The sequence below is a fragment of the Chlamydotis macqueenii genome, chromosome Z (assembly GCF_036417535.1).
Source record: "Chlamydotis macqueenii isolate bChlMac1 chromosome Z, bChlMac1.mat, whole genome shotgun sequence".
Taxonomy (NCBI): Eukaryota; Metazoa; Chordata; class Aves; order Otidiformes; family Otididae; genus Chlamydotis; species Chlamydotis macqueenii.
Window position 1 is genome coordinate 61389300 of NC_141593.1, and position 144179 is coordinate 61533478.

The window sequence follows — 144179 nt, forward strand, 5'->3', positions numbered from 1 at the left end:
ACCTGCTTTAGAATCTCTTGTTTGGGGGAAACAATCTGAATGATAACAACAAATTTATTATGTATTTATGAGGGAGGAAAATACTTTAAAAACACTTTTTAAAAAAAAAATCAGTCATAGTTTGCATCTAACAGTTTGCGAAGTACCACTCGAACCTTCATGTGCCTTTCACTAGGTATATTCCTGACATGTCCAGCTTGCTCAAAAGATAAAAATCAAATCCAGCAAATTCAGATGACTGCAACAGGAACAGGCCCTCTCACAGCACCCACCAACTGTCCTTGGCGGGTAGAAACATCATGCAGCGCTCACCTGCTCATCACCCGGACTGTTTGTCTTGCAGTACAGCATCCCCATTCAGTTACTCCTGCTTTGCTCTATTCCCACATTTTGATAGGCAGCTCCCTGCAGATCTCTGTTTTAATATTTAACAACTGAACTGGAGCAGTTGTTTGGGGAAAGAAATAGAGGTTTTAGTACCTGGGAAATTTTTGCCTAGAGACAAATGAGACTTTCTTATTGAAGTGGCTGGCTTACAGTTGCAGAGATTTAAATGTTCATTTTTAGGTTGCAGTTCTGGTCAATTGAGATGGATATAGCACTTGACACCTTCCACTACAACTGTTTCATTTCTCTGAAGGGTCAGAAGGATTGCTTTCATCTCATGGTTTTTTCTTTAGACTTTTATTTTCTTCACAGCTATGAAGTCTCACTCTTTGAAATGAAAGATAGACTTCTGTTCAAAGGCACATATTTGATGCCCATCAAATTATAAGTTAAATGAGCTTCTAACCATAAATACAAATCTTGTCTACCTACAGCAGGCAATGGGGTGGGGTAGATTGGTTTAGGATCTACCAAAATTCAGAGCTTGATATTTGTGCAGAACTGGGCTGTCTGTGCAGCGTTGTTGTTTTATTTCCCACAGTTCTGGTATTGTTTATCACAAATATGTTTTAGGCACAGTCTAAAATAATCTTCTGCTTACCTGAGCTGCTCCCAACAGATGCACTCTGACTCAGGAGCTATTTGGCCTCTCCTGAAGTGGAGTAATTTGTTTGGCCATCGTATCTCCCTGAGGACTCTGAGCTCTGCAGCAGTCTACGTAGGTAGCTGTCAAACTCCACAGTCCCATCCCCTCCCTCCCTTTGCTGTGATGGGATGTTTTTTGAAAGCTCAGATTTTCACAGCCTTTTTCTCTTTCCTCATCTAATACCACATTTATAAGCCAAGTTCTGGCAAACCAATACATGTTTCACAACCACCAGGTAGAAATTCAGGAACCCTGAAGCAGGGTTCATCGGTTATTGTCTCACTGATTCCACCCTATAATCTCAGACGGGAGCCGTCAGTTGCATCTGATCAAGCTGGCAAAACAGAGGAAAGACTGAAATGTGGACTGAGATAGCTCCCCAGACCAATGAAGGAGTTGCAGCTGAAAACTGATTTTGTCTTTCATGACAGAAATCCCCTTCTGAAAGGTAGAATCTGAATTAACAGATGCAGGTATGTGTGTTTATTAATATTCAAAACTACAGCCATAACTTAGAGCAGGGGATGGCTGCCTCTGCTATTATATTTCAGTTATTATTATTATTATTATTATTCAGTTATTATTGTGTTATGGCCTTTTACATTTTATGAATTCTCTATTTTCTTTGTTAAATTTTGTCTTCATTTTTTTCAGCTGCTCATGAATTGTGCATGCCCCTTAGATAAAAAGCTATACGGAACGAAAGCATGAAAGAGCAATTCTCATCAGATAGCTGACTGGCATGACCTAATAACCTGCTTTCTCCACTCAAAATTAGAACTAATATGTCATTTCTCTTTTCTTGCTACCCCCTCACTGAAGACTTGATGCAAAGCCTCCTGAGTTCAGCATGCTCTTCCCAGTGGCTTGCTGTCCATCAGGAACCTGACTGAGATACAGATGTAGATCATTGACTACTGTAAGTTCTTTTAATAACTTTGGAGAAAGAAAACATGCCTCTGGACTAAGTATTGAACTGTCTGGCTGAAAGATCAGAACTGTCAGTCATGACAAACAGTCAAATGTATTTGCAAGGGAAGAGAGCACAGAAGTCATGCACAGACACTCTTTCAGGTGCAGAATGATAGACCTTCTATATTTTGGGTGCCCTCTTCTCTCTATAAACACAGCCACTGAAGTGAATAAGTAGATATTATAACAGTTCATAAAAAATGCTCAGATACAAAATATTATTTGAGTTATAAAATTATCATAATGAAGTTGGGCACTCTCCTGAGTACAGTGAATGCAAACACATCTTGCAAGATTGAGTATACACATGGTCATCTTAAAAGCAGATAATTTTATCTTCTTTATAGTAAACTATTAGCGAATTTTATGGTAGTGTAATTATGCAGAATTTTCTAAATCTGAGTTTCTTTTTATTTGAAGAGATTACTAGACATCTCGCATATCTACCCAATATAAATAAGAAAGTCAGACTATGATTTTTAAACAGACTTAGCTATCTGTTGGGTTTTTTTTGCTGCAATATCAGATGACAGGAGGTAAAAATAAGTGAGGATTTAGAGATACCGAACATGGAGAGGTGTAGTAGATTGGGGTCTTTTTTCATATAATACATTTTGCTATGGATGCAATACCAGCATAAATCTTACAGGCCCCTGATTTAATTGACTATTTGTATTCAGGTAAGTTTTCAACTACATTTGCAGTCAGCAAAACTTTTAAGCGTGTGCTTAGTTCTCACTGCCTTAAAAACTGTAGTGAATCTGTATTTCGGCTCAGTGTCTCTGTGGGAATCTCACTGGAATACAGCACTTTTCATGCCCTAGATAGATGTTGCAAGTTGCACTTCCAAAAGGACAATCCTTTCAACTGGTTGAATTCTGTGTGTGTTTTACTCCTCTGGCTGTGTAAAATACTGGCCTTGTAGAGTTGACAGAATAGCTGACTGTGTTCACATACCTGTGTTTTTATTCTATCCTAAAGCAGATTTTAGGTAAAGCCAAAGTAGCTTTTAAAAGGCCTTGGAGATTTAGGGCAAAAGAAAAGGTACATTATTTATTTCCCTTTTGTCATGTTTGTATTTAAACATTGAATTACAGGGGCAGTATGACAAATGAATATAGTCAACCATGTAAGTGAAAAGTTTACTGAAGTTAGAGGGAAGTCAAGATTTCTGCTTATTCCCAAGAGATGACTTGTCTGCTTTAGTAAAAATTTTCCATTTGATGCTCAATATAGATACCAGAGATATGTGAATTTCAAGTGCTTGCCTTTCTTTGATTGGCATTCTCATAAGGAAAATTAAACTGATGTTAATGACTCTAGCCCAGGATAAGTTGATGAGTCTGAATAAATCCTTAACAGCTGAGAATCTAGCATAGTGTGTATCTTTGTATGAGCTCAGACATTTCTGTCAAGAATCAGACCTGAGAAGACAAGTACATCTGTAATTAATAGTGAGTGCTTCCCACAGTAGGGCTGGTTGGTTTGTAAGTGTATTGAAGCCAAAAGAGTAGACACTATGAAACGACACTAAGTACCTTCTGCTGGAAGCCCAAAAATTGGGCCCAATGTATATAGATCCTGGAGAAAGACAGCAGTCAACTGACATAAGCCCTCCAAATTACTGACCATTTATCTTAGCCCTTGATAGGATTGCTCAAGACTTGTATTTTCTAATTTTGTCTTTCATGCTTTCTCACTATGATTTTGTCTAATAGAATATAAGAATACAAAGAGTTAGATACAATACCCCGGATCAGCACTTTTGTATCATAAAAGTAAGGTAGTCACCAAGCTGCAAAATCTGCCTTTGTAGGGCCATTGATCAGACTTCAAAACGTTCTTGTGGCACTTTCCTAACCCCACACATTTTCACCATCCATTTCAAAATCAAAGCATCTAAACTCAGTTAACCTAAGTCACCAGAACAACCTACATGAGTAACTGTAGCCACTCTAGATGACAGAAGAATGTGGCAATCTCATGAAGAATAGTTTCTAAGGAAAAAACCACACGTCTATGCTGCAGACACAGTAGGAATTGCTGTACTCCAAAAGGTTTCTTAAATGGCTGGGGTTCTCAGGGAAGGTATCTGTGACTTACAGGCAAGGCTGCCCAGTCAGCTGCATGCCAAGGGTCAGACAGTTGCAAATAAAGGCCACCAAACTAAGAACAACACCTGAAATCTCCTCAAAATCCTAAAGCAGACAATAGCCAAGGCTGTGGAAGCAATACAGTGGACTGGCTTGTATCCAAAAAAATGAAGCCCAAGAAAATCATGCTTTTATCAACCAAACTTGTGATCTCAAGCAATTAAATTAAGCACATTTGACAAGACCTATTTTCTTTAAAGCCCTATTGATTGACATTAAATCTACTTCAATCTTTTAATCTTTCCATCTTTTGGCCACAAATCAAATCAAGATTGACCTAAAATTACTCAGGTCATTTCACTTACATTTCTAAAAATATTGTTGTGACTTTCATACTGTCCCTACTCTCTTGGAACGTATGCAGCTATAAATTTACAAGGAGTTGTAGACATGACCCAGAGATGTCTACTACAAACACAAGCATTTTTCAGTCATTTTGGTACCCTTATTGGAGTAAAAAGGATGGAAGAGGCTGGAGGAATTTGGACCTCTGACCTGTGCATTTCCTTGCCTAAGGTGTTTGGCTGTTCCAGTTTGAGGGCTGGAGATGGCATCTCATTAATCCCTACTCCTCTCATATGCCCCTCTTGGCCATCGTACCCTCAGAATCTTAATGTATATTAGGGTGCAGTCAGTCCTATACTGAGAAATTTGCAATCAGCACTTCTGCAAAATTCCTCACATTTGCCACTTTTCCCTGTGAAGAAGAGTCTGGATGTTGAGGAAGCAGAATGAGTCCCTCTCAATGTCCTGGTTTTGGCAGGGATGGAGTTAATTTTTCCTCTCAGTAGCTGGTATGTTTTGGATTTTGTGTGTGAAGAATGTTCATAAACACCCTGATGATACCAGTTGTTGTGAATGAGACCAAGGACACCGTCCTGCTTTCCAAGTCTCGCTAATTTGCAGATGCGGGAAGCTGGAAGAAAGACAGACAGCATAATTGATCCAAACTGGCCAAAGAGAGTATTCCATGCCATAAACGTCATGCTCAGTATATAAGTGGGGGCAGGCAAGGGTGGGTATCTGCCTTCCTGGCATCCATCCTTCCTGCTTGTTTTGCTGGCATTGTTCCCCCTACCTTGCTGGCTCCCTTTTGCTCCTTTGCTTGCTGCTCGGTTTTGTTTCCGTGATCGCTGCTCGGGACGGGCTGTATCGGTCATTGGGACATCGGGTGGTGAGAAAACACATATTGTTCACTTTGTATATTTTTAATATCCTTATATTCTGTTACTATTGTAGTTTTCCCTTTTATTTTAGTAAACTGTCTTCATCTCAACCCACGAGTTCTCCTTCCTTCCCAATTCTCTCCCCCATCCCCCTGGGGAGGGGGAGAGTGAGCGAGAAACTGTGTGGTGATTTGGGCTAAACCATCACACTCAAATATAATTTGTCCTGGCTCTGGATTATACACTGCTAACATCACATTTCTCTTCTGAACTAATACCTGAATCTTAACATTTTATAGCATTACCAGTCTCTTTCTTTTTGGATTTACCCATCTCCATACATCTTCCTCTGACCGAAGTAGTCCTAAGTTTATGACTTCTTAAGTTAGTTTTCCTTTCAGAACCCTGGGTTTTGTCTCTTCTTCACTCCGCACACCATCTCATTACTTTCAAAAAAGCCCTCTTAATCATTAATACTTCAACAACCACATCTGTCAAACACCTTCTTTCTCCGGAGTTGATGGTGATTATGATAATAATAATTTGAAAATTGTAGTGTATCAGAAAAGAGTATTGGGGAGGGCAGAATAGAATGGAATAGCAATTAGTCTCTATAAAATAATTAGTACCTATAACAAAACACCTGTCAGACTGGTAGAAAGCTTTAAAATACCACTCATTAAACAAAAGTGACTGAAAGTAAGAGATACAGATATCCTCAGAGGAGCATAGCTGGTATGTTTCCTTATGCATTGATTCCTCATGTATCAGACTTACCTCTAACTTGCAGAACAATCCAGCAAATTGAGCATGTTACTGACATTATCAAAGAGAGTTTTCACAAGTCAGACTCACTTTGTTATGTAACATGAATGCAAAAATGTACAAAGTCATGTAGCATTTTCAGTGAAGATGTGCTAAGAAGTAAATGAATCCCAGCACCAAGATGACGAGGCCCTGGCATGACATTTGGCACATTGTACCCTGTAAGGCCAGAGGGAGAGCAGTGAGGAGCATCTCAGCCACGTTAAAGTCAGAAGTCATGCTCTCTGCTGAGGCTTGTAAGGCCCAGACTTCATGTTTATTTTGCCAGTATCTGGTAACTGTAAAAAGAGAAAAAAAAAAAAAAAAAGTATTTTTCATTGTAAATCACTGCTTGCTGCCTGCTCAGCACTTTCTTCTCCATGCTCCATCATTTTAATCAATGGCATCCATTGCAGAAAACAGCTAGTTTAATGAGTTTATTACTGTTTCGTTATCAACCTGTATTTAAAGACATGAACAGTATTGACTATACTGCACACTAAACATCTATTTAGATATCATGACACAGCAGCCTTTCAGACTGGGGAAGTGACCAGTCTCCTTGCAGCGACCTGCACTGTGCTTTTTAACTTCTTCTTGTTAGCTTGTCTGCTAGGCCACTATGTCCTTCATCCAGGCTGGAGATTCAAAAGCAAAAGCAGTGGAAGACAGTGGCCAGGTGTGCAGCAGAGCTGGGTACTGGAAGGGCATAGATTTTTTTTTTTCCAGTTTGAAAAATATCTGTTGTCATCTTCCACCCAGGTATAAGAGTAATCCTAACAACACAGGGAAGCTGAAAAGTAAGACAGTAGTGACTGGTTCTGCCTCCTCTAATAAAGGTGTTGACCCAAATTGTTTGGTATCACCCCTTGGCTAACCCTCTCTGGTTGACAGGCCCAGCACTGGAGCAGGTCAACCCTGAGCTCATTGGAAATGACGGACTAGGTCAAGAGCAGCCGAGTGCAGTCCCTGCTCTCACCGCAGTACTGTCCACTTCTGTGTGAGGACTTCCTCCACACTAGCAGTAAAAATCCAGGTGAGTTGTTGACTCTATCGCCAGCTGAATTTGTGTTCGCCATTATGACTGCAGGTACTGAATTTTAGGCATATTCTGAACTTCGTAGAAAGCTTTGTAGATCAGCCTTAACTCTGACAGAGTCCTCAGTGGCTGCACAAAGACTCAAGTACGCAGTGCATTATAGCATAAGATAGATACTAGCAACAAGGAAAGGAGAGTTTACACTGCCTTCACTGCTAGGGGAAACCTACCATGGAACGATATCGCAGGACTCTGCAATATCAGGTGGGGCACAAGCATCAAAATGAAAGTACAATAAGATTTTCTGTCATTCCTCATGCAGAAGGCATTAGTTAGGGCCAGGATGACTAACAGGGAAGCTTATGTACTCATTATCCAAGCGGAAGGTATAGCATGATGAGGAAACACTTCAGCCTACAGAGCAGTTTTTTACAAGAATGAAAAATCATTGCAGGACAATAAATACTCAAATGGCATCTCAGCAAAGCAAGTGTCTCCATCTTGCTCTGTTGAAAAAATATTCATCTTGCTAAAAAGGCCCTAACAGATACGTTGCTGAGTTCATCAGCAAAGACTAAGTGTCTGATAAGCAGTGACTGAGAAGCACTGCAGCAACCCATTTCTGATCACCAGTAGACAGGTGCTTGGTACACGCAGGTGTTTGATCATGGGATTACAGTCAAGTATTTGTGTAGTCTGAAACACAGTCGCTTGTGTTCGAGCTGTGAATATACTCATTAAGATTGTTAACTGTTATGTATTTGTTCTTCAAAAAAGCAACGTGTTCATAAACTGTTCCTTCGTGGAAGCAGTACAACACTGACCAAGGCTGGGACACTTCAATGCCATTCAAAACAAAGACCAAAGTGTCATAACACAAGAATGTAAGAAAAAAATATCCATTTTTATTCCTCTTACCAGCTACCTTCACAGAGCAGTAACTGTGACAACATCAAGTCCTGAAGCAAAGAAATAATGTAATGTTTATAAAGTCTCCTTTTCCTGTCAGTCTGAGATTAGAGAGAATTTTCCACTAAACAATAGCAAATAACCCCCATTGTTAAAGGAAGTAATTTGTAAACTAAGGACCATTATGAGGGTATCTTTATAAATATCCAGGAAGAAATAGATCTCACAGGATGGTTTTCTTAAGTGATACCCACTTGTTCTCATGCAAAAGCATAGAGTACGTTAAACATCTGCATTTACATACAATTTCTGCAACTGTGTAGGCAAAGTTGGAACCTGGAAAATATTTTGTTGTTTCCTGCTGTTATCTGGCTGCAAGGTCCCACTCATGGTTCATGCATGTGGGAGCCTGGCTCTCAGAACTGCCCTGGAAGACAAACCCCACATTTCTATGCAAAGTCCAGACTGAGATTTTACAGGTCAAGTTTAATGAAGTTTTCTATTGTTTACCCCTCCATTATACACACACACACACACAAGATGAACCTTTCCCTGTACAGAGAGTGAAAAATCTCTGCTGTGTGACATTGTACTACGGTAGCTGCCAGGTTTCCCAGAGCCCGTTTCCATGGCTGTCACTCCCTTGTGCCCCAGGAAGCAGTCCCAGATAGGGTGGCCTCCCGCAGATACCCTCGACCAGGCAGCACCCACACAGCTACCCTGCCACCGCTGCTCCCAGGAGCTGGCTGCCTTAGCTTACCCTAAAACACAGAGGCAAGCAGGACTCCTTGGGAAGGAGCCTGCAGGGGCCTGTATGCTCTCTTGCCACCCCACCGGGATTATTTTATTTTTACTTCCCAACAGAAAATAACTACTTAACCATCTGTGGAGGAGATCCTCTGCTGCACCCTGATTCAGAAGCAGGCACAGACCGTAACAAAGCTCTCTGCTGTTCCATGAGTTCACATCGGCAGATCAAAAGAGTAAACAACACAGTGCTAAAAATCACTGCCAAAAGAAACTTAAAACACCTACAGAAACAGCTTGGGGAGTAAAATCAATTCCCGTTCTATTATGCAATATATAAATATCTATTTTTAATAAGATGCTGAGCTTTCAGACTGCTAGAGGGGACTCCACTCTAGAGGTCAGTGCTGATCACTAGTGCTCAGGCCCCCATTAGGCTGCTTAGCATGGCTATCAGAAAATTGCTTATCTCTTTGAATTACAGCATAATAACGGCCAGGATCCCACACAACTGGCAACACTGCTTATAGTCAATACCAGCCAGAAGAGATTAGGATTTAAATAAATCATGCAAGAAAAAAAAAAGAGAAAGAATAGATCACTGTATGCCTCTAGCGGTAGTTGGTTACAGAATACCTAGCATATGATTGCGTGCTACATTTTCATAATGTGGCTTCATTGCCCAAGAATTTACCCCTTTCCCATTGCATGTTGCTCATTCTCAACCGTGCGGTATCAGTCAACATCCCTTTAAAAACAATAGGCTGGGGGTGTGAGGAAGGGGCAGCTGGTGGCAGTGTGGCCAGAAACATCTTAAACCAGCTCTGCTGCTGAAAACTGTAATACAGAATTACATCGTTATTCTTTACAGAAAATGCAACTTAGAAGCCTTGACCTGAAGCAGATCCCTTCTTCACTTAATCACGTCACAGTACTGACAGCATAGTCCTTAAATAAGACACAGATGCTTCAGAGAAATGAGTGTGCATGTGTCAGAGAGGAAGAGATGACTACAACAATTTCCGTGCTAATTGTAGGGTAGACTTGTGATGCTCCTAAGTGGGGCTTAAGGAAATAAGCCGCAAAAAAAAAAAAAGCACAAAGACAGGAAAAGCAGGTAAAACACATGGTGAAATACGGAGTCAGCATGCTGGATCACATGGAAATGTGAGCCACAAAAGACTCAGGAACATTGCAACAGTTGAACTTGTCAAAAAAGGTCCATTCTTCTCCCACAGTCCTCTTCAAGCACACCATTTATAAAACCAGAGTATTAAGTTCTAGGTGCTGAGAGACTGGCTTGGTAACGCCAGGTGAAATAACAGTCTTCTGGTCAACTCCTTCAAAACCACTAGTTTTATAACTTCCATGTGACTAACTAACTAGGTTTCTGGTCTGCCCCTGGAGAAGCAGCTTCCATCTTAAATTCATCTTCTTTCCTGTTTGAGAAAAAAAATACATATATCTGCTGAAATTTACAGATGAGAAGTCATTAAGAGTATGGGAAAAGAGACATCGCTAATTCAGACTCTATCCCACAGGCTTGCATGTATGAGATGTGAAGCAGTTGTCTGCTCTCCCTAGCTCTGGATTCAGTTTTGAGGCCACTTTTCCATAAAAATAGGGTCTAGAAACAGGGTGAGGGTTGGGGAAGCAATCAGCAAGCTAGAAAGCATGACTTCTGGAGACAGATTAAAGAAGCTGGGGGGTCAGAGGGTCGTACTTAGAAAAGAAACAAGAAAGGAGAAAGGGATGGGATAAAGGTCTTAAAAAACTCAGGAGACTTCTGCATAGAAAAAGGGGTGATTCATTCAAGTCCATCATATATAAAACTTCATTAGGCAAGCCATGCTGCTGCAGGAGAGGCAGACACTACCAGGACTGACTAGGGAGTCTGTGGAAACTCCCATGCTGGGGAGGGTTGAGGACATGTTACGTAAACCTTTGTCAGGACATAGCGGTCAATGGTCCCACCTCACAGCATGGCTGGGATACTTCCGGGTCAACTATTCCGATATTTGACTCTTTATTATAAAGCAATCGTTTACTGAGCTGATAACGGAAAATTTTTAATCTTCTATGTGTTGCCAAAAATGAAGTAAAAGATTCATAGATATTCTTGCTGGCTGGAGGCACCCTGTGCATCTTCTTTCCAAACCTGAGCAGTTGTATTGGTTAGTAGGACATTCAAAGAGATTCAGATATCCAAGGAACCGTTTTAGATGGCTACAGGCCCATCTAGACAACAAATTCAGAAATTGTCCTCTCGACCAAGGAGCCTGCAGTGTAAACTGCTGCTGTGTCCCCTTTCCACCTATGTTTTCATTAGCAGTTTAAGAAATGGTAGTGCGATCTTCTCCAAGTTCTTTGGCTTTACAATTATTTATTGTCTCAGACACACAGTGACTACAAATTGAGTGTTCAGTATTAGAACAAGCTGCGCATCCTTCTGGAAATGTAGTGATTATGTGCCAAGAACAGCCTCCAGCTGAGACAATCAGAGCACAGTCCCTGCTTGCTCAGCCAGAGGAAGGCTCCAGTTCATCTCACCTGGGGTGGCTGCTGCACACGGGCCATATTGTTCCCTCTTCATCCGGAGAGTGCGGGGCTAGGGGAGCACAGACAGTACGTAGGCGTTGTGGGAACAGTTGGCACTGTGAACAGGACACTGCCTCTGTACTATGAACATGGGAGGGATGCAGAAGGGAAGGAAGTTGTTATCTGTTCAACTTTTCTCTACTCTTAAATGAAAAAAAAAAGAAAGGATTTCAAAAGTATGCTCAGAACTCAGCACTCTCTCAGCAAGCAACAATGTGTATCCTTTTCATATGGCTCGTGCATTCACAGAAGCAACGCCCAATCATCCACTGACCCAGCAGTCAAGAAAGCAAACCTACTGCACAGTGCAGCACCCATTTTGGTTGCTCCTGCCTATGATGGCATAAAGCTGAGTGTTTCTGGCATGAGAGAGTCTGAACTGTAGGCTTAAAGCATGTTTGGCAGATGCATTAACGAAGTTCAGGTAGAAATCTGTTTCGCTGTCAATAGACCTGCTCCTCAGCATTGCCAAATGCATCTTCCTCTCCTCCCTTATACCTGTCTTCACTGCATCCATCTTACGTGTTTGCCTGCTGGGTAGCCTTTGAAATCTCTCTTAGTTAAAAGGACTAGGGTACAGGAGCATTTTTACCCCTGTAAAAATGTATACCTAATGTATATATCCTGCCTAATGCCTAACATGTACCTAGTCTACACACCCTGCAACGTGTTCTTGCTCTTTGAACCAGTTTTCTCAGTATCAGTGCAAAAAAAAGCAGACAGAGGGCAGGATTTGTAACCCTGCATCTCCATCAAGATGGCCAGCAGATAGCCACACAGTTGTCCTAAAAGTGGGATCATTTACCCAGTGTGCAGTAGGCCCATTTTACACACAGAGCAGAGATATTTATTCATTTCATTTCTGTGCAGAGATGGGTGCTAGGTGATCATTCCACAAAGCCGGCACATCTGGTTACAATCACGTTACATATTTATACAATTCAGCATAACAGTTCCAGCTTTCAGTCGCACTCACTTAACCACAATTGGTTAGTTCTTTCATTAATTTAAAGCTAAAATACTTCTTAAATTTACTATGCATGCTCAGTGAGTAGGGGTCTTTATCGGAGAAGGAGGCAATTTTAGCACTAGAGGTGTGGTTTTCATGTTAAAATGGGAGAGTTCACTTTGAGTACACTAATTAGTGGGATTTTGCTGACCATTCACAGCCTTTGTCTATGTTCTGCACCTGCAAGGCCATACATCCCCCAAGTTTAATAAACGTTTTCGTGCTCTGGGTCTCTCCTTATCTGCTTGGGCTTCTCTAGCAGGTCTGCTCTCCTTGAGCCTGCCTTAGTGTCTCTTTGTTGCAGCAGATTTACAGCATCATCCTGCTTGTTCAGGGCCACATCTGCCCTGTTACTCTTTGCTTATCTTCGTTCTCCCTTTCCCAAGCAGATCCTTGCTGACTTCATGCTCCTATGACAGTCATCCATCTTTCGGCACCTTCTGGGGCAGGACGTTTCTTTCTGAACAGTCTCTCAGTTTCTCTTCAAGGGTACAGCCGATAGCAGGGTGTGCATTGTTTATACAAAGGAACTTGGCTTGAAAGCCAAGTTACCCATTGTTTCACAAGATACTCATTGTCCTTGCCTGATGAAAAACGTCATAAACACTCTTGTGTGCCACCGCCAGCGCAATGCCCAGCCCTGCTCGCCCGGCGGCCAGGCCCGGCGGCTCGGTGCAGGGGCGCCCTCTGCCGGCGGCACGGCGATGGCTGGAGCTTTTGAGAAAGCCAGGCGGGAAAACGGGGCAACGTCGGGGGTGGGGTGGTGGTTTTTAAAAATATTTTTTTTTTTAGGGTTTGTTTTTTTTAAGAGTCGATAGATAGGGCTGCCTGCCCTTGCTGCTGGACAACAACTCCCGCTACACTTACAAATCTGCCACTGGGATTTCCTAGCCTTTGCCTGGATCCCTTGAATCACAATTTGGAAAAGCTAGCTCTGGATATGGCAGGATTTCGTTTTGAGTATTCCTCAGCAAAAGCCATTCTGGGCCACATTTATACATGCTGTGTTCACACGACTCCTTTCAAAGTCAGTGGGAGGGTCACATTCCTGAAAAAAAACCTATGTATCTCAAATGGATGGCCAGACACACTGAAATTGAGGTTAAAGCGAATACCATATGCTTTGAAGCAACAGAGTTTTTAAATGACTGACACTGTGGCTGTTTCAGACCAGACATCCTTTGGAACAGACTATTCGGATATTGCTAGCCTTCAGTCTTCTAAGTATTTGTTACTTTTTTGCCTCACTGACGTTTAGAAATGCTTTGCTTTTGTAGTAGCCAATTTATATTTGCTTGCATTGAAATATTGAGGGTCACAGAAAACTTCCTCTATCCATACATCACAAATTAATACATCTATACCTCTACCACCTGCAGCAATTCAGTAACTGACTTTGAACAGTGCAGTATATTGATCATAGCTGCAGGTTTTAAATGTAAACAGGCTTCCTACTTTCAGCTTTCCCTTTTCTTATCCCAGCCCCCTTGCCTATCATGGCATCCCAAGTAGAATGGGGATTAGATCATATAAAAGGCTGAGGAATGTGATCTAATAAGGTTTTTCTTTGTGGCGTTGTGGTCTGTAATCAGATCAAACAAACAGGAGACAAATCTAAACCTTGGTTGCTTATCAAAACAAATCCACAGCCTTGTCCTGGATCTCCTGCAGGAGGAGAGGGAATGGCCCCTGAGGGTGGAGGGGGGCACTGGGTGAGCTGTAATGGGGCCCCCAGCCCAGGGTGCCCCACAGCTGCCAGCCAGCCGTGCCAGGGCCAGGATGCAGGCAGGTCTCTGCCAGTACTAATCTTTCCCTAATAATTCACCCTAGGCATCTGTCTTATAGACACTCTGGGAGGGCACCCAGTATACTCTCCACTGCCCAGCATGTCTGGACAGCACTGCCCTTTACTAACCTTCAGACTGGTAGTAAATATAGTGGTAAAAAAAAAAAAAGGGCTTTTGCAAAGTTGCAAAGGCTGCAACTTCTGTGTGCAACAGGCAATGAGCAAAAGCAGTGCCAGTGGCCCAGAAAACAGGCTCTTGTGCTGGAGTTTTACATGCTTCGTGCTTTCAGTGGGTCTCCTGTAGCAGACTTCACTGCTTGCTTCTCTTAAAAACAGATAAATAGCAAGGCACTAACTTAACAGCTTTCCAGTATTTAATGAAAATACAATGGCTTTGAAGAGGAAAAGATTGCTTTTCTTCACTACGAATTCTGTTTAAAAAGGATTCTGATCGTCCTGCACCCACAGCAGATCTCAAGAGGTGTTGTGACTGCCAGCTGTATGGTTTAACGACAGCAACTTAGTGGAACTAAGCTCATGGCTTAATTATATTGTCAGACCTGGAAGGCTGCAGACTGCACAGTGCCACAGAAACCTGGCTTTTCAGCTGAAAAATACCTATTTCAAATTGAGTCTGAGTGTTTAAGTGGAAGCAGAGGTGATCATACTAATTGCACAAAGTCATGATCTCAGAGGTCTAAAGTTCAGCCACCTGACATCACTATGTGTAAAAATGGCCATGCAAAGAAAAGTGAAACATATCCGTGAGTGTGGTTTTGTTTAGTGGGGGGGGGCTAAGGTGGTAGCTTCTGTAGGAAACTGCTCCCCTTTGTTGCTCCCCTTTGTTCAGTGGACTCGGCCGGGCCTAGGGCAGACCTGCTGCTGACCAAGGCCAAGCCAATTGGTAACAGAATGTTCTGTGATAATGCCCCTGCAATAATGTATCTAAGAAGGGGAAAAAGGAAAAAAAAAAAAAAAAAAAAGAAGAGAAGATGTGAAGAAACTGAGCGGGGGCAGAGACGGGGAGGCGCAGGCCTTGTGGGCCTTGCAGGCCTCACCCTCTGGCCTCTTGCTAGGCAGCCGACTGGCCCCAACTTGGCCCGGCCCGGCTGCAAGAAGTGGAGAGGAGATGAGATGGATGATTTGAAGCGATTCTGAGAGGCATCTGCCAGCCTGTTGTGATGAACTTTTCTTGTGAGAGAAACAGCTGCAGACGCCAAGATCAGTGAAGAAGGAGGGGGAGGAGTAATGTGGCTCCTGGACAAGATTCCCCTGCAGCCCGTGGTGATGACCATGGTGGAGCAGGTTGTCCCCCTGCAACCCATGGAGGTCCATGGAGGAGCAGAGCTCCACCTGCAGCCTGTGGGGGACCCCAGCCGGGGCAGGTGGATGCCTATGGAGGGCCCACTGAGGCAGCCATTCTGGAGAAACTGCACCCCATGGAAGAGATGACCCACGCTGGAGCAGTTTCACAAAGGACTGTGGCCCGTGGGTGGGACCCCACGATGGAGCAGGGGAGGAATGTGAGGAGTTCTTCCCCCGATGATGAAGCAGCGGTGTAAAACAACGTGTGATGAACTCACCACAACCCACGCCCCATTCCCTCTTCCCCCCTGTGCCACTCAGGGTGGAAGGTGGTAGAGAAGCCTGGGGAGAGGGAGGGGTGGGTGGAAGCTATCATGTTCTCTTTCTCATTATCCTGCTTAGGTTTTAATAATAAACAAATAGGTTTCCCAAGCTGAGTCTATCTTGCCCGTAATGGTAACGTTAGGGATTTTCTCCCTGTCCTTATCTCAAACCTCAAGCCATTTTTCTTATATTATCTCCTTCTATTCTCTCGGAGGGTGGGGGGAGTGAGAGAGAGACTGCATAGTCTGGTCCCTATAGGGGCTGAACTATGAGAAGCCACCTGACATGACTATGTGGTAAAAATGGTCATGCAAAGAAAAGTGAAACATGTAGGTGAGTGAGGATGAAAACAGCAGAGATTTTTGGAACACAAAGGAGTCTAAGATTGTTTCTTTGCAGGATTCTAGGTTTTGTTTTTCACATGCAATCTACTTAACAAGAAGGCATTGTTAAGGTCGTCACCGTTTCTTAACATCCATGTGGGCAGACACTCACGTCCCTCCAGCAGAAAGCTAATTTGGAGTTAAAGGAAATGTATTGTTCTTGGCTTCTTTCAGGGTCTGTCTGGAACTTATGAAGTTACTGAAATACTGCAATGAGGTCTTGAAGCTAATGCAAGCAAGATGGCTTTAAATTACCTTCTCAAAGCTGGTCGTGTTCCATTTGCTTGGCTTTCTCTTTGACAGCATTTTGGTATGGAAGATGTTTTGCAAAAGCAAGTGTTCAGTCAATGTTTTGTCAGGAGAGTACACTTGCTTAAATAAAGGAAAGCTGAGCTTTCCTGGAGAGGATTAGCTATGCTTCAAAATGAGAAAGATTTTATAATATTTTCTAACTGAGGCTCAACATATATTTTCTCTCTTCTTTTGAACCCAGCAATAGGTTTTAATAATTAAATGTGCAAAACTTTGCAAAAAACTTAAAGAATCTGAAGCTTCTTAACATTAACTGTGTCAAATGATAATTACCCAAAGATCAGATCAGAGCTTGTTAATGAAAGTGTAGAACAGGGCTGTTCTTCCTCTTCAACAAACAGTTTGCCAACTTGCAATATTGTGGTCTTACAACTTTGCTAAGACAGAAAGCCCCACCAGTTAAACAAAACAACCTAGCATTAATTACCTGTTAAATATTTCTGCCACTATCTATGTCAACATATATAACATTTTGCAAACATTTAGACTAAACCTACTGTAAGAAGGAGGAGAGCAGAGAGATACAAGTGTTTTGGTCAGGAACTCAATTGTGGAAGAGAGAAGTAAAAATTGTCAGGCTCCTATATGACCAGGTTATAACACTTTCTAAATTTTCTGCAAGAATTATGATCACATCTTTTTTTTCTTTTCCAGTATTTTGACCTAAAACTGCTTTCCTCTGATTTCTTATTTACTTCAGCAAGCTTTGGAACAAAGTCCCCTTCCTAACTTTAACCAATTTGAGCTCAACATGTTTTGGCTTATTCACACATGATGTAAACAGGTGCGAATGAAACCTAAGGCATTATTTGCAAAATGGATAAATCTAGATGATAACAATAGCTATGCTGGGTTAAAGAACATGGTTAAAAACTTGTCTGCACTGAAAAGGAGAAATAATTGTTCCAGGATCAGACACCTCAGTGTCTCAGTTCGGGAAGATGCAACCCCTAGGATATTGTAGTCACTTTTTAGACTTTTGTCTTTTTTTTTTTTAATAAAACTTAATGTTGTTTTGAAATTTTAAAAAGTTGTCTTTTTTTCCCCTCAATGTAACTTACTTTTCCTTTTGGTATCATCTGCAGATGCTGAAACCACACAGAAAAGAAAATGTTTTGTATTATTTTTAAAATAATTAACCAAGTATAACAAATTCACCTTTTGCTAAACCCACAACAGGAACTAATGTCAACTGGTGGCTAAGAAATCTTTTTCATATCAACAAACATTCTTCTTAAATTAGAGTTCACCGTAATGGCAGCTTTAGAACTTCCAGCAGATTTCTCAACAATCTGTGTAGAAATTGGCAAAGACAAACCTAAATTTCTCATTAGAAACACATTGCAAATGTGAGCAATGTTGATTTCAACAGCGAAACATAGTATAATAATCCACTGAGTCGCACTGGGGAGTTGCAAGCTTTTAACTTGTTGGTCCCTGCAGATCTGCTTGTTGAACTCTGTTTCAACAGGCTGAGTATTGCTTAGCATAAAAGCTATGGAAAATAAGAATATGTTTTTTCTGGTCCTTTGCTTCTCAAAGCCTTTTGATTGTCACTCTCTAGAATTCATTTGCTTTGTATGTGCCGTGTCAAAGGGAACAGCAGACACTGGAGCAGTGGTTTGCCATCAGGTTTGCATTTCAAAGGAGAAGAACTATTTCCCATTTTTACTTCAAAGCAGCCAGCCCTTGTGCCTTTGCATTTCTTATACATTCTGTGGAGGACAGCCCAATGTTACCAACAGAGTAGGAAAATGCCTTAAAGCCTGGGTTGATCCCACGTCAAAGAGCACTTCACGCAGTCTTAAATCTTGCGCCTCTCCCTTGAGAAGCAAATGGGTATTTGTGAGACTGTAGATTGTATAAAGCACAGCACACACTGACTATACACGACCTGAACAAAGCAGGCGCAGCCTGTGTCCCAGGAAACACTGCCAATGGCTGCTGTGAAACCACATAGCCCATCTCTCCTAACTGCTTTAGTTTCCACTTATCAGCCAGTACGCTTTGATTATGTGTTCTTAAGAATATTTCATCATTTCTTCCTTGCTGCTCTGCGATGTGTTTCAGTCTCATCAACACATGCAGCTGGCCTTACTGGTATGAACCGGCAGCTCAAGGTTGAGGAAGGATCTCGCCAAAGGTGACCAGCAGGTGAGCTGGAGGAAAGCACAACACTACAGCGACTTCAGCTGAGAATTGGGGCTGATGCTCTTTGAAAACAAAGTGGATGGTTGGAGAATGTGGACTACGCTTTTAAAAACAGTAGCGATAGAAACAATCATCAAGCTCACAAACTAGGTTTAAGTCTTTTTTTTTAATAACTATAAATAATAAAATACTAAAACAGGCCGTATGTCAATACTGTAAACAAGTGAATATTAGTATTTTCTCCTTATCATCTATAATAACTGTACAGGTGATTACATGGACTCCAAGGGCATGTTCTTTACACTGCTGCTCTAAAAACAATGCATTAACATGAGAAATCTAACAACTAGCGGCAACTAGCTAGATAGGAGATCCTGAGGAGAAGGAAGAACTAAATAAAGGAGGAAACATTAGAAAGTCAATGAAAGTGAAGCACTACCTCTTTCAGCTCCAAAACCAGCATGTGGGACCCAACAAAACAATGATGGCAGGGCCCTAAGGAAAGGCTTCCCAAGCCCATGTGTCCTATCATACCAGCTGCCCTCACAGAAAGTTAAAAAAGGGGTACTTGAAGACAAAACTCATTTTTCCATACTCTTGAATGCTTTCACACTGCAAATCTGCATGTCCTAGGCCCTTTGATTACAGCAGTAACATACCAGGCTGAGCACTGTGACTGCCAGGCACTGGCTGGTGCACGGGGAACTGCATGCGTTTCAGAGTGATGCCAGCCTGCCTCCCTGGAGCCTGACAAAATACAAGCTGCACAAAGTTTAAAAAAATTGTAAATTAGCAAGTGAATTAAGGTATTTAGAGAAGAAACAGTATTTCTGGAGATAAATTTTACCAATACATTCTTTCTTGAAAATGCATTTTTCATAATTTTTTGTCTGGAAAAAAACAAAGTGCTCTGAAATACAATTAAAATAGTACAAACTTGGTACTAGACATGATTTCTTTTTTTCTCATTACAAGTCCCAGTCTTACCCTTCTTCACCCTTATTTTTCTGTCTCAATAGTTCTCTGAAGTGGCCTCTATTGTCATTTAAAAAATAAAAAATCAAATAATATTTTGAGCTAGATTTAATTTGTGTAAGGGTTTTCCTGTTCCCTTGTGAGGCAGGAATAAGTTTTAATAAAACCAGCATGAATGAATTCACACCTGCCTAAAGACCCTGAAACATGAGGGGTGCCTGATACATAGCATCTTCTAAATACGAGAAGTGACAAATCCAGCTGAAGTCTGGAGTGACTATGCAAAACCAGCTTCCTTTGCCAGTTAGCTCCCAGGCGATCAGCAGAAAAGGCTGCTTCTTCACAGGCAGAAGCTGGGAGGGTCAGGTCCAGACCCTGTGTAGAGGTCCTGTAGATGGGGACACAGAGCATTTCTGTCAGGGCAGAGATGCAGGAATCTGGCTGGAAAGGTGTCCCTCAACATCATTTCCAACTCCAGAGCCTTCTTGTAAGTCCCAAGAAACAGCAGGGAGAGAGGTGACAAGTATGTATGGTGTCTCCAGGTTCAGTGAGGAAAAGCTGAGGAAAAATCATTCTGCCAGCTCTGCCGAGGTGCAGTGTCACACCTTCAAGTCGTCTTCTGGCTTAGTGTTCACATGTACAGGAGATGCACCACCAGCACCGCCCCAGGTCCTTCTGTCTCGAGGTAAACAGCCCCTTCACGCCATAAATCCTCAGGGGCATAGGAAAGGACCATCCTGTGTCACCTTGCGTAGTCTAAATACTTTGATGCAGCAAACACACTTGGCCCAGCAACGTGCAAAATCCTGAATAAGATGGCCCTAAGAACAATTTTCAGTATTATGTGAATGAGTCTCAGTGTTTTCTGACCTTCCTAGCAATTTCATGAGTAGCCAAACAACTTTACAGGAAAAAAAAAAAAAAAAAAAGAGACCTACACGTATGCACAAATATAAATGTATATACCCACATGTCTACATACAGGTAGGTTCAGTGATGAATGAAATTAAGTGCTGCTTGTTTTCTGTAGCCAAGTAGTTAGCTTAGATCCCTGCAGTTCTCTTTTGAAATGACTTCTCAAGTGAATTCTTAGTTTTTAATCTTCATTCATCACTTAGCTGACTTTTTAAGAAGTATGTATGAGATTATTTCTTAAAGGAAATTTTTTCGTTCCACTGGTTTAGTTACGGTGGTTGCATGGCGTGCTGCATAATTAAGTATGATGATCCATTTAAATTGTATTAATAATATATTCTACTCTGAAAAGTTATACCACAGTTCTCTTCAAGAAAGGATGGATAGATATGTGTAACAATTCAGACAACAGGGTTTTTTTGTTGGAGATGGACAACTTTTAAATCAACTGACATAGACAAAGGCCAAATATATTTTTAACCTAAGCCCAGGCAGAAACAAAGTCATTTGCACATTATGCCATATAATGAGAAGCTGTGAGGAATACATTGCATCTCCCCGTTTTAGCCCACCAGGTCACAGGGGGTTACCAACCCCAGAAACAATTTCTCGACAACGTGCAAACTTGTGCTGTGGGTTGTACATGTTTAGCAGCACTGGCGGGAATCTTCTTTGTCTGCCTGGCTCCCTGCCCTGCTTGACTACCCATGCAGAATGGTCACTCATAGACCCTGAGGAAGAAAATAGTAATTTTTCCTCTCATCTGTTTTTTTTTTTTCCCAAGATGATAGTTTTCTGTCTACATAGGGCATTTTCTCTCCGTCTCTTTCTGAAAGGTTTAAGGATAACTCTGTACTTTTTTTTTTCCTCCTTCCTACATCAGTTACATTGCATGTAGGAGCAGAAGATACCACTGCTGCTGTTTGCAGAGAAAAGAGCAGGAAATCCAGTAACTGCACCAAAGCTGAGCTGATATTGGCGTGATGGAAGAAAATAGAGGCAGACTTTAATAAACAGGGAGGAAAAGATAAATTTTTGAGAGCAGCTTTTTTTTGATAGTGTTTGAGCCTCCCATTTCTCCCTTACAACTGTCTTATGGGAGATAGGAGGTGGGAGAACTAAAAGGGTTAAGAACAAGGACTAAGCCTGTCTAAACCAGGCAAGCTGACTAAAATAAATAGATCCTTTCATGCTACGTTGGATTTGTCCAGTGTAATGTTTATAGTTGGGCAATAAATACACAAAAAGCCTTATTATTTTTCCAAGGAGCTAGAAATATCCTTCAGGCCAACTCAAAGTCGCTTCTTTCTAATTTGAGACTCCACCACAAACCAAAGTTCTCTCTCACACAGATGCACAGTTTGTTCTTCTGAACTTCAAAATAAGCTTTCAAGAAGTTGTTATTCAATAGGACCTGAGCCAAAGACCATGCACCATCTCAGTCTTCCCCTTATGGCAAACATCTCAGGAAGTGCCAGCCAGCTCTGCATTCACTTGCTGACAGGGCACCAAGAATATTTTTCTGCCCGAGCCCTTTTCAAGTGCTTCCTCTGCCACTCTTCTGTCTCTACAGTGCCGGTTTTACTCCGCTTCAAGAATAAACAAACCTGTCATTCACACCTTTAAACAACATACGGGAGGATGGCAGCCAAATCAGAAAGTTAAGAAAATCCAGCAGAACATTGCACTTGGTTTCAAGACTCCTGCTTTCCCAGGAGCATCAGTCTGTCTCTCTTGATGTATACACACACACACATATTGACTGTGTGGCTGCTTTACCTGCACTAGCACAGCTCACAGGATGTTTCACCATGAATACAGCCTCCAGCGCTTGCAGGTGCACACACAGAGCAGGCCTGAAGGCAGCAACCACCAGAAGCTGAAACTTAAAACATCCTGACAGCAGTGGTGTCGATAAATGTACCCACTGATTTTTCAAAGAGATACAGATTTAAGCAGTGGCAGCAGAACTGCAGAGCAAGGCAAGCCCATCCAACCTAACTTAGGTCTCTTGACTGGGCTGCTCAGGTTGGAGAGCTAAGCACCACCTGCTTCCTCCCTTAAGGAATGGGTAGGTTCCCCTGAAAATTCCCAAGAGTCAAGTTCCTTCTGGACACACATTTTCCTCACCTGCCTGGAGAGGGAGCCTCAGGCAGCCAAGTTCCTAACATCAACATCTTAAGTAAAAGCCTGACGTGGCAGTTAGTCCAAACTAGACTCTTCAGTCCTCTTAAAGTTAGAAGTACAGATATATGGGAAGACTTGAGAACCAAAAGCAGTGCTTTTCTCCCCCCAAGTCACCTGTTGTCAACTATTCTAAGAAATATTGTTTCAACCAGGGTGCTTCAGAGCTGTGAGGCAATAATGTGAATGACAAAGCTGCTGTATTTTCAGCTTTTATTAAAAAAAAAAAACCCATCACATTTACATTTCAGAATATTTTTAAACAAGGCCTTTTTGTTAAAGCTTTAGATATCTAAAAAGTGTCTACATGATTCACACCTGCATGGAGCTTTGCAAATCACACAGTAGTCACCAAACAGCTATATTGCACAAAGATCCACACAATAACACACCACTCTTAGCTTAATCTACATTGTAAAGTGCTGTTTCATAGGAAGAAACTTGTTCTGGAAAAATAAGTATCTGGATAGGCAAGTACGGCTGAACTGTATTTCTGAAAGGTGACACTTCCATTGTAGTGGAAAAAATCTGACAGTATGTTGTCAGTGCCTCTGACAGTGTGGTTTTTTTTTGTTTAATAAGCTGGAGTAAGCACCATAGAGTACTGTAATGAATGCATCCTAAGTATTCAAGTAACACCAAAAGCCAAATCAATTTTTAAACTCAGAATGAGATAAATACAAACAGACATATCAAAAGGTAAACAGATGTTTAAAGTAGTGTCAGTCTAGTAGAATAAGTAATTGCATAGCAGAGCACATCTTAAATTAATGTAAGATAAAGCTATAGTAGAAAAAAAAACCTTATTAATGTCTAACTTCTATATTCCCAAACCAGTAACGTTTAATTTTTTTTTTAAATAAATGAGTCTGAGGGATTGTCTTCTTGTCTAAGACAGAGTGTTCAGTTTATGAGTATTTCCATGAAGTAACAGAAAGCCAAATGTTGGTGATATTGGTCTAGAAGCTTATAAAGAATCCAAATGTGGAACTGTAGAGTGCTAACTGTGACATAAAACCTATGATTTAAGACAAGTTTCTGAAACAGAGGAATCAACACTGATACATTTTTCTGTAGAAGGATATTTGGTCCAGAAACAACAAACCAGAAAAGTTCAACCCTATAATCTATAGCTTTAAGTCAATATGAGGTTTGATAGATGAACAGACAGTGATTATACAATAAGAGAAGTCACAGCTACTGAAGAGAATCCTGTCTCCTGGGTCTGTTTGACCACTGTGCTCACATACACAAGAACATGAGTCATCTACTCAACAGAGTGTACTAACATGCAGAAGTTTTCAGTGCTTCACTAGCTAATCATGGTTTAATACATGACTGAGGGGGAAAAAAAAAGTGGAAGGAACAATAAATTTTATCAGCAGAAAGAGATTTGCTGTGTCTCACTACAACTTAAGCTGCTCCAAGATCTGGAAAAGCAGGCAAACAACAAAAAATATCATGTTTGTGTTGCCTATGGAGCTACTTGGGAACACTGAAGTCTAAAAGTGACTGAAGAGCTGCAGGCGGCCCTCAAGACTAAGTGACTAGGTAAGTGAGCAGATGAAACATTAACAAATGCAAAATAACACACATACTGGGGAAACTGTATACACACAGCTTGTTTACAACTAGTCATCACGACTGGGCAAAAAACACTGCAGAATAAATTTAGTAAATGTCAGCTTAATATTCAGTATTGAGCAAAAAGGAAAATATAGTTTTAGGACTATGGAAAGAAGAAAAATCCATAATTTTGTGATCTTTCATAGCAAGAGTGTCTGTATGGAGGGTTCCTTCAGTCAGCCTCAGAAGGTGAGAGGACAAAGAGGGGCACCAGGATGCTCACCAGTACAGAATGGCTTCCATCCAGTGAGAGGAAACACGAAGGGAGGGCATAATGGGAAAGAAAGGCAATGAAAACCATCTGTTACAAAAATAAATTACCTAAAGGATAACTAGCAAGGGACACTTTGCCAATTCTCCTGCAGGAGAAAGTTCCAGGAGACCCACTGCTTCACACCTGCTGCCTGGGACATCAAAGCGTTTCCCACACAAGCACACAATGAACCTGTGCAACACACTTCCACACAGTAAGGCAGAAACATTTGTGGGTGAGAGCCAGACAAGAGATTGCCTTTGCTGGGTCCTTCTAGCCCCAAAAGGGCTATCATGCTCACCTTGGCACAGATGACATTTCTGCCAATTACCATTTCTGCCAACTGCCAACAGAACAGTGGCCATCAGATAGAGGCTTAGAAGAGAGGACACTGAGACGGGTGGAATCCTGACCAGATCAGTACTACAGTTCAGACAGCAAAGCACACAAAGGTTTTCCATTATGACCTACATTCATTTAAGTGTATTGTGATTTTCGGGTCCCATTTCAGAGCTCTACAGCTGTATACATGTACTTAGTAAGCATACTTCACACACATTCATCAGGATGCAACACTATCCCCATATTAGAAAGCATATCCCCAAATTACAAAGCACCAAGTATGTATTAGAAACATCCTTCACTTTAGATCCTTATTTTTCCACAACACAAGTTAACAGTGCAAGTACCCAAATGTTTTTCTATGTAGATTTCTATAAACAGATGCAGTTCACCCCCACACCCAGTAAGATCATGTAACAGATCCTCCTGGAAGATACATTGAAACACAGGGAAGACAGGGAGGTGACTAGAGACAGCCAACATGGATTCAGCAAGGCCAAATTGTGCCCGACTCATCTGTGGCCTTCTGTGATGGAGTGACTGCATCAGTGGACGAGGGAAGAGCTACAGATGTCATATACCTGGACTTCTGTAAGGCCTTTGATAGGATCTCCCTCAGCATTCTTACCTCTAAATTTGAAAGAGATGGGTTTGATGATCAACTGTTCAATGGATAAGGAATTGGCTGGATGGCTGTGTCCAAAGAGTTATAGTTCAATGTCCAAGTGAAAACAGAAATGAGTGACATCCCTCAAGGGTCTGTATTGGTACCAGTATTTTTAATATTTTCATTAACATCAGAGACAGTGGGATTGATTGCACCCTCAGCAAGTTTGCACATGACACCAAGCTGAGCGATTTGTTCTCTAGAGGGAAAGAATGCCATCCTGAGAAATCCTGACAGGCTTAAGGAGTGGACCCATGTGAACCTCATGAGGTTTGCCAAGGCCAAGCACAAGGCCCTGCACCTGGGTCCAAGCAATCTCCACTATCAATAGACCGAGGGATGAATAAGTTGAGAGCACAGGAGGACGACTCGGGAATCTTAGTGGATGAAAAATTGGACACGAGCCAGCATGCTTCCAGCACAGAAAGCCAGTCACATCCTGGGCTGCTGGGCGGCTAGCAGGACAAGGGAGGTGATTCTTCCACTCTGCTCTCCCAAGAACCTCCCTGCAATACTGCATCCATCTCTAGGGTCCCCAGCACAGAGTGAGTCCAGAGGAGGGTCACAAAGATGATCAGAGGGCTGGAGCACCTCTTCAATCAGGACAGGCTGAGAGAGTTGGGGCTGTTCAGCCTGGAGAGGAAAAGGATCTGGGGAGACTTCATTGCAGCCTTTCAATAAAGAAAGAGGGCTTAAAAGAAAGACGGTGAGACTTTTTATGAAGGCCTACAGAGACAGGACAAGGGGCAATGGTTTTAAACTGTAAAAGGCTAGATTTAGATTAGATACAAAGAAGAAATTTCTAACAGTGAGGGTGGAGACCCTAGTACAGGTTGCCCAGAGAAGCTCTGGATGTACCTGGACGGGGCTCAGAGCAACCTGATTTGGTTGGAGATGTCCCTGCTCCTTGCAGGAGGATTGGACTAGATGACCTTTAAAGGTGCCCTCCATCCGAAACTATTATATGGTTCTGTGATTCCATGAAAAATTATGTGACACATTTTTTAATATGAGAGAAACAGAAATTTAAGGGGAGACATCCTTTAAGGCAGAAATTGGGTCTCAAAACATGATCAGTGCATTTATGACATTCTTACTAAAAACAAACCTAAGCTACTACTACACCAAAAGATTAACTTATAGAAACAAGTATTAAAGTATTAAAAGAAATACCTGAATTTTTTTTTAAGTTCACATATTATTACTTATGTCAATAACTCATTTGTTTTGCCTAAATACCAGGTACTGTTACTCACACATGCAAACACTTCTGATTTTGGACTCTAAATTCTGATGTTTACAGTTGAATTGCACTTTATGTATTTTATATAGCCCAAAATAAAAGCCTGGAAGAGTAAAGAAACTTACCATTATGCCACCAACTATATGACACCAGGTGTCAGAGTTTTAGCTTACAATCACATTAAAGGTATACGACATGCAATCAGATCCTATTTTACCCTCCTCTTTCCAAATACAACCTAAAAGTTCAGCTGCAGTTCCAACTTCTCCCTGCTTTATATCATATTTTTGCAAATGTTATTTCATGCTGAAAGGCCCAACCCCTGCTGGTCAGGGGTTAACTGGACAGCATTTGACCCCTCAGAGGCATTCAGGCAGATTTCTTAAAAGGAGAATGGCAATCACACACTGTCAGTTTTGACTTCATCAAACGCAAAACTGACTATGTGAGGATTTAAGTTACATAAAAGGCAGACTTCTACCCCTGAAGAGTAATTTTGGTTGCTAGTCACACTTCTTCCCTGCTTCCCCCTGGGAAGAAAGTCTATGGAGAAGAGCATCGCACAGTTCACAAGAAAGGCAGGAGAGTTCTTGGAAGAACATTTTCCTCTGGTGTGGGAAGTGTCTGGACTGTTTTTTTAAAAAAAGCATGGCCCAGAGGCTCGTGAGCAACACATAGGTATAATTTAATTAATCAGGACTGAAAACTAAGGTGGAATTCTTCTGCTCTCATTTTCCATCTCAGAAGAGCAACGGGAAGAGATTACTGCACTACATGTCATCGTGGTACTCCTCATACTTTGCTGTGACAGCTTCCTCAAGATGAACTGCCGCGCCACCCATTAAGGCAAAAGCTGGGTACATTATGCCAGAACAGTCCACCTCGCACTCATAAAGGCATTTCATACGGCCTGCGTCATAAAACCCCACCTTGCCTTTGTCACAGTCAAGGCAAATGCCCAAACGTGACGGTAAGGGAAGGATTCTGCTCGCTGGATCCTTGGGGGCAGCAGCTGTCGTGGGGATAAAGAACTTCTTCATGCCTAAAGTGACCAGCGTGAAAGGCTGTAACGAGTCAAAGGCATCTTCACTCCCACTGTCATGACCACTGTCTTGTTCGTATCTAGAACAGAAAAACAACCATTTGCTTTTGTCAAATTCTGAAGTGGGATCAATGATGTGAACTGGAGAAAACATTTTTGTAAGACAGGTAACACCACACAATCACAGGCAAAACCTTGGAGAACACTCACTTGGGCCAGTTCAAACAATTAACAGCAGCTAAACACTAATGAGGACAAGACCACAGAAGGCTTTAGTAAGGAGCAGATGTATCTAAATGTACTCATGCTAGGCAACCATTCATGAACCTACAGGTATAGTAAATTAGTTAACTTGAGAAGTAATTTAGCAAATATGACTAATCATTACAGTCAAGATGTGTTCAACTTTATATACATAATGTTAAATGACACCAGTAAATACATTTAACATTACTGTTGTCCTATGAGTTTCCCATGCTGCTGCTGTATTACATTGTCTGTAAAATTCACAAGACAAAGGGCAGTGGCTTAAGTTTGGGGTTGTTTTTTTTTTTTTAAAGTGCTCTGCCTGGAGGCTTCCCTGAACCCTTCTTTTCCAGCTGGTTACCGGGGAAAATTTGTAACCGGATTTGTTCAGTCTACATGCTCTTCCCCGTACTTCTGTCTCCAGATGAAGACAGATTGGAGAAGCACACATTCTTCTGTGCAGACAATCCCTAGCTAGGTTTGCATTTCTGGGCTGTTTGGAGGGAGATTGGATGTGTGTCAGCTGAAGTTTTCCAGCTGTTTCTGTGGATAAGGAAAAAGAAATCAGGAAATCAGGATCTGATCTCTCACTTCAGAAAAAGGCTCCATCTGACCTTAAGCAGCCCAAGACATTGACACCTTTAGACTTTCAGTATGTTAGACAGGAGGAAGCCAATACATTTGCTAGATCCCTGAAAAAGTTAAGAGTCCCCAGGAGACAGCCTCCCAGCCTGCAGTTCCTAGACACATCCAGGCTTACTACAATTGTAATTGACAGCCGGAAATCTTTTTGCTGGTTTGGCCACCACACTTTGGCTTGTGCTCAGTAGAACTTCAGTACCGTATGCAAGCATATAGCCTGTGATAAGTCAGTGACTTGGAATCCACTGTAATGCAAGCTACAGCAAAGATGTACATGTACAGTGAACATTGTACCTCTGAATGGCTGCCAAACCCAGTATGCTAAGGGAATTAAGGCAGAGTCTTACTATTTACAATTAAGCATTGCTTCAATCTTGCAACTGATGCTTTTTTTTTTTTTTACCTTCTTCCTTTAACTGACATATCTTGACATCTATAAGGATCTGATTTCTTTCCCAAAAAGAAAGAAAATAGGACTGTGGATCATTAGAACATCTTTCTACTAACAGTAGGGGATGAACAGGACAATCCTTCAAGCTACTTTCCACCACTAAGGTTCACCTTGTGTACTAAAGGAGACCAGACTCACTCTGAAGTTCTTTTTTAAAAAGCCATCTCCTTATAGAAAACATGTATTAAGCAAGAGTTCGCAATTTACCTTGGGCTGGTCACATCATGGGTATTGTGGAACAATTTCTGTATCTTGTTGCTAGAAACAACTCCCACTTTCACCAGGTATGAATAGGCTTCCACATGAAAAGCCCAGAAGTGCTTCCCTTTGGCAATCCCAGTGTCACCAATGATGTAATTCAGGGTGGTGTAGCATCCAACCTGCATGCGCTCAGATCCCAGAAGTAGAGGAAATCCAGCCCTACTTTCCACAGAGGTTCTTCCTGGGTTCAGCAGGAGATGTTCACTGTTGTACCCACATTTGTCATCAAAAAGAAAACTGAAAACTGAAAAACAGTGCCCCAAAAAATTTCCTTTTAGTTAGGTATTTGGCCTTTTGTGCTCATAAACTACACTTTAAGTCACACTGGCATTAGAATTTCTCACTTTTACAGGTTACCAGGAATGTCATGCAAGCTAACACAATCTCAGTACACTACCTACTTAACCTGTTTGTTAACAGTGCTTCTACAGATTTATGCAACTGGTAACAGGACAGTAGAAGTCTGGGAGCTACTGGAAACCACCTACAGCTCTTCACACTAACAGACACAGATTCAGCACCTCAGGGACATAAGAAAACCTAATACCTGGAGCTGGAGGTGTACGTAAAATAACTTCTCGGCTCCAAGGGCTGCAGATGGACCCTTTATATCCTCGAACTCTAAAGGCATAGCTGCTGTCATCATCAAGATCAGGTATTACTTTGCTCTTGCTCTTGCTGCAGACTTCGATCTCCTGCCACGTCACACTCTCCTCTTCTCTATTAAGCTTATGATACTCAAGAACGTAGATATCAGCAGAGTCTGTCTTCCCAGGGCATTCCCAACTGATTAGAGCTTTGTTGTACATTCTGCTCTGCTCTTCATTGATTTCTGGTACTTCTAGACCTGGAATGCCAGAGATTCAGGAGAAAAAAAAAAACCTCAAATTTAGATACATATTGTTTTAGAATTAACCACACTAGCTGTTTGTTGAGTGGCTATAGCACAGTGGGGGCAGAAATCTGACTCACTCAGTTAAACAGGGCAGAGGAGGATGGTTCTGTTCATGCACTTAAATAAATCCCTTAGTTTCTGTTTTCACTTTGGAAGTTGTATTGGTTATTTTTCCTGGCAGCTAAAAAAACGTATAAAAACCCACTATTTTCTGTCAAGCTACAAAAAGCTTCTAGGAAGACCTAATATTCCTTAAATACAATATTTTGGAAGCCAATGTAAAAACTAGGACTGAATGTAATGGCATCTTAGCTTATTTATCAGACCTATACCTAGCATGGCTGCCAGGTAATGCCTCGTGGATCATGGAGACAGAAGGGACAGTGCAAATCACAAGACTGAGTTCTGCATCTGCAGCCCTGCAGAAGTTTTGCCTCTTTACAGAGAAGCCCTTAAAGCCGTAACTCCAGAAAGACCTGATGTTCTCACAATTTACCATTGGAATGGAAGGACAAGTCACCAAGGATCTCCTCTTGCTTCCCTATGTCCACCACAAAGTCTTCAAAAGTAGTTTCAGCTGCTGGCCTGAAGCTCTTCAGAGATTCAGTAGCTTTTTGGATTCTGAAAGCACAGGAGCAGAGGGATGGCAAAAGAGAGAAGAGGGAATTCACACGTGTGCATTGTTCCCAGGAATTTCTGTCTCTCTAGACAGAATTCAAATGCAAAATTTAAAGGCCTTTTGTACATCAGTGTAAAGATAACAAATAGATAATCGCTCAGACAGCAAAGCATTTTAACAATTTGGGGCATTATGTTCAAAGAACAAAATAGGTGTGAAGCTCTAATGGAAAACAACTATTAAGATCAAAGAGTTTAAAGGCAGAAGAGACCTGTTTGATTAACTTGCAAATACCAGATACAAAGAAATCTGTCAGTAAGCTGAATGGGCTACCCTTCCATCGCAGTCCTACTGAACAAGGCTGGGTGTTGTTGCAGGACAGAACCACTCCAGGGTGCTGCTTCTGAACGCACACTGTAATGTAGTAATTACTACTGAACGGTACTGGGACCATCTCCCAGCCTCTGCATTCAGTACTTTGCTGGCAGGTGTCAAAAGAATATGACTGACCAGACATCCTAGAACAGGACCTGTACCTCAAACAGAAGATAATTAAGATACCTGACATGAAGTTGTTTTGCTGTTTGAACAAAACAAGACGGATCAGTTTCTTTAAGGACTTCTTGAGCATATCCTACAAGGCCATTATTTTCCAGGAGTCCTTGATATTCTTCTGCTTGTGTTTGCAATTTTTCCAGCCTTAAGTTCTTAGATGCTTCAATTGCCCTAAGGGCTGCAGATTTCTTCTCTTCCAGGACATGAAACAATTTCTCAAAACTCTGAAATGCTTCTTGTTTAGCTCTTTCACTGTTGCACTACGAGGGAACAAAAGACATTTTAGACAGATTCCACAACACTGTGGCTGTGTATAGAAACACACTTACGGTTGTTCAAGATATCATAGCAATCTAGTCATCCATTTGACAGACAAGACTAATGAGCTTTGTTATGCTCCTCAGCACTGAAAATGTGATCAGCACCGCACCCAAGCTAGTAAGCATTTACTATCTTAACATGGAGAACAAAGAGGAAGAAAGCATTCCTCTGATTATGTCTTGAGTTGTGCACAGCGTTTGTCTAAATAGCTCATAGTAAAAGCACATCAGACTCTGAAGCCTGCACACCAAAGAGCAGTCCCCAGTCACCCTGAACTGGAAGTACAGCCTAGTTTCTCATGTATGCCCTCCGAGTCATCGTGCCACCTCTGACCAGTGCCCTGGATAAAATGAACTACAAAGCACGGAGACAATCCATATCAAGACACAGGCAGGGCCAGGAGCTCCTGCAATTTCTGCCATCATGTTTTTCAGCTTGTATGTGAGCTCCCAGCTCTCACTCTTCTGCAGGGAGATTTTGTTCTTAGTTCTGACTTTACTGCAACATCCTCAAGATAAACAGCCAGCATAAATTGTGCAGCACCAATAATACACAAAAGCTGTAACTAACCCTCCTCTCTTCAGTTCAGGTATCAAATATGCTTTATTTCAAATAAATTTACAGCAGCACCCAAAACTTAACTTCCCTCTGTACACTGCCCAAGTTTCCCACACGGTCGGGATTATGTCTTACCATGTGTGACTCAGGACTCACAAAAACTGTCCAGAAATTGGTTTACTGACTAACTGGATAAAGGATATGAGACACTTCACTGAAAACAGTTCCGAGTCCCTGCTGTGTCCCTGCAAGGACCATCCCCAGACAAGCCACAAGCCACCCCTACCTCTGTTTCTTTCAGCAGCAGATCCAGCTGAGTGATGTGAGCTTTCACCTGGCTCTCCTTACTGATGAGGTACTCAATATCTTTTGAAAGCCTCTCCTGTTAATACAAAACAGCAAGCTGTCAGAATAAGGGTATCCACCCAAACTGACAACAAGCACAGGCAGGTCATCCAGCCAGTGCTTGGTTTATCTCATTACAAGCACAACAGCCTGCCACCAGTTATGAAGAGCAACCCCACGGAGAACTGCTCGGTGACCTGCAATGACTTCGTAGGGACATCAGGCCACTGCTGTGAGCGGGACTGGGGGCACGGCCTCTCAGGACAAGAGGTAACAGCCTCAGCTGGCTCATTCTTCTCCAGCCACAGGAGCCACCCTCTCTTAGGCTAGGAACATCAGGTTTCAGGATGTTACTAAAACTTACAGAAAAGCTTTGCAGGTTACTAACTTATTTGTAGTAAGACTTGCTAGAAAAATAAGTGGTTCAAAGCATGAATTTAGGAGTGTCTATGCACTTCCTTAGCTGCAAGAGTTAACAGCTGTACAGGAAAAGCCTTGCAAACAGGCGGGGAGGCCAAAGAGCAAAAGGCAGGCAGGTCTGGTTGTTTTTTTTTTTTTAATGAGAAAGAGAGGGAGAAAAGGAAGAAGAGGAGATAGCAGCAATCATTATTTAATAACAAAGCAATGTTTGCAAGCCTTCCCTGTTGTACTGTGCTTAGGGAATTAACATGCATCTGAAGAAACATCTGAAGTCCCAACAGACACTTCAGATGCAAATTTTTCAGGAGTGCTTGTAAAGTATCAGCTAACTTATGCCACAAGGACACTTATCTGACCATTCAGGATAAAAGCTAGATTGTAAAATAGTAATTTCTTAAGCCTCCTGCATTGGCCAGTACTGCTGTACAGCTGGCTAAAATAAGGTGGAAGCACCCCTAAGGGGTTATGTTTCAAGTCTTAAGGAAAATACAGTTTAGTTTCTCAGAGGCGTGCGATGTCACACAAACACGTACATTAACAGCTGTTGCACCACAGCCTGCCTCGTGACTTAGGGCAGCGTCCTCCGAACACGCATCCTGGCTTCCTGCCAGGGGGAGTTTGCCCTTACGCCAGAAGCTCAGTGCTCTTCCCCTTCTTAAGGCCAGGTCCACAATATTTACTTTTACCTTAAGGGTTTTGTAGGCAGTACTCATTGTTGTTACTCTATGGTTTGCATGACATCCACCCAGCTTACAAAGATGACAAACAGGTCTTCTGCAGATTTCACAGTACATGTTTACCCTCTCCATTTCATGTTCCGGACACATCAAAATCTGAAAAAAAAAAAAAAAAGACAGCAGAGAGAATGCAAGTGTACTTTCAAAACCTGAGGTGCTCAATAAACCATCACAACACTGAATCACAGCAGCGTCTGATTCCATCAGTAGATTTTTTCATATCTTCCACCTTTTATATTTGTCCGTGCCAGTGAAAGCCAGCAGATGAACAGTTTCATGAGGCTCACAGTGAGTACACCTGTAGCAAGGCCTGTATACACATCATGTAGCCTCCATACTGCAATCAATCACTTTGCTAATCCCTGAAGTTGTTTGCATGCCTCAAGCTCCCTACACTCATGTTCAAAGCTGCAAATGCAATATATAACACACTCGCCCTGTCAAATTTAACCATGTCCACGCCAGCACCTCTTGAAACAGCTATGAGCCATTTCTTAAAGCAAGAGTTGACGTAACACTGAAATGATTTAAGTCTAGACTGATCAGCCACATAGTCATTGCTCTTGGAGCAACTGCTGCCACCACCACCAGTCACAGTTATTTTAAAGACAAAAGGGTCCAGTGTTTCAGTTTTTCTGTCTGACTCCAATTACAAGTTGTTCATGCTGAGTGCTAATTCCAGCATCAGCTTAAATAGCAAGGCAAAGAAACTAGTGTTCGCTAAAAATCATCTTTCAAAAACTAAACACGTGGGGAAAAAAAAAAAAAAAAGTATTGCTGAACTCCAAGCTCAACCAACAAACAAAACCATCTGGGGGGTGGGGGGGCGCCAAAAACTGTGTGTTAAAAAAAAAAAAATGCTTTGCCTCATTCCAGAGCACTGAAAGACACAACATTTGGGTCCGTCTACTCCATGTTACCAAAGCAAAGCTTTTGAGAAAGTTTTTCAGTTTTATTTCAAGAAGAAGAACAAGACAGCTGTGCCAACAGTCAGGATTCAAAAGTATCATCTTTTAACACACACAGACAAAAAAGCACCCGACAGGAAAGGGCACAAAAATAGGAAACTGTGAGTAGCATAAATACGGACATACTAAGCTAAAATTGCAGACCATCTCTGAAACCAGCTCTCAAGCCCCAAATGTTATCTCAGGCTATGGTGAAAAGCTCAAAGACACTAGTTTCACTAGCACCTTGGTAAATAAGGCTGTCATTAAGCAGAATATGCGATAAGCTATCCCCTTGTCATTGACTAGTGGACTGAGGGTTGGGAGAGGGGAAGGAAATTTGCAGGAAAATCAGCTGTGCAAGCAGACATTTCCAAAACCCGCATTCGTGCCGTTGGTCTGTGGAAGTAATTTTTCCACAGCACTGTGTTGTCATACCTAGCAGAAACCACGGATTTTTATTCATCTCCTCATATAAGCAAGAATTAAAACCTGCAAGCTAGAGACAGAAGAAGTCAGCAGACTACCTTGTCTAGGTCTCTCAAAATTCAAAAACAATCAGCCCAGTACATGCTTCTCCCATCCCCACCACACACATTACAAAGTGCTCTCCAGTCTGGTTGTAAGTTAAAATGATGAGTGGGAACATTGTTTAGGGAACCAGCAAATACTCCATGCATTCAGTTCAGGTCTTAACAATGCAGTGCAATGAAAAATGTGCTTTTCTTTCTTTCTATTATAAAGCTCAAACAGTCCTCAAAAAAATTCTCTATGAGAGCACAGTAAAGATTAGTTTACTGGTGCTGGGAAGTTTTTCTACAAAGTAGATGTATCTATAGTTGATTTAACTACACTATGTTTTTCTCCTTTTTTTTCTCCTTTTTTAAATAGTACATCTGTCTTATCATACGTTTTTAAAAAGTTAAATCCCACACAAACGCACACACTTGATACATCAAAGTCAGGATGATCTAAACCATTTCACCTTTCGCTCTGCTTCAACAGAATTAAGCTACTGACTTTTAATCCCAAATTCAGTCTGCATGTAGTATAACAACATATGGAACCTTTAAGAGTACAGAAGGACGAGAAGACACCTTTGGTATTTTTAAGTAGCAACATTGCAACAGTGAGGGTTTAGATCCCATAGAAGCAAAGTTTTTAAGGATCTGTACAGCGTTTTAGATCAAGAGATGGAAGATGGCAAACTTTTACCTTACTCATTTTTCCAATACAGGGACATTTTACAAAGACAGTTGTGTGCTAGCACATTTAAAAGTGCATCTTAACTAGAATGAATGAAGAATGCATTAGGCTCAAGAAAAATGGCATTAAGTGAACTTCTGGATGTTCGCTATCTGCCAGCTCAGTAACTCTTGAGGCTCAGATTTCTCCGGTCTCAGAAAGAAGTTACATCACCAGTCAAGAGCTTCTTATGCACCACATATTAATCAAATCTACTTAATTTAATAAAAATTAATCAGGACTCCTTGAACATCAGCATTTCTAATATCTGTGGGACCTCCAGTGAGGTCACCAAGCACACAGCAAGTGCTGGGGCATTCAGATGTATTGTGGTCTCTTATTAGAGAGATGGCAATTTCTACTGTCATGTAACTTAAATTCAATAATGCACTGCCATGTTCTGCACCACACTTGACAGGGGAAACAAAGATAACAGCACTTTGCAATCACGCTGTTTTGTCTGAATGCAACAGCACAAGTGTGTAAAGCAGAAAACCAGCCATTACATTTTCCTCTTCTGCTATAGCTAAAAAAATAACAAGGTGTAATAACAGCGGAGACCTGAACTCCACCTTTTGCTATCACTAGGTGCAAGGAAGGAGGAGAGAAAGAAGATGCTTTGTGATGGATCAAGTTGAGGCACAAAACACCAAAAGGGAACCTGCCTTAAGGGAGGGAGGCCAATTCTGTTGGTTTTTTTTAAGTTTACCGCACACAGGCATGCTCCATGCCCAACTTTTAGAGAAAAGGACTGCCACTCCAGATGTGCAAGATCATTAAGTCTTAGAAAAAAAAAAGGAGAAAGAGACTCAAATCACAAATAACACAATTCATTCTCCAACGGAAAAAAAAAACACCCTTATTTTTAGGGTCCCCTTCAAATATGTTCTTAATGTCCTCTTCAGCAACAACCACTTCTGCAAAAACAAGAACAAAAACTGATGGTACACTCAATAAATAACAGCAATAGTCAATAAAGAAACAATGATCTCAAAAAGCAACTACCATTGCACAGGTATGTGTGAAGCTCTACGTGAATGCTGCAACCCAACTTCTGTAAGACAGAGAATACTAACCTTGGGTCTGAAGTTGGTGGTTGGTCCTACATATTCGTGCTGGGCTTTCACAGTTCCCCAAGGATGGTGTATTTTGAAACATTCATTGCAATAGCTTGCACTGCAGTCCATGCAGCTCTTTGTGGACTCTTGAGGTGGAGGTTTGCAGAAATCACACATAATGGCAACAGCCGCCCTGGCTGCCTGTCTGTATCTTTCCACAATGGTCTCCAAAGTAAAGTTGCGAAATAAGCCATTGATGCCACGTTCTCCAAGATCAATATCCCGCTGGCAACCCGGACAAGGAAATAGAGTCGATCTAGGAGTCAGTGAATTGCGTTTTCTGCCTGTGTAGATACCAAATCCTGATTTAGGAGGAGCATAAACAGAAGAGGTTTAAATTTTAACAAGAGAAGCACAGGAATTTATGAACCAATTCCAAACTATCATAGCACACCATCCAAACCAGTATAGTACCAGTTCATATGCAGTCTGCCAAGCCAAAGAGAACACATTTGCCATGACAAGGTAGTGTAATATCTGAGTCCAGGGGACATTACAAACTACCACTCTAAAACTTAACTCTATGTTCAGATTAATTTAGCTGTTCCACTTCTATCTTCATCTAGTTGTGGATGCACTCAAGCTACAGACTTTCAAAACACAAAACACCAAACCTTCCAGAAGCCAGTTGGTTTTAGGCTAACTGGCTGCCCATAGACAGAGCAACGGCTTCATAACATACTGAAGTGAAAGATGCTTATTCCCAGAGTAAGATTTGTTATTCTCAGAGATATATAGAATCACAGAATCATAGAATAGTTAGGGTTGGAAGGGACCTTTAAAGGTCATCTAGTCCAACCCTCCTGCAAAGAGCAGGGACATCTCCAATCAGATCAGGTTGCTCTGAGCCCCAACTTGGGGCAACTTGGCCTTGAATGTTTCCAGGGACAACTTTGAGCCAACATATAGCAAACTTTGAGCTCCCTGAAGTTTGCTTTGGCTGAGTCAAACTTATCTGGCTCATCCCAAGAAGAATCATAAAAAAAAAAATAAAGAGGAAAACAAGAGAACTAGATATTATCAGTATGAAATCTCAGCCAAATAATTTAGTCAAAATATGCAGAGACTGACTTGGCCCTTGCTGAATGGCCTTGATAAAGGAAGGCTGCTAAATAAGCCCTGCACACCAAAGGGGATGCTGAAATGGTTATGTCTGAGAGACTCCTCTACCCTGAACTGGGGAACCACAGATCTGTACGATTATGCAGAGTACATCTATCTCTTATTTCAAAAGGCGACAGCAGAGAAGCTGCGCTCCTACCAAGCAGCTATGCACAAACATCCCCTCCTCTCCAAAATAAAGTGATAAAGCCGCAAGCCTCTGGAGCATGTTCAAGGTGATGGCTCACACAGACCCAAAAGCTATTTACAGGGCAATGTTCTTGAGGCTATCAAACAGGGAGTGCATCCCCATGTCTCACTCATGAACCCCCAGGGCACAACTATCAAAAAGAGTCCTTCATGTATTACAGAAGCAGGCTAAGCCAGTGTTTAGGCTTAATATGTATCCTCTCAACTTTCCCTTACAAAGAAACAAAAAAAACATCATCTGTAGCTGGAGCGTGGTTTTAAGATCCCTTGGAGAGGACTGTACTTTGGTATAACTAACAAATTTGTAACTGGAGCCATGACTTAAAGCTGAATTCTTAGTGTTAAAATTGGTTCTTCAGAAAGGGAAATCTGTTCTCATCGGTATGTAGTCAGCATCTTCCCATCAGAAACGTTGATGCTTCATTTCTTTTTCAAGTATCCTTTGATGCTATCCAAAAGACACTTGCCTTGTGCCACTTTCCTGTGGCTGGTTCACCCAACAATCCAAACCCTGCCTTTCCAGTCTCTTTAAAAAACAACAAACCAACAGTCCCGTAAGAAGTGGTTCCTTTCAAAATCTTTCACATGTGTTCCGTGGCAGTTATGCATGACCGTCAGCTATGAAGCCACAATCAGAGCATGAGTAAGTGTGTATGAGCTGGCAGTTTCTAACTCAGCTGGTCTCATGGCTTTCGGTAGGTTCTGAGCGGAACAACTCATACAGGTGACACAAGGCACCGGTGTATAGCTCTCTGGCTAAGGGAAGGAGAGATTTTTTTATTTTTTATTTTTTTTTTTAGTACTTACTTGAAGTGAATTAATTACCCACACTGCACGTCCTGCAGTACCTGTAACTTGGCATACACAGCAACACACACATGCAGCGCACAGAACAGCAGCAAAAAGCAAGCTGTGTTTCCAATGTACCCTCCAAGCCAGCACTGCAGCCAGGAACAGAGAGATCGACACACTTCTACAACGGCCTCAACAAAAGGACGATTTCACATGCAGTGCCATGCAGTGAACAGCTACAGAAGGGGATGTGGAGTACTTACATTTGCTAAAATTAAGAAAACAATTATACAATGTTGTACATACGGGGACTGCCTACAAGCGGTATACTATAGCAGAGAGCAAGCAATGGCAAACCAAGGTAACCCGCCCCCCCTCAAAAAAAAAAAACCAAACATGGTGCAGTGGTCAAGTTTAAAAATACAATCGGAAATTCGTATCCATTGGCATGCTTTTGAAGTCTGGCCCGAGTGGCCCAGATGTGGAACGGGTGTTTGTTTAACTCAAAGGCGAGTTCAGCCGCATCCCAACGGAGGCCTTTCATTCTGCCCAAGGGAGACCCAAACGAGACCGTCATCACGAAACCATGCTCTGCGAAGACTGGTGACGCTCTGCTTACGGAAAGCAATCCAGAATCAGGGAAGTCCCACACACCTTCAGATGTCTCATCCCTTTGCACTGGCAGCACTCTAAGAGCCTAGGGTTGGTTTTTCCCCTGTTTTAAACTCTGGAAATTTACTTGCTAAGCTTCTTGGCGTGTTCTGCCACTTCATCACTTAAAGTATGGAAACATTCTTTTGTGTACCAAGTGTTAAAATATTAACATGCAGTAAGAATTAAGTCTGCTTTCTGCTCATAGGATTTCTACAATCATATTTTAAAAAGAAAGTACTGATGAAGTGATAAATTACTTCCAGCACTATCTTTCCCAACTGTCTTGTGTCTAGTTTGCTAAAACCTAATTCTGCTGATATATATATTAAAAAAAAAAAACCAAACAACTCACCACACAAAAAAAAAAAAGAGCAGCAAAATCCACGGATTTTGTAGTCACATAGATGTGTGCCTCAGAGAAACTTAGGTCTTCTCCATATTCTCTTTTACACTTTTCCAATCTGATTTACAACAAATATGTATTGTGTGAAATATTAGGAATCATCATAAGAAGTTTTCCACTGTGGCTTGAAAGGTGCTGCTCCACTTGCAAGGAATAGCACAACCAGTAACTAAAAAATTAGCACAGCTCATCTTCAGACTCCAAATTCACAAATATTAGGATACAGATTGCAAAGACTCAAGTCAAAGAGCAATCTTAAGTATGTTTTTTAAAGCCAGTGTTTAAATTTCCTCTTCCCAAGGAGACATACCAACAGTTAAAATACTGAAAAGCCCAACCTGCAGCTGATGGTTTGGAAAGGGATAAGACATCTTAAAGATAAAATTGTGTTTTCCAGGCAAACAGTATCACCAGAATTCTATGGTTATGGAAGACATGAAAGTTAAATGTGTGAGAGTTTAAAAAAAAAAAAAAGATTTTAAAAGTCAACTGGATTCTCATACAAGTTTTTTTAACATATAAAGATATATTGCCACCCCCCTAAACTCAGCTCATGCTTTTGGACTGATTTTTAGGAAGAAAGAAAAGGAAAAAAAAAAAAAAAACCAAACATGAGCAAAGTCAGTAACTGCAAAATGTCATTTTCAGATACTTTAATCTTCCCCAATCTTCAAGGGTGCTTTCTGCATAAAGGGCAGGTAACAGCAACTTTCCAAGACCTCTGACCATGTCCTACCAGTTTTGGTTTATGACACTTTCAGTCTTCAACTGAGGCAATTTAAACTTCCTCTTCTGATTTGTCCTCCACTGAGTGTGAAATTCAGATTTATATTTACCTCAGTTCATGTCTTTCTTCAAGGACATAGTATTTCTATTAATTGCTTGTGTGCCTGTCAATATTATGGCAACATGGAGCTTTGGGGCTTTTCTTCCATTTTTGACAGAGCATCACATCAAAAAAAAAAAAAAAAAAAAAAGATTTATGTTAACAAACCCACACAGTGCCTGAGATGCTCAGATGAGCTCAGTTTTGGAAATCAGATCTACTTAAAACTAAGAAACACTGGCTATCTTTCAGCTTGACTATGTCACTATGCACTCCAAACATTACAAGTGTATAAATTTAAAATATTTAGTTTTCCTCATATATTCATGCACCGCGCTAAATTGCCAGATCCAGAACTACCTACTCAGATTAACATGGTGTAAATTTCAGTCTGCTTCTTTGTCAAATTAAGTGAGCTCAGATACAATGAACAATCAGTACTACCTTCCATTTAAAAGTGATGGCCATCCGTGACCTCTCAATGTTACAAAGATCAATCTGATAATTACACTTCACTGCCAGTAAGACAGCAGTTTTATTGAAACCTGAGCATGTAAACTCCTGAAAATTAAAAAGCGTGGAGCAAGCAGGGGAGTGACTGTTGGATTTTTGTTTTAAAGGGAAGAGAGAATGTGCATTTTTGCACCTATCAGTGTATGTTTAGTCATGCATACACACAGGAAAAAAAAATATAATCCAACCCTTAACTGAATTCCAGTCCAGTTGACCTTTAAGTCAGTGTTAAACAGAATGAAAAGCTTTCCTTACAGAACTCCTTTGCTGTACTTTGCTCACTGCAAAAGCCATTTTCTGGACTTGACCACTGACAAAAAGCTATATGGCTAACCAACAATATTTAACTCGAGATCTAAATGCTAGACTATCTCTAGCCAATACAAGAAGTGAAGCATTTCTACCTCTCCACCCAAAAGACCTCCTCTGTGAGGCTGCGAATAATGAACAGAAAGCTGTTTAGAAACCAAAAAATGAGATACACCATTGGTTTGCAATGGTTCAAATGAAAAGCATCAGCTGTTTTCTCTTCCGTGGCTGTTAGACGACTGCAGGACTGAAAGGCAAGAATGTTTAATTTCCTAGCACATGAAACAACTGTAGTATTTAAGCAGAACAGAATAAGGGAGAAAGAAGAGACTGGGGGTGGGGGGGCAGCATGGAGGGATATTTCAAACATTCAGTTTCTGCATCATCTGTCTGTGCTGGACAAGTATCAACATAACCACATTGCATGCTTTACTCTGATTACACCAACATTGTAATTACACTAACATTGCACAAAATGGCTTAGCATAAGAAATATCCTTTATTTTCATTTTACATGCAACATCATTTTCTAAAATAAAGTAAAATATTTTATATACAACATAAACAGTGGTTTTTTTTTTAAACAACACATTAGATTTTAAGAAGTACACACACTCTATTTCAACTGAAAAGAAATAAGAGACTTCTACCAGTTCTGGCCTTTTTACATTAAGATAAATCGTATTTATAAATACAAGCTGGGAGTGCACAACAAATACAGAACGTGGACCAGTTCCTTCTGGCATCTCAAGAATTTAAATGCCAAAATAATTTTAAATAGATGATACTCCTCGTGGACATAGCAGGGATTCTGTAAGTGGAAAAAAAAAAAAAAGAAAAAAGAAAAAGAAAAAGAAAAAAATCCCAGCAGGAGGAAGGTTGTACACATTTTCAAACAGAACAATAATGTCTTGACAGGAACATGCCCTGCACAAGCCCACCAGAAATTCTCGTGGGTTTTTTTGTTATACATGTGAGGCCCCACTTTGGATGTTTTCTTGTACATTTTCTCTCTTATGGAGCTGTTTTATCACAAATTCCCCTAAGGATCACAAAATGAATTAAGCAAGGCAATGCACAGTATGGGTACTTCAAATGCAAGATGAGAATTGTGCAAATATAAGTGGCGAGCTGGTTGAACTTTACTGGTACCAAATGTCTGAGAGCAAATCTCTCACCCCTACATAGGAATGGAGCTGTAACACCTGTAACATTAGAAGCAAAGACAGTATAACCTGAATGTCTAAGTATATTCTTTAAAGCTCCCATTTCCATATGCTTTTCATTTCGCAAATTTGAATTGTCTGAGATTATAATCTTCCCCTGATGTGCATCTGTCCAATGCTTTTCCTGGGGGAAAGGGGGGAAGCCCATTATTTCCAAACTCATCAAACATGCATGAAGTCTTTAGGAAAGCATTTATCTCCTTCTACTAGCAGGTCAGATGAGGAGATAACACACATAACTTCCCATCAGTTTGCTGGGACGGTGGCAGACTACTGCGGATTTAAAGATTACAGCCCCTGCAACAACTTGCGTGCCTGTATCTCAGGGAGGAGGGGACAGGAATACCAAGAAGGGGTCTTTCTTGTCCTGTCGTTAAGGGCATAATGAAGCGGTAACTCTAAGGCTTCTGAGAAGGGCAGCCAACAGCTATGCCAGCACCCTGAACTGAACTTTGGAAATCCAGTAGTAACTAAATATCAGGTTCCCAAGGGAGTTCTGCCTCCTCCATGCCCAGGGCGGACTGTGTCACAGCACTGCGTGTGGGCCACGTCGTGCTAGATTGCCGTTTCTACTGCCCACAGAGAGCAAGCTGGATGGGAAAGAAAGGATCATGTCCTCGCTGACGCTGCTGAAGGCAGCAGGGGGGCTGCTCCCCACGCACAGCCTGTGCAGTACTCCCATGCTTCGCAAGTCACCGTTTTCACAGGGAGGTCAGGTCACCCACAGAACGTCCACCGCTCCCCAGCCACCCAGCCCAGCGCTCCAATGTCCATGTCGCAAAAACATAAAGGGGACAGCTGCAGCGGCAATCAGCGACTGCTTCAGTCCACGCGTACAATGCCATGCCAGAACATTATGCTTAGTGAGGAAAAAAGGGAAGAGACTTGGATTTGGGAGAAGACAGTCACCACTGGGCTCTCTTCATACAGACTTCATGGAATGCTCCAGTTGGAGAGGGCTTAGAAAGCAGGTGAAGCGTAGGTATGCAGAGCTAAATGATGACCGTGGGGCCATGCACCCTATCTCCAGAAAAGAGGACTGTAATGAAGATAACTAGCCATGTGGTTTGGGGATTCCATCAAATCATGTAAGCCTCATCCAGACAAGCTACAGCAAAAGCAGCATTTGCTTATCAAACTGATTTGAAAGAATACCAGTACTAACAACTCAGGAGCTGTTTAAAAGAAGTGGGTGAAATAAAACATTTGAACTTTGAAAACGAGGAAGGTGAGGATGAACGTTAGGAACATATGAAACGCAAGATACAGCTTTAGGGTTTGTCTTATGGTGACTCTTCCAGAGCACTGCAGACTGTGGTTTTAAAGTGGATAGTTAAATCAGAAGGAAGCCTAAAAGCCAAGAAGATGCTTTTTCAAGAAGTACAACACACAGCAAGTACTTCCAATCTATCTGTGTGAAAGCAGATCAACTCATCTATGGATTACGCAGGCGGCTGTAAGAATCTTTCTAGCGTGGTATCACAAAGAGCATGAGTAGTCCTACAGCTAAGTGCTTCTTAAAGCTGACCACACTGAAACAGACTGTTAGCACAGTCTTCTTAATCTCCCCTCCAATTCTGCAGCTGTGCAGCGATCATCATCTACAGAAAATTATTTGTAATAAGCACAATGAAATGGGCGGGACGAAACTATCATTTGTGAAGTCTGCAGAGGCTCAGAAGGAATGCGGAACTACTGAATTTAGGCTGGCCAAAACCTGAGAGAAGCACCTCAACAGCACTACAGACAGGCAATAAAATTGCTGAAATATACATCTCGACGCTACTGAACGTGATGCTGTTACATCTCGATGTAACTGAAATACAGGAACAAACACACACAATGGTTACAGGGATTTACAGGATGCCACAAAGACAAATCTATTATATATGAAATAAAGTGCATTGTCCTTAAAAATATTCCCATTGTTCTTCCCACAGAATGAACAAGACTTGCTCTATCCCTAAGTCATCTCTTTGACCATGTCAGGAGTACTAGGAAGACATTTTACCAGTGCAGATACCATTCAGCTCAAGTCACTCTAATACATAAAATCAGGAAAACGCACAAAAATTCTGATACATACCTGATCTACTAATCCTGTCAATTCTGTCCATGCTAGAAGAAGATATTTTAATTCGAGGGCTACTCGGATTAGAGGATTCAGAGCCTCCATCAGCAAGAGAGTCTTCAAATGCAAAGAGTATTTCTTTCACACATTTGTGACAGACATTGTGCTGGCAAGGAAGGATCAGTGGATGGGTAAATAATTCCTTGCATGCTGGGCAGATGAGCTCTCTTTCAATACCCTTAATGGCAACCTTCATGACAGAAAGAGGGAAAAACAAGTGTAAGCGCAGGAAACGGGAGTCAGGAAGACTTACTGCACAGCTGTATGTCTATATGTCACCAAACCCCAGCTCTGCAGAACAATCATTGCACACAATTTTCGCTGGTTTGAGGCACTCCTCTGGTTAACACTGCGAACAAATCTCAATTAACATTTATGAAAGCACTGACAACATCCATTTCAACTGAAACGAACACTGCCACTAGGCTAACTCAGTTCATCTTTAGGTCATGTCTGCATTGCAGGGGAGGAAAGAAGAAGAGGGGTGTAGTCTTAATTCCACCCAAGGACCTAGTGAAATTAAAGCAACCATACTTCTTAACAATAGGAATCCATACGTTTTAACTCAGCGTGCTTGCTCGCTTTTCAAGAATGGGAGGAAAAAAAAAATAAATAAGTGTCAAACTGGTTAAACAAGAGGCTTTCCTGCCATGCAATTCACACTTCAGGGCTGAAACCGTCTTGACTTCACCAGGCGAACAGTTCGCGTCCGGCACGTTAATTTATTTGTTTGTTTGCCGCACAAAGAGCCCGCGGACCTGGCAGCTCCCCAGTGACGGCACGACTTCCCCCTTCCAGCCACCTGGCCCTGCGCTCGGCGGCCGGGCTGACCGCTGGGACAGCCCGGGAAAGCGAAATCCCCGCGAAGCATCAAGTGCCGGGCGCAGGCACCGGCTGCGCCGCGCCCGCTCACCCCCTCCCGCCTTCCCACCGCTCGGCCCGCCGCGACATTTGACCGGTTTTGTCGACTGGCCTCCGGCAGCCGCTCCCAGCCAGGCAAGCAGACCGCGGGGCGGTGGCGGGGGGCGTAGGGGGCCGGGGACAAACATCCACCGCCCCCGCAAGACAAGGCGCGACAACACAGGGGACGGCAAACCCCAACCCGGCGGCCGCGCCCCCCGCCCCCGGCTCCCCCCGCGCTCACCGGGCTCTCCTGCCGATCGCCCTCCATCCCCGCGCCTCCTCCTCCTCCTCCTCCTCCGCCCGCAGGCTCCGCCGGGCGCCGGGCGAGCGGGAGAGAAGCGGGCGGCCCGCCGGTGCCGGGGGAAATGGGGGGGGGCGGCGGGGGGGGCAGTGCCGTCCTCCGGGCGGCGCCAACGGCCACGCCCGCAGCCTCCAACGGCGAGCGGGCGCGGCAGCGGGCACCGGCGGCGCGGGGGCGGCCACGCCCGCAGCACCAGGCGCAGCGCGGCCGGCAGGGGGCGGTGCAGTGCCGGGCCCGCCCGCCTCAGCTGTCCCGCCTCCGGGGTGGGGCCGGGCCTCGCAGCTCCCCAGGGGATATCGCGTCGGTTTTCTTGGCGTTTTTACTTTATTTTATTTTTAAATTTATTTTATTTCATTTCGCCGAGCGGCACCGGAAGCGTCGCCCGTCCCAGTGGTGGGGCATACTCCGTGCTTTCCCGCTCAAACCTCTCGCACTGCCAACTTCCCCCGGTGACAGCAATGGCAGGCAGGTGTGTTTCCACACCGGGGGCAGGGGACAGCAAACATTGTTTTCACCAACCGCTGGAACAAACATAAACACTTGAAAATCTCCAGCCCCTTCAGATTTTGGGATGGGTGCAGATGCAACCATTGCGGAGGCAATGCTGTCTGTAGCTAACGTAGTGTTTGGCTACGGGAGAAAAACCACTGCTTAGGAAACTCGGAATGAAAGCATGCAGTGTCCTTACACTACGCAACGGAAGAAGGTTTGGTTAATTAAAACAGACGGAGCATTGGCTGTGTGAATGATTAAATGCTGTCAGTTGACAAACCCTAAATTTGACCTATTTCCCTATTTAGAAGACTAACACCAGGATAAGAAGTTCCTTTCCTCCTCCCAGAATTTCCCTTTGTTTGAGTCAATAAAACAAACACGCTAAAAATGCCTTCTCTGGGTTTTGGTCACTATTTACACCTGGGCTTCAGGGGCCTGTACATGAAATTTGAATGGAAAATTACGCTCAGAAATGATGAAAGCAGAGGTGATGCATTTTGCACGTCTGTATTACACAGAACTCCTCTCTCGAGAACACATGTAAAGATGCTATTTCATATTTACTTTAGAAACCATCTGAAAATATGGAGTATTGTGCTTGAAATTATTCCAATAATGCTAATAATGGAAAGTATGTATATTCAAACTGAAACATGTCACTTAGCCAAGCTGGAGGGAGAAGGGGTTGGTAAGGACATGAGTTATCAGCCTTCCAACTATGTTTTGAGTAATGATTGGCAAGCTTCTAAATAACTATATTATCCCTTATCCACCTCTACTGTCCCCAGATTTCCTGATGTTACAGGCAGACTTTAGAGGATGTAGCTCTTGATAAGCCCTGGTCTACATTAGCACACTACCCATTGCTGACACTGGATGTCGTTGATTTGGGGCCAAATAAACTATCAGCTGCAGATCAGAACGAAGACTCTTTGGGTCTGCTGCCACCTTCAAAACAGTGTGATGAACTTTTGCCTTTGGCAGCACAGCAAGGCAAACCGTCCTGCACTTCATGCCAGAGATGCACATGCCTGCAAAGGTGGATGTCGGTAGCATTGACAAATCTGGAGCGTGGATATTCCTCCTGCCCTCCCACAGCCTTCAGATGCACCACAGTGCCAGCTACTGCTACGGCCAGGACTTGTGAGTGACTCTTTGTTCAATCCCTTAATAGATCATTAAGGTATTAGCTTGTTTGCCTGTTTGCTCTGGCTTCAGGGTACTTTAGAGCACGATTTTAATTACTACCTCCTCCTCCTCCACATTAAGGTGTTACATGGATGAAAAGGTCCTCTGAAGGCCTCCAAAGGGTAAAACTCCCCCTTCTGCACTCACACCTTTTTACTAGCCTTTTGATCCATCCTCAGCCTAGGACGACTGCATTTGCAGTGCCAAAATCCGCATTAGCTTCAAGGTACTGGGAGGAAAAAAAAAAACCAACAGGTAGGAACCACTGGTACACTAAAAACATAAGAGTGCAAACCACTGTCAGAGAGACTCCCTGTCATTAGCCTCTGCCAAAGTGATTAGTAAGACTAGTGTGGCCACAGAAGTCAGACCTACCCTTCTGCTTTGTTTCCAGCCACACACATGCATCGATGGCGCACCTGTTCTGTTATCAAGGGACTCCTTTTACATCAAGAAATACCTGGAAAGTGTCAAGACGCATCCTTCGTCATTTGCTCCTGCCCCCTCAGCAGGCGGGGTCTGTCAGGGTGTTGCCGGCGTGCCTGGTGTTCTCAAGCTGGCAGCACAAGAGAGAAACTGGAGGAGGGCAGGGGGGGATTTGTCATCCTATTTTCTCTCCTACCACAGTTTAGATGTGCTTGTTAATTTCATCAGTGGTATACAGCAGTCGCCGCAGCGCTCATTTGCATTAACCATCAGTACAACTCAAAGAAGGATGCTGCACTGGTTTTCAACAAGCCATAAAAATCCTATGTTTGGTTTACAAAGTGACTGGGGTCTTAACTTTATGAAGCAACACAGCCCTGCCCCAAAGCACTCGGGACAGTCTGGCACACCTCCCCTGCCATCAGTAGTCAGGTTCTCAGACCAAAGCTTTCCAAGACTCTTTTTTTTTTTTTTTTTTTCCACGCTGCTTTTGCAGCCATGGGCTCAACCCTGAGCCAGTTCCCGGCTGGTCTGCACTCTTCTGACTGAAGTGCTGCTGCCTGCCTTGCACAAGGCTTGCATCAGAGCAGAGCCAATGCGGAGATACGTAGCTCGGAGAGTGACGTTTGTTCCTGTGCTAATGTGACTGTCCTGGGGACTGAGTTACCAGAGAGACACTTTTCTCCTTGTGCAATGGAAGTATTTTCTGTGCCAGGATGCATGCAGGGGGCTTTTAGCCTGCATCTCGCTCTCTGTAAATTGTTAATGATGCAGTTTGCTTCTCTACTGAGCCCTGAAAAGTCAAACCTTGAAGATCACTGTTTTCCCCAGCATTTTCTAAGTCATGCAGGATGAAAGATATTGTTTGCTCTGTGGTAAGGCAGGAATTTACGCTGCTGGAGAGAAATGTGCCTGGTTTGGCTCTGGAATACAGGCTCACCTTTGTCTTCCTGACGCTTACCCTTCAATTGCATCACTCTGAATAGCCAAGCAAGGGCCTATAGACCTTGGGTGTTCCAAAATGAAAATAACAATAACTTGAGGATTTCTTGTCATAAAACAAAAATACCAAGCCTAATCCTTTGACTCTGGTTGTTTTGCTGCTCTGCAGAGATGTGCTTCAGGCCCATAACCCTCACAGTCAGACGGGTTTCCTAACTGATCCCATAACCGGATCAGCTGGACTGAACAAGCCTGGAAGATCACACAAGCCACTGCTATGCACAGAGCACTGAGCCAATAAAGACTACGCTTATCAAACCGCCAGAATATTGGGACTGCAGCCAGCTTTGGGTAGGATTTGTAGCTCACACATCTCAACGTGTGATAAGCTGGCTCACTGTATCTTTACTTTTTCACCTATTGCCATGTGTATAAGCACTCTGCTTCACACCTGGACAGCAGGGAAGGAGCAGTTGCAGGGGATCCAAAGAGCAGCTACAGACAACAGTCCATACAGATGACTCTGCTATTTGCCTCCACATTTCGTAATTGCTTGCCAAGCAAATGAAAGAATTATCATGAAAAAGCTTCCCAAAAATATATGACATTCAAGCCAAAAATACCTACCCTCCAGCTCTGAACTAGAAAAGAATCATACCTGTAAATGAATTATCACTGTTCAGCAAAAATGGAAGGCAATGGTTATTTTTAAAAGGCTTTGGCATATAAAAGGTTTATATTTAAAAAACATAAAACCAAGTTTACAGGAAGCCCTGCCACCAACTCAGTTTCTGACAATGAAAAGATACGGCATGAAAAATATGAACACTACAAACGTAGCACATGGGGCATTGCTATTCTGTCCCGCTGCCTTCTCTCCTTCACTTCTGACTGCAGCTACCCGGGTCTCGGAGGGCAAGGGCAAGGCTGGCAGCTCGCCCTCACTGTGTCACATCCCGTGCTCTTGTAGGCACTTCAGAGAACCCACTGCTGGAGCGATGAGGACACGTCCAAGCTGTGGGAACACACCCTCCTCACACAGGCTGACTAACTCAGCTAAGAAATTCAAATTAAAAGCTGTGAAGACAGGCAAATTGGATTTTAACTGTTGGGTTGCAAACTTGGACTTTTCTACAGTACCTAACTTAAGCTGTGACCTGAAATTGAACTACAAATTGTCTTTACGTGCTCTTTTAACCCAAGTCACCTTTTTGTGCAAATAGCCTTCACAACATAGACATAATCTAGCACTCTTCTGGATATGCTGTAAATGCAAGAAAACAGCGGTTAAAGTAAAGGGCTGTTCTCCACACAGGGAGCCAAATCCCAGACAAGCGCCTTTCTACACATAAACAAGAAATATGTAGAGCCTTATCTTCTGAAAGACGAGGAGAACTTCAGCCCAGAGCCATCCGCCAGCTCCCACAGCTCCTCGTAAATTGTGCTGTATTTCCTCTCTCCAGTTCCTCATGTTATTCGGTTTTTGTACCCCTCCGTAGCTCTGTCCCTTACTCTCACCTGGAAAAAAGCTGAAATGCCACCATCAGAGAACTGTGCATTGGTCACTTTATGAAACTAGGCAGAAGGGAAGCAAAGAAATCAGTGTCACCTGCAGGGTCCAGGTGGAGAGCACACAGAATTTAAAATGCTCTTAAAACTATTTCTATAAATTTCTCATGTTCACATCACGTGGGGTTTTGGGCTTGGTTTCAGTAGCATCTATTTCTCTAAATGCTTTTTCTAGATAAATGTTTTTAAAGCTGTCCCTTACGAATGACAAACTGTCAGTGTCTGCAACCATGCTGAGGGCACGAATAGATGGTAAAACAAAGCAAGTGATGGAAAAAAAGAGAGGACTAGGCATTTGATTTAAAAATTGAGTATGCTAAGATCCTTATTTCAACAAAATCAACAGGTAGCGCACAAGGATAGTGTCAGTGTTGCTAGCCTTTCTCTGAAATTCACATTGGTTTATTTATATTTCTTTATATTGGTTTATGGATTTTTATTCCACTCGCAGGAAAATGCCAAAAAATGGTTCTACAAAATGTATGACAAGTATTGGTATCAGTGACCCCACCAGACACAAGTATTTCTTTATAGAATTTTCTAAAAATTCTATTAAGTTAATAGTACAAGAGAAGCAGATGTATTCCAATGAAGAAAACACACATCTATGCAAGTGAGACAATTTTGAACGGAGTGAAGGTGAATAATTGCAGGTATATTCATGAGTTTGACTACTGCAAAAGGAAACTTACAGAGAGTGAAGAAGAGAGAGGGAAAAAAAAGCAGCCTGAAACCATTTCTGGAATATTATGCCGTTTTGAGACAGCTGAGTGTCCATCCTTGCCGTGATTTTAACTGGGATTTCAGAGTCCTGAAAGAAGGTCATACAATCTCCTTCTGCCTCAGTGCCTTGCTACAAAATGCAGTTAATTGTTAATCTGTCTCACAGAGATACTTTAACGTGCTCAGATGCGGCTGTGACGTTTGTGACAGGTGCCTCGGAGGCTCGGAGTATCTCACAGAGTATTGTAGCGAGCCCAAACAGAGGTTACGGGTATACGGGTTACACAAGGACTGTCTTACTGGGGCTGAAAGTGTTAAATGCATCTCTCCATTCCAGGTACAATGTGCAAGTTATGTGCATGTGAAAGACAGTCACAGGGGAATAACTAGTATAAATCATTAAAACAGATAACAGGATTTTGAAGTGACATTCCCCCGGGGAAAAGCGATACGTAATGATTTGCCCCGTTTGCGAGGCCTGGCAGAGACTGCAAACTGAGCGGAAAAAGCGGGAGTGCCAAAAGAGGCGAGGTGCCCGGGGTCTGGGAGCTGATGATGGTACCTGTTGGGACCCTGCGCAGCGGAGAGGTGAGTGTGTGAGTGTAAAGTATGGTTATCACATCCCATTTCGCTAACAGTTCTTTGTTTGGTGAAAGCCAGATGCTTAGCAGTTAACTCAGAGCATGTTCATGCTCTCAGCCGGTTTATTGATGCGGGAGAACAGGAAAGGGAAAACTGGAGTGCTGGGACCTCTCAGCAGTAATACCCTGCCCTAAGCAAATACAGTTTACCATGCTGAAGTGCCCTTTTGCCAGCATGATTTATGTCACCTGAGAAAGAAGCTTAATTATCCCAGCAGAATACCTCCAAGCTCCTGGATAACATCAATAAATTACAAAGGGGCTGTAATCTAAAACTCCTGTCCGGAGGTAAAGAAATGCAAAAGGAAAACATGTAGAGCGAGAGGTCTCAGAGCTGGCCCTTGGAGAGCCTCAAGCAGTGACTGCCACGATGGAAAAAGTCTGTGAAGGTCACACAGCTGCCACTGCTCCTCTTTTCTTCAGGTACATCAAGTGTCTCTGAGAGTGGGACTTGGCAATGTGATGCTCTATGTATAAAGAACAGCTCTGTTTGTAATAAACATGCATATTTCACACTAATGTGCTAACTCGGCTGTCAGACGAAGCATATGCTCTTGCAGAGGGTGTCTGATCTAAACTACCAGCACAGACTGTTTAACTGTGAGAGAAGGGACAGATGTATCGCCCTCCTTATGGGGAAATCACAGGCAATTTACTGCCTGAAACCGTTTATGAATTTGTGTATTGTGTAAAACGGACAGGAACAAGACTTGGCCATCTGAATTTTCCTTTGGAGCCCCAGGCATAGTTACTCCCAGGCAAGGAGAAGCAGAAAATCACCCAGGAAACTCGTCTCCCCCCTACTCTAAAGGTTCACCCACATTTAGAAGAGGGAGTGGGAGAAAGGGAGGGGGCAGAAAGGTGGGCACAAAAACTGAGGTGCAAAGGCAGCCTCCGGAGATGAGCCAAAAGCTCTTCAGGATGCATTCGGAACAATATTTTGAATAAGCCCACTTATTTTTATGTTCAAAAACACAGTGCCCACTTCTTTTTTTTTTTTTTTTTTTTTTTTTTTTAAACCCACCACAGGAGAGCCTTTCTGAGGAGGGGAGAGGAAGTGCTCCCTGGCTTTCCATACACCAGCAGCTCACAAATACAAAAGTTGGATTCCTCCCCCCCACCGCCGGCCCGCTCCCGCGCGCCTTTTTATACGAAACGCACACGCTAGTTTCCCTCGAAGTATTTGCAAACTCTCGATTCCTTTCCTGGGGGCGACACTTTTCGCTCCAGCATTGCCCACGGCCAATCCAGCTGTGGAAAGCAGAACAAGCCCCCCCCACGCCGGTGGGGGCTGCCCCCGGGGCGCACCCCCCCCCCCCAATCCCCATCCCCATCCCCATCCGGCTGCCCCACTAGCGGGCAGCAGCCTGCCAGCACGCCAGGTGCCGAACGGCGCCAGGTGACGCGGTGCATTTTAGGTTTGGTTTTTTGGCAACTTTTTCATCCGACAGCCGCGGAAGCGTGCGGCAAATACCAGGCGAAAGTACACCAGCTCCAAAGATGAGTCAAGTTTTCCCCCTCTCCCCAAAAAAAAACCCCAAAATATTTAAAGAGGGAACCGACTCGATCCTCCCGGCACCCCCCACCAGCCACTCGCCGCTCGCGTGGATGCCCCACCGCCCCCTCCCGCCTCCGACGTGCCGCTGCCCGGGACCACTCCTTGCCCCCTGCAGCCTCAGAGTCCCCACGGGCTGGTCCGCGGCCACCCCCCTCTACCTTGCCCCGCTTCAGTAGATCCACGATGTAGCCGAAGCGGCCGCCGTCTCCCGCCACCGCCATGGCCCCACGCTCCACGCGTGGCGGCCGTGCCGCGGGACGGCCCGGCCCCGCCCGTCGCCGGAGCAGCCGCCGTCTCCCCTACTGCTCTGCGAGTGGGAGGCGGCCGTGGCGCGGTGCTTCCCGCCCCCTCACGTGGAGGATGTTCACGGGAAGGTGGGTGCCCGTGAAACTCGAGCGTGGCGGCGTGAACGGTTGTGGGTCTCCGCTGAGCCTGCTGCGTGGGGCTGAGGCCGTGGCCGGGTCTGCCCAGGTGGGCGTCCCGCTTTTCAAAGGGACGTGAAAGCACGGCTTGAAGTGGGATGCACTCTCAGGTAGAGCCTGGTGCGTTTGTCCCCACGCTCCACCTGGTTTTCTTAAATTCCAGGCTTTAGTTTAGATGAAAAACTGTGTCTGAACACATCTGTGGAGAAGAGCATCTGATAATGTAACATACATTATTGCGTGTATGATCTGTCTCATGTGTTTGCACTTGGCTGGTGGCGTATCTGTGGGCTAACTCAAACAGGAAGAAAATGGTTTTTTTTGCAGTGTGGGTGGTGGAACACTGGCACAGGTTGCCCAGAGAGGTGGTGGAAGCCCCATCCCTGAAAACATTCAAGGCTGAGTTGGATGAGGTTCTGAGCAACCTGATCTAGTTGAAGATATCCCTGCTGCTTGCAGGGGGGTTGGACTGGACAGCCTTTAAAGGTCCCTTCCAACCCAAACTGTTCTACGGTTCGATAAAACTTCTATTGTCTAATTTTCTGCATCCCAGGCCTGATGCTGCCGCTCGAGACGGGATGGATGCAACATGCCTGTACACAACTGTGGCAGAAAAACTGGTCCCAGTAACTCAAGTATCCTGCACTGCTTGAAGGAAGGGAACTCTCAGGGCCCACTGAAACATTCACACCAGGCAAGAGGGCCAGCTAAGAGGAGAAGCACTGCAAACCTCTGCCCAGACACAGCGGGCAAGGGGACAGCTGAGGAACAGTGTTGGAGACATTGCGGACATCACACCCCTGCTCCCTGCCTGTCTCTGCTCCACAGCACTGCAACAGCTTGCTTCTGGTGAAGGTACCACAGGTCACTTCAACCAGCAGCTGCCTCATTTCTTCCTCCTCTGGTCTCAAACTGCCCCAAACCCAAAGGTCCCGGGTGCCCCCAGGACCTCGGGGAGGGGGGCAGGTGAGTGGCCAGTCAATTGCTCTCCCACCAGCTCTCTCCCAAAGTGAGAGGTGGAAGGGGACAAGCCACCCTTGCGCTGTAGCTATCAGGTAGCCCATGGAGCGCATCACCCCTGTGTGGTGAAAATATACCAAAGGGTGTTTTATAACAGTATAATGTATCCCCTTGTAGGCTGTATCACCTAAACATACTGATACCGTAGTAATGTTATCCCAGATTCTCTCTACAGGTTGCTCACTGAAACAATATACACTTTCTTTCTCAGGAAACGAGACTCATGAATAGCTACCAGACTTTTCTGTTACTAGATACTGTACAATTATATATATCGAATGACTCATTAATCAAATAGCTCACTGTTGGGATACAGACAGGCTTTCAGCATTCCACGTATTGCTTTTGTGCAAACAGCCCAGTAATAAACAATGGGCAGCAGCGCAGGGGATAGTCAGCTGTCATCACCCATGGAGTTGAGGGTTCCTAAGTACATAATGTAACTTAATGTGAGATGCTTTGCTTGTCTGATCTAATTCCAGCTCACCAAATGGCACTCATGTTGGAAATGTTCAGTACTGTAATTTCGTTGTGTCAGCATCGAGTTCTGTCAGCAGGGTTGGCCAAGGCTGGAACAAGGGACACCCTGATGGACCCCCTCACTTTTCCCAAGCTGCTCCAGTCCAGGAGTGGATTTCAGGAGATTGTGCTGGTGGTGGTGGCATCAGGAACAGCAGCTCTCCCCCATCAAGGAAGGTTGTACCGCAACATCAGTGTCAATCTCCAAAAGATAACCAGCACCAACCAGCAAACATACCTTTGACCATACTGCTCGGTAACAACAGGCTGCATGAAAAGCCACGGAATTTACAACCCTTGCTGCTCTGCAGCGCAAGACGACATGCAGCGGTTTACTCCACTGCAACCCTTTCAGCTCCAGGCCAGCCTGCAGTTGAATCTCACTGCAGCTTTGCTATGTTTGTGTTAAACGACCCCCAACAACCACCTCCCAAGGCCCATGAGACAAGGGTCTCCTCTGGTGCACTCACTGTGCGCCTGCTCTGAAGCACGTTTGTCTTGCGTCCTTTGGCCATGAATCACACTGGTATTTTGAACTATGTGCTCTAAATTTCTGGCTACTGTCTCATGAATTTTGCTGCATCAGTGTGATTCAGTTTTATCTTTTTTTTTTTTTTTCTTTCTGCTACACACTGTAGGTTATGGCCAGACTGGGCTGAAGTTTAAGGATTTGGGACAGAAAGGATGATTCCTGGTTCCCCTCTCTTCACCTTCTCATGTGCTGCTTCCATAAACTGACTAACACACCAGTCACAGCTGAGTTATGCTGTCCCTCCAGAGCAGGGGAGTGCTGTGGTTCGCACTGGTGTGCTCCGTATATGCAAAGAGATGTAAATGTAGCTCAAGCCATGAAGTCAGCCAGGGAAAGAAGGATACGGGAGAAGACGGAAGAAGATGGTGGTTCTTTCGTGCTCTTTTCTTGGAGCAGTTTTGTTTCAGTGTTAGCTCTGTTAGCACTCCGGGTTCGGGTGGCTGTCAGCAATAGGTGAGCAGGAGGAAGCCACAAACCACTTTTGTATTGATTTCACGGCTTCGGCAATGGCATCGTCCCAGGCAGCTCTTGCTGGCATGATCCTGGCCCCTGTGCGACAGCCACTCTCCGCCGTCAGGCCTGCAGAAGAGTGTGTTCCTGCAGAGTCCTGCGAGGCTGCACAGAACCTTGAGGACAGTTCAGTGTCGCTAACACCAGCTGTCTCCATGATTCAGACTAGCTAGGCGTTTGGGACTACTCTCTGCAGCATATATCGATTTTTGTAGCCATTCTGAGGGACCTCGTTTACCTCCCCTCGGATGGAAGACAGTTTGTGCTAGCAAGCCTTTGTCTTGAGCGGCTGCAGGCTGACAGGAGAATGTGTGCTTGGAAGGCCGGAGACAGATGGAGAAGCTTCCTGTAGCAGCTGGTGGCCCAGGGACTTTCACCCCTCTTGGTAACCAGTTGCTGTGTTTTACACAACCTTTACTGAGGTACGCTGTCTGTCCCAGAAATAGCTGGGAGCTCCTCACCTGTTCCACATAAATTGCAGATATGAATTTGCTTTTCACACTTTCCTTCTTTTTGTTTCGTCTCTCTGGTCGGTTCCTTTCTGTGGAACCAGGATGTCTGAAAATCAATTTAAACCTTTGGTTGTCATGAAATTATCAGTCTCAGAGCGTGTAATCTTATGTCAAAATGAATCAGTAAAAGAATTTAATTTGCTTTATATCACTTAAACTTCAAGTAGGTCTCCAAAAAAGCAAGGGTCCCAGGGTAGATTACCCTCTGATATAACCTAATTTCTAAAATTTTATAGCAGTAGAAAATCTGGCCCTGTATTGCAATCCTGAAGTGTCATGCAACACAGGGCTCTGTCTTGGCACACTGGCATAGAAATTAAAATATAAATGAAATTTGTGTTTCCTGACCTGTGCATTATGTTGATTCTCCCAGGACAGCAGTGACAGCTCTAGGTTTTCTGGTTGATCTCCTTCTCTGTCTTAGTTTCTACTTCTGAACTAAATCTGAGCAGTGAAGCCTGCTGAGATGCTCTTTTCTTTCTGCTGCCCTATTACAGTGTTTTCCCATTTCCCTTACACAGGGAACGCACTCAGGCATGTGCCTTTGGCAGCTGTCAGTGTCCTGAGCAGGGGTCTTTCCCCACTGTGCACCTGTACACCACAGCTGCAATTGTTGGCCATCATTACCTGAGTAAATCCTACTTAAAGAGTGTTTTAAACCAGTTGCAGGTGGCAATATGGGAAGGGCTAACACAAATAATTCAGTGCAGAGGAGAGAAGGAGCATTTCCATTTTACAGTATGCATGGGGGAAATGGATCTGCGTTGCTGTCCTTCCATCTCAGAGGACTCCGATGTTGCTGACAATTGCAATGCTGGAGCAATGGAGTTGCAAGGAGGTAGATTTAGATTAGATATTTGGAAAAAATTTTTTACCCTGAGGGTGGTGGAACACTGGAACAGGTTGCTCAGAGAGGTGGTGGATGCCCCATCCCTGGAAACGTTCAAGGCCAGGCTGGATGAGGCTCTGAGCAACCTGATCTGGTTGGAGATGTCCCTGCTCCTTGAAGGGGGGTTGGACTAGATGACCTTTGAAGGTCCCTTCCAACCCTAACCATTCTATAATTCTACGATTCTATGATTCTATGATGTTAAAGTTGGTGGAAAACTGTGCTGGTATTCGATATGAACTACTTCAATGGCAAATTGTACATTTGAAATAAAGAAAAAATCCACTAGTTAAAGACATATCCATATGTGCCTGCCTCTGGTAAGGATTGTGACCTGCTTTTGTTCTCTTAGCAGTGTTCAGAGCCCTGCATCCAGATTGAGCAATACGAAAGAGACCTCATGTCAATAGTTTATGAATTTTATATAAACTGCTTCCTTCCACAGGGACTGATGTAAATTGGAACTGTCACTAGCAGGAAAAAAAATTGCCATGCGAGAGATGAGACCTTCTGATGCCTGAGAAGGTTTTCCAAGCAGGACAAATGACACCAAACTGTATTTCAAAGCTCACAGTACCTGCATGAAGGCCTAAGCCTCTCCCTGCAGTAAACCTCATCCCCATAGTGGGATTTTTTTTAAGCATTCCCACCTGTGCTGCTCTGGGGAAGAAAAAGGACCACAGCTATCTGGAGTCTCTTGGTGAGCAATCAGGGAACTGTCAGCTTCTGTCTATTCCACGTTCAGCTGAGGTCCCACCAAGGCCAACACAAGCAGACAAACTCTTGCACCTTCTTCCTGACACTCATGTAATAAATCCCACTCAGGATTCAGATTTAGCCTGTGATGCCCTGGAATCTCCAGGTCTCTCTGCGATGCAACTGCTGATTCACATCCTCACTTTCTGTTGGAGAATTTGATTTTTACCTCCTCGATGTCTCTAGTCTTCCTAAGTGATCAAATTTTTACTCCCCATCACCACAGACTGCAGCAGGGTTTTATTTATTTTTATATACTTTGTTTTAATAGGTACTGGCAAAACCGAAAAGGTTGCTACACGTGTAATAACGTGTGAAACAAACAGCAGCAATCAACACAAGATACTGAGGCAGTTCTGCTGCTGCTCTGTAGCTAAGTCAACATTGCTCACGGCCAGAAGAAAGAACCTCACCCTTAGCCTGCACCTCTCTTTTTCTGTACTTCTGCCTGTAGGTCCTCTGGCAAAGGCAAAGGTAGTAAAATTAAAAGGTGAATTTCAAATCCACAATATTTTGGAGCCAGACTTTTTCTTCTAGTGTGCTCAGACCTTTTTCACCCCAGAGATATCCACCTCTAGGCTTTTTGTCTCGCTCCATTTATAGACCTCTGTCCAAATACTGTACACATACCCATTCAGTATTTGTGAGGCACAAACACACAAAATAAAGTGAAGCGAAAACTTCATCCGTGCTGTGTGAAAAAGTATGTTTATGTTTGATTTCCTCCTGGCCTGTCCCGTGTGATACTAGCACCGTACCACATGCCCCTGGGAACAAGCTCATTTAAGAAATATGGGTTAAGTATGTAGACTACTATTAATATTTAATGTATTGAGTATGTTATTAGATATTTATAAGGAATCAGCTAAAGTACATAATGATGCATACCATGAATACATAATGTAATTGCATTTTTTGCTATAACTACAGCTAATCAAGTTTGACAATATAAAGAGAATTTGGGGTATCTAGAGTTTTAACAAATACTAATTGAGCAAAACACAGCAGGCTTGAGTCTATTAATTTACTGATTCTATTCATTTACTTAAAAGAATTTGCCTAATGAAGAAATCAGAGACATGCAAATCAGGGAATGATAAGGGACAGACGAGCACTAGTGAGATCCGCATGCAACCGTGGCGATGTATGTTTTGGTGATTTTGTGTGTTTTGCAGAAGAGGTATGTCTGTAACAGCAAAGGTTCTGAAGAAGGCAGCATAGACTCAAAAGCTTTTCAGGCTCAGCTGGCCTTCAGAGAGTATCACGCTGTAACCGGTTCATAGGATTCCTATGCACAAAGTTCACCCAGCATATGATATTTAAAAGCACAACAGTATTTATTGCTCTATCACAGCCTTGCATAAGCGGTTCCTAGCAGAAGTAGTTACAGTTCCTAGCATAAGCAGTTACCAGCATATTGTCTTCCCTTTGTGAGAGTCTTACCGACCCAACTAAGCCGGAGACACCGCCGAGCAGGAGGGTGATGATCAGCGGGGTCAGAGCAGAGAAGGGAGGTAGGCGCAGCCCCTTCAGGGCGTCCCCTGTTGTTCGTAGAGTGTGCTCTGGGTCCTCTCTCTCTCTCTGCTCTGAGCCACCTCTGTTTATCCCCTCAGCCCATTCAGTGGCAGAGCACTGACCAGGTGTTGGTGCACGCGTGGCCAGCGCATGCAGCAAGGCTGCCAAGTGCGTGCCCCGCTGGCTAACAGCGGTTCCCGGATAGCAGCAACATCCTGCTCCGTAACAACCCTCCTCGCTCCCCTCTCCAAGGTCGCGTTCTCACAGCTGTGTGCAGCTTGTAGTTTCCCACAGTGGCCCTACACGGACCATCACTGAAATCCCTCTCACATACATCTCTCTACAAAGCTTGTTCAATTTATGCCTTCAAGGTTTAAATGCGTCAGCTGGGCTCCTGCACTTTTCTTTCAGCTTAACTACACGAGGGTTAGGGTTGAATTAACTTCCCTTTTTTCAAAATGGCATGCCCCATGTCCCTGCAACAAAATTCTTCCGTTTGTATCTACCTATGGGTTAATGCAGTCTTTAATCCTCACTGGAAGTGGATTCAGCTCCCTCTGGGTTGGATTTGCACAGAGCGAGGTCTGTGGAGACCTCGCTGTGCTCTGTGTGAGCCGGATGACTGACACCCCTCCTGGCCTCCCACGGCACCAGAACGAGCCTGCCCCTTTCCCTCTGCTCCCTCCTGCTGTCCGAGGGTCTCCAGACCCTTAACACCAATAACCTGCTTTTTACTCCAGCATCCAGCTGGGATCAACACTTAGGCAGATGTTGCACTGTTGGTGTACCTGCCTGCGGCACAGTGGTGCAGCAGGAGCACCACCGCAGCACCACGCCGGTGACAGGGGTTCCTTCCTCTCCTTCTCCCTCTGAAGACCAAAAACGATGCTGGTGACCCCTCACAGAACCTCTGGCTTAAACAAAGTTGGCTTATGTGTTTAGAGGGATGTGCGATGTGGAGCAAAAGGCCAAAAATGTCACATAGGGGAGTTTTTTCTGAAGTCACAACAAAGCTAATTGTTCCTTGTAGTGTTAAAAAGCTGAGGGTGAGGTACGGCGACACTTCTGCTCCTGGTCCCATTGTGTGGAGCACAGATTGGATGTGGGACAGCATGTCCTGGATGGGAGATGGATGCCCAGGCTGGCAGGGATGTGGGGGGAGCACTGTTTGTGGCCAAATCCCCCAAATCATGGTTCCCTCTGTGTGAGTTGCAATGCAGGACAAGCAGAGCAGCACCCAGTGCAGAGCCAGCGGCAGGGTGTGGTGACAGAGAGCTGCAGCCCCAAGTGCTATTGCTCTGGAAGACGTTCCTGTTCCATACGTCCTGCAGTGCAGAGTCAGCTAAGACAAGCCTTGCTGCGTGAACTCAGTCGCTTTTGTCACACAGTTGATATGCAGAAACACTGATGGTGGAAGCCCGGGCCCTATCATGGGCAGACCACCACTTCTGCACAGTTTTGCAGTTTCTAGAAAATGAAATCTCCTTCCTTTTCCATGCAAGTTTCTTTTCATTCCTTTGACTTCTGCAGGCCTCCTGGCAACTTCAGCAGCTCTCCTCAGCGTACTTGAAATGGGATCCCTGATGGAGCAGCCTAACCGGGTGAAATGGGTTTCCCTTTGATCCAGCTATAACACACCAGCTTCGTGGAGGCATGCTTGCTTTGCCCTGCTGTGAAGGAGAGGAAAGTCAAATGCGTGTTGGTCTGCCAGCGCTGGCTCCTCCAGAGTCCTTGCCAAATAGCTTGCCGGCCAGGGATTTCAAACTGGTTAAAGATAAGATGAATTCTTCTCCTACTAGCCAGGAATATTGCATTATTCATTATCTTTTTACTGCCTTCATGTAGAGCTGGGGTGGGTGAAATAAACTACGTCGGCAAAAGGATGTTTCAGTCTGGTTTGATTTTATTTATTTATTTATTTTTACAATTGGTTTAGAGCACTTGAGAATAATCTGTTCCTGACTGGCACCAGCAGAAAGCAGAAGTGTGTAGGCTAGAGTTGCCCCAGCCTACTAGGCGAAGCTTCTCCCAAGTGCTCAAATCTTCCTGTGCCAGTGTTTGCAGTGTACCTCACCAAAGTGACTGACATCAGAGCACTTAAAAAAGAAAAAAAAAGCTTCATTTAACATTCCCGTTTGCTCCAAATCTGGCTAGCATCAAAAAGCACCGGAAGGCTCAGCTTGTTCTGATGGCAGTTGTCCGTGGGTAGCTGGAGTAGTCTGGGCAACCAGCAAGGGGATGGGAGGGGGGATCCAGTCCAGGCTGGCTATCAGATGAACAGCTGCTGCAGACTTTAATTTCCTTTTATAGAAGGGAGATCGTGGGAACTGTTGCTCTTCATAGCCTGTGGAGCCTTCGGCTTAAAAAACTGCCCTCCCTGGGGAGCAGACGCTACGTAACATCTCAAATGCCAGCCTGCGTGTTTGCTCCTCCGCAACCAAAAGCAGTGTGCTTGCCTTTGCTTTGTGCAGGGACCTGTGAAGCCTCCCTGTTCTGTGGCTGCTGGACCATGACTTGGAGTCACGGGAGGTGAGAAAGCCTGCAAGTCCAGAGGGTTGACAGGCAGGCAGTAAGGGAGATGTGGAGTTAGGGCCACCCAAGAGCAGGAGGAGAAATGTGTTACGAGCCTACCTGCTGTCATGCACGGGACTCCGCAGGGCAAAGCACGAGCTCTGGTGCCCGCCGGGATCCTGCGCTGAGGGCCACCAAGCACAAGAGCACGCCGGCTACCGTGACAGGGCTGGGGAGCAGCTTTCCCACCAGCAGCTGCCATTCCCAACTCATCCTCAACACCCGTCGGTGGGGAGGGGTGTACATCTCGGGTGGAGCAGGGTAAAACATCTGCCTCTGCTGTTCCCCTGTATCTGGAGGCTCAGTAAAAACCGGGATTAGCCTGGGGCAGCAGAGGGGAAGGGGACAGGACTCAGCATGCGCCCGGTGAAGTTGACCTTGCTAACACGGCTTACATCTTTGCTTTAGGAGACCACTACCGCAGTCCTCACTCTAACCAGCAGCTCCTCGTTCTGCAGAAGGAAGTTGCTTGGGGCTGGGGTTTATTTACACTGAAAACAAGCATCAAGGCATGAGGCCATCAGAAAAGTTTGGTGGCAGTAGCAGTTTCCATGGTCTGTGCAGGAAGCTATCTATAGCAACTGGGAAGCCACAGAGGGCACGTGTTATCACCACTCTGCAGGGCACACTCTGGCCATAAATAGGGAGTTATATATAGAGCCATACATAAAAATATAGAAGAGCCCTGCGGCTGTGTTGGAAAGCTTCATCCCAACACATCTCCTGTCCTTGGCCCCACCAGAGAGCTGTGTATTTCAGAGGCTATTTCAGAAGGATGCTGGGCAGTCAGCACCACCTGGGGACGGCTGATCTGTAAAGTATGGGCATACAGACCAGAGTGCAAATACGCGCGATCCTTCTGAGATTTCTGTTTTCCTCTGAAGTAGCTTTGTGCTATTTATAGAAACAGCTCCCCCTCACCCCACCACCGTTCCTATCTGTGTACCTTGCACTATGTTAGAGTCCCACCAGCAAAACTCTCCTTAATTTAAGAATCTACAGGTGGGGGTGGGGTGAAGTATTAAAATTTTGCAATGTTGAACTAAAGAACTGTGAAAAGTAGTCCAGGAGGGTCCTTAAGAAGCCACCAAACTGTCCCCAAGGCAGGGTGAGCTGTCCCTGTGTCGTTCCTGACAGTTGTTAGTCTAACCCGTCATGAAAGAGCATCGTTACAAAAGCTCCTGGGCAGTAGGTTTACACAGATGCCTTTTGGTGAGATGCTCCTCCACAGTGAGTCTGAAGTTAAAGGAGGCTTTAATGGTATAAACAGTATCAAGGTAGGGTCCAAGATGAAAATGCAATTTTGTAAAGTGAGCCTAATTTAGTTAAGACATGGTCATAATTTAAAGAAGGTTGCTAAACAGAGACTCCTGGACAGCATAACAGCAAAGAAATACAGCTGTGTGTGTAGGGAAACCTTAGAATTATTCAAAGGCAGCATGCAATTTCAACAGCAGCCCTGCATATTTAGCTTTCTAGGCAGCATACGCACCACTCCTTTCCCACAAGCACTCAGGAAGGGTGACAAACCACAGAAATCTTGACTTCTATTCTGTCATTTTCATGTCAGATTGTCCTTTTACAGGTTTCCTAGAAAAGGACGAGGTGGGATCCTCCCTCCCAGGGTGAGGCAGAGCCTCTGTCCTGTATGCTGCAGCAAAGGGGACATGTGGATGGGGATGGAAACCCAGGGATGGCTCCTGCAGAAACAGCTTCATGAAGGCCTCACATTTCTCAGACTGCGAGCGTGCAAGGCGGTTGGTTTAACCGGTGCACAGGGTAGGTCCTGGTTCTTGTACCAGAGCCTGGTTATCATCACTGTTACCAGTAAACACAGACCCACTTTCACACACATACGTGACTGAAACCGTCAAAACACAGGCTTCCACACGCGTATCCCACTCCTTTCACTTGTGAGTTTAACATAAACAACCTAAACTGGCAACCTGGAAGCTCTTTCCTTACCACAAACATTTGCTCTCCCATGCACATTTTGAAATTCTCAAAGTGGGAGGCCACAGATTGTTCTCACACAGATTTTCTCTTCCCTGATGACCTTCCCTTTTTTATTGGGAGGCAGTTCTATTTCCTTCCTCAGGATCCCGTTCATTCTCCGGTGTTAATGGCCACTTCTGTCCAGTCCCATTCCCAAGCACAGAGCCTGTACCTACAGGTGGACATTTTAAAGGATGTTCTCACACTGTAGTTATCAAACAAGTCACTTTGCCTGTATCTCAAAACCAAAGCAGTAGTGTGGGGTTTTCCTGTATTTGCTGGGTTCCACTGGAAAACCTTTGGAGGCTGTCATTTTCTGTGCCCTGAGAAGATACTGCACGGGGAGTTCTTCACCCAGAACACCTGACTGGCTTGCATAAAAACCCACTCCACAAGAGCTACAGCTCACAAGGAATTGTAGTTTTCCCTGCTTCTCAAAGCAATGCTTTATTCATTTTTATTAAATCTGGAAACTAAGCAGGCGCATAGAGACCAGGAAGACAGAAGCTTTACAATGGTGGGCTGACAGTGTAAATCTGTGACATACTGTAACCACTCAATGGAGTAATTTAATAATCATTTAGTATAAAGATGACAAGACTTTCTTCTCCTTCACCCAGTGCTTGTTGAGAGTAAGGAAAACTTGTTAAGCAGTCTCTACTTGCAATAGCAAAACAGCAGCTTCTTACAACCACCACAGCATCTAACACCAACCTAAATAGACAAATATTCTCATTCAGCTGATGAATTTCAGAGACATTTCATATTTCAGTTGCAGCAATAGGACCTGCTTACCTGGGAGTCTCTCTCTCATGTTCCGACAGCATGTCTTATATCTCTGCAGGGTCACCAATTGCAGTTTTTCCAAAATGCAAGGAGACAGTGTGTTAATTGATCCTCTCCCCCTTTTCTCTCTTAGCAGCCCTAGACTGGGTGGTGCGCTGCAGCAAACATAAACTGCCACAGCAGGTGCTTAGCTCCTGAAAACGGAAAAAGAGTGCTCTTCCTGTGGCTTGTGGTGTGCTTTCGGATCACAGGTGTTAGGAATTGCACGCAAGTAAAGCAAACTTTATAAAAATTGAATTTAGGAGAGAGCTATCTGAGGATTTCATTAGCGTGGAGTGATGTCCTCCTGGCCGGAAACACTCGACTGTATGACACTGCCAGTCACTTTAATTACAATGAGTGTAATCTGTATTATCATTTTTCTTGTTACTCTTAAGTTTATAAAAACTTTTATCCATGAATATTTGAATAAGGTTAGAACTCTTAGATCTAATATAGCAGTAATCAGTGAATATTTAGATGCTTAATAAAGCGTACATGTGACGGTAACCCTGATGTTTGATTGGCTTGCTTCTTTACCTGTTGGAGCCTAATGGATACTTTCAGTTTATTTTCTATTCTTAAACATCATTCTATGGACATTTGTCTGGTATTGTACATTTACCCATGTTAAACAGTTGGGTGGAAGTAGGATGACTGGGGAAGAATTTGGGTATACTCAAACCCAGACTCATCCTTGGCAGCCTGAACCTTTATCAACACACAACACCTCAAGGTAATCGAGTTGTGGCAGATGGGCTGTCCACAAAAGCTCTGACTTCGGAAATCATCGTTCCTTCCCTTCTATACAAGCTGACCCCAAACTGAATGGCTGAGGACTCACTACAAAGCTTAAATGTATTTTTCTGGAAACACTATTGTTTCTAAGGGATATTTCATTTTTGATACTGGCTTGCACAGAGTACAGTGTACTTGAAGCTCCTCTGAGGTTGTCTGTTACAGGGCACTAAAGAATGGAGCAAGGTAGACTTAATGTGCTTCAACATATTTCAGCTATTTCTCCAATGCCCAATTTATTTGTTAGTTTTTTTCACAGATGTACAATTTAGAAAAAAAATAGCTCAAGATGAAAAGTTCATAAATACAAACACATTTAGCAATAGTCTTCCAAAATGCTGTTACCATATCTGTCAGCAGCTATGTACAAATCAAATTGCTGTGAAAGCCTTAATGATGATGTTTAAAACCTCAGTCCTCAGATCCTACAGAAAGGATACATTTAACTTCCTTTGTTCAACAAGCCAGTTCAAAACTGCTTTTCTGGAAGAAGAGGTAGAACCACAGACAGTTTGTGAGCCTTTCAGATAAGATAGGGGCACCCAGCTGGTATACATTTGCCAGCCCAAGACAACATCAGCAAGCTTTGAGTGCTGCTGAGGATTATAAAAGGCATTGATTTTATAAATACATTCTTGATAAACAGGAAGAATTAGGGAGCAGGTCTGTTGTACACAACCATTGCTCCAACATCAAAAGGTTGTGGCCATGTAGCTGTTCTGCATAGTGCAAGCCCCAATAGCCAAGACATTTTTTACATCCTCAAACACATGGTAAAACCATTTGATTTAATTTCTTACTTAGATTCAGCCTCAGCAATGTAAAGCTGTGGTTACCACAAAGTTATTACAGGTAAATAGTAATTGCATGGTTTGCTTCTTCTAGCTACATTTAAGTTTCACAGTTCACATTTATGTTATAGTTTTATGGACTTCTCTGTTTTAAAAAAGATATTTTAGGTTACGGACTCCTCTTTGTATCTGTAAAATTGTTCTTCATCAATTAATCATTTAACATTTTTCAGGCTGGAAGACACGATAACCACAAAAATGGGAGAGGCAATGCAATCTATCATTAACTATGCAGTCCAAATCAAAATATGTTACACAGGAAGATTCGATGTTCAACATTTTTTTGCTTGATAGTAGTTGTTGGGGCATTAAGAATGGCAAATCATGCATGCAGAGTTGGTTATTGGCACAGATTTTTGTCAACTTAAAAAAGATTAAAGATTTCAAGCCAATTAAAGTAATTAGATTCTCAGTGTGGGGTGAAGGCATACATGTTTTGCCTTGGCTCCAGAACAAACTATGGGAGTTAATAGGAAACAAATATGCCTCCTGCAGCCTTTAGAAAAAGACACCTCTGCTGTCAGTGTTCAGCCTGAAAAGATGCTGTTATTTAGCTCGGGGGCGACGGGGGGAAGCTGTAGAATAACTGGAGGCCGAAGAGATGTGAAATGTAAAATCCAAATAAACAACCTAAGATAGCTTACACATACAGAAAACAAAGCCAGAAATATTAGCTGCTTTTTTGAAACAGATCACCGTTAAATTGCTTCCTATGAGAAATTAACTAGTTATTCACAGAATATGATTTTTCACTGTTGTCTCCTTACTGCTGCTTCTCTGCCCTGATGTCTCTCACAGATGAGAACCTGGTCACAGACAGGGAAACTCAAGAGCCATAGTTGAGGATTTTGCAAGTACAGATATGCCCCAAGATAATCAAATACATTGTTCCTCATGAAGCCAAGTAGGAAAGTATCAATATTTGGGCTGTTTCCCAGCAGAAACTTAAGCACATCTTATTAAATTATTCCAACATTCAAATCTACTTCCTCTAAAAGAAGACTAAGTGACAAAAAACTGGTAAACAGCTCTCCACCAAAGCAGAGAGGCATGGGTAGGGATGGATAAGCTACAGTTACATCTCATCTTTTACTGTAACTTCACCATGTTCCAAAAAACCACCCCAACTTGTGGCCACCATCTGATGTCACGGACAAGCAAATACTGTGCTATTTTGAAGAAATTTTACCCCGAACATATTTACAAGTTTTTGTTTTGTTTCTTTGGGTTTTTTTAATGGATTCTCAGCTAGGTGGACCACCATGACCTGAGAGTTTTCTGTTCAGGGAAGTTACCTCAGCCTTTGCTGACCCTCTAGGAAAATGGACTCCCACAGGAACTGCCGTAGTGCAGACCCAGCCCGGTAGATCTTCTCTTTTAGGGATCTCTACCTTTTCTTTTTATTTGCAGCTGAATTTCAGTTCATCTCAGGATTTGAGTAATAAAGCCAATTCCCAAGCTCTATCTTCCTCACTTCACTGCCTCACATGGAGACAGCATCTCCCTCTTGCTCTTGCCCCTAATCTATGCACTTATCCTAGGCAGCTCAAATCCTTTCCACCATTTTCGTTCCACTCTTACTTCACATTCCCTTCCCTGTTTTTCTTGCCTCCACTCTCCAGATCTTCCAGTTTTAATATTCTCTTATGCTTCGCCAGTCCCACTCAAGCACCTCATTCCTCCTCCCCAACACCTGCCCTACAGTCCTCTTGCTTCCACTCCTCCTGCAGCCTCTTGTCCTACAAGGAAAGTGTCTTCTGGGACATGCCTAGATCACGTCTTACTTCTAAGCACTGCTCCATGCTCCTCCTCTGCTTTGCCAAGTAGACCACCATCACTGGTGATGTTCCTAGTGCTGCCATGGAAATTAATCTGCTTTTAGAAATAAAAGCAATTATTTATGTAGAAAGGCTGCTACAGGTTTAGACACCAGGATTGTTCTGGTAGCCTGAAGATGCCAGTTGGATCTGTCTGACATGTGGGACAGAGGTACAACTACTCTACCCTTTCCACTTGCACTGCATTGCAAAATCAGAACCATGGTTATTCCTGAAGCTCTTTTTGCTGACTGAAAGGGTCCATGTCCTGTCTCAGTGGTGGCAAATGGTGCGCTTAATCTGGCTTGAGAGATCTTCAGTTATCTGTGTCTGGGAGTCCTTTAGAAAAAAGAATGTGGCTTAATGACTGGCAAACAGAAAAGACATCCTGGTGTCTACTGTACATCTGAAACACACAAACTGACCTGCCACAAACACAACAGCTGCAAAGTTATTTGCTTTGACTCTGAGCAGCGCTTCAAGCATAGGAATTAAGGCACTGCTACTAAATAAGCTGAGAATATTCATCATGATCTCTCTAACAGTAAACCACTGCCACTTACTTTAAAGCCCAGTGTTTCATTCTTTACACAGAACAGTTAAGAAACGTGGAATTATTTCATAGTAAAAGGGAAATATACATATAAAAATAATCAGAACGCAGTTATACAATTTTAAGGTACTGTAAAGGCTTGACTCTGGACACAGGTTCTAATGCTACTCTCGCACACAGCTACTCTTCCAGAAGACTGTGTTGAGTATCTCTTATTGACATACATCAAAACACCACGCTATCATTGAATGTCACATGAAGAGAATATATCAGGTGAAAACTCTTTGGCTAATGATCCACTGCATCTGTGCAGAAGCTACTCAGAAGAATTATGAAATCCATCTAGTAAGGCCACACAATGTTTAAAGTCCAATATAGTGAAAAAAATAACTTTATTTGTATTTCCTTTATCCTTGTTTAACAAAGTTTATGGAATCTGAAAGTAGACGATAAAAGGTAATTTTAAACTGAGACTTAATATGGGATATTCTCTACCCAAAAATATGTCAAACATTAAGATCATAAAAGAACTCTAAGGTTCTGTGCTATACTGTATGATATGTAAACAGATTTTGAAAATATTTCCCCATTATGTATTTTGACACAGTATGCACAAATTAAAAAAAAAAAAAAAGTAGTTTAAATGCCTCAAGGGATTTCTTAGAAGTAAAGCCATTTGAAGAGCCATTTACAGTCTGTGGTGACAAACTTCTATATTATCTCCATTTTTTCACATTGCAGAATAACCTGCTGAAGGCAACTCTCTATTGAAGTAATGCCAGCAACACAGATCGATTGTATGACTCCAGTACTTAAAAGAGCACATTGGTTATAGATGGCTTTTAACCTTGGGCTACAGTTACGCTACCAGAACTAAATTCAAGTCTAAATCACTCATGTAGAGAGGTGTCTGTCGTACGAATGTTGTTTAGAGTCCTTGTTTTCCAGATCTGATGAAGGTGGTGAAGGCGCTCTGAGGTTCTTGTGCTTACATTCAGGGCGGGATGAACTTCACAGATACCTGGTTCTCCAATTAATGACAAACCACAGATCCCAAAGTAGGCATGTAAAGCATCTGAAAGAAGGACAGAAAAGGAAAAAGAAAATTATGTCAGGCTGTAATAGCCAAGGGTTCCTGGATCCCAACACCTCTGAAAAATTACAGCTAAGGGAAACAAACAGGTGCTACATTTTAAACTTGAGTTTTGACAGAAGAAATAAATTTCTGCCCAAAGCCACCAGCGTGAACTGACAGGCTGCAATCTCTAAAACTAGACTCTGGTTTTGTTTTACAACAATTCTTGCCCACTATTTTATTTCTTCTGAGTGCTCAGGACAAACAGCATAAGAATTTGAAGAGCTGGAAATAATTTCTGTCCTTTCTGAGGAAAAAAATTTTTTTTTCCTCAAACATGGAAGCATTTTTTGGCTGATTACTTTATGAACAGTTGGCTACTGAAACACCAAAATGTGCCAATAGCTGCCAAACAGCAAGATTTATAAGTATGAAAGAAGTCATTACTTTACCTAGCCTCCTCCCTTTCTGAGAGAATACCCTAAGGATAGGAACTCACGATGTGGCTTGATCAGCCATTAACAGATGACTGCCACCAAAAATGGATGCTCTTATTCCCCTGTCCCATGCTGCTCCTGCTGCCTACCTTATTCCAGCACTACAGCTTGCTGAACACCCTCCATGACTTCAAGGAATTGAAACAACATGGAAGAAAATTAACTTAAGCAGGAGAAGATTGACAGTTTTATAATATTTCAGTTAATTAAACTGGTTTGCAGAAGGTTTTGATATACACCAAAGCAAGTGCAAAAAGCAGAAACAATGTGCAGCTGTACTTGAGGAAGTTGGGAGGAAGAATAGTGAGCCTGCCTCCTCTGGGCAGCAGCAAGACATTAGATTTGATTATGTGCCCATGAAATCACAGGTTAAAGGTGAAAACAGGATGCAAATTTAGTATGTCCCTTACAAATTCTCAACACTTAGTAATCTTTTGGAGGTGTTGCTAAATTCATATTTGACTAAAATGGTATTAGAAGAAGGTAACTGGATATAGAGACTCTGAAAGAAGTTCTGCTTTCAGCATGAACATGCAGACAAAAGCATGCTCAGCACACACAGCTTCTACTGACCTTGCAGAACGTGTGTCAGAGAAGAACTCAACTTCAGGAAATACAGTATATTAACCCCTGTGGACAGCTGCACTGATATGCACTAAAACCTATACAGAAACCTAATTACCTATAGGGCTATATGGTGCATTCAACAGTTGTGCAAATCCATGCTAACTCTACTACAGAATCATAGAATAATTTGGGTTGGAAACAACCTTTAAAAGCCATCTAGTCCAACCCCCCTGCAAGAAGCAGGGACATCTCCAACTATGTTAGGTTGATCAGAGCCCTTTCCAACCTGGCCTTGAATGCTGCCAGGGATGGGGTATCCACCACCTCTCTGGGCAACCTGTGCCAGTGTTCTACCAACCTCCTTGTAAAAAAATTCTTCCTTATATCAGTGTAAATCTACCTCCTTCTATTTCAAAACCACTACCCCTTGTCCTATCACAGCAGGCCCTGCTGAAAAGTTTCTCCCCATCTTTCTCACAAGCCCCTTTTAGGTACTGGAAAGCTGCTATAAAGTCTCCCCAGAGCCTTCTCTTCTCCAGGCTGAACAGCCCCAACTCTCTCAGCCTGTCCTCACAGGAGAGGTGCTCCAGCCCTCTCATCATCTTCATGGCCCTCCTCTGGACCTTCTCCAACAGGTCCACGTCCTTCTTACGCTGGGAGCTCCAGAGCTGGATGCAGTACTCCAGGTGGGGTCTCGCCAGAGCGGAGTAGAGGGGCAGAATCACCTCGCTCGACCTGCTGGCTACACTTCTTTTGACGCAGCCCAGGATGCAGCTGGCTTTCTGGTCTACAAGTGCACATTGCTGAGTCATGTTGAGCTTCTCATCCACCAGTACTCACAAGTCCGTCTCCTCAGGGCTGCTCTTGATCCGTTCTCTGCTCAGCCTGTGTTTGTACTTGGGATTGCCCTGACCCATCTGCAGGAACTTGCACTTGGTCTTGTTGAACTTCATAAGGTTTTCATGAGCCCATAAGACTGTCAAGGTCCCTCTGGATGGCATCCCTTCCCTCTAGCTTGTCAAGCACACCACACAGGGTGGTGGTGTTGGTGAACTTGCTGAAGGTGCTCTCAATCCCATTGTCCATATCACTGATAAACATGTGAAACAGGGCTGGTCCCAATACCAACCCCTGAGGAATGCCACTCATCACCGGTCTCCACTTGGGCATGGAGCCGTTCACCACAACTCTGAGTGCAGCCATCCAGTCAATTTCTTATCCACCAAATGGTCCATTTGTCAAATCCATGTCTCTCCAGTTTAGAGAGAAGGATGTCATGCAAGACAGTGCCAAATGCTTTGCACAAGTCCAGGCAGAAGATGTCACTTGCTCATCCCTTATCCATCAATGCTGTAACCCTGTTGTAGAAGCCACCAAACTTGTCAGGCACGATCTGCCCTTAGTGTTCAGTTCCGTTCTGAAGTATGAAGCTTCCTACTAAGCCAGTGTCGATGCCTGCTTTATAAAACAGTAATACTACTACGATAATTCAGAAGATTTTTCAGATAAAAGGTTTTCCTATATTTGACAACCTGTAGATAACTATAAACAAAACATTCACATCCTAATTAACTGTGTTATGCTAAAGTTTTCAAACGATTACTAGTATTTAAGAATCCTTTGACATTTTACATTTATTTCTGAAGGCAAGAACGTTTTCTAAGCTCACTGGCTCAATAAGCACACTGGATTTAAATCAAGAGAAAGTGTTAAATAATGCTACTGGCCTCCAGAACCAACAATATATTGATATGTGTTAGCATGGGAACATCAGGACTACAAAATAATACTTCCCTGAATAATCAGCTGTGAAAAGTTACTTGCAACTTTTGAAGTCCATGTAATATATAGATTATCAGAAGCAGTTAACTGTTTTCTGCAATTTCTTCTACTCTTCCTAAAAACATTATTGCACAGCAAAGATAGGTTGACTATTCAAATTTAAACACAGCTTTTATAAAGTAGGAGCTACAGAAGTTCAAATTCTGAACCTTTCTTAGAAAGCACCTTTGCAAACATGGCATATTCTTACTTTGCAAACTTTCCCTATAATATTCTGTAACATCTGAGTTTTGCAACAAAACCAAATTGAGGCCACTGTTATCAGCTTTAAAAATGCTAAATACTTCCAGGAAAACGAGTAATTTCTGTGCATATTCAGCCTCAACAGAACTATTAACTCATTTGCAAGATGACCCATACTACTCCCATTACGTTTACACTTTGCATTTACACTGAAGTCAAGAGGAGTGTGTACCAACAATAGGCTTTTTGAGAACAACTGAGCTTCACAGATACTTCATGTTAGTGAAGTATGAAATCTTTATTGCGAAGACATACAACGATCAAAAGACAGCTTGCCTTTCAGACACTAGACTGAGATTGTTGGGAGCTCATCTGTGAATGTGTCCTGGTTCTGGCTAGGATAGAGTTGGGATGGGAGCAGAACTGGAGCTGGTGGCCCCTATGGCTGGGGGACACAGCTGGGATAGGTTACCAGCTAGGCAACAGCTGGGGTAAGTTCACAAGAAAACAAAACAGACAGCAAAAGCTTGCTTTACAGGAAACAACAGTGTTCAGGCTGGAACACCACACAAATCACAGTAAAACAGCTTTGTTATTACTCTTGCCTTTCTCAAATCTTCTCTCAAACAATCACACCCATGATGAAAGATAGGTTAAGGAACTTTGCACATGACTGGCATTTTAAATAGTGATCTACGAATTAAAAAATCTAAGTAAATGCTTCACCAAGATAAACAGAAATACTTCCTCCACTGACACTGACTGATCTATACAATGCAGAGTAAATACAGCTAAGTCCTCAGGAATCCTAAGCTGATTTTTAGGGTAATGGAGAGAATACATATATCACAAGCATTCTGTTTTCAGTGTGGGTCCACCTTGAAAAATTCTCAACTGTTGTTCAAGATGAAATGAATGAAATTGAAAAGGATGAAATATCAGAGCACAGATTCTGAACAGACTAATATTTTATTATGACTAAATTTTTATCTTATTTGGTCTGTTTACAGACTGTTTATCTTTCCTGTACCAAATGCCACTGGGCAAGACTACTGGCACAAGGTTTGTTTTCACATGTTTTCAGTACCTTTTTTGAATTCTAGCATATTTTGAAATTACTTCAAATTAAAAGATTTTAGCATCTTTTCAAATTTTTCACCGCTACAAATTATCCACTTTCAAAAGAACAGTACTAACTTTCAGATACACTACATATAATTGCTGTGTGTAACTACAATCTAAAAATTGTATATTACTATGTAAAATTTGACTGTTTTTAAATACATCAATGACTTCTGAATAAGCTTAAAGGATTCCTTTAAGGAAACAAATGTTCTGAAATATTTTACTCAGGCTACTTACAAAGATACACACCGCACAATATTCCTTTTAACTAGAATAGTTAAATACATACAGAAAAGCTTGTCCAGCTCTAAATAAATAGTGATAACTCTTTCAGCGATAGTCTAGACTATAGCTCGCTCACTCTGCAGCTGAACAAGGGAAAGCTATACTCCCCTTCTTTCTCTTTAGATTAGGAAAATCTCATTATGTTTCAAGGTTTTTTTTTCTATTTTTGAAGAAGATAGAGGAAAAAACATTCCTTACATCTCTACGATCTCTGATTGCTGGAATGTATTTCTAGCTTAGAACACACTCTTCATAATTTTAAAGAGTAAATTTACCTGGATGGCTATCTGGCCACTTGGCAAATCCACCAACAAGGCGATCTTGAGTTGACAGGATGTAATTTCGGTTTTTCTCAAAATTTGTGTATTGGAATATGTTCAAGAGCTGAAAAGAAATTAGATCACGACAGCAATATAGTAAATCTTAGTATATTCTTAACACTAAAATATAATGCCCATTTATTAGATAAGCAGTGACAGCAGAGATAGCAATGATTTTGTAAACCTCCATATCCTGCATTTTTGCAAGATGAAAGATCTTTATAGTGATCTGTGCCTATTCAGGCACTTGTGCCAAACATGTCACTCTTCCAAGCAAAGAAAAGATACAATGCTTAAAGAAATCAATATAAGTCAGTAACTATCCTGTAGTTGTTCTGCACACTACCTTCAATGTTGCTCCCACCCAAAAGGAATAGCAAGTGTCTACAGGTTTGTTGGGTCGTCCCTGGTAGCCATTCTGTTGTCTCATTATACACCACCTTCTTATTCTGTTCAGTTCTTTTTCTGAAAAAACTTCTTCCAGTTTACCCATCAAACACAGTGATGCAATACCACAAAATGTAGAGCCGCCTGTGAAGAGAGTTGGTTTTGCATTGTTTTGATACACAGATTTTGACTGAAGCATGTATAATCTCAGTCAGAGCTTTAACTAGGGTAGTAAAAATTAAATAAATGGGTTTTTTAAAGTAGGAAAGTCTTAATTTTAAGTCTAAAAACCAAATAAATAAAACCACTTTAATTCAGCATGCATGTCAAAGGGGAAAAAAAAACCAACAGAATTCTTGCACAAAGTCATTTTATTAAAGCTGGATTATCTCTCAGTGCTGCGCAATTTATATTACATAGCTGTCCAGAAATAAGTAAATTGTAATGCTACAGAAAATATTTCTTCATACATAAGTTATAAATGCAAGCTATTGGGATGCCAGCAATCAGACTGAAGTAGAGATGCCAAAGGCAGTCTCAGACACAATCCCCCAGAGGTTATAAACACATAGAAGTGTCTGATGAGCAGAAAGAAAAAAAAAAAAAAAAAAAAAGCACGGTTAATACTTTGAAAAGACTACTGGATTCTCATGGTTGTAATAAATACAAATTAACACTTCTAAGGAACTTTTTGTTGTCAAGGAAACAGCAAGTAAAATTTGGAATTAGAAGAGAAGCTCATGTTCCTTGTCTTGTCTATCACGGTCATTGCTTTTAAAGCCCATCAAAACTTATTCTATTACCAGATACGATAAAGTTACAGCCAGGGAAAGACAGTACACAAATCACTGATACTAGACTTGAGGCCCAAAGTTCCTTACACTATCATGGTTCTAGAAGACCCCAGAACTCTAAGGTTATTTTCATTCTGATGCTGAAATGCAGCAGGAGGAGAATGATGAATTAATGCTATCTGTTATCCTTAGCATTCTATAGTAACTTACTTAACTAATTTTGTAAATATGTCAGGGTATTTAAGCTTCTCAACTTTATCCATCCTGCAGGAAGAAAACAATGGAATACTATCAAAGCTTAGTACTAAGGATAAAGCTACCAAACATTTGATAGATGTAGTATCAATCACATAAAAATCAACAGATGCTCTGTCATGAGTGGACCACTACTTCATGGCATAGAAAAACATATTACTTAAAAATGACAGTCCCTCGACAATTCCTATCTTCACAACTACCAACTGTTTACAAAAATTAACTGTTTACAAAAATCTTGCTGCTTCAAGATTTGAGCCCCCAATGGATGTCGTAATCCATCAGGGGAAATGTTTCTAGCTTTTACTAATGGCTGCTGTAATTGGAGATTGTCAGGTGCATCACACAAAAGCTCTTGCAGATAAATCCAGGGAGTAGCAATGGTACATGTGGAAAAAGTTTGCTCTGTCGGCAAGAGACAAGAACTACCACCAACAACTTTCAACAAAACATTAATGAGGTAAGATTAATGGAGTTGATAGATTAAGAACCCATCTGGTCTGATATTAAGATAGAAAAAAAAGGGAAGAAGACAGATGATATTCTGAGGCATGTTTTGTATTTGTTCCTCCTCATCCCTCTTCCTTAAAATTGGAAAATAAGGAAAGGCATGACATACATTGCATCTCTTACAGCATTTTAAATCCCAGTCTTTAAAAAAAAGGCATAGAACATTTTAACATTCTTACCATGAGATTCCAGTCCAGCTCCTTGCGCCAGGCCATTATCATAAGACTGAAGAAAAAAAACCCCACAAACCAGTTATTTTAGAACCAAATCACTTTCACAGGTATTGCAATTTCTCAGTTTACTAGCAAAATTGCCATAACCACCACTCAAACTGATTAAGTTCCGAACCTATGCCTCAAAAAGTTCTTGGCACAAATCAGTCTTGTTTCAATGCAGGCAGCTTTTATGATTTTCATGGAGTTCATCTGAGTTGTGATGTATGTTAGAAGTCAGAAAATGGGTAAACGTGTCTTTGCCAAAAAGGGAAAGCATGTCCTGCAGACAACCATCAAAGAAAAAGACCCACATTTTATTTGTCTTTATAGAAAGAGAAAATGAATATGCAATTCAAAACAAAATTAAATAGATAAATTAAATATCTCTAACCCAAAAGCTGGTTAACACACAAAAAGGCAAAATACAAGGTACTACTGCGTGTACAATACTAAAGTACAAGAAATGCTTCAGTAAGGAGCAAGAATATTAGACCTTAGAAAAATGAAGACTGGGGAATAGGGTGAACCAGAAGTGAAAACATAATAAAGCATACCATTGGACTAAACCTGCCCTATAAAATATTACTGTTAAAATAATGTCTTAACAATGCTGAAAAATCACTTTGTTAAGTGAAAGAAAAAGGAGAAACTTGAGTCTGACAAAGCATCAAGAATATTATAGTACAGGTCTGTTATGAACAATCTAGGAAGCAGGTGATATTGTATATGTAAGAATAACCATCTTCTTTTCCTGCAAATTCATTAAATCATTTTGCATGTCAAGAAATGAGAGATTAGAGTAAGTTATTCATAAAATGGAAAATCTTTTTTTTTACAAAAGTACAAATAGAATGCTTAATAAAATATCACTGGACAAATATCAAACTGTTTAGTAGGAAGAAAACTGATTCAACCTTTTATGTTTAACTTCAGAAGTTAAATTACACAGATGCTACTCCTTCCATATTAACTGCTCAATTAATGATTCATTCAGTATCTGATCAGACAGTTAGAAAGCAATTTTAACCTCCTCTCTCACCAGGTGCTGACTATGAATTTCCCATGTTTTCTCCGAAACACTTAATAGTGGCTGGTAGACATAGGACACCTTTACAGACCTCTAATGTCTCCCATAGTCCTAACTAAAGGGAAGTCCCAACTACAAGAACTAGCATGTCTTATCAAAGATCTAAGGATTATTTTGTAGATCTGTTTTTAAAGCTGACATTGGGAAGAAAAAGGAAAATGGAAGCAGACAGAAGCTAAATTTAAACTGTATTTCTCAGTTCTTGAATTGTTGCTGTAAGTTGAAGCAACTAAAAAGAGTCACATCGGATAGATACAATTTAAGCTGCAGCTTGACCTTCTAAAGTTTGAAGCAGTACATTTTAAGTAATTCCTATGAACACCTGAATGTTAAAACACATGCAATCCAAATGTGCTACCACACTCCACAGGCCCATTAATTACTAAGCAAAGGCAAGCTGATTAGCAAAGCTATGCTGGCAAAGCTAATTAACTCTACAAACAATAATTGTAAGAGGAAGTGGTTTGCTTTATGGATGACAAAGTAATTAACTCTGGAGAAAAGCTGTTAACTGTGCATCCCAGACAGTGTACTATGTTGGGCTGTACAATTAGCTTGAAATTTTAATAGACAATAGCTGACCTTTGGCTGACTAGTGCCTATTTATTTACACGCAGCAGCTGCTCTCTGGGGACTTGTGGGCATTAAAGAACTAGGGAAATATTTCTGGGGTTTTGTCCTTTTGAAAAGGCCCATGAAATTATATGCAAAAGAGGCTCTAGGTTACTACAACATGAAAGCTGCATAATTAAATGCTATCCTCAGGAAATGTGTAAACCCAGTTGGGTACAGTCTTTGCTTCACACTTTAAAAATTTGGCAACCAGCTTAATTTTATCAACAGACTCATATATCTATCTTTCAAGAGGATTCTACTACACTAGGAAGAACCAGATGCTAAAAACTAAAAAGTTTTTGCAATATCTCTGCCTAAATTCCAAATTTGCAGTAAACCAAGCAATGCGGCAAAAAGCAGTATTTAAGAGTTTGTGTTTGCTAAAATCATTCAAAATGTCAGCATCTTAGTGTCTGTTGTTTTTTCATTAGTGATATATCTGACTTTTAAATGTGAAAGTCAAAAATCAACCTAGGCTGATAAAAATTGTGACTGGAACCTGATTATTCTACTAATGATAAAACTGACCTAGAATATTTTTGTGATGAGTACTGCGCAAACACTTTTTAGTCAAGTAGTAACAAAGAGCCATCTAGTCTGTATGAAGATTCAATTCCTTTTAACACAGCTACTTTTCTAAATAAAAGCAATACCATTGTTTCATTTTCCAACCTTCTGCTGTTAGTTACATGCCTAACTACACAACCTCCCTCCCTATTTCAGCTATATAGAATTCTATCTGTCACAGTTCTGATTCTGCATCACTAAAGAGAATACAGTCCAAAGAACAGGCTAAAAATCCAGGATCTTATTACAAAAATTACTGGGTTTAACCAGTCATATTACTCTCCATCCAGGTTAGTTGCACTTCACATGTATGCCAATTTGAGTAACTGAAAAAAAAAATTTGTTAACTATCACTTGCTTAATCTATGTGCAAATGATGACATAAGATAGTAAAACAAAACCACACCTTTCTGCCACAGCAGTTTACTACTGAGCAATGCAATCTGTTTTGGCTTATAATTAATGGAAGCACCAGAATGAGGTAACATTGTTGCAAAACAGGAATAAATATTTGCAAGAAAGTCTATAGTAATGTTCATTGTATGGTTAGTTACACAACAAGTTACAAATGAAATGATCTCAAATAGAATTTACTTGGAATTGTAATAAAGGTTATTTTCAGGACCATCTACAAAAACTTAATAGGAGAAATCAGGCTAATATTCTTGGACATCACATTTCACATTCATTGCATTTGTTTAAGAATACACTTCAAGAAATACTGTGTTCATTATGATGAGTAATTGAATTGGAATACATCTCAAGGAGGGTCATGGAAAAAGATGAATGGGAGGAAGGAACATTCACCACTGTGAAATGATTTTCACAAAGGGTTGCTCTGTGAGTGTTTGAGACATCTTCAAACACATCTTGGTCCATGATGTGACCAAGCAGGATGCAAAGACGTTTTGTATTTGCCTAGAAGTACCACACACCTTGCAACCAAGTTAGTGCACTGAAATACTGGTCTGACCAAGCAGTGCACACCCAGAAAATCCAGACAACACCAGTGTACATGTGCATATCTACTCCGTAGTGCATTCACAGTAAACCAACACTTTTTAAAAAGATGTCCTACTGACACAGTGCGTAGTCAATCTATTAATTCACAGTAAACTTGGACAAAAAAAATACAGTATCTCTTGTTGTACATCAGCTTCTTACATCCTAAGGACACTGCTGTCTACAGAACACCTCTTACAGCATCTCTTTGAGTTACTCTCTGAGCTAGCTAGGAAAAGATCTAGTCTTTGTGATAAGCCACAATGTCTTCTGGACTTCGACCATGCCCAGACTCCAGTTTTACTTCACTGTTCAACTGGAGTATTACTAGGGGCCCTTCGAAGAGGTCTTGTTCTGTTCAGGCTTCAATTATTACTATTTTTTTAATGAGTGGTGTCAATTTTCCCCGTAGGAACATAACAATTGGAATTTGCAGGTACAAGGATTCAAACTAAGGCTCTAGAAGCAAACTATAAATTTGGATCAAGATCACTGTAGACAGTAAATCTCCAGCGCCATTTCAAAGCTCCAAACTTTCAAAAAATCTCCACTTGCCTGCTCTACCAAAGGCCTCATATGATGCTCTCTAGTCTTAAGAAACAAATAATTGTTCCCTGCTCACTTCATCTTTTCAGTCTGTGCTGGTTTTGTTTAGTGAGGGGTGGGATACGATGGCAGCTTCTGTAAGAAGCTGCTAGAAGTTTCCTCTCTGTCCAGTGGACTCAGACAGATGTAGGGCAGACCTGCTGCTGGCCAGGGCCGACCCAATTGGAGGCAGAATGTTCCATGATAACACCTCTGCGATAAAGTATTTAAGAAGTGGAAAAATAAAAAGAAAAAAAAAAGAAAAAAAAAAGAAAAAAAAAAAAAGAGAGAGATGTGAAGAAGCTGAAGTCGGGGCAGAGAGGGGGAGGCACAAGCCTTGTGGGCCTTGTGGCCCTCAACCCCTGGTCTCCCACCAGGCAGTTGTCTGGGCCTGATTTGGCCCAGCCCGGCTGCAAAAAGTGGAGAGGAGATGAGATGTGAAGAGAACTTGAGAGGCATCTGCCTGAGCCAGCTGTGAAGAATTTCTTGTGAGAGGAACAGCTGCAGACACCAAGGTCAGTGAAGAAGGAGGGGGAGCAGTGATGCTGCTCCCGGCAGAGGTTCCCCTGCAGCCCGTGGTGCAGCCCATGGTGAGGCCGGCTGTGCCCCTGCAGCCCATGGAGGCCCACGGAGGAGCAGAGATCCACTTGGAGACCGTGAAGGACCCCATATCGGGGGAAGTGGATGCCTGAAGGAAGCTGTGGTGGTGAAGGGCCCGTGCTGCAGCAGCTGTTCTGGAGGGGCTGCACCCCGTGGAAAAGGACTCCACACAGGAGCAGTTCGTGAAGGACCGTAGCCTGTGGGAGGGACCCCACGCTGGAGCACGGGAGGAGCGCACGGAGTTCTTTCCCCAAGGAGGAAGCAGCAGCGTAAAGTGACAAGTGATGAACTGACCAATCCCCATTCCCTCTTCCCATCTGCGCTGCTCGGGGGGTGGAAGGTGGTAGAGATAAAGTTAAGCTCAGGAAGAGGGAGGGGTGGGGGAAGCTATCATGTTCTCTTTCTCATTATCCTCCTTAGGTTTTAATAATAAACAAATAGTTTTCCCCAAGCTGAGTCTGTTTTGCCCATAATGGTGACTTTAAGGATTTCTCCCCGTCCTTATCTCAAACCTCGAGCCTTTTTTCTTGTATCATCTCCCCCTATTCTCTCAGAGGGTGGGGGGAGTGAGAGAGAGACTGCATAGTTTGGTCCCGAGCAGGGTTAAACTATGACACAGTCCTACTTACTATTTTACATACCTCCGTCACATGTCATAATCATCTCATTTCCAGAATGAAGAGTCCTGGTGTATCAAATGCTCCTTTTAGACAAGCTGGTTCATACCTCTGGCAATTCAACTCAACAACTCAATTCAACAACTTTTTCGTACCCTTCCTCTTTCTACCACATCCTTTTGGACCAAAACGGCAGTCAAGTGTACAAAATGCTAAATAACAGTTGATGTGATGTACAGAACAACCTGATGAAAATTTTACTCGTTGGTTTTGTTCCCTATTCTTTCTTAATATTTGATTCTCCTATTGTATCTCTGCTAAGCTATACTGAATAAAATCAGTTAATTGCAAAGGCCCAACATGGATCAGATGAGAAAGAACCCTCCTGATTTAATCAGTGAAAAGCAAGCACCCTGACTCAGCTGCTCCCTCAGACTGTCAAAGGAGAAGAGATAAGTCATTGTCCCTGGGTGAAACCTGAGGAGCCAGCAGGGATCTCCTCACCCTGGAAACCCACTCTAACTGAAGTGGGCTACTAATTACAGGGTTACAGATGCTCTTAGGAGATGCAGAGGAAAAAAATTCTGGGATTGTGCAAAACTTGTTACAGGGTGCTTTCTGGGGAATGCAGGTGTGTGCACAACTTATTATGGGATGGCTAGGGAAAGGACCAATGGTGAGAAAAGAAAAGATCAAAGCAGACTGGGGAGGAACAAGCAAGGGAAAACAGAGGGGAAAAAAGGGGGAAAAGGTGCTAACAGAGTGTGGATAGGCTGCTGGTCTGTATGCTTGTATGACTGACCCCTGCCTTGATCACCATGGTTGGCCCAAGACCTATTAAATCCTATTTTAAATGATCTTCTGTGAACATGTGTTCTCTATGCCAAGTGTGTGTGTATATGAATGCTAGCAAACTTCAGGCCCAAATAGCTGGTGGGTAAGACAGATGGTCTGAGTACCAGCAACTAAGAGTGGGACCATGAATCTCATGGGCTTGTAGGCTGACTTGCCATTAAGTGGGGGAAACATGGGCTGCAGGGGATAGCTGTTAGATGGACTATCAGCACCAAGTACAGCATCAAGGCTTTCCCTTTTTTCCACTTCACCACTCCCTAGCAAGTAGGCTGAGAGTTGGGAAGAAGCTGGGAGGGACCACAGTCAGAACAGCCGAACACAACTGGCCGAAGGCATATTCTATATGTTCTAACATACTCAGCACTAAAACTGGGGTAGCAGAAGAAGAAGTGGGGAGGGGGAAGGTGGCTGATGCTTGAAGACTGGCTGGGCATCAGCCTGTGCATGGGAGGTGGTGAATGACTTGACTGTCTTTGCATCACTTTTTCTTTTTTTTCTTTTCTTCACTTAACTGTCTTTACCTTGATTCATGAGTTTTCTTGCTTTTGCTCTTCCTATTCTCTCTCTTGTCCTGCTGAGGGGTGTTGGGGGGGAGTAAGGAGAGTTGAAACGTATTGAGAGGCATTAAAAGCAGCATAGGTGTGACACTATAAAGTTTTGTTCATACTCTCAATTCCAGTATGCAATGCTGATGTCATGAATGCAGAACGTATGAATCAAATTATTCTACATTTTTTAAAAAAGAACCTCTGTGGCCTCCATGGGCTGCAGGTGGAATCTTGTCTGGAGCAGCTTTACTCCTCCCCCTCCTTCTTCACTGACCTTGGCGTCTGCAGCTGTTCCTCCCACAAGAAATTCTACACAATCGGCTCGGGCAGACACCTCTCAGGTTCTCTTCACATCTCCTCTCCACTTCTTGCAGCTGGGCCAGGCTGAGTCAGCCCAGACAGCCGCCCAGCAGGAGGCCAGAGGGTGAGGGCTGCAAGGCCCACAAGGCTCACACCTCCCCTCTCTGCCCGAGCTTCAGCTTCTTTATTTCTTCTAAAGCCAGGTAGGAGGTAGTGAAGGTAGTGAAGCACTGGAACAGATTTCCCAGAGAAGCTGTGGACGTCCCATCCCTGTAAGTGTTTAAGGCCAGGCTGGACGGAGCTTTGAGTGACCTGGTCTAGTGGAAGGCGTTCCTGCCCATGCCATGGAACTTTGATCTTTAAGGTCCCTTCCAACCCAAACCATTCTAGGATTCTATGATTTAAAGAAAAAAAATCAAATTTAATTTGCAGTGAACCAACCAAATTTATCTTGCTAGTGCACACATTACAATGAAAAGACAAATACAAAAAAAACAATGTCCTTTTTCATTTTCAACTTGGTAAAGTAGGAACAGAAAAGAAAAATTACCGTGGTATTTCCCCTTGGATGGAGAGATTTTTAGTCATAGATAAGAAAGAAAGCTAGTCACTTTAAAATGCAGTAAGAAACAACACTTTGCAAATACTCACCATACTTCTTCTAATGTAGTCTATCGCCTTTTTGATATCCATGCCTGACCAGTTATTAAGCATGTAGCAGATGCAGGAAGCACAGTACACAAACCTCATATCATTTTCACTTCCTTCCAGCACTGCACGGAAACTGAAAGAAACATTTCTGACATTACACACTGTATAGCTTGTTACAGCAGAAAATATGAAAAGCAGTTTTGCATAGTTTTCCTTTAAATGTTAGTTTCTTTACAGTATTCACCTAAATATATATTCACCTATGCTAGATTTTCTTTTTACAAGATGTGATTCTAACTAAACCAAGCATAATTAACAGAACTATCAACATTTAGGGGCCTGGGTGACTTTATTTCCAGCAATGTAATGACACTGATCTTTATTTATTCAAAGACATTAATGCTTACATTCTTTCACCTATCATAGTATGTACTGATGTACGAGCTATCATTTTAACATACAGTGTTTGGGGCAGAATTCTTTGCCTTCTTAGAAATCTTAATAGCTAACAAGGCTTTCTTTCCTCACTACAACTTCAGGATCAGTTTCCCATATACGTTTGAGAGTAATTGTTACTACTACCATATCTAATACCGATTTTTGATTTCTTACAGCTACAATCTTTCCAAATGCTACAAACATTTAAAAGTTGTTGTGACCTGGGTTATCTAGGTACAATAGCCTCCACTTGGTTCAAAGAACTAGTTAGTATATTTTGGTAACTTAACCGTTTGCAAGAAGTCAGTATAATAGAATATTTTGATGAGTCCTCCTGACAGATCTCTTCTAAAAAAAAAAAAAGGAAAAAAAATACTTCTGACTTCAAAGACAGTCTTTTAAGCACGACTCTCACCACTATGATGCTCCCTCTTTGATCCTGCAATTCAAGTACGTATCCCATTATCTTCTTGCATAGAAAAGCCTCTAACATTTACTGGGAGATATTTTCATCTCTCCTAATCCTAGCAGTGCCAGGCATGCTTTCTGCAGCTCAGACAATGATGAAGTCCATTGCTCTCTGGATATGGCACAGGACATTCTGGGAAACCAAGATACTTCTTAAGATGTGCCAGTACTGTGGTTTACAATCTCGCCTCATCCTCAGGTGACAACTGCTTTGTATGTTATCCAGATACTTCAAATCACATTCAGCTAAGGTAAGGTAGACATTAAAATACATGTATTTATTCCTAATGCAAAAAGATACAATATAATTTCAATTTTAATTTTTTTTTCCTTCTTCCAGTTTTTTTTCCTTCACACCTGTCTTTTATTAACTAAGACTAGCACACTTATACTAGGGTAACACCAGAAAAATATCTCCTTCCCTCACTGAACTCACATGCTGTTTCTATCTGGACAAATGTTTGCTCAAGTTCTGGCCTTCACATATCCTCTCCCTTTGGGACAGTAAAAGCAGTTTTCATAGGCATGAAAATGTCTGTTACACTAGAAATTGATTCCTGCCAAAGTAACAATCCTATACCAGAGATGTGCAAAGCACTTTCCTTTTCCTCCAGGGGCTAGCTGGCACTCTTCAGCATGGGATATAAAATGCAGGATGATGTATAAGAGTTATCAGCCTGTACATTAAAACCACACATGGTACAAACATGTAGAAGAGGTTAACTGCATGTAGCGTATTACTGGAGTCAGGCAACATGTCCGAAGTACTCTAATAGAAATAAAAGATTATATAGCTACTTTCCTAAAAAACATGTTGCTTATGTTTCATTCCACATCTGAGTTTTCCATTAACCTTCCAGAGAGTTGTAGAATATGAGATATCTTTTACCTTCCATCCTCCAGCTGGAGAGCTCTCAATCCTGCCAATATGGCATCTTTATTTACTCGACTTAAATCATCTCCAAGAATAAGCAGACATGACAGACCTGTGTAAGTCATTGCTATGTGCCCACTATCATAGGGATGAGATATACCTGGACCCTAGAGAAAAGGAGGGGGGAAAGAAAAATATTGAAACATTGTAAGTTTTTCTAGTAGTGAAGCATTCATAAAAAATGTATCAATCACTACAGTACCTGGACTAAACAACAGAAGAAATACACTACATCCAGTTAGGTTATGTCTACATGAAGGAGTAATGCAGCAGGAGTGGGTCTGGAGGGCAAAACTGTCAGTGCAGCAGTACTGATGCCCACACTACGTGCATTTCACAATTTGTGCCAGCTGTAGTCTGGCTCCATGAACTACTGGCCCACTAAGGGGGAAGTTCATCTGGGGTGCACCTTCTGGTTCAGTTTCATTTACAAGGAGCTCAGCTTGTGTGCCTTGCTCTTTTGGAGCAAACGCATCGAACTGCTCTTACAAAGTGCTCTCTACTGATCTGGACTAATATATTGGTGCAGATATACTCTGAGAAGACGACAACGGGGGTATGGCCAAGCCCTGTTCTGTCTACACATTTCACCTTTTGTGATAATTACAGTTTGTAGGTCACGCAGGAAATAGATTAACTTGGCTCTCAGCCATGGTGTAAAACAGTCCCGCTCTATGTGAGGTACAATCACGGTCTCCACAATATGAGCCTTCCTTAAAAGAATTAACATTTAAAGACATAAGGTGAGGAGAAACTTTCAAACATTTCAGTCTGGTTCAGTGATGTGATAACGTTCCCTACCACATTATCCAGAACAGCTATTTAAACATAACTCATGGCCACCAACAATTCCTGCTGACTACTGACTACTGCACAGAGGGCTAAGAAACTCTCTGCTGCGTGCGCAAAATCTCTCCAAACACTAATAAGGAATGCTACCAGCCATACTCCTATACAGGCAGAGTCTCACATTCAAAAAACTTTCTTCTCACACCTGGCATCAGTGTTACAAACATGGATTGTTTCAGCCTTGAGAAAATACAATGTTGTGTCAGGAATACAAAACAGATCTTTTCCTCCCAAGTGAAAGTACATGTTATTTACCACAATCTTACATAAAAGTTACAGATACTGCCTTTCAATCTATAGCCCCTCAAACTGAGTCGTAACACTTTAAAGAGATTGAAAAGACCTAAACCCATCTGAAACTCTAAGAAAACTATTCATCCCTAACTAAAAAGCTAGTTTAAACTCCAATAACATCAAATCAGAGAGACTGCAGAACCTGGAGCCATTTCAGAAAGTAATTGTTATCTAATTTTAAATTATTAATGTTTAAATGCAGTGATAAAAGCTGCACTCTTAGCCTTCATTCCCAGTTAAGACTCTTAAGGCTTGCTAAAGCTGTGTGTGCTGAGCTGGTCAGGCAGGTATGGTTTTGCTTCAGTTTTGCTACCATTCCAAAGAGCTGCAAAGACACCACCATCAAACATTGAAAGGGAAACAGCTAAAAAATACAAACCCCAAACCAAAACCAAATGAGCTATCCTGGTAACACTTAGTAAAGTTGGAAATTCTAACATACCACTTCCTTGTTTTCTTTTATTTTGAAGAGTCCCTAGTGACAGAAGATACTTGGCTACCTCCGGTATGACAGTTCCTCAGAATTCAAGAATGAAATCACTGTAGTGGCACGTAATAAATAGTAACTGTCAATGCAAATCCAAAATGTTTACACACTTTTTCAAAAATTGTTTTTCAAGACATAGATTTAACAGAACATTTTAAAATGATGAATCGAGAAAAATGACAGGACCTTAAATATAATTCAAAGTTATCACAGTGGATTTCCAAGTCTTTTTTTTTTTTTTTTTTCCTTTTATTTCAGAACATTTTAGGGTAACAGTGCTGGAAATACTTTAAACCTTCGTATGCTAATAAATCATGCAGATCTGATCCCTCTAATGCAGATGCAATGAAAAAAAAGTATTGCAATGTTTGAATAAAAAGCACATCCATCTGCAAACAGTTTTCGAGAGATAATGACCTTGTAGCTAATTTCCACAGGTTACATGATTCCCTTTGTCCCTTCTGCAGATTGGCTAACACATTATGAGACGCAGATGGGCTGCAACACATTTCGTGAAAAGAGAATATTTAAGTATGAAGCATGTACTATTGAAAGTTGAGAGTTAAGTTAAAACACCAGAAAGTGCTGGAAAGGGATAATGACACTTTGCCGATCTTATGGACTTTTTGTCTTCACAGGCCTCTATAAGACCTCAAAACTATATCCAGAACTCACTCTTCAAGCTTTATACACTGGGGAGGATTTGAAAAAGGTTTCCAAAAGCACGCATTGATTTAATATACTAGACCACATGGCACTGACTCAAACCTTTGAGGAAACATGACTGATACATTTTTATTACCTCAGTTTGGTAAAATTATGTCTTTATTCATTTTAGAATGCTGTTATGGCACAGCAACAGCATGACAACCTGAACTTCTTTAGATGGCTGTCATCAAAGACAATCATCTTCCCTTCTGAGTAAAACCAGTCTTTTTCTTATACAACTACATTGAAACTATTGTCTACTCCTTTGTCTTTAAACATTATTTTTAATGAAGTATCCTAGTAAGTCACTACTACAGATCCCAAACTGGTTTACGTGTTAAACAGAAGCTTTCCCTTTTTTCCTTCAAGCTCAGCAGGTGGCTGGAATGCCACTGAGGCTAATTCCAATTAAAACAGATGATGAATTCATCTTGCTACTACAGTCCGAGCTCACTGCAGACACCATCTGTAGTGTAAAACAGGATAAATACCAAAGCAAACCAAGAGATAAATTACCTTGCCTGTCACATGCTGCTGTAGCACCCAGTGTAGAGATGTAAAAAACCCTCTTCACAATTATTTTTCCCTTGTTAAAAAGTGCAACCTCTCAATATTACTGCTATGAGTACTTGGCTGACTTGTTATGCAAAGATGCATGTGCAGTTATCACTCCAATGCAGATTAACATTCCCACAAGTTATTCAGAAGCATAAAGTTATGCTGTTAAGAGTAAATAGAAATAGGGTGAAAACAGGCTGCTGTACTACCTTCATATTCAAGTCAGTTCAAGTATTTTTACAGTCTACTACAGTCACTAATGTAGCAGATGGCCATCCCTGCTTTCAGTTTCAGATCCCAAGATTCACTCATTCATTTATATTTAATATTTTGCTGTCTGTCCACTACAAAAATCAAACAGTTGATGATAATTTAATGCTCTTCCAGATTTTTCATCCACTCTTCAGTGAGATTTGACTTTTTACTCTCAAACACAGGACAGAACCTGTACCTCTTCAAAGTCCTTCCTGTATAGTGGCCTCTACTTCCCTTTTCCAACCATATCAGACCTTCTGTACCAGCTTCAGCAGCCTCTGCTAGCCTCCTTTCTCTCTTGTATTAAGGGTACTTTCTTTTCAAATACAAATTTAACTCTCTTGAACTTCACTTTCACAGGCTTCAAAGCATCCTCTCTTACAGTCATAATAAACAAGGATGAGCAGAGCCTTGCCTGTTTGAGTGGATACCAGGTGCAATCATGTTGTTTCACACAGGAAGAGGAATACTGAAGAATAGCATGTGCCGCACCACTTAATAGGGAGCTATTCTGCCCTTCTCTACCAGGTGATAATTCTTGAACTAGAGAAGTTTCCCTGCTTCAGTAAAAAACCAGAGAAGCAGGAGAGTGCACTGAGACAAGCCACAATTTGTATGTCAATTTATTCACTGCCCTGGAAACTCATGCCATACCATTTTATGCAAACATTTGAGTGTACTAACAGTGCAAAAACCCCTGCCTTCCAGATATTCCGCAATTATGTAGTCAATATTTTAAAAAAGACAGGATCATTTATTGCCCAACTGAAAGTATTTGACATAAACACACACTTAACTGACCTTGGATGGATTGAATGGCATCCCTAAATATGAAGAGCCTCTGAATCCACAGCGATTCAAGTTTGATCCTGGAAAAAAATATAAAAAATAAAGATTCAACTGACTTGTTTTGCTGAAATACTCATTATAAACCACAATTCTCAAGATCAAGACCTGTTAGTTTGACACTATTCACTGTATTATTAGAGTCTGCATGTGTCTCTCAGTATGTTCCCAACCTCAGTTTGTTACTAACCTAATCAATAAAAAAAAAACCAAAACAAACTAAAGAAAACCACAAGCAAACTTATTAAACGTGATCCTGCTGTAATGACAAAGCAACAGATTTTTTTTTTTATTTGGTGGAAATAACAGTGTTCCCATCAGCAAAGAATTTTGTTTCCCCTCCCAAAAAAAAAAAAAGAAAAAAAAAAAAGAAAAAAAGAAAAAAGAAAGATTTCCTCCATGGAAAAATGCCCAGAGTTAACAGATTTTTTTTTTCCTCTCTGGATTCTTCCCTGGTAATACTGTCTGTTCCTAAGTGAATTGTTTTAAGATACTTTGCAACATGTACAAGGACAAACAAACTGTTTGCAGTTTTAAGCTAGCACTGATCTAACTCAATACTGTCACAGTGAAAGAGTTAAAATGATGTGAAAGGCCATTCTTCTCTCACCCAAAATACAGGTACAAGAACACATTTCAGTTAGTGACTCAGTAGAATTTATCGTAAAGTTGTCACAGTATCTGAGTGTGGAGTATACAGAATTGTGCACCACACACTGTCTAGAACTAAGTACAGGTTTGCAGAGCTCAGATCTGCTTTTGCATGGCAAAAACTCAATTACTTTACTCCTCAGCTTCTGAAAGGAAAAGCCTAATGAGTGCCATAGTGCCAGCACTTAGATGTTCTCAAACTCTCGCCCATTTTTCTGGGGTTTTTTTGTTTGGTTTTTTTTTTGTTTGTTTGTTTGTTTGGGGGTTTTGGTTTTTTTTTTGTTGTTGTTTTTGTTGTTTGTTTTTTTTTTTAACAGCTTTTCAACATTTAATCTAAAAATCCTCATGAAGACTAGGGAAAATTGCACCAGACTAACCAAGTAAGAATAGTAACAAAGACGAAAATCCTAAAAAAGATCGCTATGCAATGTGGTCTACCAGTTCTGTCATTTATTAACACACTAGCTTCTAATTTTAAATACATTCTGCATGTATGCAAGATTTAGACTGTAAGATTTTAGTAGTCTAACTACTTAAACGTGGTTAAAGCATGTAAGTTTCTCTACTAGACAAGTCTTTGGCTCTAATTTACATGGAGTGAACTATTATGTAACAGGAAAAAAAAAACCAACCACCTGCAATTCTCCCCTTCCTTCACCCTTCAATCAAAAGTATTTTTAAATTATTCTACAGGTGTAATGAAGGTCATTTCAGCCTACTATTCAGTATGCTTTAGGCACACCCTTAAAGAGAAAAAATAAAGAGTATCTGTATTTGTTGACAAAAAATGCCTGTTGTATTTTGTTATAATCTAAATTTTCTCAGTAGAGAATGTTAGACCCTGGAGTCAAAGACTTGCATTTCATGTTGCAACAGGTTCTGGAAAGCACAATAAACGTTAGTCTTGAGGACTAATCTATGGTCCTGAAGGATACTTTCCAAAAACCATCACAATTTGAAAAATGACACAATGTGAATGAATCAGGAAGAGGAGAACTAGAATTCCTACTTCTTAAATACCAGATTTCCTAGCTGACACTGTGGAAAAATCACCATTCACTTGGCCTGTTTTCAGGAAAAAAAAATGAATCTGTCCCGTAAGTGCTTAAGTAAACTACAAAATTCACTTTGAAATGGCACTAACATGGAAACTCTTCATTCAGAAAACAGTTGCTACCCTACTGGCACACAACTGTTCTGGCCTGCTGGAAATGAAAACATGCTACAATTAAAAAAGCTCTGCAGTCAAACAGAACTCAGTTCCCAGATGGAAGGATTCATCCAAAAAATCCCCACCACTGGCCTTCTAGTTTTACAGCTTGTAACTGATTATCAATGTAGAAACAGCAGTGTGAAACCCAAGCACTGTGTGCTTTTCTGGGTCACTTAGATTGGCTTCTGATTTGATAACTACTATGAAAAAGAGAGATTAAAAATAGAGTACACAAATGAAATCAGGATCTATTATGCCCTTTAGCTGTTCAATTTTTGTGTAGAACTTAAATTTTTTTCTTGTACTACTGAACTGCTACCAATTAAAACCAGTATTGCTAATTTTAAAATGCTGGATTTTTAACTGTATTCCTATCGTGATTTAAAAATCTATTTTGACTCTTTATGTCAATGACTTCTTATGTCCAATTCTAGACTCTACACACTGGCTCCTAGGAGAATCCTAGAATTACAGAATAGTTTGCATCAGAAGGGAATCTAGTCCAACCCCCTGGAAGGAGCAGGGCTGCATAATCTTTAAAGGGAATTTTATTTCCTCTTCCAAACAAAAAAAAACCTTGTCATTAACGTGCATGCAACAGATGCTTCCTAGATCTTCATCATTACAGATGATTTGCTAGTTACAATTCTGGAATTAAAAAAATAGAATGCTGAGCTGATAAAGGAAGTGTTATAATGGGAAGTGAAAACAGCTCATTTCTAACCAGATGATTCTGGTACGTTGATGTCATGTCTCAATTTTTTTTTTTAGCTTCCTGTGAACATACAAGTTCAAAACCAAATGGGAACCAAAAGGGAATTAAGGAAAAGCCACTGTCATTTAGTTTATGTATATGACCTTCTATGAAGTTGGTTTTACTATTTTATTGCAAAATACTTCTACTTCTTATGTAATAGCTTAGTAGTGTTAATCAAACTTTTGCCTACTTTTCTGAATCACAAACAGCCTGTCAGAACCAGAACTAGAATTAGAAATTAAACATACTCTAATTAAAAGGATACGATCATAGTTTATCTCCCTTGTAAAAAATTGCTGGACAGACCAGTTCAGCTCCAGTACAGTCTGCTGAAGCATCAAGTATAACTGCAGTTTTATGAAATGTTACTTACCTAGTGTTCACTTTCAGAGTTAAGCATACCACTTTCTGAAAGTGCTTAAGGTAGCAAAAAGTAATAAATATTTAATCAACTGCTGCATGACTGCAACCTGAACAAAAGACATCCAGAAAAAGTTTTCACATTTGACAACAGAACTAAAGAAAAATGATCCTCTTCCCAAACCAAAAGATTCCAGGCTTAAATCAAGATCTGAGACTTTCCCATGAAGAAAACCACATTATTTAAGTATGCGTAGTCCAGAAAGTCCTTAAGATGTGTAACAGCGCTCTAAGTGACAACCATAGATGGCTTATTCTGGGAGCTGTTTTGTTACAGACAGAAAATTTTTGTTATTTATCTTTTATGATTTGTCCAGCATGGGAAGATAACTGATAACTTTTACCACTATTTCTTCCCATTTAGGTTACCTATGCATTCCTCTGGTTCCAGGCTTTTCTCATTTTGCTAAGTATAGAAGCAAGCTTACATACATCATTAAAATCTTATATATTTTTTAAAAAATCACAGCTTTAACATAGACTGACACAGTCAGTACATCCAGAAAAAAGTAAGCATAGGCAATTCTTACTGAACTAGGGCTAAAAAAGAATGATTCTTATAAATCAAAGCACTAGAATATGCCATAAAATGCAAAGTTGCATTCTGTAAAACAGAAGTCCATTATACATCCAGATAAATACTTCAAATATAGCCATTAAAGAAGGTTATGCTGAAGGAAAAAAATTGTATTTCTGCTCAAGCAACTCATGATCAGAAAGCTCACGTGTAACAATATAATCTCAAAAACAGTCAAGGCCATTTTATCAATTTTTTTCAATACTGGCACATAAGTAAAGAAGAAAGAAGCACTACTACAAATCAATATTTAGACTTTGACAGAATAAAGTTTTATGTCCCTGATGGAGTCTAATGGTTTTCAGCCTGCTATGTGTGGGTCCTAGAGGTTTAGACCCACAAATGAAGTAAGCCTCAGATGTCCTTTTGGTGCCATTTCTTGGTACAGCAAAGCCAGTGAAGCATCCAGCTGTAAAAAAGTACAATCTTCTTCCCTCTCCCCTACTGGGCTGGCACTAGCCCTCCCAGCCAACACAGCTGACCAATGAAACACAAAGCTAACCTTATCTTAGGGAGAGCTTTAAACTAGATAGGAAGGGGGAAGGGGATAAAGCCAGGCCTGCTAGAGATCGGCCTGGGGAAGTGGTATTGGGATTAGGAGAGAGGCGAGGGGCTCAGTTGAGGCGCGTCTACACTAATGCATGCAGCATGGGGAACAAGCAAGAAGAGTTGGAAGCCATAGTGCGGCAGGCAAACTATGACCTAGTTGCCATAACAGAAACGTGGTGGGATTGCTCCCATGACTGGAACGCTGCAATGGATGGCTACAAACTCTTCAGGAGGGACAGGCAAGGAAGGAGGGGTGGTGGTGTGGCTCTCTATGTTAGGGAATCCTTTTCTGCTACTGAGATTGTGACTGGGGATGATAACATTGAATCCCTATGGGTAAAGATCAGAGGAAGGGCTGACAAGGCAGACATCCTGGTGGGCGTCTGTTATAGACCGCCAAACCAGGATGAAGAGACAGATGAGGTATTCTACAAGCAGCTGGCACGAGCTGAACGGTCGTCAGCCCTTGTCCTCATGGGGGACTTCAACTTCCCTGACATATGCTGGGAGTACAGCACAGCACAGAAGAAGCAGTCTAGGAGGTTTTTGGAGTGCATAGAGGATGCCTTCCTAATGCAGTTGGTCAGAGAGCCCACGAGAGGAACTGCCCCGCTAGACCTGCTGTTCGCAAACAGGGAAGGTCTGGTGGGAGATGTGGAGGTTGGGGGCTGCCTTGGACAGAGTGACCATGAAATGATAAATTTCTCCATTCATGGTGGAGCTTGGAGGGGGAATAGTAAAACTGCTACCTTGGACTTCTGGAGGGTGGACTTTGAATTGTTCAAGAGACTAGTAGGGGGAGTCCCCTGGCATTCAGTCTTAGCGAACAAAGGGGTCCAGGAGAGCTGGTTGCTCTTCAAGAAGGGAGTCTTAAGGGCGCAGGAGCAGGCGGTCCCCCTGAGCCGCAAAATGAGCCGGCGGGGAAGAAGACCGGCGTGGATGAATAGGGAGCTATTCTTGAGGCTCCGGGAGAAAAAGAGAATCTACCGCCTGTGGAAGGAGGGATGGGCAACTGAGAATGAATACAAGGAAGTCGTTAGGATGTGTAGAGGTGAAATCAGAAAGGCAAAAGCCCAGCTTGAATTTAACCTGGCCACTGGGGTGAAAAGGAATAAGAAACTCTTTTATAAATACATTAACAGTAAGAGGAGGACAAAGGAGAATATCCACTCTTTGCTGGATGAGGCTGGGAATGTGACCACTGAGGATAAGGAAAAGGCGGAGGTTCTGAATGCCTTCTTTACGTCTGTCTTTAAAGGTCAGACCAGTTATCCTCAGGGTACTCCTCTCTCTGACCTGGTAGTCTCGGCTGGGGAGCACACTAACCCCCCTGTGATTCTGGAAGAAACGGTCAGAGACTTACTACTTCAACTGGACTGCCACAAGTCCATGGGGCCGGATGAGATCCACCCAAGAGTGCTGAGGGAACTGGCGGAGGTGATAGCCGAGCCGCTTTCCATAATCTATCAGCGCTCCTTGTTGACTGGTGAGGTCCCGGAAGACTGAAGGATTGCCAACGTGACTCCCATTTACAAGAAAGGTTGTAAGGAGGATCCGGGGAACTACAGGCCTGTTAGCCTGACCTCGGTTACAGGGAAGGTTATGGAACAGATAGTCTTGAGGGAGATCATGCGGCATGTGCGGGATGGCCGGGGGATCAGGCCTAGCCAGCATGGGTTCATGAAGGGCAGGTCCTGTTTGACCAACCTGATCTCCTTTTATGATCAAGTGACCCATCTGCTGGATGAGGGAAAGGCTGTTGATGTGGTCTACCTAGACTTCAGCAAAGCCTTTGACACTGTCTCCCACGGTATTCTCCTGCAGAAGCTGGCAGCCCATGGCTTGGATGGGTACACTCTTAGCTGGGTAAGGAGCTGGCTGGAGCGCCGGGCTCAGAGAGTGGTGGTGAATGGAGTTAAATCCAGCTGGCTACCAGTCACAAGTGGTGTTCCCCAGGGGTCGGTGCTGGGGCCTGTCCTCTTCAATATCTTTATTGATGATCTGGATGAGGGCATTGAGTGCACCCTCAGTAAGTTCGCAGATGACACCAAATTGGCTGGGAGTGTGGATCTGCCTGGGGGTAACGAGGCCCTACAGAGGGATCTGGACAGGCTGGAGAGCTGGGCTGAAGCCAATGGGATGAGGTTCAACAAGACCAAATGCCGAGTCCTGCACTTTGGCCACAACAACCCCAGGCAGCGCTATAGGCTTGGGGCGGAGTGGCTGGAGGACTGTGTGGAGGAAACGGACCTGGGGGTACTGATTGATGCTCGGCTGAGCATGAGCCGACAGTGTGCCCGGGTGGCCAAGAAGGCCAACGGCATCCTGGCTTGCATCAAAAACAGTGTTACTAGCAGGAACAGGGAGGTAATTGTCCCCCTGTACTTGGCACTGGTGAGGCCGCACCTCGAGTACTGTGTTCAGTTTTGGGCCCCTCACTGCAAGAAAGACATTGAGGCCCTGGAACGCGTTCAGAGGAGGGCTACGAAGCTGGTGAGGGGTCTGGAGCACAGGCCTTATGAGGAGCGGCTGAGGGAGCTGGGATTGTTCAGTCTGGAGAAGAGGAGGCACAGGGGAGACCTTATAGCTCTCTATAACTTCCTGAAGGGAGGTTGTAGTGAGCTAGGGGTCGGCCTTTTCTCTTGTGTAGACAGTGATAGAACTAGAGGCGATGGTTTCAAGCTGCGCCAGGGGAGATTCAGGCTGGACATTAGGAAATATTACTTCTCGGAAAGGGTAGTCAGGCACTGGAATGCACTGCCCAAGGAGGTGGTGGAGTCACTGATCATGGGGGTGTTCAAGAAACGTTTGGATGTTGTGTTGAGGGATATGATTTAGCTGAGAAGTATTGGTGATCGTTGGACTGGATGATCTTTTAGGTCTTTTCCAATCTTGATAATTCTGTGATTCCGTGAAATAAATACACACTTTTCTGCCACTTTAACAGGCTGAACTAGCTCTGAAGCAGGGTCAAACAAATGCCAGTGTTGTTATGGGCGAGGATGGTGGATGACTATGGCCAAGGAGTGTGCCCCCACTGTCTGTAATTAGATTGCCCAAGTACAGAGCTCTGGATTCATTATATTTTTAAAACAGTTAAGCATTTTTGAATGTGACCTGCAGGAAACTGGGATACATCCTTCTCACACTGCTAAGAGCTGCACTTTAAGATAGTTAAAATAAATTTGAAATTCTGTCTAGGAGCTGCTTTATGAGAGGAAAAACAATAAAGCTCTGACAGGACAAGAATCTTAAGAACAAGTAGTTTAAACAGAGTGTTTTGTCAATGCTTTTCCAATTCCACTAACACTTTAAAAGATGTATCTTCATCTGAATACGTATCATTTCTGAAAAGGCTTGTAGAAAAGCACCACTGTCCTCAAAATGAAAAAAAAGAAAAAAATTGGTTTTTTTCCCAAGATTTCAACTTATTTCTAAAAGGAAATGCAGCGAGGTCTTTCTGCAGTGAACAAAAACAAAACCAAAACATGTAATAGCCATGCACCTAAGCCAAGCATTTACTAAAAGTGAAGGAAATGTAACAATGGTCAAGATCTATGGAATATAAAGCCAAACTATTTTGCAAGAGTTAATAGAAGACAGAGGCCTTTCAGATAAGCAGAAGACAGCAATGAGACCAAGCATTCAGCTAAGGATGGTACATGTCTGTGTGAGGGGTCAGCCTGCATGTGTGACGTGCCATTCCTTCCTAGTTAGAATTGCTATTTTGTCAGTCTCTAAAACACTCGAGTTTAAATTATGGTACCTAAAGGACATTATTTGTTTGAATCACAATTACAACAAACCCACAGAAGAATATAGTCTATCCTGACAGACCTTAATCTTTCGCATCCTTTAGTGCACTTCAATTAGGCTCACCGAGTAAATATTTGCTTTCTTACCCAGTGAGATCACTTCACACTCAAGAGCTTTAGTTTTCCATAAAAAATTTCAAAGGCTACAAACTCCTTTCAATTCAGTCATACCACATTCTTGTAAATACAAACATTTTATCTAAAACTATCACAATATATTGTCAGGCTCTAAGAAGTACTAAGAAGTACCAGATTCTGTATCGCCCTGTAGTGGTGGGTTTACTCTGACCAGCAGCTAGGCACCCACACAGCCACCCACTCACTTCCTCCTCCCATGGGAGAGTGAGAAAACAGAAGGGGAGAAGACTCAGAGATTGAGATAGGGACAGTTTGAGAGGTGAAGCAAAAGCTGTGGGCAGAAGCCAAACAAAGGAGGAATTCATTCACTACTTTTCGTCAGCCAGGCAAGTGTTTAGCCACTTCCCAGAAAGCTGGGCACATGTAAGGGTTACTCAGAAAGACAAATGCTAGAACCACAAACATCAACCCCTTTCTTCTCCTTTCCCCGAGCTTTTACTGCTGAACATGGTGCCAGATGGTATGGAGTATCCCTCAGGTCAGTCGGGGTCAGCTGTCCTGGCTGTGTCCCCTGGCTGGATCTGCTGGGGGAGAAGTGGTATAAAGGAGGAAAAAGACACAGCCTTGATGCTGCATAGCAACAGCGAAAACACTGCTGTGCTACCAGCACTGTTTTAGTCATAAACCCAAAACACAGCAGCATACAGGCTACTATGGAAAAATGAATTCTATCCCAGCCAGTACACCTACTATAATAGTTAATGACAAAATAATGTATATTAAGTTTGCAGAGTACCAACTGCTCTGTCTCCCATCCATTGGAAAAATGACTGTAAGGTAGCAGTAGTTCTCAAAATAACTTTAATTTGCCATCCTAAAAACTGCTTTAAATAAAAATCAGCTGAAATGCTACGGATATGGAAGCTCTGAAGGGACAAACATGAACAGCAGAGAAAATTATTATTCTGATAAGAATTACAGGAATTTTCTTTTTGCTCATTTTAGGCATTCAACAAGTGATGCAATCAAATACAAAGAACTAAGATTCTGTAAAACTATACTCCAATTTAAAAATGTATGTTTTAAATAGGTTTTCAGTCCCAGAGTCAAAAATAATGAAGATTTACATGAAGCACAATACAGTTACTTAAGGCAAGATTACTGGAATTCATCATTCCAGAAACTACATAATAAAACAGTGTTGTAATATAAATGTTTGAAAATAATTTTTCCCTGGAAAGAAGAATTTATCAGCACGTATGTGAAAGAAGCAGCAATGGAATATTTCTTTAAAAGTGAAGATTTTTTTTTTTTCCACCTGGAAAGATTCTGATGCATGAAGCTACCAACCGTTCTCTTTAACTACATACACACAAATATTTCTAAACCAAAAGCTTCACTGCTGCAGCCCACCAGAGTTTAGCTACTTTTTCAAAAATGCCGGAAGAGGGAGTCAGAGCTCTGCTGTTGCGAGGCTGCCAATTAATAAATACTGCACACACCCAGGATTAAAAAAAAGTACAAAGTCAATACATGTTATTGCAAGCAGACATTACAAAAGGGTATACATTCCCCTTCTGAACATTTAGTCATCCAGTATCTAATTTGCTGCTGTTGGTATAATTTACATTTTTCACCATCTGTTGTCCATCAGATGAAGTAAACATGGAATTAAAATAATGTTGAAGTTTTAGGGGCTGAGTGACCACATAGTGTAGTGTTATTACCAAAAGCAAGAGAGCTTAATAAGAACAGAGTTATTACAATGTGATACAAAAATACAGGATTGGAGGGAAGATTGCTCCTCGGGTAAAAAGGACAGATTTGTTACTTAAAAGCACAGACTACACTGCCAAAAGCGCCCTCTGCAAAACTACTGTCCTGTAATCTTATGATGGGATGATAGCTAGAAAAAGAAGGAGCACATTTCATCTGTGCCCTGGACTGTTAGCCTCCACATCTGCAGGCTGAGATTTATGCTGCCCTCCCTAGCAGGCTCTTGACAAGGGGACTATTCCAAACATTGGCTAGGTAGAAAAAAACCTTACTGAGAATTACTGCATACTATCAAAGACCAAGAAACAAAAAACACCTATAATAATCTCTCTTCTTGTAAACTTCACTATTCTGTCAGAACACACTCCTGAAGACTGGGTTAAAGATCAGAAAGTTGAGCAACTTCTAAAAACAACGCATGTAGACCTTGGATTTTTTTTTTTTTACACTAAGGGAGAGGAACTGTCTTGTGATAAAAACCTTGTGGGAATAATTATGTGACCCAAACTCCTAGTTTTCCACAATCAGTTCCGGGATATAACACAAGGAAAAAAAAAAAAAATCTATTGGAGCTAATGCCTGGGGCGGATCTGCTGGTTTGTAAATCACTATAGTAAGAAAAGGGATCTTTTTATTAACCAAGTATCAGCAATCTTGACTTTCATACGCTTACTTCATAAAACTGCTTTTATTTCCTAAAACTGCTTTTAGGGAGGAGACCTGATGTGTAGTATGTAATTAGACTAGATATTATAAGGAAATGCACCATTCTCTTTCTACATCTATCCAACATGCAAAGTAAATGTTCATGATTTTACAGGTGGGCAGCTGGAATTACCTCATCTCTAGAGACCAGCCTGGAGCTATCCCCACACCAGCACTTAACATGCCAGCATCTCCCTTTGTAAAAAAAAACCAGTGCCTTGCCTGTAAAAAAAACAGTGCCTTGCCTACATCTCCCTCCCTTCCACGCCCTCTACTGCTATTAGCTATTCACCTGCACTGCCACAGAAAAAATTGCCAAGACCACCCAGTATGAGTGATCAGGAAAGTGATACTTCCTGCGTTCTTCGTCCCTGGCTTGGATCTACTATGCACCTTCCAATCTGAGGACAGCCAGGATGCAGCAACAGCAATACTCCTTCTAAAAACATAACGTAAATCTGACCTTCAGAAATCTAAAGAACAGATTTTTCATTTTAAAGCAGGGACTGTATTTATCTCTTTTGCTTCTTAACCTTACACTTCCCATTTTCCAAAAGCTGTTCCAAATAACCACACCTGCACTCAGAGCTCCTGGCATAGCTACAATTAGTAGAAGTCAATATAATCACTATTAGACTTGTAATACTTATATAACACATGCATTTCTTCTAGAACGAGGTGAAACATTCCTCTGAGATGCTTAAAGGTGCAACTTCATTACTACTCTATACTGTCTTATCTTCAATTTAATTTCATAGCTTCACCTTGTATACATTAAAAAAAAGTCAGAATAATATTTTTTTCTAGCTTTACTACTTTAGAAGGATCTATTTCTAGGATTTGCTCAACACTGCTATCTGAAATTATTGGGACAGCACTTCAGGAAGGTCAACCTTATATTTTATAAAAACCAAGAGCCATCCACTATTCCCCAGGTGAAAAGCAAAAGTAAAGATGTTAATATCAATTAAAAAAAAACTAAAAACTCACTCACTGTCTTCTGTGGGAAGGACCTGCAGGGAATAAATCCATTCTATTATATCATCTTTGTTCACCACATCTAGGGAATCCAACATATCCAGACCAGAGAGTGCGAAAAATGCAATTGTTAACCTAAAAGAAAAAGATAAGACTTACACTTCCCACCATAAATATCATGGGGAAATTAACAAACGGTTGCAGAAACAGAAATATCTATGAATTCTCAGCCTTTGACAGTGGTGGAACACATAGAGCCTAGCTCAGAAAGCATAAAATTTATCTACTTGGACAAAATTATGTTCTTTATACTGTAAACATTTCCCTGTCTCAACAAGGCTTATCATATAAGCCTCTCCTCCTTTTATATAGTAATGTTACGCCAACTCAGACATAAACCTAAGGGCCTGCTTACCTGAAAAAACTTCTACGAAGTAAACTAGGTTATTAACGTATGGAATACTAGTTCTCTGTGATGAATACTTACATGAATATGCAGTAAGTGCAAGCTAACCTTGAACTGCGGGAAGCTGTCTCTCATTGTGTTCAAACCCCAGCTGCAGATGCTTAGAAGTTAGGTGTCAAACAGCAAGGCTTTCTTTGTAACCAATCAGTGTATAAACAGACGCACAAGATTAATTATGATCTAGAGGTATTTATTTCTTGTCCTCTGATATAAAGGAGCCTAGATGACTAACTTAATTAAACATTTAAAATTAAGCACATCAAATCCAAGTATCCAATATAAGAGTACAGTAGCTACCATTCTAAATGTTCTTCTTGCCCAGAGCTTCTTTCCTTCCATAAATGTGTACTACCACACTTGTCAACCAATGCCTTAGAATCACGGAATCACCTTCTTTGAGAGTTTTGTTTTTACCTCAAACTATCGCAGTCACCTAGTTTACATGATGGCCTCTCAAACAGTCGCATTACTTGCTCTGACAAGAGCAGCAAAGCAACAGCACTAGGTTACAAACTTGAGATAGCTTGCTATAAGAGAAAATATCCATGTAATGGTACCTTGGAAGTTCTGACTCAGATTAAAATCAGCTGCATGTATACTTTGCTACCCACACTTGCATCCGCCCATCCTACAAATTCTTGTTTTCCTTTCAGCAGATAAGATGATGGATTGTGAAACAGCTACTACACAGGCAGAAACTAGTTTAGCATGCTAAGGAAAACCAAAAGTTAATGCCAACTTTCCTTAGGAGACTAAGTTATAATCTGCAGAGCAACCTCGGCCATCAGTAGTAGACACCTCTGACGATGAGGAGACAGATGTGAACAGAAGCCTCCACAGCCACTTAATTTCTGTATGTGGTTCTGCACCAGAACCACAATAACACTAAAAAAAAATGGTGAGTCAGCCTCACACCTCCAAAAGAATTCTTCTAATTAAAACACAGCAGCCAAATGATGATATAGCTGACACTGATTTCAACAAAATGACACAACCTCAAAAGGTGACATTCCTACCAGCGGCCTGACCAGCTGCTATAGTCATCATGTGGCCATTCATAAGCAGCATTTAAGTCAACAACTTCTGCTTCAAAACTGTTCTTATCTAGGATTACATAACACGGGTGGTGGCTGCAACTCAGTTGATAATGGTGACTTGTTAAACTGAGGTTACTTTACACTATCTTTTGACACTCAGCTTTTGCAGTGCTTTTCATACCACTCTTACAAACTAAAGGTTTCAATCTATAACCTGCTTGGGTACTGAACACTAACATTCCCTCTTTAAAAAAATCTCTCCATGCAACCCTAAGGTTCTCGCAAAAAAAACCCAACCAAACAACAAACCCAAGACCAAACATCCCAAACACGGAATAGTGTACAGCTGCATTACTGCACATATTCTTGGCAGAAAGAAAGTGTATACTTACTCTGTAATAATTGAATTTGAAAATATATCTTTATTATTATTACTACAAATAAAGCTTTGTGTATAGAAAGCCAAAAAAAGTTGCACACAAAGGTATTTCTATGTGAAACAAGAGTATCTTTTAAGCTCTTTGATGACCAAAAAAATGGTTTTCAAAGTATAAAATGAAGAACACTTCAAGGGTTATATTAACTTTCGCCATTAATCAGATCTGTGGAAACCAAAATCTGACTCTGGATAATAACCTATCATTTCAAGCAAAATCACTACTTTTATAAAAAACCGAGATATTTACTGTTCAGCTAAAGTAAATTGTTTCTTTGAAACCTTACATATATTTCCTGGTTTTCACAAACACTAAGTGACAATCTTTTACTGAAACTACTTAAAAACATTTTCACACTACATTACCCAGCTAAGCTACTTCCAATGAGGCACAAACAATACGCACAAAACAACTTCAGCACTAGAAACTGCCACAAACTAGGTCCAAACCCACACGGCTGTACATACAAGACAGACAATACATCTCACCTATACTTAAAAATACATGTATCACATAAATTAATGTAAAAAGTGGTTTTACATATAGTTAGGTTTCAGTTTACTTATTCAGAGCTGATTCTCTGTGTTAATAGTACCAGCATGACTGAGGAACAGCCCCATACAGTGTGCTGGAATTCACATATGACTGGCAAGAACATCTGGAACCACTGGACACAGACAGTTCTTGATACGGCCATCTAGGTACTGCATCCTTACTCCATACTCTATCCTGCCTCACAGAAAATTAACAGACACATTTTCCAACAAAGACAACTCAGCAGCACCTTTGCTGACATACAGCATGAAGTGTCTTACACATAGTGATTTCCAGAGAAGGCAGACCTTTGTAAGACAAGCCTGAAGTCTGGCATCACTTTCACTGTATCTTTCTTCTACCACTTTAGTTACTGCATGTGTATTAATTTAGGAAGTCAAGCATCAAAGATTGACAGCTGAAATTTATTTGTTAATTGACCTACCAAAAGCTTACAAAACAGGAGGTCTTAAGTTCCCCTCCAAGACAAGCAAGTAAAGCCATTTCTGGTAAGAGATTCAGAGCATTCCGTCTACAGGCACCGACAAAGACTATAGTTTCCAAGAAAAATTCAGAAAGTCTTTGAAGTGAAGCATTTGAGAAACTGAGTGAGCTACAAAGAGCACCATGAAGCACTACAATCTGAAAGACTTCCGAAACTTGGTGAGTTGCATTCTCCCACAAAACCTCCACAGTACTCACTGAAACACTATCAACTAGATTACTTAAAAACTACTGTTGCTGATGCTGCATGCAGTAACTACAGACAAAAATAATTACGAAAGCTCTGAGCCAGGAAGTTGAGTAAAGGACATGTAATCAAATTTATTGTTGTACCTACTCCTTAGTATTTGACAAACTACAGCTTAAGTTAGAATGGAGCAGCACTGCGTTGAAAATTTCATCCCCTACCACCCTGCCTGGTGACAACAAATGCAGTCGTTTCTACTGCAATGCACTGAACCAAAACCAACTCACAGATGTTAAGAAATACTAGTCCTTTGGCTTAAATAAGATGTTAGAAATAGAACGGATCAGTTATGGTCAGCCATTTGCATTAGGATGCAAAAATCATAGCATTGTATCATGTGATTTGGTACGCTGTCTGCTTAGCATCACTCACTTCGCTTGAGTGCCTAGATTTGCAGAAGCCTTAGGCAGCAAGCAGTGAACTTTTACTGAATTTTTACTGAGTTTAGATGTTTTTACTGAGTTACATACAGGATGGCCTCAAGACCAGCACAAATCAGAAGATAAGGTGGTCACAACAGATTGATCTCCTGTTTCTTGGCTGTTCCTGTTCAGACAAGCTGCAGCTACTGTTGACTGCTGCTGCTGGATAAGATGTGGACAGATAACACTTTGGAGACGGAGAAGAAATCCAATGAGGTGTCAGAAGACCCCAGACCAGTAATTACTTTTGGGCCAGAAGGTGCGGACAAGGCAAGCAAAGGGCAGGTCCAGCGATGTCTCTGTTCTGGGTCTCTCTCCAGAGGCACCCAGCTCAAGCTGCTTTTTCCCGGCTGTATCATTTAAACAATTTTTTTTTTTTTAAAAGATTTGATGCCTGAGATTCTGTTATGGAGTACCTAGGGTTCAAACAACAGGACAGCACTGGATGCACGGCTGACCCCTGAACTTCTTTAAAAATTTATTTTATTTTTTTTTTTTTTTACAAGTCTAATTTAGTTGAGTTTCCCCATTTAACTCATCATGAATCCACATTAATGTAGGAATAAGAGAGGTAAGAATAAAAGGGTAACAGTATTTCTTTCTGCAGCAGTACCAGCTCAGGAGGCTTGCTGAACTTCGAACTTGTCAAAAAGGCAAGCTCAGTACCTTCAAAGCCAAACTGTGGAAGATACCTTTACGTTTCAGTCCCCTGCTTAGAATTTGTTAACAGACAGATCTGTACATCTGCAGAACACATATCTAAAAGTCAGTGTAAGAGCACTGAAAACCTCTGGCTGAGCAGAAACTTAATGACTAAAAAAAATGCATAAATTTAGGTGACCATGATTTTTATTCTAATTGAAGGCTCAGGCTGCATTCATTAGCCAAAAATTAAGGCATCTTGAAATAGTTTAAAATTCATAGTTCAAATTTTCAGAAAACAGTGTTTTTTTCAGTGTTGCACAACTACTATGTACAATACAGCGGGCACTGATTATTTAAGGTATTGTGGCTACTATGACCACACATTAAACTTAAGCTCAGACAGCTCATTAATTTCTCAAGAGTTCTCAAAACAATTAGTATTATTATTAGCATTATTCAGTAAGACTGGAAAAGACCCTCTGTTTCAGCTCAGTGGCAAACTGTGACAGCTTGGCAATGTAAATCACAGAACAGGTACATCTAGGTTGTCAAGGGCCTCTGGAGATCACTGATCCGACCTTCTGGGGAACGTGAAAGTCTAATTCAAAGTGAGGAACACATTTCACTAGTATTTTAACTCTTATACTAGTTAATGAAGATTACATTCTATTACATAAACAGGAGTCTTCTGTGTGCTGACTTTGAGCTACAAAAGGCTTAAGTCATTTATTTCAAAATCGGCTTCCAGGCCGGATTAAAACAGTGAAGCATAGGGCTGAATATAGATTAAAAGAACCAAGTCTTCCCCAGTGGATATCGGGGAGTCGATGCGAGCACAGACTAAACCCCTCTATTTTTGGCGAGCTGTCTGCTGGCTGGCCGATTCTAGGCAGTGCTTTCCTTTCCGTTCCGGGGCCGCGCGGGCCGCGCCCCGCCGACAGCGGCGGGAGGCTGGGCAGGGATTTCCCCCCAGCAGGGACTTCCCGTCACCGCGCCTGCCTGCCGAAGAAGGAAGCGGCGCCGCCGCCGCCTGCCCGGGACGGGCGGGGCGCGGCGGGGGACTCGGGTGAAAGGTAACGGGGGTCTGTCCCGCCGTCCCACGCACCGAGACCCCGGCCGCCGAGCCCGAGGGCAGCGGGGCATGGCGGCCCCGAAGGCCGGCCCTGCGGCCACTACTGCCCGGCAAGCCCGCCCGCTGCCCCTCGGCGGCTGCAGAAGCCCGGCCCGCTACCTGCTGGTCTCCAGGGACGAGTAGCGCTCGGGCAGGATCTGGAGGCAGCGCTGGAAGAAACGCACATGCCGCTCCCGCAGGAAGTCCAGCCGCTCCGCTTCTCCCGAGCACGGCGCCGCCGCCATCTTGCCGCCGCCCGCGTCCGGCGCGCACGAACGGCGTCACGCGCGGCAGGCGCCGCGCCCCGCCCTCCGCGGTAACGTCACCGCCAGCGGGCCGCGCCCCCGCGGGAGGGGCCGTGGCGGAGCGGGTGTTTGGGCGCCGCCGCGCTCTCGGCCCGGGGGAGGGCCGGTGGCCGCCCCTTCTGTCACGGGAAGGGCGTTTCTGACGCTAGCGGAAATACATGCCGTCACGCAGACCCCGGCCCGCATGGCAGATGACGTTTCAAATCCCACACTCACAAAATACAAAGGTAACAGACGTCATTTTGTCAAGCGAATTTTGTGACAACTCCCGAGGAGTGCTGGTCGCTTCACAGACGGGCAAGGAAGTCATCATCCTGGGACAGGGACAGGCAGGTGCTCATCTACAGCCCTTGTCTCCAGGCCAGGACAGGTCTAAAAACAAGGCAAAAAAGCACAAAGAGCTGATACATACGCAACTGTTTTTGCCGTGCTTACACATCCATCGCTCGCCTCCTTACCCTCGAGGACTATGTAAAAGCGGTTCTGAAGCTGTTGGTGCAGTATCCTTTGTACATTCCTCCCAGCCCTTGGTAGGTCTGTACAACCTGGACTGGTCTCTGGGTACATGAATCTGGACCTCAGAGTGAGAGAAACAAACAAAAAAAATTGGTCTTTTTCATTGATCACAGAATGAGTTACATACGCTCATTAGGTCTTCATCGTACTGGTAACAGAGTACAGAGTAACAAAACCACAGCTTGCTAGTCAGAGACTTCACTCCACCTCATCACAGGAAATAACAGGAACACAAAATCAGTAAGAGAGTAAACAACTGCTGGCTCTCATTAAGTTTCAGTAATTTAAAAGGCTGAACTCTTAAGAACCCAGACAGTATTCCCAAAACTTGGCTGGAAGCCAGCCTACTTGATAGAAGACCATTTAAAAATAAGAAAAAAGCCTCACCTATACTGCAGCTCATTTTTATGAGCTATAGACTTTACGCAGAACAAATATTGCTGGGAGATAAAACACAAAAACAACTATGCCTGCTGCATTTTTGTTTCCTGATAACAAGCCTGTGAGTTTTTTCCTTTATCAACCATTTAGGTAAGTAAAAATAATTGCTTTTTAGATCAAGGAGGGAAAAGGTTGTTTAAACAAGAAAGCTGCACACTCCTCAGGTTAAAACAAACAAAAAAAAAATCGTAAGTTACCTTCTCTCTTAACTTTGCCAACCTTTCTCCTTTTTCTCGTTTCTCTACTTTTTTAGCTTGTTTTTGTAGACTCTTTAGCTCCAGTTTATGTAGATCCTGAAACATAAAACAAATGGGAAAGCAAACTTCTCTGGAAGTAAAACAAATTGTATGAAAACATATATGCAGCCTTTTCACAATTTTTGTTTTGAAATTATTTTGTCATAGTACAGCATGAAGTTACACTAGGTAGCTACTTGCTGTTATAGCTCATCCTGCACAAATCTAGTTGCATAGTCTGGAAAAAAAATGGACTGTAGTAGTTTAATCTCTGTTTATAAAAATGAACTCTAGTGTGAATGCTGACAATAATATCAGTTCCCCAGTAATCAGACTTACATTGATACAGGATCTAACTTGACCTTAGAGCTACTGAAACCTGCAGGATCTTCAAACATCTCTTTTTATTTCATATCTGCATATGACAATCGGGTCTTCTGACATTTTCTACAGCAAGGCAGCCCAAGCTGGTTTTCCCCAAACATTTTTACATGGAAGTAAATAAACCCACTTCTACATTTAGAAAGAAATATGGGCTTGAATAATCCTGTAGAACATAAGATATTGAGGAAAAGGAACTTTTTTGTCTACTGTTTTTTTGTATGTAATAGACGCTGTTATTCATAGTGAATCAGAAATAAGACTTAAGTGAATGAGACTTGGATTTTATAGCAGATTGTATTACAGGAGGAAGTAGGCGAACATGCATAAATGGAGATGTAATTACGCACATGCTTTTGAAACGTAGTAATTTCTTCTGCAGCAATTCTCTTCTGTTTCTCCTTTTCAGCTTCCTCTCTCTTCTCTTTTTCAAGCTTTTCAAGTTCCTCCTTTTCTTTCTTCTGCAAGGTATACCTTTCCAACAGCAACTTCATGTGGCATTGGTGCAGGCGTTCTTTTTCTTGCTTTTTCTCCTTCTCTTCTTCTAGTTTTAGTTGTGATGCTTGTTCCATTGCAAATGCTATTGCTTTCTGTTTCTTCCATGCTTCCATTGCTGCCTGTTGTCTTTTTCTTTCTTCTGCTTTTTGCTTCTGAGCTTCTTCATGCTGTAACCTTTCTTCCTTGAGGATTTTTTCTGATTTCTCTTTCTCCTTCAAGTTTCCTTCTTTTTCTTGCTGCTGCTTTTCCTTCCACTTCTTAATTGACTGCAAGAGAACAGCAGGGAAAAAAAAAAAAGCTTTTCATGAAAATTTTATACATTCTCATAGATTGAGTCTAATGAAGACACAGGCTCCAAGGCAAAACTTAAGGCAAAGAGGCACTTACGTCTGCTTTCTCAGAATTTTTCTTTTTAATTTTATGGATCACACTCCCAGGTTTAATATGTGCCTCCTAAAATTATTTACCTTATGTCATTCATATTAACTTTGGGTAGTTATGATTGTTGGCATAATATGCCTTTTAAAATGCAAGCGTATCTCCAGTCTAATTTTTTTTCTTCAAATTAACTAGACCACCTACTATTTTATAATTCAGTTTTTATGTCAGTGTATCTTTTATTTCTCAGATGGACAGTTCTTGAATCAGAATTCTCTACATCAGTATGGCATGGGTATATTGTGTATATGGTACGACAGATATTCTTAGGGACAGATGTAACAAGAAATGCAATTTCAGATAGCATTACTTATTGCTCTGGGATTGGCATCTAACTTGCTGGACCACTGCTGTCAAAAGCATTTGTAATATACTTTGGCCATACATAGTCCACTTCAGTGTTTTGTGAGGTGTATGCTTATTGGTAATTCTTTAAAACAAATATTTTAGGCAATTTTAGGATGCTAAAGACTTCAGTTACATACCATCAACTGTAACACAAATCCACCTAGCACTACCACCAGAGGCAAATACAAAAATAAGAAATGCATACATTTTAAAAATAAGTACTTTTTCTTAAAGCTACAAAAGCCAAAGAGGGGTTATTTTACCTCTTTCTTTCTTTCACTTAAAATTAGAAATTCTTGATACCATTTGTCATGCTGTTCAATATCTTCTTGTGTTCTTCCACAGAGATACTCAAGGGCTTCATCCATGTAAGATAAGCTTCCTTGGTGTTTTCTCCATACTTTCAGAAAATTTTGATGATCATAATCATCCCAGCCTCCTTGCCGCCCTCCTGTTTGCTGAAGAAATCTTTCAAACTCTACTACTTCTTCAGGTAGACGATTTTGCAGTGTTTTATCAACTGAGACCCTGGCTGATGGTAATTTCAGAACTTTTTCTGTTGTTGAGCTGCCTAACGCCCACAGTTCCACTTTTCTCTCAAAGACACTGAGCTCATTAATGGCAGTTTCTTCCTCCTTCAAAAGCTGCTCATATCTGAAAAGAGAACACTGAAATGTAAGAAAAGAAATCCAGTATTTGTTGTTCACTCACTGAAAATGGATTTTGGAATTGTTCAATGCCACACAAAAGCTATTCTTCAAGTATTAAGAACTGAAATGGTAACACAGACGTTGCAATGATCGCATAATAAAGCACTACACAATCAGAATTAAGTTACCCTTTTAGTGAAAGCACACATTTATGGCACTCAACCAACCAACTCAATCCCCTGCCCGCCCCCAGTAGAGAGAAAGGGAAAAAATCGCCCACTGAAAAAACAACAGAACTCCCACAATCTAATCTCTTCTGCAGCTCTTCTCTGAAAAGCCTTTTCCTAGGCAAATGGTTGTTTCATTAGATCACTGCAATAGCTACATAAACAGCCTCTCTAAAAGGCTGTTTATCAAGATTCTAATGTTGATTGCTTGACTTTTGATTTACATACCACAGGAATCACTACCAAAAGAGTAAATCAAAATAATAGTTTACTTGATTAATGCAAAGCTTTCATTGTGTCTTATTAAAGCACTTTTGCTTGTCACTGAAATAAACATACATTTGCCTCTGTTCCTCTTTAAAAGCATTGATTGCATTTTCAACTTCTTCCATAATTTCCTTGAGCTTATCAACAACTAAAAAGGAAAAGAAGAAAAGAGGGTATCACTTAAGAAGTCTACAGTATTTACCAGTAATTCAGCACTATTCAGCAATGTAGGCACCCACAGAGACCTCTGGAACACTTTTATTTCAGTGTACAAAAAAAAGCATGCATTTCTCAAACAGACTTAAAAGACAGACTCATTATTCAAAAGGTGTGATTTCACAGCTATTTAGCTAACTGGATGCAAATCCCAGTATAAATGTTTATTTCTGTTATACAAGTCTAATTCCAAGTAACCTTCAACTGATTTACAGAATAGGACCTTATCCTAAAAAGTTTCCACCTTTTTTTTCGTAACAATGCAGTTAGTGACTTAAGCAGCACACTCAAATCTTTGGTTTATACCAGGCTGTAGCAATCTTGGTCACTACTTTTACAAAGCTCACAAACATCAAAGCAAGACTTTATCCTGTACTGTCAGCATGCTGTGGTCCTGACATAGAGAAAGACGGTAAGACAGCTGTCTAGAGAAGATCTGTTTTTCAATGGTAGAAAAAAAGTTCTGTGATCTGTTTTAAATCAGCACAACATCTCTTTGGACACATATTGAACACATAGCTTAACTAACCTGGCTTTAAAAAATAATAAACTAAATTGGTACAGTTACATCATCTACAATTTTAGTTCAGCTTTCATGCCTTCTTAGTTCTTGGTATCTTTGCTGACACCTTAAGAAGGTAACGCATTTTTTATAGAATAGACACTGCACAAGTGAAATGAGATGCACTTTTATCTAGCATCAGGAAGCTCTCAGCTAGTAGGAGGGCCTCAACATGAGCTCCACATGACGTAGTGGAGTGTCGCAGAAGAACAGTTATTTCAGTGCTTATTTCCCAAAAGTTTCAAAACATCCAAACTGAACAAGTTGTTTCAGCATTTTCCACATAATATTCCAACTTACACTTAAAGCCATGTGGACAGCCAGAAGTGAGTTCCCTGTAGACCCTACTCTGCGACCTCTTACCAGATCAAAGGGAGCTATATTTAAACTGCACTAGAATTCTAACTTTATTTTACGTACGGCAAAGAGTTACACATAGAAAATACATGGCTTTCAACAGCCTGAAGAAACAAACCCACACCACTTCTAAGACAGGGTAAGTTTCTCTGATTCCACATAAGACTGCACAATCTTTTACCATTTCTTACACGTCTCCATTCTACCATTCCCAGATCCCTGGAAAAGCAGATATATTGCAGAAGTATCCCAAGTCTGCTGGAGAATCAAAAGCCCAACTATGCAAGGAACCTGTCTATAGAGGAAGATGTTTTTAAATCAGACATCCCAACTTACATTCTGGTGTAGGCTTCACATCTTTTAACTGTAGCTGAAGTCTCTTCACATTATTTTGTATTTTTGAGAGCTGCTGCAGGATTTTAGCTTCTGTTAAACAAAATAAGGTGCTGATAGTTTTAACAGTTTCTTAGTGCATTAAATTCAATACAAAGCAAAAGCAATGAAGTGTCCAAAATAAAATCAGGATTTCATCTATGCAGGGACACAAATTCTGTTTTCATTTTAAGAAACTGCCATAATACTAAGCATTTTAACATGACTATAAGTGCATGCAGTTGACTGCATGGGCCATGTATCTCCTCAGACAGTGTCAGCAGATTTTAAAATTAGTAGCTCCTGTTTCTACAGGGGTCAACAGGATACTCATATCAAAATTAAATCAAGGGGTTGTTTTGTTGGTTTTTTTTTTTGTTTGTTCCCCACCAACCCTTTTATCATGTAACCCGAGTTTGGAGGGTAATGCCTGCGCAGATTACACCTCTTCTAGAATTTTGAGGGAGACTGTGATCTAGGCCTCAAAACACTTAGCAGTGAAGAGAAAACACACTTGTAAAGGGTGTATGAACGTACTACTTCAATGAGATTTACGTATGTACTGTATTAACTAAAGTAGAATAAATGTTTTCCTGTACTCCAAGCATACATGCACTTATTTGCTTGGTTACCATATAGCTCCTCATGAGTCCATAAATACAATACTGGTGAGGAAGAAGTTCCAGATTCATTTAAGGTACTAAGGAGTCTGGGGTGTCTATCTTCTATCCAAATTTGGTTTAAGGAAGAGCTAACAGGGTCCAAGACCTACACATAACAAAACGCAGCTAAGATACGACCCTACTAGGTCCTGCTGAGACCACAGAAAGTGTAAGAGCACATAGATCATGCTGAAAGATCTCAACATAGTGAATGGGAAGTCTTGGAGTTCTAGTACACACCCTAAAAGGTCATACTCTAATATTCCTTCACTCTCACATGTACTACCTACACTTCTCATCTCCGTCCTCTTTATTAAGCTCACAAGAGGCTCTCTATACCATGCTCCATTCTTACCCTTGGAAAATTTTCTGAACTCTTTAGCTTAAAAATAAATACCTTGGAAATATTTACATTTCTTAAAGATTGCAAGATGTAAAGACACATTCAAACACATATAAATTTGTAAGCTAAGTATATTTTTAGTTGTCTCTAAGTCTCCTTTCCTTTCTTCAACTTACTTTGTTTTGATCTTCTATATCAGAAGGCATAGCATGATTTATTTGAATACTTTTGAAAGAATCTAGGTACTGTGACTAGGTAGTCACTTTTTTTCCTTTAGTATTTAATTAGTCCATAAGTGGAACAGATATTGTGGGACAGATTGTGTACCATCTCACAGGACTACTTAGACTGTGAATATTCATTATCGAATAATTTGAAAAATGCAAACACAGAAACTTTTAAAAGTATATTTTAGAGGCAGCAATCAGTGTGTGAGAAACTTATGTTGCAGTAAGAATGTATTTATTGTGCCTTAGCTAGACTACATTAGATTTTGCAGTACACACACAAAATTGATTCCAAGTTTTTAAAACAGTAACTTTCCAAAGTTTTTGTGGGCTGCATCTCTGACATTCAAGATAACACAGAAGGGCTGAAATGTTTAGGCTTCTGAATTTTGCAAAGGAATTTGGGAATTCTTCTTTGTAAGCAGTACACATGATGAAACACGACAATTGATTATTAAACCACTTAAACAAACAACAGTAAAGGAAAAAAAAAAAAAAGGCAAACAAAAACCCAAATAAAAACCCACTTACTTTCAGTTTTCCTCCTGACAGTCATGCTATGCTCCAGTTCCTCTAGTATCCTGTATTCTACCCTGAAATCACTCTTTCTATTGTAAAGATGTCCATTTCTGTCTTTTTCCGTATTTGCAAGCCTAGGAAAAAAGGTTGTCACACTGAGTAAGACACGGATATTTAGCAAATCCCCAAGACTAGTACCCAGCTGAGGCTGTGTCAAGAGGATTGTCTTAGATTTTTATACAAATCACTAGTTTGTTCTGACCGCTGTTTTCAAGGAAAATCTTTCTGCAGTCATAAGACTACATACCAAAGTAACCCAAAAACTTGAAAAAGAGAAAGAAGTTAACAAGGAAGTTAACCTTGCTGACAGGCAGTGGTTCACACACTGAAATGGCCTGAAATTTTATCTGCACACTCATCAGGGAGCCTGATAAGAATTTTCATTGGAAAGCACAGGGACAGAGACAGGCTGTATTAATGCAGTTGCACACATAGATGGAGCCCCAGCACTGACAGAACAAATACATTCCCTCAGCCTTAACACTAGTAATAGTACTACTGCAACTGAAGATTCAAATTCAAGTTAATTAGCACTTACATAACTTAAGATATTAAAGCTGTTACCTTATTTACTGATTATGCTTTATGTATAGTACAGAGAACTATAGGTGACTTCTGCTATCTTACTAAGGTCTGCTATCTTACTAAGGTCTACCTACTTTAGAGTACAACTCAAGAGAGGAATGTGCTTTGCCTTACTACAACCAGGCAGTGTAGTAGGGTTTGACCTGCTGTGATCGTTTAGCCCCACTCGGGACCAAACTACGCCATTTCTTGATCACTCCCCACACCGTCCAAGGGAATGGGGAGAGATAATACAACAAAAAAAAAGCTCAAGGTTTGAGATAAGGACAGAGAGATATCCTTAATGTTACTGTTACAGGCAAAACAGATTTGACTTAGGGAAAACTATTTATATTAAAACCAAAGGAAGATAATGAGAAAGGGAACAAAGCAACGTCCCCCCACCCCTCTCTCTTCCTGGGCTTAACTTTATTTTCAATTATCTCTAACTCCTTCCCCTCCCCCCATGCAGCTCAGGGAGGAACAGGGAATGGGGGTTATGGACAGTTCACTACATGTTACTTTATGCTTCTCCTTCCTCCTCAGGGGAAGAACTCCTCACATTCCTCCCCTGCTCCAGCATGGAGTCCCTCCCACAGACTACAGTCCTTTGTGAAACTGCTCCTGCATGGTTTGTTTCTCCATGGGGTGCAGTCCCTCCGGAAACAGCTGCCCCAGTGCGGGGCCTGCATGGGCCACAGCCTCTTTCAGGCATCCGCCTGCCCCAGCGTGGGGTCCTCCCCGGGGTGCTGGTGGATCTCTGCTCCTCTATGGGCCTCCATGGGCTGCAGGGACACAGCCGGCCTCACCATGGGCTGCACCACGGGCTGCAAGGGAATCTCTGCCGGGAGCAGCATTACTCCTCTCCCTCCTTCTTCACTGCCCTTAGTGTCTGCAGCCGTTCCTCTCACAATAAATTCTTCACAACCGGCTCAGGGAGACGCCTCTCAGGTTCTCTTCATATCTCCTCTCCACTTGAAGCCAGGCTGGGCCGAGTCGGGCCCAGACAGCCGCCCGGCGGGAGGCCATGGGGTGAGGGCCGCAAGGCCCACAAGGCTCGTGCCTCCCCATCTCTGCCCCCGCTTCAGCTTCTTCACATCTTCACTTCTTTTTTTAAAAAATTCTTTTTCCCCTTCTTAAATATGTTATTGCAGAGGCATTACCACGGAATATTCTGCCACCAATTGGCTCAGCCCTGGCCAGCCAATGGTCCACCCTAGGTCCGGCCAAGTCCACTGGACAAAGGGGAAACTTCTAGCAGCTTCTTACAGAAGCTGCCACCGTAGCCAGCCCTCACTAAACAAAACCAACACACCTGCAGAACAGCAGATGCAAAAAAGAATGCAGATACTGCAGTCCTGAGCACATCTATGAAGTCTGGTGCCACCACGTCAGAGATGAGAACAGCAGGAACTGGTGCCACACAGTACAGAGACTTCTGGTAGGATTTCCAATGCTAACCAACACTATCAGCCCAGGAAACGCTGCTTCCCAGTAGCAGCTTAGTTCTTTATCAGACAATTGCTGCTATATGGGTCAAACCCCTATACGGTGCAGTTTATGGTTCATAGTTTAAATGCTTTGTTGGCCACTGCAATTCACAGACCAAACGTAAGTATCAGATCTCCGCAGACAGTGCACTAGAAACCTTAAAAGCACCACTACATAAGGACAATGTGCTGTAGTTAAATGGCATGCCTTGTTTGAAGCTCCTTGGGAATGCCTACGTTACCCAGCAGTCAATTTTTGAGCCATAATCCAGGATCAGGAATAACCAAGTAGCAGCTCATTCAGACAGCGTAAAACGCTGCTGTGACTAAAGTGTCTCAGTTTATCCAGTATTCACAACTACAAAGCTCTCCTTCATCTGGGTGGCCACGACAGGTCTTCCTCATAAAGCTCATCCGTGCAAAAAGAAATCTACCTGTTCTTTCAGCTGCCAGCATAGTTGTTACAGCACTTACTCAAGATGTGGGGAAACAGATTTAAATTACTTCTGTGCCCGAGCTGTTCTGAACCCTCATTTTCCATAGCAGGGGCCTCAATATTGCAAAAGTGCTTTCAGTCTTCCCCAAGGAAGCTGCTGTAATGTTGCTGCAATTCCCCTTTTGTTGGTATTTCTTAAGGGCTTTAGGTCCTTAAAAGGGTAGGCACAGCTGAGTAGGGAAACTGAGAACTCAATTATGCCACACACACTTTCTTTTTTGTACACATAGTGGAGCAATAGCATACTAAAGAAGATGACTGATAAAGGCCCAAATGATAATTAGAACAGCAGGGCATTTTGGAGCTCATAAACCTATGCTGAACTACTGTAACAACCACAATAATCTGGCTGAGCTCCTGAAAAGGAGATTTTAGCCTAAAGGTTTCATTACTATAAACTCTTACATTGAACCTTGAGTTACGTGACCCCCAGCACTTATGATGAAGTGTTTAACTTACTGGGTTTTTAGCTTTTGTGCAGTTCTTATAAATTCAACTTTCTTAGCTTGTTCAACTTTCATCTTCCAGTTTTGAAACTGTCGACCAGCACCTGCAGTACTGGAACAGCTCTCATTCTGTACATAACAAAACCAAGTATTACTACAAACAGTATTTATTTTTTAAGTGTTCTTTGGTTATTTTTAAGGAGACAACATCACTGTGCAGTGTAACAGCACTACTTCAGTTTTATACTGGCGCAATTCAAATAATTTGAAGTCACACAGGTGTAAAACTGGAGTGATGAGTGACGGCAAGCTGATGACTGCATACAAGAACTCGTTCTTCAACAAAGAAACTGAAAGACTGCAACATCAGCTTGCTTTAACAGAGGCTGCTCACTACACTGCAACACGAAATCAAGGCAAGCACCTTGCCTCTCAGGGCAGTCGGTCTCTGAGGAGTCAGAGTAAGCGTGACTGCCTGAATACAAGCATGTAATCTACACTAGGCAGATTACTGTGTGTGTCGTCCCCCCCCCCCCCCCCGCCACCCGGCTTTCATCTTGTCCAAGAAAAGCACCAGCTTAACTTCTGAAATCTGCTTAATAACCCTTGCGAACGGCCAGCTCCTCTTCACGGCGACCCTGAACATCCTTAATGTACCTACTGCTAGGAGCGCAGATTATGAAACGGCCTGTTCAAGTTATGAAGCTACCACCATTTTGAGGCCAGCCCGGCCAACCCGCGCGGCTTCCTAACACGTTCCTTTTTAACGTTTATCCCTACCCTTTGTAGGAGGCTGGAACTCCTCAGCGGCCGCCTCCCGGCGGGCCGGCAACGAGGGGCTCCCCCCGGCCGGCGGGAAGGGCCGGTGGGGATGGCGGCGGCAACGGCCCCGCGCCACGGAGCCGCCTTTACCTGTTGCTGCCCGGCGGCCGCCGCCGCCACAGCGCTTGCCAGAGCAGCCATGTTGGCTCCAGCCCCCGCTGCCGCGCCGCGCGGCGTGTCGGCGGTTTAAGCCTCCCGAAATCCTGGGGATTTCGACAGAAGGAAGGCGGGGTTTGTGCGGAGAGGGTTTGCCCGGTGTTGTCTGAGCCAAGCGGTGCTGGCGTGAGCCGCGCCGCCGTGTCGGAGCGGGGAAGGTGCCATCCAGAGTGCCTGCAGCCGCGAAAGCCCTGCGGGCGGGCCCTGCAGGTGGTGGGCGCTGGGAGAAGACAGCGGCCTCGACAGGCCCCAAACTCTTCTGCGATGGCGGTCGAGTCCCCCGAGCTGCCTTGGAGAACTGGGGCCGTGGGCTGGGCATCGCAAGTGGGTGTCTGCTCAGAGCAACGTGTGGAAGAGCTGGCCTGACCCGTGGGCTGTTCGGAGCCCTGTGTGCGGAGATCCACCACCTGTATGGCCGCAAGCGGGGTTTGATGTAGGGCAGCACTGTGTCCGGCTCTCAGCAGCTGGTGTTACTTGGGAAGAGCCATGTATGCTTGTAATTGGACCACGACTGCTTAACCATCTTGCATATATGATTTAACACCTTTTTTTTTTTTTTTTTTTTCCCCTTTCTCAGCTCATGGAGCACACTTGTTATGGGCTCCGGCTTCATTTACTTTGGGACTTAAGGTTTTGTATTGATTGCTTCCTTCAGGAAGACCACAGTATATTTTCATTATCCTGACGGAAAGAATTGCACATTATTGAATGCATTTTTTTGAATGCTCAAGATCTTATTTTTCACTCACATATACCAAACAAACTTTTAATGAGTTGCCAATTAACATTTCTGTAGGATAGAAATAATCTATTCATGCAGTGGCTTTGCTAGCTTAAAGAGATTTTGTGAACTGGTGTTTTCCCAGCTGCAGAACACAAAAGTGTTCGCAGATGCTAACCAAATGGCCTAAGCTGAAGACATTTTATTGCCTAATTGATGTTTTTAAGAGCACTTTCCTGGCAAATTTTTCCTCTTTATATTTTATGACTGCACTTACTGTTGATTTCTTTGTATTTGCTGAATAGAAATTAACAAGTAAAGGAGAACATTTCAAAACCTGAAAATAGTAATCAGTATAAATTAAGGAGGATTGTTCTCACATATTGCTACCTCAAACGACTTGTAAATGTATTCTGTCCGGAGCAGTGTTTCAAAGTCATCTTTGTCTTATCCTTCACTATCAGATGTAAGAGAAAAAAGTGTGTCTTCTAGAACATGTTTGTATTTGCTTTCCTTTGGTGACGGTCAGCCCTCCCAAGATTTCTGTGATTAGGATCAGCAAACTGGTAACTGGTCAGGGATTGCTCCACAGCAAGCTCCTGTTTTCAGCAAGCATTTTAACTAGGTGGCTCTGGTCGTAGTGTAATTCAGATATTATTCAGTAGTTCACCAGTTTATGGATGGTCAATCTGTGTTGTTGTTTGCCACACACTTTTCTTGTGAGTTACTCGGAATCATAAGGGCTTTACAGAGATGCCCTGGAAACAATGTGCAGAGATATTTCAGATATCAAGCAGAGCTAGGCTTGTCTAACTCTGGCTGTATGCACTAGGAGAGTAAGGCATCAAGTTGTGGTGCTGGTATAAAGATGAATCCTGGCTTTCAGCTGGTCCAGGACATTACTTCATTCCTTCTATGGAGCAGGACACATCTAAGCCAGGATAATATCCTTTTGGTCAGTCTGGATCAGCTGTCCTAGCTGTATCCCCTCCCAACCTCTTGCCCACCCTACCCCACTGGCCTTTGAAGAGACTGCTAGAGAGACAGCCCTGATGCTGTGCGAGCACTGATCAGGAATAGCTCAAACACTGGAGTGGTATCAACACCCTTCTAGCTGTAAACACAAAGCACAGCTCTATCTAGACTGCAGTGGGGAAGCTCCATCCCAGCCAGACCAAATGCAATGCTACAACTCTTGAGTGGCCTCTGTGTGCTTTTTGTAAACAACAAGCTAGATAATGACATAGGGTAATGACATCCTGACCTCTCCCACTCAGCTGACTCTTTCTCAGCTTAGTGTGGTGTTTGAAGTTAGCAAATCCTTGACTTCTCCAAGTATTTTGCTTCATAAAAGCTCTAAAGGTTTTGCACAAAAAAAAATAAAGCATGGAAATACACTGAGAAAAAAAAAAAAAGCTGTTAAAATTTAAAGGAACTGCATATGCATATAACGAAAATGCCCAAATAACAGAAAAAAACCCCATACTAAACTGGAAAATGCAATGCCAGCAATCAAAGAACTGATCACAGCCACTTATCTCTATGGAACAGGCCTTATCTGTCACAGTATTGGTTCAGCAGTATCTCTCATTTTCCTGAAATCCTTTAAGACAAATAGAGGAAAAAGACTGCCAAGTAATGTTGTATTCCCATCCATGAGATACCCGAGGAAACTGCCTGTCTTAGCAGGAGGCATAAGCATTCACTCACTAGATGCAGATCACCAGAATAAAGACTTCTGTAAGTGGATGTTTCTCTCCAGGTGAACTCAGAGTGGGTTTTGTTTACTGGTGCCTTATCTCTGGGTCGTCAACAAGAATGCATTAGGGCAGTTGTAAAGTGTCAAGCAGAAAAGACAGTGTTCGAAAAGCAAACTGGAAGTAGTTAGAAAGAGTAAATTAATGATCAGAATAAATCAAAGCCTTTTTAACCCTATGGGTGCAACTACCCACCTGTGAAGGGATTAATAAAATTGTCTGAATATCCTAGACTATAAAAGCACCCAGTTGCTGCTAACAACATGGGCTTTCCTTGCGTTTTTATTTCTGAAAACAATGTGTCCACTCTAGTCTAGCCTCAGGCTCACAGGTCAAAATTAAACCAAGTCAGAACATCAACCAGAATATGAAAAAAAATACGGAAGCAGGTGCAAAAAAAAAAAAAAAAAAAAAAAAAAAAAGCTGTTCCAGGTTGGTGGATGATAGCTGATATGTGCTTGTTCTGGGGCGCTGTAATAATGCACTCGGGGCGGGGGGGCAGATAAGCGGCTGGGGGGCCACCTGCACATGCGGTAGGTTCACCAGCAGAAAGTGCAGTAGCGCAGATGTGAGCAGGGTGGTACCATTGTGCACTGTGAGAGGCAGGCTGCTGTCATCTCTTTAGTTTTTGTGCACCAGGTGTCGCCTCAGAAGCACCGGATAGCTTGGCTGCTGTATTTTTTTTTTTCTTTCTAGAAACCAACAGCCAGCTTTTAATATCTGTAGGTAACGTAGCCTACACTTACCCCTGCCGCTATCTCTAGCCCTCTTTACAGGATGCTCTGATCTGGCCCCGTACTAGCGCCACCAGTTCCTCTTCGTTTTGATAAGGACAGAGAGTGGTCATCGCTTCTCCCCGTGAGACCTGTCCTGGAGTGCTAGCAGATCTGACGTCCTGAACACACAAAGGTTTGTGGCTCTGCAGCCGCAACTCGGTATCTGTGTCCCACAGTACCCACAGTGTGCTCCCAGGGGCTAACTTACCCCAGAAGTCGAGGAGCTCCAGACTAGACTGTGGCAGTATAGAATATCCCTTTTCTGTTCCACAGTGCCTATTCCACTCACCCTAATTCATTTTTGCATAAGGCTGTGCTTTAGGTAGAAGGACCTTTGCATGGTGGCATGATGGCAGGGAGCAGTAGCTTGGCTTTCATGTTTTGTTCTGTGTAGAAGGCACCTCCAAAGAAAGTAAAAGCACAAGATACAGAAAGACACCTGGACTCAGTAGCTTAATTTTAGTAAATGTTTGTAGGAGAATGTAGATGGTAGGAATAAAAAAAAAAAAAAAAAAAGCTGTATTCATAATGTCCACAGAAAAATTTGCTCATCTAAACTACCATTTCCTTTTCCTTTCCTTTCTGTAAAACGCAGCCTCTATATTTGAACCCAGATTGAAGTCTAGATATCACATTAAAAGTGAAGTGGGAGACCAAAAGGGAAGTGAAAAAACCTGAACAAATCCATGTGACAAATCCAAGGGTCTCAAATGAACAGGAGCCTGTCATTGTAGCGTTCTTTACTTGCTCTTGAATTATAATTGTGTAAATGACAACTGAATCAGATCTCTGAATCTGATCTGATCTGATTCATCCTATTCCTTCATTTTTCCCTCCAGTTCTTTCTTTCTTTTTTTTTTTTTTTTTGATTCTCTAGAGCTTCCTCAGGTATTTTCACGTCATGCCGCATTATTGGCTCTTCTGTAATTCTCTCCTTGTTCATCTCCCTTTCCTGTTATGAAAGGAATAAGAAATCGATTTCCACAACTGCTCTTGAAACAAACAAATAAAAAAGATAGCGAGTATCTGAGTGTGCCAGTAAAACACAAACGTTTCCTAATGTGTTAAGCCTCAAAGGTTTTCTTAAAATCATTCTGAGTGTGATGAAGGTGATAGTCGTAAGTTCAAGTCCCAGTCTTCCAAAATACCATCCTTCTTAGATCTGACAAGCAAAGGACAGAAATGTGCTCTGGCAAAATTACAGAAAGTTTTAGGCTTGGCCAGAGCTCAACACAACGAAAACTTGGATGCTTTCCCTGGTACACATTTGTGTATTCAATCAACAACCTTAGCAGCTGCTTGTGTTTGAGACTGGCACACTGCATAGGTCACACTACTGACAGCATCAGTCATGCTGGGGCTTCAAGATCTTACTCAGCAGCTGTCTCTGCCACTTCTTTTTCATAGTGAGTTTTTAATTTATCAACTCCTATGCTACTTTTCTGTAACTGGTTATTAATGCAGTCAAGTGTGATCAACTTTCTTATGCTTTCCCTTTCATTAGCCTTTTTTGTGGCTTCTGCAAAAAAACCAGTCTGCCTACTTGGGCTATCACGAACCTTTTCTTCCTCCTCTCACATAAAGGCCAAGAGTCTACTAACTCAAGCCACTCTCAGCAGCACTCCAGAAACCTCAAATAAGTCAGAGGCAGATAAATAGGAATGCATTACCAACATAAAGAAGGTTCTCTAGGGAAGTATTCCCTGCAGAAAAGAGCGAGGTTCCTAGGCGCGTGAGGAAAATGGCTGTCTGGCAAAGCTGACCTGTTCTAGGAGGAAGTGCAAGGATATTTGTGCACAACAGCAAAACTGCCATACAGAAATAAAGAGGATCACTTGGTCTGTCACAAGTGTATGGCCTGTCGTTGCTACATCTGGGAAGTGTTTCAGAGTTTTGGCACTGGTTTAATAATAGATACATTAAAGCTCTACATTTTTGTGTTTACTTTTATTTCTCTCAGTTCTAGTCTCTACAGCTCACTATGGAGAGTTAAGTGATTAAATTAGTAATCAGAATTATATTTTTAAGCATAACTAAAAAGCTGCATTTTCAAATGTTGTACTTCTACATTTTTATTTGTAGTTACTGTAAGGCCTTATGCTTAAGCAGCTAACTGAGCATGTGTGTGACTTGTGACTGTAACTGCACAAATCAGTACAGCAACACACGTGTGTCAATCACAGTCACAATGTTTGCCTCCATTATTCTGGATATGTGGCTGAAAGATGTAAGACACACTCACTGCTAGTTAGCATGGAAGCCAATCTTTGTTGTTTAAAAAGAGAAAACATAAACAAGAAGTCCATTTACAGCAAAAAAAAAAAGACATATTGTCCAAATTCATATTCAAAAATAAACTTGAAATGGTAACAACAATTAGTATTTTCCTGGCCACCATAAAGGTATCTCAGTTTCACAGATTATTCCGGATTTTAGTAGCACTGAGTTAAACATTGTGGGTTTCACAGATCTGCTCTTACAGTGAAAACTAGTGGTTGGCTAGCAGGTTTTATTCACATTCGCTGAGTATTCTTTGACCAACACCCATTTATCAAAGAGAAACACCTTCCAGACCTTATTAAACATTGCCTCTAATTTCACACCTGACCTCAGAACAGTTTACTATAAAGCTTGACAGTTCCTGTGCAGTAATATACCTGTCTGCCAATATTAGGTCAAATAAGTGTTTGGGCAAGAGATGCAGTAAATTTTTGTGACTGTAAGATAGAATCTATTTTAGGTACTATAATAGGACTAAATAGTGCTAAAATAGTACTACAGGTGTGGTTTTAGAGGAAGGGATATGGTGAAGCCCCTCAACACGTTGCCTATTCCCTTGATCTTTCACGGTATCTCTCATATGGAGTATACAGTCTCAAAGGTGTGTGATACTAGGATAAGTACTCCTGGTTTCTGTCCTGACTGAACATTTGCCCCAGTGAAGTCAGTAGAAATGTTGCTGTGTGAACAAGGTGACTCAAACACCATTTTTGTCTAACTTGATGCTTTTTGCTAAGGTTTTGGACAGGTTTTTCAGGCTTGTAACACTGCCTTCAGGTTTTGGGACTTCCTGTGGTCTGGTCTCAACCACGAATACTACAGAAGCAGCATTCACAAGCAGTGTGAGAGGAAACGAGAGCTCAGGAGGCCGTAAGGACCTTCATTTGCACTGTTATTTTAATTTTTCATTTTTCTGGATTTTAAAACAATACTTAGAACCTGAAGAGCCGCAGTGGAAAAAAATAGAAGCAGAAAGAGACAAGAGAACAGGGCAAGGAGAGACTACTAGTGGCCTATGCAGGGACTGATCTGGTAGCCTGCAGACCATTCCTACAAAACTGTGCCTTCAGCAATACGTTTGGCCCTCCATGACACCAGTCTTGTGGTTCCCAGCATAGCTCCAGGAAACTGAGGCTGTGATGGGAACATGAAAAATACTCTGTGTAGATGATTTGCAGATATGTTTGAAGACAGTAATTTCTTATATATTTGGCCAACGAGGAGCAGAAAGTGACAAGGATTATTTTTTTTTCTTGGATTGTTACTACTGTATAACTACCTTAGAGGGATCAGCAGTAGATTTCTGTCTGCAGTAGATAGAAATCAGAAAATATTTGAAATGAGCTAGAAGTGAAAATGAATCTGAAGAACATTTCTAGTACTATTTTGTTGGAAACCTTCAATGTCAGGCAAGTGTTGTGCTAACAGGGGTTGAAAACACTAATCCCAGGGTTAAACTGGGATCAATAGTGAGATTATGTTCTTCTATTTTTTCTTCTTTCCTATTTAGACTTTTTACTTTTTGTGGGTTATCAGATTTTTGTCCCTTTCAAAGTAGAAAATGAAAGCAGAGCACTTTTGATTAGTCCCTGCCTGTTGGCAGAACAGCAAACTATCAAGCTGTTATTTTTGGTGGAAATGAATGGGCTATCAAGATATATGAAACATAATCACTTGCACGTAGGTGCAGAATTTTTTATACCTACGTAATGGGATGTCAAATGTGCAAGACACTGGAGATGGCGGGAGTGGAATAGCTCATGCTGGAGGCATGGCAATGCAGTGGGCCTGGAACGGTGACAGGGATTCAGAAGATGTCACTCCTGCCTCCAGCACGGCTGCTGGGGGGACCTGGGGCAAGTCACAAAGGCACCACCCATCTCTATACTGGAACATGCACTCTGGTGTGTAGTGCTTGGAGCTGTACAATGAACTGTAGGATGCCAGCGCTTTTCTCATGTCAAAAGGCACATATCTGTAAAGTGATGAACACAGATTGTCAGTGCTCTATAAATAAACAAATGGGCATTACTATCCAAGTAAAACAAAATACAGATTGGCACCCTTTACAGATATTTAGCTGAATCTATGTTGAGAGAGGTATTAAATCCCTCAATATACAATAATCCATTTGGTAGCATATTCTAGACTGGTACATGATCAGGCTGGAAAACATCCTTCAGACTCAACATTCTCCTTGGAAACTATTTCACTGCACAACCACACCGTCAAGCAAACTGTTACATCCTCTGATGGAACTTCGCAGGCAATTTTCTCCATTTCGAAGCTAGTGTAATTTTTTTGTTTGTTTTATTGGAAAACTCCAGTAGGACTGATATGCTGTCTCTTTTCTGTCCTCTGACGTCTGTCAAGAGCTATTCCCATTAATTAAAATTTCTTTTAGGGAGAGCAAATCTGCATCCTGACCATTCCTGCAAGTCAGATCACACTGTCAGGGCATGTCGTGCTGTTGAGAACCTTTAGTATCCCGATTCTATCCTGCAGGACTGAGGATAATTAATGTTTATGACAGAGTACTAGGAGCTCTCTGAACCCTGCTTGGCATAAAAGGGATTGTCCTTTTTTTCGACTCTGCTGACCTTTTTGGATTTTTATTTGTTTATTTGTTTTCTGATGCTTTTCTGTCACAGCAATACACTGAGTACTCAAATGAGTGCACTGGGTGACCCATGGGATAACTCATGTGGCAAATGAGCATGTGATTTGACAGACTGACTCTCTGAAAATGTTGATGTAAGGTTATTTGAAAAGTTCTCTCTCATCTACAGAATGATGCATGGCTTTAAGATGATCTTTGTGTTAGAGGTATCTGTTAACACATCAGTATTTACATACTAGCATTTCAGTGCCTCTTCAAAACAAAATCAGTCCTTCTAACACTCTACTTTCGTGCCTGTAGCATTAGTTCTTGCCATACATTAAGGTCACTTTATGTCTTCTCTTGAAGGCCGCTGAAATTACCCAGAAGGGTTTTCTTAATGCACCCGTGTTCCAGGTGGCAAAGAGCTGACATCGTATCTCTTCCATTCTCCAGCTGTGGGCTTGGGCACATGGCTGGGGGAAAAGCTTGTTTGGAAGTGTAGGAGGCCACATACCTGGAAACAGCTGAATTTGGTGGGGATCTGTCTGGATGAGTTACTGCCATGGGGAGAATGGTTTGCCTACAGATCAGCATCTATGGTTCTCCTTTCCATCCTGCCCTCAGTCTCTTTTTGGGTGCAATCAATGTGATGTAAGCATCTGAATGACAGGTTATTTTTCACATCACAGTTGCTTCTACCATTTTTGCACGAGTACAGGTTCCTGCAGTGGTAAAGGGTCAGGGACAGTGGTGTGTCCACAGCCATGAAGTTAAAAGGAAATGCTGGGCCTTTCAAATCTGGCTCTAAGTTTTGTGTCATTTCATACAGCTTTTACATAGCTTTGCTTTTATCAGATGAGGCTTTTTACTTAAGTGGATGAAGCAGTAGATGCTGTCAGTACCCTACCACTGCTGCTGGACCAGCTGTGGGAAATAGGAACTCCTTGGTGGCCGTGGAGACACCCATTCAGACTGAGCCTGTGTGTATCTGCTGTGTCATGTCACATGCAGTCTCCGTCAGAATTAAATCCTAGTCCAAGTGCCCAATCCCATAACCAGGCACATGCACAGATAACTTGACATGGTTGAATAAGTCCCGCAGAAGACAAATATTTGTGAGCTCAGACTCCAAGGTACTGAAGAATATGTTACACAATCCCCATCCCAGCCCTGACTGCTAGCCTCGAGATACATTCTTGTGGGAACCTACTGATACATATACATATTCTGGTTCTAAACATTCTTGCAAATAAGCTTAGTTGTTATTCCTTATCTAACAGCTCTATCTTTATTGTACAATATCAAGGTGCTTTCCTTATATTGCTGTGTATGGTATGCTAGAGTAAATGGAAGAAAGCCATGATCTACCTTTTCTTTCTTCTTGTGTACTTAGCTTCCTACTGAACTTTGCAAGACCAGCCAGAAGGGACGGTTTTTCTTGCAAATCTATTTTTAAAGAGTGACTATTTCAGTTTTATTATTTCAGGAATATGAATTGGAAGTTCAAATATGCATTTGGTTTTGTTTCAGATGTAGTTTTACTTTCTCTGGAAAGGAAAGATTGAAATAATATCTTTGAAGATCCCAGAGGAGCAAGGGGAGGAAAAGAAAGACAACTGCTTGGGTCACAAATAGCAGTTAGAGGAAAGAACAGTGGCAAGAGAATCTACAGATGCTTCTGTAAACTCAGTGCAACTCCTGAGATTTATTGCATGGGAATTAATCCAAAACACAAACATGAAGTTTTTTCAAATGCTTTTTATTTGTAACACCAAAATTTTGAAGGTTTCAGTCATGGTGTGCTGTAGTGTGATTGTCAGTATATCAGGCCATACTTCTCAATGTGCACTTCTTCTGAGTCAGCCTCCAGCTGACCAAAAAGATGTTGGATAAAAGGCAGTGTCCACAAGCAAATGTGATGCAAAGTTGTACTGAATGGTCAAACCCCACACCTGTGTTGTAGGTGCCTTACACGACACTTGCAGCGCAGAGTGGTATAAGCATTCCTCCTTGTGTGTGGAAGGCTTTTTGTGGGAAGCACCTGAGATGGAAGCTGCTGTCAGAGCTCACAAAAAAGCATCAAGCATAGCTATTTTCTGTCAGTAAATGCCATTTTCTCTCATGCTGCAGTCCTGAGGACGCTGTCCTTCTGACCGTTGGCACGCGTGTATGCTGTCCGCTGGGTGTTGACTGGGAGGCATGGCACTGTCTATGTAGTTCCCCCATACTGTCCTGGCTCGGGGTGACCCTGCACACAGCTGGCGCAGCGATGTGACAGCTGGATGCCCAGAGACGGATGCCCTGAATATTCAGACATATTTCCTGTACCAGGTTGTAAAAGTAAGCACAAAGCACTCAAAAAGTGGACAGACAGTTAAACTGCCCTTTTTGTCAAGTATCTGGGCCAAACTCTCAGTATTTATACAGAGTTTTAGAATGTGCCCTTCCCCACAGTATCTGTGCATGCAGCAGTATAATGCAAGTAACGTCTGTCTTTACAAACCTGTGTGTGCATTATACTCATATCCATTTCAGTGTGTTACATAATTTTATAGAATTGGCCCCCTACTGAAAGTAAAACACAATTAAATTCAAATATCTTTTAATATAGTGATCAAGAGCTATTGGGAAGTAAAATTTTTTACTTTACTTGAAAAAGTATTCACTGTTCACTTGCAAAATAGATACAATGCCCACTGAGTCTCGAATATACCATGCCATGCCATACTAAGAGTATATGAGGATCAAAATTCTTTTCTTTAAACATTTAATATCCTCATCAGAAATACAGGTTTTAAGTGAGTGTTGGCATGTTGTGCATAAATCTTTCAAAAGGCTGTCAGAATCTAGGGCTAAAATGTAGGTATCATTTCTACCCAAACCTGCACTGTGGAGGGTACAACCAACTTAAGCTCTTTCTTCCAAAGCCAAGTGCTCCTCATTTAAACTAAAGTAGATGTTGCTCTGATTATAAAGACTAGTAATAGCAATACTGATCTATTTCCTTACATTTGCACTAGTACTCGTAGTGGATATAATTGAAAAGCTGGTTTAAAGTGGTTAGTGTTACGTTTTCCTTTGAATTGACTGAGCAAAAGCCAGTTGTCTAAAAGCCAGAGATGGATCAGTATTACAGATTTTATGCATTGCTTGCAGAACTGCTCCAGAACACTGTGCACTTGAAAAATATTAATGACATAGCCGTAAACCAGATGGTAAACACTTTTGGTGCATGTGGAATTAGGGGCCTTAACTGCTGTTATCTTCATAATTGCCTAAATTATTAACAGACCAGAGCATAATGGTGTTTATGTTTTCTATAAAATACAGTCCAACATAAAGATTAACACAAAAAATTAAAACTGCAGAAAATCTTAGCTCTCTTTTGGGGAATAAGAAGTACTCTTGTTGATACTAATCTAATATTGATATAGAAATTAATCAAATAATCTAATGCTGAATTGGACCAATAGATTGCATTTTCACCTTACAAAATTTTTATGTGTAATCCAGAAATGTACAGGCCTCTAGCTGTAGCCGATATTGCCAAAAGTTTGATTTCTAAATTAATTTTAAAGTTCTGTCTCTATAAAAGTAAGAATATAACACCTGGGGTAGTACGATGTGAATCGAGAAGCGGAATATTAAATTCTGCTGTCTGAAGCATCTGTTTCATTAGTGTTGGGGCATTATCATTCTTTTGGCTTTTGTCAATATATTAAATGTCTTCCAGAAACTTTTCTTAAAGAAGAATATTAGCACAGTTAGTTGTTCTTCCACAGTATGTAGACAAAGTCAATGTGGTGCTGTAATGCCTGCTCTGAAATACATCAGATACCACAGTGCTTCAGCAGGAGCTCAGATTATCTAAATAAATACATGGGCCTTTGTTTTCTAGCTTTTATTTGTTTTTACTGTGCAGTTTAAAAATACACTAAAATAAATTTAAATATACACTAAAATGTTAAAGGCATTAAATGAGTCAACAACAGTAGTAATCATCCCAGCAGGATGCTGATATCGCGTTAAGCAGTTCATAGGAGAAGACAAGACTTGTCATCTGCTCTTGTATGTGGCAAATCCCTTGGTGGCAATGAATGAGATTCTGATGGGCTAGCAGGGAGGGAAATAAGAAAGGGAAAGGCTGCTGGTAAACCATAGCCAAAGCTCACAAGGGAGTGACCACCATGCAGGAGAATGCCCACGGTCACCTTGGAAGTTCATATTGGGACAAATGCAGAAGTTACCCCCAGAGGCTGCTGAAGGGCTGCAGTGTTGGAGTTGTGGTGGGAATCTGTGCTTGGATGGTTACTGCCTGGAGACACATGGCTGCCCCCCTGCAAGGCCCAAAATAGCTGCCAAAGTTGATGAATGGACTGCAAACATGGTAAGTACACATGCTTGCCAGGTATCCTCTTACAGGTCAATGCATCTAACAGATGTTTGCAGAAAATAACTCCATTGTTGTCCTCTGCATCATGTAACTTCTTCTGTGAGTTATATCTTTTCAGTTTAGCTTATTGATCTCTTTAACAGAAAAAGATTTAGCTTTAATTTTACCATCTGGAGCCTTTTAAGTTTTGTTCTTCTGGGAGATATTGTTCTCCAAATGTTCCAATCCAACATTCCATCCAAATGTTCCATCCAATGGGATGTGGATTGTAAATTTGTCAATGCCCTCATATACTTCCAATACTTCATTTTGTGGGCACAAAATAATAAAAATAGTCAAATGCATAGTTACAGTAGGAATTCTTTAAATTAGACCCTACCCGAATTGTCCTTGATTTTTCAGAGGATTTTTGCTTATGAGGTGCTGTCAGATCTCTTTGGCTGGGCACACAAGGGGAAAGACAAATAACAGTAGTTCTAGCTCCATGCTCTTCCTCTTGCCTTTGTCTGCACTGCAGCAATGAGCAGAGCCACTAGCAAAGACGGGAGCCCTATTTGTTAGAGCTGGTCTGTGCTGCAAGTCTTGCCAGGAATACTAGGCTTTTTCTGCTTGGGCTTGTAGACACACAAACATTTGCAAGGTAAAAATTCCTGAGAGAGACAAGGCACAGGTATTTGTCAAGTGAAAGCCCATTTTCAGCCTTCAGAACCTAGATCAATCGTGAAATAAACTGAAAAATAGGACTGAAAAGAGCATGAGGGCCTGTCCAAGGGCTGTCCGTGGGAAACCCAGGGAGTCATTCAGGCTGTTCTCACCCTACTCCAGCCCAGGCAGCTGGATCCCATGTCTCCTAACGTTAGTGGTAAACCCCTTAACTTCAACAAGGGCCGGACTGAGTTTGTAGATGAAGTATGCAGGTCGTTTACCAAAGGGTTAGTTAATCTGCAAAAATGACCTTTTTCCCAAAGGGAAATTTGAACTCTGAAATTTTAAAAAGAGAACAAGCCCTCTGCACTTTGAAGAATATTCCTTTCACCAGTGCTTCTGTGGGAAAACATTTGGAAAAAAAAATAATCTTTTTGACTCCATTCCAAACAGCAAAGAATTTTTCACTTTTACTTTCTACGAGGGCTTGGCTAAACAGCTAACAAGTGACTTGTTGCACTAACACAGTAACGAAAGGTCTGATGCATTTCTAACAGTTGTAATGGAAACAATGAGAAATCTTGTTTCTCTTGTTCCTATGCAACTTTCAGCATTTCCAAAGGAACCATGGAAGCCTGAACTAGTAAAACCTACTAAGCTTTTTCAAACATCTGGTAGAAAAGGACAAGAGGGAGCAGGTTTTCTGCCTTGTTTCTCAGAAAAAGCAAGAAAAGAGGTTTAATCAAGAAACAATTAAATTTCTGAAAAGAAGTGACAAGGAAAAGGGATTCTCTATCAAGGGGAACTTCTAGACAGAGAGTCTGTCCACTCCTGCAGGGAACAGCCTAGGCTGCCTCCGTAAACTTGGAGGCTGAGTACCGGTAGGGCCAAAAGTTGGAGGTTGTATCTAACTTTCCTGAGTAAAATTTGAATTACTTATGACAAATAAAAGAAAGCATTACTTTAATATGGGTTATTTTTATTTCCTTGGATTGAGTGCAGTTCATGGCAGACATGTAATGATTTACTTCATCTCAATTTTTCTGCTGGCCTAGGAAGCTGAAAATGTGCCGAGTATCTTCCTCCATCTCGACCAGCTAGTATCAGAGTTTTAACTCTTGGATGTGTATTCCACTACTCTGGTCTCCCAGCATTCCTTGCATGCAGTGGGCTAACTCTTGATTTAATCAACATGTCTTTTGGCTGATGTTCTCATGTTGACTTGACACCTGGTAGCAACTGGCTAGCAGCCCTGTTATTAAGGGCTCTGCTACCTACAGCAATGCAGCTGCCACCGGATGTGTCTCAGGCAAGCACAGACCTGGAAATCCTGTTTAAGGACTCAGCTGCTGAAGCCTGAGAAGTTACACTAAGTAATTTATCTCTGATTAGTTTAGAGCTAGTTTGATGTTAGCTGGAGAATGAGTAGACTGCAGCCACAGAGAGAGCTCACGATTATATAGGTAGATGCAGTGTCAATGAGACAAAAAATAAGAGCTAGGGTTATTCAAGTGCTGCCTTAAATGTTGTGGTGTGGGAAAACATATCAGGAGGGCCTGATCCAACACCTTCTGGACTCAGTTATGGTCATTTCATGGCTTTACTGCAACAGATCCTTAGACAGAAGTAATAGCTGGAAAGTGTTTGAGAAATATCAATAATAATAATAATAGTAATCATCATCATCATCATCGTCGTCCCTTCCTTTTCGTAGCAAGCTTCCCCTTATACAACTGTGATTTCAGTGCTGAGTAAAGATACCTGTGATTTTCCATCTCCTGTGCAAATAAATTCATGGGGCATTACTGGAAATGAGCTTTAGACGTGCTCATACAAAGACTAAGCCTGAGCAAAAGCTAGGATTTGTAAAGCAGTTTGAAATGAAAGATATTTACAAATGCAAATGTATATTGTTATGGTAATTTCTTTCCTGATTTTGCTTATTACCTTTTCTTATTAGAAAATTTAACTGTCTTTACAAAATCTATAGGTATCCCATTCCTTAGAATAAGAGAAGACAACATAAAAATAAATGTTGTTTTCCTTCACATACCTGGACATAAATGAAAAGCAACATACTGTTCTGTCCTGTTCCTAATGGGAAGACATTTTAAAATTAATCTGAAAATACTTGTCAACTAATGTGCAATTGCTAAGAGTGTAACTGCATTGGGACTTTAGTCTTGCAACATTTCTGAGGGCTGAATGTTGACATCTCTTTAGAAAGGCATTTTCATTATGTACCTTTGAAATAACATACGGCCAAGACTACACTGCTACAGACACCATCTCACCTGTTACAGTGGCCTGTGCAGCTTCAGACTGTGGGGAAATGTCTCTTTGATAATGAAGGGTGACCAACTTATGTTTCTACGGTTGTGTAGAAGATTTACAGATTGTGTTTCCCATATACCTTTAATACCATCTCTAGTGTAAATACTGGGAAATTACAGTCCACCGGCGATTGAAGTCACAGAGGTAGAAAGAAGTCATCAGCTCTGAAATTTCATGGTAGTGAAGCCGTAAATGCTTGCTGCCTGTTCGCTGTGCCCAAGTTTCGACTGTGCAGCACAGCTTGGCTCTGAAAGCCCCACAGGTGGTCCCCGTGAGAGCAAGTTGGTAGGTCCTGCCCTGCAGTCCAGCCTGCACGAGGCTTACAGCTCCATAAAGAACATTTCAGGGGCTTACCCAGGGCGGCTACATGCTTACTCATCACTAGATGTATTTATTTTGTATAGAAAAAGGAATTAAAATCTAGTTTTCTGACAAAAGAAACATCCTTACCTAATGGGGAAACCATGAAGACTTCCCACAGGAGAAAATCGTATTTAGTGTTTAGCTTTAAGTATGTGTTTTCCTACATTTCCACCTAAAATTATGTAGAAGTTGCTGAGTATGGCTTGGGCCACATTGGAAGGCTGATGGTCTTATCTGGCAAAAAAAAAAAAAAAAAAAAAAAATTTAGGAGACTCACGGGAAGGGTCTTGCAGTAGCCCATGCACAACAGAGCTGTTAACTTTGACTGTAAAAAAACATATGCTGAATGGGCTAAAACAGACCAGCCAGACAAAGCCAGCACAGAGAGAATGTGTGTGTGTGAATATGCATTACACTTTCTGTCCATGTCAGTTCTTTTTTCATGGGGACTCAGTTTTATATTGATTTTTTCCAGCAGCTGTTATTTATGTGGCATTACTATCATGTGGTAGTATTAATGTGGTACCATTATTATTAATGTGATATCATTATTGTTGGTGTGGATTATTATTATTTATTATCATTATTTAATGATTTAATATTATAATGCATTATTTAATGATTTAATATTATAATACACGGTATTATTCCAACATCTGATATTTAGTGAACCATAGACAAATTTATGGTTTCAGGTGGACACACATGCAGCTAATCCTTCCCAGAAACAGGCTCCAGAGTAAACTGGATTGCTGGCATGCTCCCTGCAGACCTGCTGCTCTAAGTTTCCTACTCTGAAGCTAAAACCGGGGCCACCATTTGGTCCAGCAAATGAAGATGCTGTTGACCTGATTCCTGATTTTGTTTACATCACATACAGGTTTCTTTTTTACATGTATAAAAGGTAGAACAGAAGCAAGTCCTGTGCCTGTGAGATGGGAAAATGAAGTATCATTATGCTATGAAGCTCAGCTCTGCAGAAAGTGAGCTTCACACAAGTAGAAATACATGTTTATCAGATAGACTGTGCATCGACAAGTGCCATTGCCCAATTTACCTTGCTTTGATCATATGACACCATTTGCCAAGCTTATCTAGTGAGTGAAGCAAGTGGTTGACATAAAGTGTTGCCTGAGCAGAAAATGAACTTTGGTCAAGTATCAGGGAACACAAGCAAGTTACTGGACATGTTCATACCAGCTTAAAGTAAAATAAATTATCTAGCTTTTATTTCTTCTGTGGGGACCTGACACAGTCCACATGAATTTTCTATATTCAAAAATTAAAAAAAAGTTGTTGGAAGGAAGGGCAGCAGTGTGAATGAAACAGGCCTGTATGGGGTTTTTTTTTTGAGCAGTCAAAAGTTACAGGTCAGTTTGACTTTGTATCAGCAATAACACTATCGTACTGCACTTGATTCCATTTGATTTATTTTGCTATGATTTTCTCTTCAACTATTCTTCCCTGGAAATTGATCCATTTGTAGAAATTAATATATGACTTGCGTGGCCCATTACACCATGTATTCTTTTTTTTTTTTTTTTTTGTTTATCTCGGATGTGCATGTTTGCTTGCTTTATTTTATCCTGAGAGATTTAAAAGTCATCAGAAGAGGGCCTGAAAACCACCTGGACTTCTCTGGGGTTGGGGTGATGGCCAGCCAGACCCCTGCAGAGGTTAGAGAGGAACCCCAGCTCCTTACATACCACAGCAGTGAGGACTTTGGCAGTCACTGTCCTGACTTTCCCAAGATCATGAGGCTCCTCCATTTGATATCCAGGATACATGCTGCAAAACCCAGGGATCAAAGTTACACTGGGCCAACTTTGCTTTCCGCTCACTGTGGGGGTACCTGTCACCCCACCAAAATGTAGATCACACTCAGATTCTATGTGCGTTATGGCTGGAAGTGGGGCCATCCTGGAACAATTTCAGCAGCTTGAAGATTTCTGGGGCAAAAGGGTGCCTTGATTCTGGCTCCTGTCTATGAAATGGTCTTTACAGGGAGCAAGAACGGCAAGGCAAAGGTGAAGCCAGGGCTCTCTGCATGTGAGATGCCACGCTGCTGCTGTGAGCTGGGTGACATTGCTGAACCAGGGGGGAGCAGCCAGCTTACAGCAGAGAGCAGTGCCCTACACGTATTTACATTTTTCATGCCAGATTTCTTACTGCATGGATCATTTTTCAATGATTAGGCCGCATACTCTTCAAAAAAACAAAAGTCCTCATTTTCTCCAGGGCACCATGCCTATTAACATTAGTACTGCTGTCACAGACTCCTCTTTGGTTTATATGACAAACTCTTCTCTTAAATATTCAGAGGATGGAAAGTTTAGTAGATTAAAGAAGACCTCAGCAAAAAACCCTCCTTCCTTGTTCCTCAGTGTGTAGTCAAGAAATTAATGGGACACAGAGTTGGGAAGAGAACTCACATTATAGCCACCTGGCTTCTCTGGTGAGTCCACCTCCATTGTTGGCAGTCCAGGTTAGTGCAGTTTCCCCCCTTGATGCCCCCCTGCCGAAACACTGCCTTTCACTCTAGCATCAGTCCTATGAACGTAAACAGATGATCTGCCTCATTTCATTTAACACCAGGTTTGTGCAAATGGAAACTGATGACTCACAAGGATTGTTCTGGGACTGGCTCGTTAGACTCTGGAGAAAATATCACAATGGCTTTTCCAGAAAGGACAAATGTGTTTCCCTGAATAAACACACTATGCTAACTGGTAAGCTCCCCTGGCATGGCTGGGCTTTATTGCTCTGTGTATATGTGTCTTGCTGCCTGCCTCTGAACCGTGCTTATTTATGTAAGGGCTCCTTGTGCAAATGAAAATGCTGTTGTTCCAAGGGACGCATGCCAAGCAGTCAAAACGTGCATTGAGTTTCTAGCTTTGCACGAAGGGTCCCTGACTCATGAGTAGCACATACAATATGATGGAAAGTAGTGGCAGAGTCTGGCATCAAAAAGCTTTTGCATAGTTTGGAGTCACAATTACAAGAAACCCCAAAATGGTGCACACACAAGTATATCTATCTTTGTACTATGAATTTCTAGTGTCAATAGCATAAATAATTAACATTTAAAAAAATGTAAAAAAAATTAGCACAGCAATGATAAACAGAGCAAAGAGGTATCAGAGTGGGAAAGATATGCCATGAAACATCTACAATGCTTGAAAACACCATATGTTGCTTTGCCAAGAACTCTAGCTGTGCCATTTAACTGTGCTGAGCATTAGTTATGAAGCAAGCCACTCTCCTGGGAGTTAATGATTTTGCCTTTAAACAGGCTCCCCAATGCAGGAAACCTTTCCAATTGCAAGTCTGCGTTCTTCTAGTGCAGCAGGGGCCATCATACTTATTAGGGCTTCTTCTGCGGTATAACTGGTGAAAATAAAGTTTGAAAGCCTAGTTGGGAAGTGATGTTTAATGCATTTTCTAGGATATTACTACCCTGCAAGCTGTTCCAAGGCTTGATGCCTTTTGGAAAAAAAGAGACCTGCTCTGCTGGGTGATGAGCCCCTCCCAGCCCACTTTCCTACAGTGTGGGGAAGAACACATCTGGGAATCCAGCTAGGAAGCTTTGCCAGGGCCTTTCACTATGATAGCTTGATTCACGCTGGCCTTTGCCAGCAGATGTTTTCACTCCAGATCTGCCAAACTACGTCCAAGGGGATATTCTCCAGTGTCAGAGAAATCCTGACGTGGCTTAAGCGATATGCAGGTGTCAGTGCTGGACTCTCAGTGAAAACATTGACACCAAGCATCAACCATCACTGATGTGAAAAAGGAGGTAAGATATACCTCAGAACTTTAGTGAGATCCTGCGTCACCTGTAATGGCATTTTGCTTTCCCCATTCAATGACCAGTGCAGAGCCTTGGCACCTCGCAGCTCACACACGTTCCCCTCCCTCTGAAGGAAGCTGGAAATGCAGAGGTGGAGAGAAAGCTTTGTGCATCTGAACTAGCATTTGGAAGAGAAAACAAAAGTGTTCAGGGAACAGCACAGAATATTCAGTGTGTTGCAAGTATTTGAAAGTAAATGATGAGGTTCTGCTATATCCTGCCTAAAATTCTCATTCAGTTTCTCTCAAACAGTGTTTAAATACCTAATTTGTCATATTGATTTAGAGACTGAAGTGAGGCAGTTAAATTAGGAGCTGTGTCTCTTCTTTTTTGGCAACAGGAAAAGGAAGGAGCTTGTAGAAGGTGAGGTGCATCCAGTGAAAACAACTGAGTTCTCAGCAATTGCCAGAAAAGTGAAGGAAGATCCAAATTGCTCAGAAAATGATAAAGGACTAAACAGGAAATGCCATTATGCCACTGTATGTGTATCTATGACGTCTGTGCATCTTGGACACTGTATTTGGTTTGAAACACCTCTGAAAAAGTCAAAGGATTGAGAAGTTACTGAGAAGAATGGCAAGATTTTTGAAGCTTGAGAACAGCTTTCCTATGATAAAAATTTGAACAATTTAAAAGACTTCAGTCTGGAAAGGAGCAGAACTCAAGGGTCTGTAGAATTGTGAGTGACTTGAAGGAGTTAACCCTTCCAATACAAAACCTTGGGGACATTGACTGAAATAAACATAGGTAGGTTCCAGACCAACACAAGGAGGTGGCTCTTCACAAAACACACAACTAACTTGTACCACTCCATGCTGCAAGACATTATAAATGATGAATCATAGAATCATAGAATGGTTAGGGTTGGAAGGGACCTTCAAAGGTCATCTAGTCCAACCCCCCTTCAAGGAGCAGGGACATCCCCGACTAACTCAGGTTGCTCAGAGCCTCGTCCAGCCTGACCTTGAACGTTTCCAGGGATGGGGCTTCCACCACCTCTCTGGGCAACCTGTTCCAGTGTTCTACAACCCTCATTGTAAAAATTTTTTTTTCCTAATATCCAATCTAAATCTACCTCCCTCTATTTTAAAACCATTACCCCTTGTCCTATCACAACAGGCCCTACTAAACAGCCTCTCCCCATCTTTCTTGTAGGCCCCCTTGAGGTACTGGAAGACCACTATAAGGTCTCCCCGGAGCCTCCTCTTCTGCAGGCTGAACAGCCCCAACTCTCTCAGCCTGTCCTCATAAGAGAGGTGCTCCAGCCCTCTTATCATCTCCGTGGCCCTCCTCTGGACCTTCTCCAACTGGACCACGTCCTTCTTATGTTGGGGGCTCCAGAAGTGGACACAGTACTCCAGGTGGGGTCTCACCAGAGCAGAGTAGAGGGGGAGAATCACCTCCCTCGACCTGCTGGCCATGCTTCTCTTGATGTAACCCAGGATGCGGTTGGCCTTCTGGGCTGCAAGGGCACATTGCCGTCTCATGTTGCGCTTCTCGTCCACCAGCACTCCCAAGTCCTTCTCCTCAGGGCTGCTCTTGATCCAATCCCCGCCCAGCCTGTATTTGTGCCTGGGATTGCCATGACCCAGGTGCAGGACCTTGCACTTGGCCTTGTTGAACTTCATGAGGTTGGCATGGGCCCATCTCTCCAGCCTGTCAAGGTCCCTCTGGATGGCATCCCTCCCTTCCAGCGTGTCGACGGCACCACACAACTTGGTGTTATCGGTGAACTTGCTGAGGGTGCACTCTATCCCACTGTCCATGTCGCCGACAAAGATGTTGAACAGGGCCGGGCCCAGCACGGACCCCTGAGGGACGCCACTTGTGACCAGTCTCCACATGGACATTGAGCTGTTGACCACGACTCTCTGAGTGTGGCCATCCAGCCAACTCCTTATCCACCGAGTGGTCTGTCCATCAAACCCATGTCTCTCTAGTTTAGAGAGCTTGTCAAAAGCTTTGCACAAGTCCAGGTAGATGATATCTGTTGCTTGTCCCTTGTCCACTGATGCTGTCACCCCGTCATAGAAGGCCACCAAATTGGTCAGGCACGATCTGCCCTTGGTGAAGCCATGTTGGCTGTCACCAACCACCTCCTTGCTCTCCATGTGTCTTAGCATGGTTTCCAGGAGAATCTGCTCCATGACCTTGCCAGGCACAGAGGTGAGGCTGACTGGCCTGTAGTTATCTGGGTCTTCCTTATTCCCCTTTTTAAAAATTGGGGTTATGTTCCCCCTCTTCCAGTCATTGGGGACCTCACCAGACCGCCACGACTTCTCAAATACGATAGCCAGTGGCTTGGCAACTTCATCCGCCGGTTCCCTCAGGACCCGCAGATGGATCTCATCACGTCCCGTGGGCTTGCGCACCTTTAAGTTTCTCAGATGATCCCGAACCTACTCTTCGAGTACAGTGGGCTGTTCTTCATCCTCACAGTCCCTGCTTGCGCCTTCTACAGCTTGGGTGGTGGGACAAGAGCCCTTATCGGTGAAGACTGAGGCAAAAGAATCATTGAGTATCTCAGCCTTCTCCATGTCCCGGGTAACCAGGACACCAGTTTTCTTCCGGAGGGGGCCTACGCTTTCCTTGGATTTTCTTTTGTCCCCTACATACCTATAGAAGCTTTTCTTGTTGTTGAGTTTTCAGAACAGCTCAGCAAAGTCACGGGAGAAATCCATCTAGGTTTACTAAACACAAAGAAACTACTACCTAAAGATGGAAGAACTCTTTGGAAAATACTCACCAGGCTTTCCTAGGTCTTTCTTAGGTCTTCCCTGCCCTTTCATTGAGACTAAACAAATCTCCTTACAGAGAGAAATTGTGAAATCTGGTGAAATTTTGTAAGGCTATTTAAACCGGCTTTGTTATTATTATTATCAACTAACTTGGAATTAGTCAGTAATGTGTCCATTTTTTGGGAAAATATTGATCACTTGCGAAAAACTTACGAAAAGCTAGGCAAATATTCAGAGATTGAATAATTGCATGAGTGAATGGAAAGAGTGAATTTGTCTGTGAAGTGGTTTCTAAGATTAGTAAATCAATCTGCACATGTAAGTGTAGCTTTCAGGATGGAGCTTCTGATTTTTATCACACAGTTATGATTGTGCAAGGGCTTATGGAAACTGGTTTGAAAATGCACTGGACTGGCCTTTAATCTAAACTCTGCACATAGTCTAATTCATTATATTTTGAGTTGTCAGTCAGGTGGATGCCAAAAGCAAAACAAACTGCAGCTTCAGAATGGTGAAGGACAGAGAATATTCACATGCAGTTCTTACCTGCTTAGAAACCTTACACCTACAGTCCTGCTCTTCTCTAAACATTTCTTAGAATTTTTCATTCATATTCCAGGTGCTATAATGGAATAGAAAATGTATGTGTGGCTGAATTGTGGCATGAAATCTCTAGTATCCAAGGAAACAGAAAACACACACGGGCAACTCATCTTGTAAAAAGCTAAACGAAATTATCTGTACCATTTTACTCGTCTAAGGAACTTATTTTCTCACTCAGACAAGGCAGTGTAAGAATATTCAAAATGTCAAAATGGAGCCTATACTGCAAAATATAGATCCTCGTCTCAAGCACCCGAGCTCTTAACAGGGTTTTCATCTGCAGGTGTAATTTTGGCCCATTAAATCACAGGGATGACTTACAGGCCTATTATTTTTCTCCGAAAACTTGGGTCATTCCTCAAGATGAGACATTAATTGCAAACAGCTTGAGACTGGGCATATTTTCTTGCTAGTTCATGCCTGCCAGTAGTAAGAAGGAAATTGTAATTAGGTGATTAGGAAAAAAATGAGATGTACTGGAGTGAAAATACCGAAATACTATCCAGTAATCTCAGAAGAACCACAAAAGGAAAATGTCCCCTTGTTTTTTCACTACAGTTTACCTGCTGCCACCCAGAGATGAGAACTGCTGAAGTGCTAGGAAAAATGTTTCTGTTTGCAGTTTTGCATTGCAGTAGGGTGCTCGTGTTATGAGTGAAAATGAGAAGAAACTTTTAGGCAAACGGTATGGGTAACTGGTTCCTTTTTATCTGTTTTAAGTAGCCAAACAAAGCCTGTGTAATGGTTTTTGTTCTGTTGCTTGCTTTATATATATGTATATAAAGCCAGCATTGTTATGTAGAGTTGCTATTTTGATGAATAACCAAGTGCAGACAAACCCTAAGGCATAGTGGAAAGGGGCCAAAATGGGGCCCAGAAGCTGTGTGTTAGTCTCCATGTCTTATTTCCAGACTTAGGGAAAAAGGGAAACAAAAAAAAAGTTAAATCTTTATGATAATCAGTGTAAGAGAATCCTTGTTTTG

At 42.1% G+C, this 144179-nt stretch overlaps 3 protein-coding genes across 7 annotated transcripts; all 3 read right to left on the bottom strand.

Annotated features, from left to right (window-relative positions):
• Positions 1-27621: 27621 nt before the first annotated feature.
• Positions 27622-54430, bottom strand: TRIM36 (tripartite motif containing 36). 5 transcript variants are annotated; one of them, XM_086770531.1, is made up of 12 exons: positions 46608-46634; positions 45419-45653; positions 42202-42231; positions 37257-37582; positions 33938-34084; positions 32773-32868; positions 31614-31867; positions 30930-31054; positions 30086-30385; positions 29485-29782; positions 28388-28435; positions 27622-28018 (listed from the first exon to the last, which is right to left on the bottom strand). In XM_086770531.1, the coding sequence occupies exons 1-12, from the start codon at positions 46632-46634 to the stop codon at positions 27667-27669; spliced, it is 2238 nt and encodes a 745-aa protein (XP_086626657.1). In that variant the 3' UTR covers positions 27622-27666. The 5 variants fall into 5 exon arrangements, with proteins under 5 accessions (XP_086626657.1, XP_086626659.1, XP_086626654.1 ...); XM_086770533.1 differs by lacking the exon at positions 28388-28435 and having other exon boundaries at positions 46608-46646; XM_086770528.1 differs by lacking the exons at positions 28388-28435; positions 42202-42231; positions 46608-46634 and adding an exon at positions 54368-54430.
• Positions 54431-70672: 16242 nt separating this feature from the next.
• PGGT1B (protein geranylgeranyltransferase type I subunit beta) lies at positions 70673-108889 on the bottom strand. The gene is given in 10 exon segments (XM_086770389.1): positions 70673-71235; positions 71238-71369; positions 76144-76252; positions 76535-76719; positions 78314-78359; positions 85777-85909; positions 87572-87723; positions 91569-91636; positions 103149-103267; positions 108656-108889. Coding segments are annotated over 10 exon segments (1116 nt in total). The 5' UTR covers positions 108781-108889; the 3' UTR covers positions 70673-71188.
• Positions 108890-108948: 59 nt separating this feature from the next.
• On the bottom strand, positions 108949-120119 carry CCDC112 (coiled-coil domain containing 112). The gene is made up of 10 exons (XM_086771361.1): positions 119937-120119; positions 119170-119285; positions 116113-116234; positions 114314-114403; positions 112915-112990; positions 111962-112352; positions 110765-111178; positions 109995-110090; positions 109299-109417; positions 108949-109212 (listed from the first exon to the last, which is right to left on the bottom strand). Exons 1-10 carry the CDS (start codon positions 120117-120119, stop codon positions 109182-109184), a joined length of 1638 nt encoding a protein of 545 aa, XP_086627487.1. The 3' UTR covers positions 108949-109181.
• Between the last annotated feature and the right edge of the window lie 24060 nt (positions 120120-144179).

Bases quoted from the DNA above. Each gene is read 5' to 3' on its own strand.
- TRIM36 (XM_086770531.1), bottom strand. From the start codon at position 46,634: ATGGAGGGCGATCGGCAGGAGAGCCCG. The intron at 30,386-30,929 runs GTAAATTGTGAG...CTGGCATTCCAG, and splicing joins CTTGTCCTTCCATTCCAATG to GTCTAGAAGTACCAGAAATC. The intron at 28,436-29,484 runs GTAAATTGCGAA...TGAATTTTACAG, and splicing joins CATGATGTGACCAGCCCAAG to ACAATGTAATACAGCAGCAG.
- CCDC112 (XM_086771361.1), bottom strand. From the start codon at position 120,119: ATGGCTGCTCTGGCAAGCGCTGTGGCGGCGGCGGCCGCCGGGCAGCAA. The intron at 116,235-119,169 runs GTAAGTTAAACA...CTTTTTTCCTAG, and splicing joins GCACAAAAGCTAAAAACCCA to GCTTGCAAATACGGAAAAAG. The intron at 112,353-112,914 runs GTATGTTTATTT...TTCTCTTTTCAG, and splicing joins AAAGAGGAACAGAGGCAAAT to ATATGAGCAGCTTTTGAAGG.